The sequence below is a fragment of the Brienomyrus brachyistius genome, chromosome 8 (assembly GCF_023856365.1).
Source record: "Brienomyrus brachyistius isolate T26 chromosome 8, BBRACH_0.4, whole genome shotgun sequence".
In the NCBI taxonomy this organism is placed as follows: Eukaryota; Metazoa; Chordata; class Actinopteri; order Osteoglossiformes; family Mormyridae; genus Brienomyrus; species Brienomyrus brachyistius.
The window spans coordinates 14879456-15023634 of record NC_064540.1 but is presented as its reverse complement, the minus strand read 5'-3'; the positions used below and the strand labels follow the sequence as shown (position 1 = coordinate 15023634).

The 144179-nt window shown below is 49.3% G+C and overlaps 1 protein-coding gene across 11 annotated transcripts; it reads left to right on the top strand.

The window, feature by feature from the left end:
- Window positions 1-26203: 26203 nt before the first annotated feature.
- magi1b (membrane associated guanylate kinase, WW and PDZ domain containing 1b) lies at window positions 26204-140689 on the top strand. 11 transcript variants are annotated; one of them, XM_049023019.1, is made up of 24 exons: window positions 26204-27019; window positions 80651-80767; window positions 107333-107452; window positions 109447-109656; window positions 110516-110732; window positions 111927-112009; window positions 113080-113115; window positions 114677-114734; window positions 115014-115096; window positions 115704-115823; window positions 116363-116548; window positions 116639-117262; window positions 121773-121804; window positions 123437-123677; window positions 126019-126110; window positions 126818-127010; window positions 128087-128389; window positions 130305-130508; window positions 132574-132667; window positions 132764-132848; window positions 133343-133486; window positions 134610-134748; window positions 135975-136063; window positions 137264-137465. In XM_049023019.1, exons 1-24 carry the CDS (start codon window positions 26722-26724, stop codon window positions 137318-137320), a joined length of 3825 nt encoding a protein of 1274 aa, XP_048878976.1. In that variant the 5' UTR covers window positions 26204-26721; the 3' UTR covers window positions 137321-137465. The 11 variants fall into 11 exon arrangements, with proteins under 11 accessions (XP_048878976.1, XP_048878970.1, XP_048878978.1 ...); XM_049023013.1 differs by lacking the exon at window positions 135975-136063 and having other exon boundaries at window positions 137264-140689; XM_049023021.1 differs by lacking the exon at window positions 113080-113115.
- Window positions 140690-144179: the final 3490 nt, after the last annotated feature.

Below are 144179 nucleotides of genomic sequence, written 5' to 3'. Positions count from 1 at the left end.
AAGGCATTGGAAATAGAGTTCTTTATGTGGGGGCTATCTATCATGCAGTGTGAAAAAAATATTGACTTGTTATTAAGTGGGATGGATGTAATTTTGAAACAAATCATGTGTTCCAGTCCCACGGAGCCCTATACACTGATCAAACACAGATAGTTTTGATCATCGCAACACTGAGGTGTGTGGAATGGATGAAGTAAGCATCCGAAATTGACTGGTAGATATAGTGCACTCTTAAAACGATGGAAAATCCAACATAGCTGGCCTATAGATACATCCAACAGGTAAGACTACACTGAGCATTACTGCATACACAAGTCTGTCCTGCTTATCAGGACTTCACCACAATGTGCTCCTTTGCATGGCCATGCTGCAGCAATTATTCAAATGCCAGACTTGGTGTAGAGTGTGAATTTCTCGGCTTTATTGTCTGTTTGCTTTCTCGAGATAAGACACAATACCCCCAAGGTCACTCTGACGTGTCAACATCTTCAACTGTTAGAAATTGTTTTAAAAATCAGTATTTATCTGTAAAGCCAACATTCATACAAAAAAATGAACTGGTACATAAATAGAAATATTTGGGAGTAGTGACCCTGGCTGGTCAGCTTAAGCCCCATGGGAATGAGGTGGGGGGGGGGGGGGGGAGGCCAGTAGAGCAATACTGTGACCTGGATCTTACACCTTGTAAGAATGATCCCACCCACTGTGCCATCATCCATTAAACCTGAGAGCACATCAATCAATCAATCATTCAGGTCTTATTTATATAACACTGTTTTAACCGTAAGGTTTATAAAGTGCTATACAGTAATTTTAAAAGAAAGAAATGAAGCATAGTAGCACACGGAGACCCTCCTTGAGAAGTTGATGTCAGAGTCTCAAAGCACTTATGTAAGTCGCTCTGGCTAAGGGCGTCTGCCAAACACTGTAAATGTAAATGTCTAAGCATGGGCTTCTCTCGTCCAGTTCCTCAACCGGACATGTGGGGCGAACATGGATTTATTCTGGTATAAGATATTAAAATGATGATGCTGTACTGTAATGGCGGTATATATATATATATATATATATATATATATATATATATATATATATATATATAATATATAGTTATATAAAATCCATTTATATAGTCAGAGACATACGGTTAGTATTCACCCTAGCAGTTCAAGGTAAAGCTGCTTTCTTGCTCATTAATTCTCGAATTCATTTTTTCACATATATCCATCTACATATTTACGCGATATAAATACCGTTTACTTAATTCTACTTTTAGCTTATAAGAACGATGTCTTTTCAAAGTTTCGAACCAACACTGACTTTATTTCTTGAGCTGCAATTTCAAGATTTAATTAAATGTATTTTTAGGCCACCGTAAGTCTGATAATGACGCTCACCTTTTTTTTTTTTTTAAAAAAAAGTTACTTATTAATGGCTACACCATCGTCCTATACGGGGCTCTACTGCCATCTAGTGCTGCATAGTGCACTGCGAGCTAAAACGGTAACAAAGGGTTTGGATAAGGTTACAGTTTACTGTGTTTACAGTGTAGCAGTTAAAATGTTTTGTGTGGTTTAGGAAACGTAATACATTAAATAAATAAAATGTCTTAAAAACTAAATCAAACAGTGCTGAGAAATAGGTATAATAATAATGATAATAATAATAACAATAATAATAATAATTGATACTTTATTGATCCCTGCAGGGAAATTGTCTTTACTCCTCCCTTAACTTGCTCTTTTTTTGCAGACTGAATACACGTGCACATTACCAGGTAATACAGCACTGATACAGCGCGTAAGGAGCATGCACTGATACAGAGCATAAGGAGCATGCACTGGTTACAGCGCGTAAGGAGCATGCACTGATTACAGCGCGTAAGGAGCATGCACTGGTTACAGCGCGTAAGGAGCATGCACTGATTACAGCGCGTAAGGAGCATGCACTGATTACAGCGCGTAAGGAGCATGCACTGATACAGCGCGTAAGGAGCATGCACTGATTACAGTGCGTAAGGAGCATGCACTGATACAGAGCATAAGGAGCATGCACTGGTTACAGCGCGTAAGGAGCATGCACTGATTACAGCGCGTAAGGAGCATGCACTGATACAGCGCGTAAGGAGCATGCACTGATTACAGTGCGTAAGGAGCATGCACTGATACAGCGAGTAAGGAGCATGCACTGATACAGTGCGTAAGGAGCATGCACTGATTACAGCGCGTAAGGAGCATGCACTGATTACAGCGCGTAAGGAGCATGCACTGGTTACAGCGCGTAAGGAGCATGCACTGATACGGCGCGTAAGGAGCATGCACTGATACGGCGCGTAAGGAGCATGCACTGATACGGCGCGTAAGGAGCATGCACTGATACGGCGCGTAAGGAGCATGCACTGATACGGAGCGTAAGGAGCATGCACTGATACAGCGCGTAAGGAGCATGCACTGATACGGCGCGTAAGGAGCATGCACTGATTACAGCGTGTAAGGAGCATGCACTGATACGGAGCGTAAGGAGCATGCACTGATACGGAGCGTAAGGAGCATGCACTGATACGGCGCGTAAGGAGCATGCACTGATTATGGCGCGTAAGGAGCATGCACTGATACGGAGCGTAAGGAGCATGCACTGATACGGAGCGTAAGGAGCATGCACTGATACGGAGCGTAAGGAGCATGCACTGATACAGCGCGTAAGGAGCATGCACTGATACGGCGCGTAAGGAGCATGCACTGATTACAGCGTGTAAGGAGCATGCACTGATACGGAGCGTAAGGAGCATGCACTGATACGGAGCGTAAGGAGCATGCACTGATACGGCGCGTAAGGAGCATGCACTGATTACGGCGCGTAAGGAGCATGCACTGGTTACGGCGTGTAAGGAGTATGCACTGATTACAGCGTGTAAGGAGCATGCACTGATTACAGCGTGTAAGGAGCATGCACACAGCGTGTTGCTGTAGCTATCACATAACAAACCACCTCAGGGGTGAGAACCTGAGTGCAGCCATGTGGTGGGTGATACCTCAGCACCACAGTAGTCCGAACGGAGCAGTGTGAAGAGTTCCCCCAACCCCATGGCTGAAGTGCCAATCCTGCCACCAACCCCCCAAGGCCAAGGCAGTTAAGAACAGCTTGTTTCACTTGGTATCTTTCCCTGTGAAGGATAGCCAGACCCACGGAGGTGTGACAGGCGACAGCCTCATCTTCCCTGTGCAGCTTACAAGCAGATCCGGCCTATCATGCCCTCAGCCTTTGATAACAATGTTACTTGCGTTCACATTGGCAATAAACTCTGTTTTAATGATGTGTGCACAGATGATGTTAAGATCCCAGAGGTTTTCATCCTAGCCAACTCTGACCGTCCACCTGGACAGGTATGCTGACCAAGTTAAATGTGATTGTAAGAAATTCCTTTTTCTCTTGCACTGGTTTTCGGGTGTGTGTGTTGGGAGGAATGAAGACATTAAATGCACTGCCACTGGACATCAAATGAATTACCAGCAAGAACATCAGCCATGACCCACACTGGAACTGGAAAACCTATTTATATATCTGATATAAATATTTATATCAGAGTTTAATTAACAGGTTTTCACCGTATCTGAGTACAGAATTACATACACAGGTGCTTGTTTTCCATATTTTAGGGTGTCCTGGACATTTGAATCAGCTCTTATAGGGATATAACCAATCAATATGATCAATGTGGCCCTGACTGACAAGACATGCTTGTCCTTGGACCTTGTACTGCTTTGGCACTTGGTGTGTGTGTGATGGTGTGTGTGTGATGGTGTGTGTGATGGTGTGTGTGTGATGGTGTGTGTGTGATGGTGTGTGTGATGGTGTGTGTGTGATGCTTGTGCACGCTGTCCCTCAGCACAGAGCCATTTTCGGCAGCTCCTCAGCTCTCTGGCTCTGACACGCAGCAGCACGGCTGGCCAGAGTGGATGATGTACTTGTTTATAAAGGGATGGTTGCCATGGGCAACCTCCTCATGTGCTTTACCTGGACAGAATATCAATTTCATGTTCATTAACTCTGCCAAGCACTGCATGCTAACTGCAAGTCTGAAATGATTATTTAGGCTTCCGACATACTTTTTTTTAAATCTCACATGACTGTGAGATTAAAGTGAAACAAATATGCTCTAGTTTCCTACTGCAGTTCAAAGATGTGATTGGTGTCTCGAAATTACCTGTAGTGTATGATGGTACTGCGATGGGCTGGCCCCCCATCCTGGGTTGTTCCCTGCCTCGTGCCCATTGATTCCGGGATAGGCTCCGGACCCCCCGCGACCCAATAGGATAAGCGGTTTGGAAAATGGATGGATGGATGGATGTATGATGGTATGTGTGTGTTTGTGTGTGCGTGAATTATGTTAATTTTACATTGTGGGGACCAAATAATAAAAGCCTGCTTTAACATTGTGGGGACCATTTTTCGAGTCCCCAGAAAGATTTGTGAAATGCAATAAAAAAACTAAAAATAATTTTTTTGGTTACTTATGGTTAAGGTTAGGGCTGGGTAGAGGTTAAGGTCGTCATGTTGGGATTAGAGTTTTCCCCCAGAGAAATGAATACAGAGTCCCCAAAAAGATATAATTACAAACCTGTGTGTGTGTGTGTGTGTGTGTGTGTGTGTGAGCGAGTATACCTATCCTTATGGGGACACAATGTCCCCATAACGTGATAAATATCCATTCTATACACTCTATTTTATAAAATTTGGTGACTGCTATGAAAAAGTTAAAAATGCAAAAACTCTTGTATTTTGCTTGGCTACTTATGGTTATGGTTAGGGCAGGGTGGGGGTTAAGGTTGTCATAGTTAGCATTAGCATTTTTCCTATAGAAGTGAATGAGCGAGCCCCATAAGGATAGGTATACCCTACATGCGTGAGCGGGTGTGTGTGTGTGTGTGTACACTAATTGTAGAGAGCAAGGAGGCACCTCAGACAAGGGTATAGGCAAATAGGGGTAAAACTTAGGTGAAATGGGGGGAAACATACACAGGGGGTCAGCTGGGAGGTGGCAGCCCTGGTAGAGCAGTGAGCCTGGGGTTCAGACGCAGCACGTTCTCCCGCCATGCCCTTCCCTTCTCTCCTGACCTCCTTTCCAGCATTGGGTCATCAGCGGCTGCCGCTGTCCTATTGACACTCCTTGCCAGTGGTAAAGAAGCTATGGTTACCGTTGGCCTGCATGGTGCCAGTCACCCCCTGCTGGTGGAACTACATCACAACACACGTAACATAATAAACTGCTATTCTTAGGGCTTTTAGGAAGCGCTTCTCTTCTATAAGACTGACATCTAGTGGCATGACCACACACTTAAAATGTGCACCTTACCTTCATCTCCCGCTCGTCATTCAGAGATCGTCGTGCCAGTGCCCCAGTATCTGTCAAGTTTAGGACCACTTGCAGGGCCAGGTACAGTTTAATACCCAGGGCAAAACTGAAAAAAGGATATCTAATTTATAATAATCCATCCATCCGTCCATCCATCCATCTATCCATCCATCCATTCTTATCCTGAACAAATCCATTCATTTCTATGAGGAAAACCCTAATCCCACCAATGACAACGTCATCCCCTATCCAGCCCTAACCTTAATCATAAGTTACCAGACAAAATGCAAGACATTTGGCATTTTTAGATTTTTAATTACTGTTACAAATTACAGTTACAAATAATTACAAATTTTTATAAAACTGAGTTTCCCCCTGTGGGGACAGAAAAAAAGGTCCCCACAATGTCAAAATAACAAGAATATCTATTTTGAGGAAGAGTATCTATTTTGGTGACACGTTAAAATGCACAACACATCTGAATTAGCATGAAGCACAAAGAGGCATGACCATCAGCATGAAGCACAGGGAGGCGTGGCCATCAGCATGAAGCACAGAGAGGCGTGGCCATCAGCATGAAGCACAGAGAGGCGTGGCCATCAGTGGAAGAACGTAGAGGCCTGGCTTTCAGTATGAAGCACAGAGAGGTGTGGCCATCAACCTGAAGCACAGAGAGGCGTGGCCATCAGCATGAAGCACAGAGAGGCGTGGCCATCAGCATGAAGCACAGAGAGGCGTGGCCATCAGTGGAAGAACGGAAAGGCCTGGCTTTCAGTATGAAGCACAGAGAGGCGTGGCCATCAGTGGAAGAACGGAGAGGCCTGGCTTTCAGTATGAAGCACAGAGAGGCGTGGCCATCAGCCTGAAGCACAGAGAGGCGTGGCCATCAGCATGAAGCACAGAGAGGCGTGGCCATCAGTGGAAGAACGTAGAGGCCTGGCTTTCAGTATGAAGCACAGAGAGGCGTGGCCATCAGTGGAAGAACGGAGAGGCCTGGCTTTCAGTATGAAGCACAGAGAGGTGTGGCCATCAACCTGAAGCACAGAGAGGCGTGGCCATCAGCATGAAGCACAGAGAGGCGTGGCCATCAGTGGAAGAACGGAAAGGCCTGGCTTTCAGTATGAAGCACAGAGAGGCGTGGCCATCAGTGGAAGAACGGAGAGGCCTGGCTTTCAGTATGAAGCACAGAGAGGCGTGGCCATCAGTGGAAGAACGGAAAGGCCTGGCTTTCAGTATGAAGCACAGAGAGGCGTGGCCATCAGTGGAAGAACGTAGAGGCTTGGCTTTCAGTATGAAGCACAGAGAGGTGTGGCCATCAACCTGAAGCACAGAGAGGCGTGGCCATCAGTGGAAGAACGTAGAGGCCTGGCTTTCAATATGAAGCACAGAGAGGTGTGGCCATCAACCTGAAGCAGAGGGAGGCGTGGCCATCAGTGGAAGAACGGAGAGGCCTGGCTTTCAGTATGAAGCACAGATAGGCGTGATCATCAGTGTGAAGCACAGAGAGGTATGGCCTTCAGAGTGAACCATGGAGAGGTGTGGCCACCTTGTCTGCAGGGTTGGCCTGTTCACAAACATGTCAGGCTTGTCGTTTCTTACACAGAAACACTGAGAAACACTTGATCTCCTTCCCCTGGAGGCCAAAAATGTCCGTTCTTGTACAAGACGTTTCCCCTGGAGACTGCTGTGATTTAGGGGGCCTTTCTCAAACTCCACATAGCCATGTGACCGAGTGTTGTCACAGAGGCCCAGTGTCACCAACTCGCCGTGAAGCAGCTTTCAGACAGTGTCCTGCGGATGCTCTAACCCTCACTGTAGCTGCTGTGGTAAAAGAGGGAGTAAATATTGCCTCACAAAACTGAAGACGTGGTTGTGTCCTGTGAGGAACAGCAGATGTCTCTGTTGGACTATTTTACAACACAGATCACTCATGGTCACTTTCAACTTTTCCTGACCGAATAGCAGACTACAGTTTCTGCATTGGCTTGTGTGCTTAGCCAGTGTTTTTCAGTGTTAATCCAGTGAGGTAAAATCCAAGCATCAGCGACTGGTGAACAAACTAGAGTACACATGGCAAACAGCTTTATTTATAATGAAAATGAATCTGACCAAAATGTGACAGTCACACTTAGTAAAATGAGGGTTAGAAAACCCGTTGGGCTCGTAAGATCTTTCCTTTCTGTGCACACTGTAAGTCAAATGGCCTCTCGAAGGTCATGTTTTCCTTTTATCAGAAGCCAGACTGCACCAGCTATCACTGCAGTAGATCGGGCAGACTACTTGCCCTTATGTACAAGGGTCCTTACTTTGGGGAGAGGTTCTTTCACTCAGAGAGCCCAAGGTCTGCATGTCGTGGGAACCACAAGGACGTCTCAGATCGATCGCAAACTCTTAGAGTCCTCCTCCTGATTAAATCACGGACCCACTGGGTGATGAGGGCCACCTTTTTCGGACCGGGTGCCCAGTGGAGGGGGCTGCGAGCCAGCCAGAGGTCCATTTCAGGGCCATATCAGGTTCCATCCTGCCTGCAAACCCGGCTTCTCATCTCAGCAACATGTGTGCAAGAAAATCCCCTTAATCAGTCCCATCTGGTTAATCTCTGTAGAGCAAGGCCGGTGCCATTTCCGATAGCTGCTGTAATACACGCTTAGCTCCAAACGTCACTGAAGATTACGGTGTTTAGAAGAAAACTGCCACCAGCCTGCAGTACTGGATTTTCCTCCAGAACCTTCAACGTTTCTGGAACGGCATCCATTTCTCTGGCATTGAGTGTGCTGTTAAAAAAACCTTCCCTGCTAAGAGTAAACATCCCAGCAATCATTTTGGCCATTGTGACATTTCCCAGAGATGTAGGCATGAAAAGAGACTTCAGTCAGAGGAGGTGCCCTCAGCAGAAGATGTCTGGGCTTTTTCCACATACCTCGTAAGTCTTCACATCCCCACACTTTGGACACAAACGTAATTATATATACACATGTATATATAAAATCGAGAGACCACTCTATATTTTTAAACCAATCTGCATTTTTAAATCTTGGTTTAGTCACAGTTCTGCTGGCATAAGGCTACACTGAGCAGCAGGTTGCTAAGCAGGAGACACTGGGAATGATCAGAAACCAGCCAGGTAAAGGGGCGAAAGCGGCTTTCTAATGCCATAGACGACCGTTAATGGGAAACATTAAGAGCAGGTGTGAAGTGCACTGCTAGGACAGTTCATATCAGGCTCCTAGAAGCAGGACTGAGGTCTCATAAAGCCAGGAAGAAGCTATTCGTTGATGAGAAACAGAGAAGAACCAGACTGCAGTATGCAACAGAAAAAAATAAAAAAAGTATTATTCACAGACACACACCCATAAATCGAGAAATGAGTCAAACAAACAATTATGCTGTGGTCTATAATTTTTTTCGTGGCTAGCATATTTTAAATCTGGCTGACTCTGTTCATGTAGAATCTTACAGAAAACCTGAAAGGTTTAACTGCCAGGTAAAGAAGAAAGAATGCTGGCCACTGGAGGCACAAACGATTGCACAAGCTGTTTAGTGCAAGTTTGTGGGTGGACTGGAATCTCCTCATGGCAGCAGAGGCCGTACGTCGGCGATGGGATGCCAGCCTGTCACAGGGCACACACAGCGATGTAGGAGTTTGATATTGACGGGACACAATCTAATCATTTAAATACGAAGATTCATGTCTGGGGGTATGACTTATGAGCATTTATGAGTATTTATGAGATGACAGCACTTTGTGTTACCCAATAATTAATCTGACTGCTGCTAATTACATTACATTAGCGACTGGTGTACTGTTGTTAGGGTGTAATACCTCTCCCTACCGCTAGGGTAAGCACAAGCCATTTCAGTAAGCTACACGGATAACACAGACTCGCAAAACACATTCACATGTCTGGATTACACTGTTTCCATCAACTGATTTTGCAGAGAAATGCAGAGGCTGACCCCGATGCTGATAGGGTCACTGAGCATTTTAATAGCAGATATTCATAATGAAAATGAGGTAAGTAGAACTAAACAATGAATAACATTTTTCCATGATCACAGGCTTGACTAATATGGTTTTAAGGGAATGTAAAAATCTACAGTAAAGAAAGTCATACATCATACATGTGTGACAGTGAGTCCCTGGGGATCCGTGGTGTTCACTATAAAGACTACAAAGTGGGATGACGTGACTTGGCTCGCCTGTTCACCTCCATCTTCAGGTATTGATGTGAGGAAGAAAGGAAAATGCACCATAAAACCCAACAAAAAACAAGACCCACATAAAAACCACTAAAGCAACCACTAAATATATCTGTTGTCACCATCAAGGGATATTTTTGGATTTGCTGGAGTTATTTTGGTTCTTTGTATTTCTGGAAGTGTGTGGCTGCCACATGAGAACGGTTATAGGAAGAGGTTACTGCAGGTAACTCAGTAGGTAACACTCTAGGTAAATCAGTAGGTAACACTATCGGTAACACTAGGTAAATCAGTAGGTAACACTCTAGGTAAATCAATAAGTAACACTCTAGGTAAATCAGTAGGTAACACTCTAGTTAAATCAGTAGGTAACACTCTAGGTAAATCAGTAGGTAACACTATCAGTAACACTAGGTAAATCAGTAGGTAACACTCTAGGTAAATCAGTAGGTAACACTCTAGGTAAATCAGTAGGTAACACTATCGGTAACACTAGGTAAATCAGTAGGTAACACTCTAGGTAAATCAATAAGTAACACTCTAGGTAAATCAGTAGGTAACACTCTAGTTAAATCAGTAGGTAACACTCTAGGTAAATCAGTAGGTAACACTATCAGTAACATTAGGTAAATCAGTAGGTAACACTCTAGGTAAATCAGTAGGTAACACTCTAGGTAAATCAGTAGGTAACTCTGTAGGTAACTCTGCAGGGATCTCTGTAGGTAACTCTGCAGGGATCTCTGTAGGTAACTCTCTAGGTAACTGCAAATCACATTCTAGGAAGCTCTGCAGGTACCTCTGTAGATAACTCTGCAGGTAACTCTGTAATACAACACCTCTGTAAGTACCTACTGTAGGCAACTCTGTACCTCTGTCCCCAGGGGTCCTGGCTGCATGATGGCTGGCTCTACACCTGCTATGTTACTGCAAGACTTTGATCATGTGTGACTCGCGGTTACTCAAGTGCACACACAGAAATACACCCTCCAGAGCTTTGTGGGTAGCGTATAGCTACACGCCGATAAGCTCTGCCAACAAAAACCTTCTCAGGTTGATACATTGCTGGGTACAAACCATTTAAATAGGAGCCTATGCATGGGTTTGTGCCTGTGCATTAACAGTCCAAAACCTGACCTCCAAGCACATTGATCCCAGGCTCCTTGGCTTCCTAGTTGATGTAGCTCAGGCCGATTGGCTGCAGAAACACCGGCTTACAGATCACGAGGCCTGTGCAGGTCAGCTAGACACAGAACGGAAGCTGAATTCTTCAGCTCGACGGAGGCCGACAGCACGAAACCTGAGACGCCATCACAGAGAACATGGGCTTCCAGGAAGAATTCATTCAGTTTATATGAAGTTAGACTGGAGCACATGGTTAGTAAAACAGTCTTAATGAATTTCAAGATGGGATCTGGAAGAGTTGCTAAAGGTGGCATTTAAAAGCCTGAGGCTACATTAAAACACGTGTCTGAGAGAACCAGTTTTTCCATGCTATTGCTATAAAACAAACCGCTAAAATGTTGTTTTTGTAAAGGAGCTGACAGTGCAATATGGGGCTTGTGTAACTAAAGATTATGTTTCACTGTTCATAGAAATATGACGCTCCTATAGATATACTGCCTCTTAATGTCTCATTTACATATTTAAAAAAGACGATATAAACACATCAGACGTAATCATTGTCTACTGCTCTGCAAGGTTAATTTCACACATAAAACCCCAGAGATCTGTGAATTTAATCAGAATCTCCTTTCTACTGACTTCCCCATTACAGAAAACAAGTTTTCATTGAACTGAAGATATAATGCAGCCTGGTCCCTAAAAAACTGTCCCTAATGTTGCAAGGCATGAACACTACTGTCATGCTTACAGTATAAGCAGGGATGGACATAACTGGTACGCAAGTATTTATTCACCTTTAAAAACAATACATGCAACAATTGATTGTTTGCAAAAGTGTACTTATTTCATGTGCATTTGCACTGCTATGACAAGAAAATACCTTGCATTTTAACCTGTATACAGGAAATGAGTTAGCATATAAAGATTAAAATGCATTATATTTTGTTTTCATATCAGTGTAAATGCGCGTAAAATAAGTATGTATTTACACTGTCACCACAATCGATTGTTGCACGTATCGTTGTTAAAGGTGAATGCATACTTGCGTACCAGTTATACAGTATCCATCCCTGCTTATAAGAATTGCTATGTCACATAATATGTTTGTCAGGCTTGTATTCATTTAGCAAGCGCATTAAGACGTTCAGTAAGGGTCTCTGAGCAGAGCCGTTGAATGGGAGTTTATTTTTACGCTAAACAATGGACTGGCAGCCGGATGCTTCATTTGCACCCTGAGTGGAAGTCGCACACCTTCCTGCTGGGGGCTTTGAGCTCTGAGCTCTTGCATAAAGGTCCCACACTCATTCTGGTAGCTTTCCCAGCAAGGAGGACCTTTCATACTTCCATGAAGAACAATAAAACAATGTCCTCAAAAAATGTGCTTTGTTTTTGACTGTAACTCCGACTTCCTCCTCCTTCCTTCTCTGGGTGTACACCCACCACATTCACATAATATGTTTATGTTTATGTTTATTGAGCCATTATTCTCGATGCTGGTTTCGATATGTAGTGAGTATGGACACTGAATACAGCTTCCTGTCACCAGGGTACCTGTTTTGTTGACTCCTGGAGGATTCGGGCAGGTCTCTGAGGAGAGATACCAGCCAACTCTCCTTCCAGGACAAACACTTGCTGCCCATTATCTATGACCCTCTGCTCTCCGCAGTTTCATCTGTGATTCCTCACTGTTTGTAACCCTCTGTCTCCTGTCAGGAATAGCGACTCGGCTTCACTCTCAGCTTGGAAAGGGTCAGACGAACAGTATGTCCCCCTAGAATCCATATTCCAGAACATCAGCAGTTGTGACTCAGTTCCACCCTTCTCAGCTATGTTACACATTCCTGGCTCTATGGGCAGCCTCAGAAGGCCTGCTAATCCAGGAGAATCCGAGAATGTGGTTCTACGTCTCCTTGCATGTACGCCCTGCCCCTGACGTCCATGTCCAAAGGCTCTTTGGTGCTTTATCTGAACCTCCCATCACAATTCACATCCTTTATTCCTCTACTGTTCATCTAGCAGAACCAGGGCTTGTCCAGCCACCTTGGAGCTCATTGAATGGGTAGAGAAAGCATCCTGACTATAAGGTAGAGGTAGATGCAGCTTGTCAGGCTTGAGGATTGATTAGACCAGCTAATGCTCTGGGCACCTCTGAGACATGGCTGAGGGTTTCTATAACAGCATCGCGGTGAGGAAAAGGACGTCTGCAAGCAGGGAGTCACTTGGTGCCTTTTTGCTCTGATAGAGGAAGTGATTAAACAGGAGCTGAGGAAATGGTGCCGTCTCTCCATGGCAACCATACACTGTGTACATGCAAGTGTCACCAGGCTGCCTTGGAGACCCCCCCCCCCCCCAGGCACTGTTAGCTTTCCTGTTTGCCCGCAGACAGTCCTGTAATTCCCACATGACGCCTGGATCTCGCTCAGTTGCTGGGTGCCCATGAAACCCCTCATGTGACCTTTTGAAATGAGGAGAAACCGGCATGTGTGCCTTTCAGATGATGTCTCCCGCTGTCCTGTTCTGTCGAGGCCCATTTGCTCCCGCTTTCTTGACGACTAGGGGCGGGGCTCCAGGAGACACCAAAGGACCACTAAACTGCTTTCAACCTGTGCTGGGAATGCGTGGAGAAAGCCAAGAGGCCTGCAGATACCCGAGGGTCATGGGAAACAGTCGGCACGTGACTCAGGAGTCACATTCAGAGCCAGACGCAGACCCGGGGAAAACCGCACATGGTTCAAATGTAGAAATTCCCTCAAAAAGAGATCACTTTATTTCCCTCCCCAAAAATCACCCTATGAAATTCAGCCAGTCAGGCTGCTGGATAGATTACCCCCCCACCCCCCCCCCCACCCCATCCAGCTCATCACTTGTGGACACGCCAGGATCCGGGGCCAAAAAGAAAGGGCACCATCAACTGCTTTTAAATTAAATGTAATGTTTTGGTTCAAAAATCAGTCTTTTTGTGTCATCGGCTATTTCTGCTGAAAATCACATGATGATGATAATGATGATAAAATCCAGCTAAGTTGAGGTTTACATCAGCATATGCTTTTGTGTGGGGGGATGCTCATTTGAGGGGGTTTCTCTCAGTATTGGAATATGCCTATATACATCATATATACATTTATAGGCATCCATCTTTACAGTGGGAGGGGGGCCTGGAGCTCATCCCAGACAGCATAGGGCAGCAGGCCAGGATACACCCTGCATGGGATAGCAGTCCATCACAGGGCAGCAGGCCAGGGTACACCCTGCATGGGATAGCAGTCCATCACAGGGCAGCAGGCCAGGGTACACCCTGCATGGGATAGCAGTCCATCACAGGGCAGCAGGCCAGGGTGCACCCTGCATGGGATAGCAGTCCGTCACAGGGCAGCAGGCCAGGGTGCACCCTGCATGGGATAGCAGTCCGTCACAGGGCAGCAGGCCAGGGTGCACCCTGCATGGGATAGCAGTCCATCACAGGGCAGCAGGCCAGGTTACACCCTGCATGGGATAGCAGTCCATCACAGGGCAGCAGGCCAGGGTGCACCCTGCATGGGATAGCAGTCTGTCACAGGGCAGCAGGCCAGTTTACACACTGCATGGGATAGCAGTCCGTCACAGGGCAGCAGGCCAGGGTGCACCCTACATGGGATAGCAGTCCGTCACAGGGCAGCAGGCCAGGGTGCACCCTGCTTGGGATAGCAGTCCGTCACTGGGCAGCAGGCCAGGGTGCACCCTGCATGGGATAGCAGTCCGTCACAGGGCAGCAGGCCAGGGTGCACCCTGCTTGGGATAGCAGTCCGTCACTGGGCAGCAGGCCAGGGTGCACCCTGCATGGGATAGCAGTCCGTCACAGGGCAGCAGGCCAGGGTGCACCCTACATGGGATATCAGTCCGTCACAGGGCAGCAGGCCAGGGTGCACACTGCATGGGATAGCAGTCCGTCACAGGGCAGCAGGCCAGGGTGCACCCTACATGGGATATCAGTCCGTCACAGGGCAGCAGGCCAGGGTGCACACTGCATGGGATAGCAGTCCATCACAGGGCAAACACTGTAGCTAGTTTAGAGACACCAGTTAGCCAAGATGCTATGACATGGGGAGAACATGCAAATTCCACAAACATAGCATGTAATTTTCCAACCCGTTTATCCTTCTGGGTTGCGGGGGCTATAGTGAACCCCTAAAAGGTATAACTGCACTGCGTTGCTCTATCCACTGCCTGTGTGAACTGCCATGTAAAAATAGCCACTCTGTTAAGCTACTCAAAAGATCCCGTAATTAGGTTTTCTGAAGGGCTCCGTGCAGTGATATACTATCACGGGTTTGAGTGCAAAATTACAGTTTACACTAATTACTGATGCAAACTCTCCCAACACACAAGCCGCCTGAAGCATTTATGTGTGTAGGTTTCAGTTCCCTGTGTCTTGTGCCCAAACGTGCATTTATAATATGTGTTTGGCATCAACCAAACAGTAGCTGCCTCTGTTGAGCAGGTAAATCTTCAGTTTTTGAGATTTATGTGGCCTTTTTCACTGGTTTTGGTCCTGAGGTTTAACTGCAAGCCAGCTTGAGCAGTTCTTGTGAGTTTTGAACATACTTACACAGCAGGAAATGATTAAAGGACTGAGCCTTTGTCACCGAATTTTGGGCACAGAGTTGGTCCCTTTTCATCTCTCTGGGGGCCAGTGAGATGATGGGCCAGCCTCCTGAGAGCCGCTGATCAGCGTTGGTGCGTTAGCTAGCTCACATCTCCCTGCAGTGATTCGGCACAACATGGCCCATGCTGTTCAGCACCCAGCGATACTCTCACGGTGAGTTTCAGGCTTTGTTTAGACTTGCTCGAGTGCCAAGTCTAGTGCAAGCGGTTTCAGACAGAATGTAATCTGCATAAACCACAAGAAAACACATTATCCACGCCCGAACTGCAGATTTCCCCAAAGGCAGACAATTTTCGAGACGATGCAGGCAGATTCCTGATGTAAAGAGCACTTCCTGGGGCGTGGGGGGGTGGGAGCAGGCATCTGCAGACAGGATGTGCTACGCCCGTGGTCAGCAGCCATTTGCCGTGGCAGGACATTCACCTCGGTGACGTATGCAGAGACAGAGGAGATCGAGGCTTTTGTTTGCTCGGATTTACCTTTTTGTCGTGCGTGGGGGTGGGGGTCAAGGGGAGGGCACTTCTAACTAATCTATTATCCTTCATCCTTTACATTTATAACTGGCAGCAGGAGAAGAAATAAACATTTCTGCTCTGCCTTTTAAAGACACGGCATATTTATATGTTTATATATTTTGTCACACTGTCCCAGCAGCGTGGCTGTATAACTGTCCCCACACTCATTCCCTAATTAGACTCTGTGAATTTAAGGAAAAGATCCCCGTGTGCAGAGAGAACAGCAGAGGTGTGCTGGCATGTCCTACAAAAGTGACCATTAGCGGTGTGGGGGGGGGTTCCCTTCTTTAGGTGTCACCTGGTCGATCCTACACGGTGGTCCCAATGAAACAAGGGCCCAAAGCAAAGCAGGCGTTCAAGAAGGACAGGCTGCGGTGTCCTCATGGTGGTATTAAACAGACATAAACACACAGCAAGTCCCCACACTTTGGTGGGCTGGGGTGGGGGGGGTGTGTGTGGAATCCAGTGGTGTACTATTTCACTTTGCAGGGTGAACAAGCCGTGGACCTGAAGAGCTGAACGCTGAAACATCGCTCACTGAGCACGCCCAACTGGACAAGGCTCTGGGCAGGTTTTTCAAATGGATTTTTTATACACATCATTCTTCCCGGTCTGACCTCCATGACACATCTGCCGAGTGCCACCACAGCTGCTATCCACAGAGGCTTCCTAAGCCTTTGCTCAAAATGAAACATCTTACAAGTTTCTCTGGTAATAATGCTGCACAAGCTGGTTTTCATTTCGAAAAAGACAATTATCTATGTTTTAAACCTGAAAAAAAGAACCACACTGGCTGTAATTATCCTGTTTACCATTAGTGGGGATTTGCGTTCGTTTATTAAGCTACCAGTAAAACACAGTTGACGGACACGGGTGCAAGTGTGATGGTTTATGTGATGCAGTAACGGTGGCTAAACGAGCGCTCATCATCTACAGTTGTCTCCCTCTGAACATTTGGAAATGCTTACATGGGACTTTGTTACCCTGACACGCTGAAACTGGATGAGGATGAGGAAATGAGGCAGGAGATGTGAAGGAAAATGAAAGAAAAGGCTGTCTCCCACTTGCATTTCTGGCGGGCAATCATATTCTCTGTTACATTAGCATCCAAAGCCCCGGGGGCCATAAGGGAGTGTGTGAGGAATGCAAACAAAGTGCTGATTGGCTGATGGCCGCATGTATGGCCATGAGGGCTCTCGTCCGAGTGCCAGTGGAGACTGTGAATACGGCACCAATGTCACAGCAGAGGCCAGGCTCCAACTTGAAAAACAGCTCCTGTCCCTCGACTGTCCCCTGTGGGCTATAAGCAATCTGCCGAGACACAGTTTAGTGGAGAGGGGCTGAATTCTGCACAAGTTGCCCCCTTCTCCTGCCCAAACTCACTGATCAGTGATGTTCAGTTGGGTCATACAGAATTCGCTACTCTCTGCTTGTAAAAAGGTACGACAAGAGCAGCAGCAAAAGCAAGGGATGGCTTTGGGCAGAGGGCGGCTTTGGGCAGAGGGCGGCTTTGGGCAGAGGGCGGCTTTGGGCAGAGGGCGGCTTTGGGCAGAGAGGGCGGCTTTGGGCAGAGGGCGGCTTTGGGCAGAGAGGGCGGCTTTGGGCAGAGAGGGCGGCTTTGGGCAGAGAGGGCGGCTTTGGGCAGAGAGGGCGGCTTTGGGCAGAGAGGGCGGCTTTGGGCAGAGAGGACGGCTTTGGGCAGAGAGGACGGCTTTGGGCAGAGAGGGCGGCTTTGGGCAGAGAGGGCGGCTTTGGGCAGAGAGGGCGGCTTTGGGCAGAGAGGGCGGCTTTGGGCAGAGAGGGCGGCTTTGGGCAGAGAAGGCGGCTTTGGGCAGAGAGGGCGGCTTTGGGCAGAGAAGGCGGCTTTGGGCAGAGAGGACGGCTTTGGGCAGAGAGGGCGGCTTTGGGCAGAGAGGACGGCTTTGGGCAGAGAAGGCGGCTTTGGGCAGAGAGGGCGGCTTTGGGCAGAGGGTGGCTTTGGGCAGAGAGGGCGGCTTTGGGCAGAGAGGGCGGCTTTGGGCAGAGAGGACGGCTTTGGGCAGAGAGGGCGGCTTTGGGCAGAGAGGACGGCTTTGGGCAGAGAAGGCGGCTTTGGGCAGAGAGGGCGGCTTTGGGCAGAGGGTGGCTTTGGGCAGAGAGGGCGGCTTTGGGCAGAGAGGGCGGCTTTGGGCAGAGAGGGCGGCTTTGGGCAGAAAGCGTTCAAACTGCGTTGTTACGCATTCAAACTTTCTGGCTGTGTGTGAATCTCTCACAACATGAACATGACATCAATTTCTCTTTCATAAAGCAGCTGCTTTGGCATATGGAACAATATTGAAAAAGACTGTGGATTGCAATATCATCCATCCATCCATCCATCCATACATCCATCCATCCATCCATCCATCCCATAGACAGCAACATAGGTAAATGTTTAATAAATCACACTGACAACAGAGGAATGACTGTGTCAAATTCAAAAGGCCATATTTATCACTAGAAACTTTCCAGCTGTGTACACTAAATCTTTTTATGAATAAGATTGAAAGCATTAAAATATCAGGCTTTAAAAACTTCAGTCTGATTTCATGCTTGTGATTAATGTGTTTGGATTCTGTATATAAGAAACGCTCTCTGTGCACTCATTGCTATTAACCAAAAAATGCACTGTGACCTCTTTGTAAAGTTGGTACATCGAATATGACCTTATGAGTTGTTGCAAATTTCATTTCTCATATTAAAATACTGCATAATACTGAAGTAGGGGGGTCACGGTGGCTGTAGTGTACCTGTTGTAACAGCAAGCGTTTCACAGGATGGGCGATCGCTACATGCGAGGCAGATTTTGGGGGCTCTGTGCGCGCCCCCTGGATTTAGAAGAGGCCACGTCTCTGTACTCATGCTGCTGCCGTGAAGCACTCACAAACACATGTCCGCCTCACCATTTGAAGCTCATGGCTGGGACTGTTATAGATTACAGTGCATTTTTTAGCGCATATTATTACAGAGTAGGGCATTTGGGGGTAAAACCACCAAAAGTTTGAAACAGAGCAGCTCGTAGATATAGAGGAGAACCATGATGAGATGAAGGATTTTCTTTAGCTGTATGTGATGCCATCTGTTATATGTTAATCCCCCTCTTTGTGTTTTTGCGGATATGAGCTGAGACCCCAAACAGCATCAATCGCCATGAGAAATGTCTCACACAGAGGCACAGGAGAGCTGAAGGAGCTGTCTAGATGGGCAGGAAAATTTGGTTTTATTACATTATAAGAACGTATGATTAGATTTGTGTTTCTTTCTAGGGAAAAGGGATAATCTGGAAAAAAGACTCAATGACAATAATAATAATAATAATAATAATAATAATAACAATAATAATAATAATAATAATAATAATAATAATAATAATAATAATAATAATAATAATAATAATAATAATAATAATAATAATAATAGGGGACGGCATGGTGGTGCAGTGGTTAGCACTGTTGCCTCACACCTCTGGGACCCGGGTTCAAGTCTCCGCCTGGGTCACATGTGTGTGGAGTTTGCATGTTCTCCCCATGTCGTCGTGGGGTTTCCTCCGGGTACTCCGGTTTCACCCCACAGTCCAAAAACATGTTGAGGCTGATTGGAGTTGCTAAATTACCCATAGGTGTGCATGTGTGAGTGAATGGTGTGTGAGTGTGCCCTGCGATGGGCTGGCCCCCCATCCTGGGTTGTTCCCTGCCTCGTGCCCATTGCTTCCGGGATAGGCTCCGGACCCCCCGCGACCCAGTAGGATAAGCAGTTTGGAAAATGGATGGATGGATATATAGTGAGTTAAAAGAAGGGGCTATGCACTGTTTCTGAATTTCGAGTTGACATTGCTGCAATGTAGAGGCGGTGTATTTGAAAATGCTGTCTGGGATTTGAAGGTGCTTTATTTAAAAGCATGAAATAACAATCCTTTAAAAATGACACACGTAGTCTTTGGATGTTTTCTTGTCTCTCATTTCTTGCGCTCGCTGTAGAAATATGAAGCGTTTATGTGGGGTGTGGTGAGTCAATCATCCGCGTGAGAGTTCACAGGAAGGTGATCCCGCTTCCAGGCTCTAGTAGGCTGGACCGTAACTCGGCCGCATGTGTCGTCCGTGGGGAGGGACGGAAATCAGCAGCCACCTGCCTTTCTCTGCCTGGGGTCACGGGCTCCCCGAAGGCAGGTCTTCATAAACAGGCGGGCTGTCCGTTAGCCAGAATAATGATAAAGTCTTGGTTTTCCCCCACTGAGCAAACGTGTTCCTCAAATACAAGTGATTACAGAACTCGCTCACATGCCAGATTAGGGGGCGGGGGGCGGGGGGCAGTGGGCGGGGGAGGGGCAATTGGGATGGAATGCCTTTGAATCACGTGGCATTAATGTTAGAGATAAATCAGCACCAGGTTGGGAAACAAAGAGCCTCTGCGAGAAGATAGGGGGAGAGAGACCCACCTCTCGGGCTTTTTGGGGGAGGGGGGGGGCGGGGAGAGAGACCCACCTCTCGGGGTTTTTGGGGCGGTCCACGAATATTGGATCCTGCTAACCTCCTCACTGAGCCCTAGAGCAGCACTCTCCACCTACGGCTGATCAGAGTAGTTCTGCAGTATCACATTAGCATCATTAGCATCCTTAGCGTCATTACCATTGTTTGATGGTGAAAAATGCAAGGGGTTTCTCTTTTTTCTGTACCTCATTCACACCGACACCTTGTCAGACAGTCTGGCAAGCATTGGGCCTGAAGTAACAACCTCCTGGCTGCCTGGTGTTTAGCATCAGGTTCAAGGCTGACCTCAGCATAAGGCTTTAGCTACATGTGTGGTCTGTCTACATGAAAGTCTCTCCATTTGCATTTAGCAGGAGTCTCCCTGTCAGTTCCATTCCATTCCACACAGTCCAGCAATACCTTAATGTGAGCACACTACATTTTCTCACTGTACTTTCTGAAGCCTCTATACAGTAATATTTTTAATGGCTCACAGGGCTGTGATTCGTCCCACATGGAAAAAAAAACTGCCTTGCATGTGGCCTGGCGAGGCGTCTTTAAATAATCAAATCTGAAATCTGAGCAACAGCCCAAACACTCTCACCGAGCGGGTGACGGTGTCCACTTTGACAGAATCGACCCACCCTGGAGGAGAGACAAAAACAGCCCTGTTACCAGACACACAGCCTTTTGCCGCTTAACTACATGATGGAGTTATTTGCTTAAAGGAGTAATATACCATTGTTGTGGCTGGGTTTGGGAGTTTGAGAAATATACAGATGTTTGAGTCTCCAGCCGTAGAAGTTTGGAAGGGCTGATATCCTGCAAAGTGTGAAGAACCCTGTCTGCCCTCAGTCTGCTGGGTTCTTCTAAATTATTCAGCTTTGCTTTATGGATGTAGAGGAGAGGAAAGGAGCCAAGGTAAACCCCAGGCCTCCCTCTTTCTCCTCCCCTCCCTCCCTCTCTCTCTCTCTCTCTCTATCTATCTATCTATCTATCTATCTCTATACACCAGAAAGGGACCTTACGTAACAGAAGGCGCTGTCTGACAGCTAGCGTCAGCGTGACTGTGTATCCCAGCTGACATGTACTGCATGTCACGTGTGCCCCACCCCAGCTAATGTGTACAGTGTACAGTGTACCCCCTCAGCTATCATACACCGGGTGCCCCCCCCCCAGCTAACGTGCACCGCATGCCATTCCCCCCTTACTCTCCATCCTCAAGTCTTTGGTGCTTTTTAAGAACCACCATGAAAAGCCGTCCTGGACAATGGCTCTTCTCAGACAGTAGGTTATAGTCCAGTGTAAGTTTGCCCCCCTGAAATGTTTTCCAACCCCCCCCAGCCAGATTAATGTACACTGATTTGTTCATATTATGTGGTCCATTTCCATCAGACTCCCTAATGTAGGCTTAACCCCCCCTTTTGTACATACCTCAGCAATCAGGTCTGCATGTAGGGAACTATTCTAGCTGTGAATCATCATGTGTGCCCTAGTGGGGGTGTTCCTCCTGACATCAGTGTGGCTGCTGACGACACATGGCATCCTCGTCTTTGACAACGCCCTGTCCTGGCAGCTTCCCACTGTCATGTAGAAAGACCGGCTTTTCAGCATCGAGGAGCAGACAGATGCCATCTGTAATCCGCGTGTCGGTCCCCCTGTATTAAGAAATTAGTCCTGTTTAAAATCCCATGAGCTGATGATCTTCCAGCCTTTGGAGGGACACTGAATAAACGGACTATCTTTGTGTTTTTGTACTGCATGAGGAACCCAGAGTAGCCTGGAGACACTCAAACGTAACAACGAGGAGCAAATGCTGCACACGCATCGCAGACAGCAGGATTTAAACCCATAACCCATGGAAGTGTGAGGCAACAGTGCTATAAACTGATCCACAGCGTCATGTGATTCGGTACACCTACAGGGATAGTCTGGTAATGTGATAAGATGAACTTTTGATTCCAAGGAGAAATTCTTGTGCATACCTTAGCAAAGAAGACATTCCTGCTCCATGCCATGGTCGTCATAGAGCATATGTAAAAAGCTACATAAAAAACAGAGTAAGCAAAGGTAGACAGTGGAGACACTGCAGCAGCCAGCCACTTGCTGGGAGCCAGAGGCTTGGGGTCAGAGCTGTGAGTCAGAGGCCGGGAGTCAGAGCCGGGATTCAGAGGCCAGGAGTCAGAGGCAGGAGTTAAAAGCTGGAAGTCAAAGCCAGGAGTCAGAGGCCGGGGGTCAGAGCCGGGTGTTAGAGGCTGGAAGTCAGAGCCGGGAGTCAGAGGCCGGGAGTCAGAGCTGGGAGTTACAGGCTAGAAGACAGAGCCGGGAGTCAGAGCTGCGAGTCAGAAGCCGGGAGTCAGAGGCCGGGAGTCAGAACTAAAAGTTACTGGCTAGAAGTCAGAGCCGGGAGTCAGAGGCTGGGAGTCGGAGCCAGGAGTCAGAGGCTGGGAGTCAGAGTCAGGAGTCAGAGGCCGGGACTCAGAACTGGGATTTACAGGCTAGAAGTCAGAGCCGGGAGACAGAGCTGGGAGTTACAGGCTAGAAGACAGAGTCAGAGCTGGGAGTCAGAGCCGGGAGTCAGAGGCGGGAGTCAGAACTAAGAGTTACTGGCTAGAAGTCAGAGCCGAGAGTCAGAGGCCGGGAGTCAGAGGTCGGGAGTCAGAGCCGGGAGTCAGAGACACAGCAACTGGGTCAAAGATGAAAGGTTGGTTTTTGAACACAATATATACAGACATTCTGTCCTATATCTGTACCACTGATTAATCTCGATTTAACAGAAGTTGCTATTCGGATTATTTAATTCCACAAGGCTGACAATATACATTGAATCCATTATTGATATAATTACAATACACATATTACAATAGTAGCTTACGGTAGCAAGGACAGATGACGTGCTACTAGAGTTTCAAAGCAAACAAGGCATACACTATCAGTTTAATTAAACTGAAGATTTAGTCTCCCTCTGGATGCTGCGACAGAGATTAAAATTCCAATTTACTGAGTCATAGTGAACAGAGGTAAATATAGACATACACAATAAACACCCCTCACCCCACCACCAGTTTTTAATGCTTCCTTTAACTGTTTTTTCAATACAAGCTTCTGCAGGGGCCCTTTGATTTGTGAGGGGCTTGGCAGAAGCCAGGGCTGTTTATTATTTAAGGGGCGAGGCGATCTCAGAGTCACAGAGTCCTGGGAAGAAGGGAAGCTTGTGCCTCCAATCATTTCTCCTCTACATCTTTCTAACTCCTGAGGCAGCAACATGGATTTCAGGCACTTCAGTGTCCAGGGGCTTGGTGACCATTCAGCCTCATATTTACAGAAAATAACAAAGTGCGATTATCAGGATGCAGAAGGCAGTAAGTGACGGAAGGTCGAGAGGGTGCTAAAGTGCCCAGGATGTTCTTCGATACCGTCCATGTTCCACTTCAACACCGAAACAGGATAATACTACAGGGCATGAAGAAGAGCGAGGACTTCACTGCTGACATGCTACTCAAGCCAATAAGCGTGCAACCAGTATTCATGGGCATCGTGGGTAATTTGAGCAGGTGATAGTAATAGCGGGGCTGAAAGGTCACCGCGGCGAGGACAAGGTGTCACAGAAGTATGCAGCACCTACAGGAGAACACAATGAGGGCACGCTAGGCACAGCCACATGGAGATGAACTGACACCCACATTCGACCCCCCACATGGCAGAGCCCAGCTCCAGAAGGCAGTGGAACTGTTCATTCGTGACCTCTAGCCTCCAATTTAATCCAGTTTTTTCTGCATTCTGGACAGTACTGAAAAGGAACAGGATGCAGAGTGAAACAGATACCTACTTTTATGGAAAACGTACTTAAATTATGGATGGTTCCGTGTAATGGAATAAACTAAGGTCCAGGAAATTAAGAGTTTTTGATTACATGCATTTGCATGATGACTAAAGTTTATCCTAAAAGCCACTTAATTGCGATTTTCACCAATTGACTGCAGCCAGTGATGGACAGGGCTGCTGTTGGCTCCAATATGAACTGGAGGGTTTAGCGCTGATTATGGGATCTTGCTACAGCAAACCCCTAATATTACATTTTTGGATGGAGCTCAGCATGCTAAATTAAAAGGGGTATGAGATTCACTAATGGACTCGCCGGACATTTATAATGTGGATGTCGTACTTTATTCCCAGAATAAGTGTAGAGCACCAGCTAGCACATTCAGTCTTTGTCATTAAAATTAATAATTTGTCTCTATAACATAAAGTATAATTAATATATCAGTGTTTTCATCTGGGTGGACCCTCTGACTGATGTGCTGATCTGGTTCCATAAATAGAAAACTTTCAGGAAAGTCTTGACATTCATTCATATTTCAAAGACAATTATCAAGCTAGAAGCCATGTTGGCATCTTAAACAGCAGAGACAGGGAACTGTACTCCACCTGGGGAGGTTCACCTACTCACAGTGTAAGTCAGGTTGTACTTATGAATACAAGAGTAAATTTCTGATAGTTATGAGCATGATACACAGATATTGTTTTGTGGGCAGTACAGTGCCTCAATGGGAACTGGGGGGAGGGGGGGTCTGTGTCCCTCCTCTGGCCCTGTTCTTGCAGGGGGGGGCTCCTCTCCTTCCGTGAATTTCCTCCCATACAAATAAGTAGGTAACTTGCTGCTGCTATGCTGAGTCTGCTTCCCCCCCCACCCTGTGTGGGCTGTCCCCCCTCCCTGTGCCCTAAGCTGCCTGGGTTGGCTCCTTCTCACCCGAGACCCCCCCAGCCCAGTATATGTCTTTGTAATCTGACCATAGATCTGAGCAAATGACTGACTTCCTTTACCTTCGTACCATTAAGAATGCATTATTTGGATGAAGAGGCAGTGGTCGAAGCAGATACCAGAATTCAGCAAGAATCTTGATAAGAGCGCCGGTTAACCACTAATGCTGGTGGGTGATGGTGTGTGAGGTTACAACAAAACATTTAAAAGATTTTAATAGGAGGCTTCAGGTAGTTTAACAACCTGGCCAGGGTGACTTATGGAGCACAAAGAGACAAAATTATTGCAGAGTATCGAACTGCTTAGAGAACCATGAGGGCACTTGATGTGCCTGCTGATTAAGTAAGTAAATAGGAAAGATAACGGCATGATATGAACTGAACTGGTCAGCTTGTCAATGTGCCAAGTGAGCATCCCAAAGCTTCCCTGCGTAGATATTTAACACTGGAGCTGTGCAGCCCCAATTGTGTACAGATTATTATTATCATTATTATTATTATCATTATCTGATGCCAGTGACAGATGAGCTCAGTGAGTCTGGCTGGCACCCTTAAAGGTCTTCCTAAGCTCTGTATCCGTCCCTTAACGGTCCCGAACTGTCCTCTGGTACACGGTACTTTTGGGGGTTAGCTTAGGAGTGGAAAACTTCTGATCTCATAAAACCTTCCCCTCCTGTCATGGATATTATCAGTTTTTATGCACAATGTCACAATACTTTGTACTAAGTGTAAGAAAATAGTTGAGAAATAATTAATTATCTACTAACAGCTGGGAAAACTGGATCTATAGGATCAAATAAGGGTGGCAGTAACTAGTGGTCTGAAGTTAATATCGCAAACAAACGCCCACTGGGCTGACAAACCACGTCCGTGCGTCTATGTACCAACCACGTATCCTGCTCAGAACCATATATATAGTAAGTACACGTTAAGAACTCGAATTTCAAAGTATGTTTTAATTTTCTGTTCAATTGTCTTATCCCTTTTAGTTAAATTACAATTGTAAATCATACGCTGTATATAGGGAAGAGCGGCGCATTAGGACCCTGTAATAAGGGCAGCCAGGATTTCCCTTCAGGGCTCCAGAGGGAGGCAGCGCGCATGCGCCGGCTTTACTATCAGACGGTCCCGATCGCTGGGACAAACAGTAGAATGAAATATAAGCAAACGATCGGCGACGCAGTACCTGCTTAAAGGAACCGTGATCGCTGGAAACCACGAACGCAGATAGTGAGTGGATTTGGTGAATGCTTTTATTCTCTCTGTGCGGGCTTGAAGAAGGAATCGTGAAAAGTGTTGGTCAAGAAAAAAAGTAGGAAAAAGCTGCGTAGAGAACAAGTGTGGATGTTAATGAAAGTAAACCTGGCGGTACAAGAAGGATCAAGATGTAGAAGATGAGACACCGGGGACATAAAAGCTGGCGAAAAAACTACGTGAAGGTGGATATTAGATGAGAATGGCTTGATTGTGCTGATGACAGTTTATGTTACGATTGGGATCGTTGTATTGCCAGAAGGAAATAAAGTTTTCAGCCTTCTTCTGTAGATTAGCATCTTATTTTCTTCCGTCCCCGTAAGCAGCCGTGGGACCACCTGTTTTTTTTTTTTTTTTTTTTTTTTTTTTTTTTATCGGACTTGAATCACCATGTCCCGTGTGGTACAGAAGAAGAACCACTGGAGCAGCAAACTTACGGAGAGTTGGCTGTGCAGAGACGCGCGGGGGGATCTGCATGCGGAGTTGTGCGGCGGCGCCGAGAAGGGCGAATTCTCCTATGTGGGTGACATCAACCAGGATTTAGTGACATATGAGTACGGTGGACTGACCGAGGGGGAATTAATATTGGAGGTAGAAGGCCTTTCGGTGTCTGGATTGCCCCTGTATGATGTGCTGGAAGTGGTGAAGAATTGCAAAGGTCCAGTTCGATTCAGGACTGTCAGACAAGGTAGGTGATGCGAGCCTTGGGCACCGTACAACTATCCCTGTCCATCTCATGCTCTCACACCCTGTACCCCAAAGTGGGATTCTCGGTCCATTTTGGGAACGTTTTCTTGGGCAGTGATGAGACCACGGATCTGAACATCTGAACATAGTTACATCTGCGCCTCCATCTAGTTGACAGATGTTTGTATACGGATGATGATTATCTGCGAAATCAACATGTGCCGTCAGGAAAAGAGTATAGGCTGATTTTAATACGTTTTCCCTTACTCTGCTTGAAACACTGTAGAGGTGTGTTACGGGTCCATATAAGCTTTAAAATCCAGCACCACCCGCATACTGAACAAAACTGTCAGAAATAAAGCTGGTTAATTAAGTTCCGGAGTGGACAGTAAGAGGGAGCAGCAAATTAAACAGGCACTGCGTGAATAAATGCATTTTCTCAGCTGCCAAAAAATCCCACTTCGTTAATTGAAAAATAAATACTTACTGGAGTCGGGGAGTAATAATTAGGGTGGGGGCTGATAATTAAGGCGCTCCGTGGCACATCAGCGCCGGTTTAGTCGCGTTTGACATGAATCCGCCCTGACAGCCTTTTGAGACGTGTGTCCTGGCGCGGAGGGGGCCGCCGCGGCACCGGCGACACAACTGCCGTTTCCTGGACCTGGAACTTTAAGCGATCTGCCTAAATTCCCATTAAATCGCGCTTTCGTGAATGTTGCTTCACTGGGCGATGCCTGCTGAAGGTGATGTGTCCTGCGGGGAGAATTCAGCCAGCCTGGGTGGATGTCATAACTTTGGCTTCCCTGCCTGTGGCTGGCCGTGTGTGTGAGGTCTTCCTGTGCGATCCTGTTTTCTGGCCACAAAGCCAGACTGCTTTGAATCTTCATATATTTCTGTTTGTTTTGATGAGGTCCTTGGTGACATAGAGTTAGCAGATCAGAGGAGTGAAGATTTGCCTACAAACCACATATGCTGGAACATCTGACAGGATTTAGATGAAATAAAACTGTATTCAGCTTGCTTAATGATTGTTAAGTAGTATTAGGCATTGGGGTAAACAATGGAATTTTTACAAGTACCATTTACAATCAGGGTTCCCCAACCCCAACTAATCCAATTATATTCCGAATTGTTTTACGCTCCTGTCACTCAGGGGCGCTTGTTATTGTCCTGTACACTAGACCCTTCCGCATCGCAGAGGTTAGGGGTAGAACCCCCCATTTTTGGTCCTTTTAACTGTCGAAGCGTATCGTACATTAGTACAGTTTGGCTTGCTAAAACGGCGAAATAGAAATACCGCGTGTCGTCCGCTGCGTTCGTAAAACTCTCAGAACCTCACCAAAAATCCCATTTATTTACTAATGCGATATATCGAAACCTCGATGGGGAAAGTTGCGATGGGGAAAGTTGCGATGCGGAAGGGTCGCCTGTGTTTTGATGTGGGCTTATACTTAATCAGTAGGGGGACAGAGACCAGGTATGACCCCACATAATGTCATATAAATGCACAACAGTCTCCCATAATAGTTTGCTAGTTCTACTGTAATTGTGGAACATTAAATGATTTGTTTTGTACACGTGCTTTATTCTGGCAGGCTGCCATTTCTGTTTGCAGTAATTTTTGTGAAGCCCAAAAGCTGACTGTCTTGCAGTCAGCCCCTCTGCGGTGGGGGTTCCTGCTTTCGTCTGTCCCTGGGCCGCGTACTTGCTGCCTTGTTATACTAGTGGACTCCACAACAATGACAGGGTACAGGCTGGATGAGTCCCGTAGCGTGAAGGCCGGGCTGCCATGCCCACATGATGGCATCCGCTAGTATGGGACTGGACCCCCAGTCTGCTTCCTTCAGGTAGATGTGGTCTGTGCTGGAGACCATTGCTAAGAGATGGGATGTCCTGTGTTATAACCTGTTGAGTCTTATTTTAAAATGACAGGACTGCAAAGTTAAGCGACATGCAACTGAGAAAGTAACAAGTACCTAGTCCCTTTGGGGTGAAGAGTCTTGCTCAGGGGGCCAATGGGGAAATCATTCTGCTGACCACAGGATTGCTCTAGGGAATTGAAATATAATTTAATTGATCTGGGTTGGAGGTCCAATATGATATGCTTTCAGGAGGGCCCAAATCTCTAGCATTACCTCTGCTTGCTGATCCAAGCCATGCGAATCGTTTCATATTGCAGAAGCGAGCAGATGACTGACCTGAGTTTGTCCGCGATGTGCTAGACTTTTAATTAGAAATGTTCAGGTTGGACCAGTGACTCCACATTTGTGTAATGCAGTGTATGTGGGGTTCGGGTGAAGATATTCAGTGACGTGTCGTTTGAAGCATGGAGAACATGTTAGTCACCCTGTGGGCTGTTTGATGTTTGATGGCGGAGCAAAGTGCCAAGTATCCAAAAAAATGATTTTCAGACACGTGTGTGTGTGTGTGTGTGTGTGTGTTCTGGTTCAGCATTAAAGGGTAAGTTGGGAAGGTTTGCAGTTTTATTTAAGGACAATTCGGCTGTTGGGAGGAGTTTTCAGTGATCTTGGAAGGCATGGGAAGCCTTTGCTTGGAACATTCCGGCGAGACGCCTGTGTAAAGGCAGACGTGTGGCAGGAAGCTGGTGATGTGCAATGGTATCGCACACAGGAAGTCCTTACATTGCATGGACCTACTTGTCCCTGTAAGATTTTATTGGGAAATTCATTTAAAGGGGTCCCTGGAATTTCAGTTCTGTTCTCAGTGTGGGGTCCCAGGGAAACACCTTCTCTTTGTTTGTTTGTTTGTTTGTTTGTTTGTCAAAACTAGGGGATAATAGAATTAATTTGCCTGGTAAATTTATAAATGTTACAATTTATGTTGTTATTGTGGATACAGCATAAAATGAACATCAAAAGTTTTGCTGTGATGTGGAATTTAAGTTCGCATTTATTTAAAATTCTCCTTGGGGGTCTTTGCTTTCACAAAGGTTTGCTCTGTGTCCAGTCGAAACAGGAAGTTAGGGTGCAAACCTAAGGCCATCCTGTAGGTCACAATGTCCTACGCACAGCTGGTGGAGGGGCATCAAGCAGAGTGCACCGTGCTTTCAAAACTGCAAAATAAGTAAAAATGAATAATGTGTCTCATATATACATCTATATACACGCACACGCACGCGCGCACGTTAGTTAGCGTTAGCATTTTTCCCAAAGAAATGAATGAGCAGTCCCTCTTAAGATATGTTTACCCGACATGTTTGTGTGTGTGTGTGTATGTGTGTGTGTACCAGCAGGAACTAGTAATATTAGTCAATATGTTTTTATTTCTGGTAACTGCTATATACTGCGATGCCGAGCTTCACGTCTGATAAGTAAGACAAATGTAATTTGATTTTTTAAATATGCTATTAATAAATAGGCTTGAATTAGACTTTGGCATGTGTGAATACTGTTTCATCCTCTGGTAGTTAACTTTGTACTTTGATATGTACATAGATTTTTATCATTGATTTCAGACCATAATATAGCAATGTTGTTTGTTCTTGTGCAAAATGAATCTCCAACATTGAACTCTATGTTCTTCAAGAAAAGAACTGCCATCACAGGCTAGCATGATGTCTGAATGCCCATTTGCTAACGGCGCCTAAGGGTTGGTGTGGGAGCAGCTTCTGTCTCTGTAGTGTCATTTAGGGTTTCCCACTGGCTCGGACGTCCCAGCTGGCCCATTGGGGTCATCTCGGCCAAGTGGGTACAGACCAGTGTCTCTTCACTGACAGAAAAATTACAGGGCTGGCGTAGAATGTGAGGGTGTTGCTGTTTGTACTAGAGGCTGGGCAGACAGCTGCACATGGGCAGGCATGAGGGCGAAGGTCACTGGCGAAGCTCCCGTATGCTACGGCGTGTCCCACAAGAGCGCCCTGTCGTCACCATGACGACACCATGAGGTCCGTAAGCGGGTAGCTGAAGAGGGAACTCCTTTCAAAAAGGCTGAAACATTCTGAATTTTGCCCCCTTCCTCCATTTTTTGCTCCGTTCCCATTTCATATGTGCAGGGCTGGAATTTTTAAAAAATGTACAGTTACTCTGACAGTTTGGACTGTGTGTTTCTGGTCTCCTTTAGTTGATGTTCCCTGGTAGGCCATCCCCGGCGGGCCGTCCCTGTCCCCAGCAGGCCGTCCCTATACCAGGCGGGCCGTCCCTGTTCCCCGGCGGTGCGTCCCTGTCCCGGGTGGGCCGTCCCAATACCCGGCGGGCCGTCCCTTACCCTAGACCTAGCGCCCCCTGGTATGCATCTGCCCTAAGACCTCCAGCTTGTCCTCTGCATTCCTGTGCCTGGGCAGGCGGGCAGATTGCCATCCGTCCTGGAGATTCAGCCTGATTGCCATGTCCTCTTTGGGGGGACCTGAGTCCCACGACCTGGCTGAGCTGCCATCTGGGGCTGTTGCTAAGCTTGTGACAAAGAGGTCACCGATTGCCCCCTACATCCACGGGCTGAGATGTGGATCAGGACAGACTGTAGGATGTGAGCGAGGGGAACAGAAAGGCACATTTGAGGGCTCTCACCCCGTACCTGCTGGAGTCAATCACAGCCGGCGTCACGTTCACCTGCAGCGGGGGCCCTTCGCGGCTGGCCTCCCATTTGCCTGCTGCGGGGGTGGTTCACACCGCATCTGGGACAGCTGATTAAGCGAAGGACACCGTGAATGGTGACAGACTGTATGGGCGTCAGCTGGCCTCACCATGTGGCTACATTTTGGGGGGGGGGGGGGGGGGGCTGCAGATGTGCCTGTAAAGGCTCAGCAGATCACAGGGGGGCACAGGGTCACCTGAGGTCAGATACATCAGCTGCACCAGCGCTTGAGAGCCACATGCTAAAATGAGCTGAAATGAGTCTGACTTTATTCACAAAAACAGAATTTGTTATTTATGCAGGTGACGAGTCAGAAACAACTGTGGTCATTATTAGATGAGGCGGGGCGTGCTCCATCGCTGGGGAGGCCTCAGACCTGGAAAATCGGTTTGCTTTACAATCTTTTTTTCATCATCAGTTAATCCCCAGATCGGACCTTGTTTGTAAGGGTCTCCAGTGGCGTCTTACTGGGTGTCCAGTGGCGTCTTACTGGGTGTCCAGTGGCGTCTTACTGGGTGTCCAGTGGCGTGCTCACAGTCAGCCGATATTCACCTTTGCCCGCGGCAGCGACAAGCTGCGATGTCCTTGCCTGAGTTTCTCTTCATCGCAGTGGCCTGCAGGGGCGTCGTCCCGTGAAAACGAGGCGCGAGCCCACGACCCCCGCAGACCCACGGGACGCCTGAAGGAGACACTGGTTCCAGTGAGGGGCCCAGCTAGCTCTGCTTATTGGCTGGCTAAATGAATTGTAATTGCTGGGATATGAATCGATTTGTCAGGCTTGCTTACACTTTTTAAGGGTGTCCCACTCGTACTTTCATTGGACTCTGCAGCCTGCTGAGCTTCCAGTCCTCTGGAGGATGTGATCCCCCCCCCCCAGCCCCCTGTGTTCTAATCATTACCTTTAATTAGGGTCTGGCCCCCCCGGCCACCTCACACAAATCGCATTAAACGATTTGGGTTTCTGTTTTCCCACCCCCCAAGCCAGATGTGGGGGGGAGGGGAGAAGCAGCAGCTATGATTAGGGGAATGGAAACTGGTGCAGTGCAGGGCCTGCGTCTCAGGGGGTGTGCAGTGGTGTGGCCCTGCTCTGATCAGATCTATGGACCCTCACATCACCAGGGCCTCTTTTTAAGAATTGTATTTCCTCTCCTTTTGGTTACACATGCAGTGATGGTGATTTGGGAGTGTGCGGTGTCAAACCCGCCGGCCAGGGTACGCCCCCCCCCCCCCCCCCAGTCAGGGAGGCCTGGCCCTGTGACGCTTTGGATAACACGGTGAGAGGGGCTGTGTCGGTTTCCCCTAACATTCCCTTCACCTTTGTTGCCCATTGCAGGCGTTCCCTGTCAGACTTTTCCTCTTTTGCGCTTTCCTATCACCGGGTTGTTATCGGTCATCCCTGGTTTATTGTGATGCTGAATGTCCCTGCGATGATGGGGCAGTCTTTGGGCAAACTGTCATCCACACAGAGGTAGTGCAGCGCACAGAACATAGAACTGATTGTAGTTTTGGGCAATTAGCTTCTGTCAGGCTGTTTGCAAAACTATTTCCATGCCGAGCCCCATTTGTGTGCTCCTGAATGTTTTGGGTAATGGTTTATCCCTCTGGCACGACAGGCTCCTTCCTCCTAATTAAAACCTTTGCCGGTCTTCCCTCCCAGTCCTTCCTTCCATGTCTCGCCCCTGTTTACATCACTCTGTTTGACTCTGCCCACAATTCCTCACACGCTGCTCCCCTCTCTTTCTTGGTTCTGTTTGTGACTTCGTTTACTCTGCCATGGGCTGGCCGTCCGCGAGCCGCGAGTGTGCCGGCAGCCCCCGTCCCGGTGCGGGGGCCCTGCGGTCGTGACCTCCGCATTCCCCGTTCTGACAGGTCGCTCACCTTTGACCTCCATGCAGGTAGGGGGCAGCAGCTCAGTCGCAGCTTGCCAGAGGCCTGTAGCTAGCCCTCACTTGTCTTCGCGCCTTTTTTTTCCTGGTTGTCTGGAAGCAGAGTCTGAATGTCTTCCTCATGTGCTAGATGGAGATTGACAGCTTTCCTAATGGCTGCTGTCTGATTGGTTTTTCTGGTTTAATTGTGTGTCGCTTAAAATTGTCTTTGGGATGCAGATTTGTCTAATTCCATGACTGGTTTAAAGCTGCCAGAGAGACTGTGGCCTGGCACTGATTGGGCGCCTTTATCTGCCCACTGCATAAAGGTGTTCCTTCCCTTTGATGGTCTGCAGCATCAACTGCCCCCCAGCACATGAGTCCTCCGCTCTCGCTCACACTGCATCCCCACTTTCTTTCCCTCCCTTTTGAAGGCTGTAGCTATCCAACAAACATTTTAAATCCTGTCAGACATTTAGGGGAAAACTTAACCTTACATCCCTGTCAAAACTCACCAACTTCTGTAATCTTAGCAGTTCTGGATCCAGATTGAGGGTGAACGGACTCCGCTTAGTTTACCGCTGAAAGTTTTTACAGATCAAAGGATTTTGAGGTTCATCTGTATGCCAGGGTTGATTGTAATATGTTTGAATGGGCTATACATTCTTACCAGATTTGTCTGAACTTAAAATGACCAAATTCAGATGAACAATAAACCTGCTGGTTATTCAGTATCTAACTGAGGAAGTGTGTTAATGTTCCTCTTGGGTTTCACCCTTTAAGTACACGCTGATCTGTGCGATATTACCGTAGTCTCAGCAGTGTGATGGGATGCTCTTCAGCATGTCTTACACAGACCACGTGGTATTCACACCCTTGCAGAGGACAGAGCCTGCAGCATCGCCACTAAACCGTACATTCAGACGATATTTGAGTACTGAGAAATTTTTATATGTCCTTGCGTTGTCCCCATACCTGCGTAGATACCACATATCCCTCTCGCCATATCTGCATGCTTACATGCTCTCCTGTGTGTGGCAGCATGGCCAGCGATGCAGTTAGCACGAGACAGATTACTTATTTGTTTTATTTCCGCGTTCATTTGTACCATTGCTCTGCATCATTCTCTGTAGTGTTTACTTCAAACACAACACTAATCTAGAGTTAAGTTGTGCTTCAAGGTGTAAGCTCTGTGTGGAGGAAGGGCTCTTCTCTTATTGGGCTCTGGGTGTTAGTCGTGGTTCGGTCAGGGGGCTTGCCGATCCTTCACTGACCAGACGACAGTCAGCTCTGTCTGCTATTAGCTGACAGGGAGATCCATTTGGCACTACTGTGGTCTACCGGCGTCATACGGAGCCGAGTCAGAGTGTTTCAAATAAAGATTATTTCTGCAGCGGCTGGTGGTCAGCATGGCCAGCTCTGCCCTCTGTGAGACCAAATGAGGTTTAAAGTGGTTATTCAGTGGAAAACCTAAATCTCTCATGACTTCCGAAAGCCGATTGGCGCTGCCTGCTGCTAGATTGTATTTTAATAATGCCAGAGAGCCTCAGAATCGGACTCCGCTGGGTGTAAGGTCTGACTCAAGAAATCCGCCTGCAACCAGGATATGAAGTAAATTGTATTATTGGTTTTTAAAATCTTTTAAAATCCTAGTATTACACTTGTGTGCATTTTGATTTTTTTTCTCCCCTCATAAGGGAAGTAATTCTGGCCTGTGAAAACCGATTTGAATCTCCGACACCGTGGCGTAAGACAAAATTGGCTAAAAATCACATCAACTTTGTTTTTCTCCAGTTTAAATGTAGAATTTGTGTGTTAAAAGCTCTTGGTCAGAGTCGGAAAACATCTAAAGAATTTGTGTGAGGTGTTAAGTAAAAATGTCACCCGTTCCAAAAAGTTGACCCCCCCCCCCCAAAAAAAAAAAAAAACAAAAAACAAATAAGCCTGCAGCGAGTGGCAGGCCTCTGCTGCCTATGGAGCCCGCAGGTTTACATGCATTGAAGAATGCGACCCTTCCAGTCTTAGCCGTTCCTCATCTCTGTCGGGGTGTGTGCACATATTTTTCTGCCTGCTTTGTGTACTTTGTAAGATACCCGTCACTGGGGAGGCTGGGGGGGGGGGGGGGGGGGGGAGTCCGAATGAAGAATCAGTTTTTTCAGAGGCCCTGCAGCCTGTTTTCGGGATGCCAGGCGGGGGGGGGGAACGGCAGCGATGGTGCTCCGTCAGGGTGGGGGGAGGGAGGTATCATTGCCTGACACTGTCTGCATGCTTTTCATGCCCGGCATTGCTGTGACCTAAAGCCACCGGGACGCGCTCGTCCGGCTTGGGCTTCTCACCAAACAGGTTAGGGTGAAACTGAGGTCTGCCACGCAGGTTGGTGGGCGGGGCAGGACAAAGGGAAGCGACCTTCCGGGGTCAGCCTCGCTGAGGAAGATTACATTCCTGATTTGTATCGAGTTCCTCGTGGTGTGTCAGGCCGGTCGAGGCTGGGCTTTGACGCGGTGGCACTCCCCCTCTCAAATACGGTACACAGCCGCTCCGGGTGATTGATGTCAAGGGCTCCGGTTGCCATAGTGACAAAAACAAACACTTCAGGAGTGCAGGTTTCACCACTGGACTCATGCCAAGCATGAAAGACGAGTGATTCTTGGGAGAAAATGGTTAGCGCTTCAGCTGTAGTTTTAAGGGTCACGGGGATGAGGTTCAGTCATGGAAAAGTCACTGTTGAGTAATACGTTTGTGTTAATGGTGTATACCAGTGTCTCGCGACCCAGTAGGCAGGGACCCCCCAGGTTTATGTTGTTGCTCCCTCCCAGCTCTCATCACACCTCGACCAATAATCTAGAACACTGAGTACCTGCTACAGGTGAGTTGGGAGCTGAGAGGGAGCATAAATGTGGATTTCTTGGGGGTCCCTGAGGACTGTGGGTGTCATTAATCAGAATCTTAATCTTATTCACACAGACTAAGGCTATTGGGAGTGTTTGTTGGCTCTTCTTGCTGCTGTTGGAGACTCCGTGATAACAGACTAAATATTAACTAAATGTTAGGGGGTTAGGCGAGAGGAGACCAAATACAGACGGAAATGCAAAGCATGTAATAAATACTTTGGTTTGTGCAAATTTGATTCAATATGGCCGACGTTCCACACACAGCCCTGTGGGTAACAGGAGCCTGGCCCAGGAACAGGGTGCCTTGTCAGTTGTGTTCACACCAGGAAACTTAAATGCACCTCCGTTTGCTTCCAGGATGTGATGGTATGAAGATCTCAGCTCGCTTTCGGCTCTTATGCTGTCACCTGCTCTCCCAGCTCAGAGTCCTTTACGTGTGTGAAATGAACACTGTCTTCCTTTGAGACTGGATTACCCAGGGAGGTTTGCATGCGAGCAGGAGGTTTATTTGCCCTCTCCCCACCTCTGCATCACGTGTCTGCAGTGCAGGAAGGAAGCTCAGATGTGAGAACGGCCAAGAGCCGCGGGTCCTGCTACTGCTGTGGAGAAACTGCTCCATCAGAGAGTCTCCTCTTGGTGGTCATTAGTCAGTCGGGTAGTTAGATGAAGTGCCTCTAAATGCCCTTTCTGATGCCAGCCGGCTCCACCTCCAAGGCCTGGTACTAGCCTGCGGATATCTGTCTAGCTTTTAAACTTTATTACAGCAGCACACGGCTTTCTGCCGCAGATGATATGCTGAGATGGTTTAATTTTATACTTTCGTTGCATAGATGCTATTTCAGCAAAAATGACAAGATCACTGTACTTACTCTTAGGTGATAAATTGTTAAATTAATTTGCATCGTCCTTCCATAGCCTCTGTGACTCTGTGATTCTGCCCCCGATATCGTCTTTATTAGTCATGTGGTTTCTCTTGACTTTTGTTATCTCTGTTATATGTGGTTGTTATGATGGTTTATGAAGGACCTGAAAGTTTTGTGCCTACTGTATTAATATGTTTGCTGAAGCCGGGTAATTTGAGTGTCCCGTTACGGGTCTGATAGCTTGGTTCTGCCCAGTAAACCCGTCCTGGTTCTGCATCCTGTGTGCAGTTTCTGTGTTTGCCTTCAATGCCGGTGCGCTTCCTAACAGGATGCTAAGCGCTTACTGTCGCTGGGGTGATCTCATGCCCGCTGGCTAGATGCGAGTGTGAGATTAGGGATTACAGATTCATGGCTTTCATTAGGCAAGCTCATTCTGTTTGCTGTGGAAACAGACCCCCCCAGCCACCCCTGCACAACCTGCGTCTCAATGTCTAAACCCATCACAGCACAGACTGGAAGGATGGATCTTTTAACCAGCTGAGCCTGAACCCAGGAAGATCATTCTGAGGAAAGCAGCAGGCTGCATGACGTCCAGAGATGGAGCTCAGAACAAAACCCATGAACAAAATCCAGTTCTGGAAAAATGATCACAATTGGCCTTCAGACGGCGACTCTGCCTGTATCTCGCAGATTCTCACTTGATCTCAGCCCACCTTAATACTTATTATTGCAGTGCAGAGACCGGTATTGTTCTCAGATCAGAGGATCATGGTGCTGCTGCTGGATTGGAATTGCAAACATCTGCGGTCATGTGGAGCTGACCAGATAATTCCCAGGGGCTGTGAGCTGGTGACTGTAGTCCCGCAGATGCACAGGATTTCATGTCGCCTTGGTGTGCCTTAGCAGAAAGGTCCCAGGTGCCTGATTCCTTTTGAAAGTACAGCTCTTATGTCTCTTTGCTGACCTGGTCCTGGAAAGAGCCACCAAGCCGTTGGCTCTATGACAGACCGTGTGGAGCCCAGGCTTCCAGAAGGGTCTGTTTTCAGTGTGTTTGAGGCAGCTAATGGATAGGTTGAGTATGTGCTGTCTGGCAGCCCTCTGAGCCATGAAGGGGACAGTTTCTGTCAGGCCCTGCACTTCGCTCTGCATGGGATACGTTCTGATGGTGCACTTTCTTGATTTCGTGTCTCCTGTCTGCCCCTGTCGCCAACCTTGCTGTCTGCTGTTGGACCTCAGGGCCAGAACACTCACGCACACTACAGACAAAGTGACACCTACTTTTTCATTTTGCTTTTTATTTCTGCCACTCTTGTCAGCTGTGGGAATAAGCGGCAGTTTTCAGACGCGCTGACGCTCGCTGGTTTCGCGTTCAGCTGGCAGTGTTAAGGGCAGGACTCAGTGTCGAGTGGCATGATGGGTCAGTCGTAGCACTGCTGCCTCTCACCCTCTTGGGTAAGGGGTCAAATTCTGCTCACTTTTGGTCAAGTGTTTAGAAGATAAATGGATAGCTACATCGGGAACGGTCTGCTGCATTGCTGTGATTCACTGCATCGAGGAGAAACCCTTTTCAAGAAATTCAAAGAGGCTGCTTTCAGTCTCTTACCTGGGGGGCTAGCTTAGCTTGGCCTCCCCCCCAGGCAGTAGTGACCCCACAGATACCCCATTTAGCTTTGGTGTGGGTGTCCTCGCCACACCCCTACCAGCCGGGGGGTGGGGGTCACAGGTGGCCCCCGAATGAACCAACATTCTTTCTGCACATGTGATTACTTTGAGATCTGCGTCGTTTGGTAGTATTGGGAATACTCACTGCACTGAAGAGGTGTGGGGAGCCTGTTAAGCGGAACGCCTCCAGCAGAAGGCTGCGGATATTGCAGCCATATTTCTTAGTGGTGATGGACTTGGCCGCGGGGGCGACGACTGAACCCCTGCTGTTTGAAGATGGATGATGGGCAGCGCTGGGCTGGACCCGTGTCTCGCAGGCCGGCGTAACCCCTCACGGCGTTTCTGACTGGGCTGTCAACAGGACGTAGCTAAATAAGCTCTGTGCATCAGCACGAGTGAGTGAGTGTGAGTGTGTGTGAGTGTGTGTGCTGTTACATTGTATATTACCATTTTCAGGTCCTCACAAAGATCTGTGAATGCAATCAGACAACTAATAATGGCAATAGTCTCATATTTTATTTGGTTACCTATGGTTAAGGTTAGCGCTGGGTAAGGGTTAAGATTGTCATTAGGAGGATTAGAGTTTTCCCCCATTGAAATGAATGGAGGGTCCCCACAAAGATATAATTACAAAGCTGTGTCTGTGTGTCTGTGTGTGTGTGTGTGTGCACGTGTGTTTTATTAACTGGCTGCTCACATGCGTGACATGACTGATTGTTCCACGCCCCCCCCCACCTCAGCCAACCTCGTTTGCATAAATTTGCCCACCTGCTTCCCCGAAACCCCCCCAAGCTTACAGGAGCAGCATGTGAATGACGGGAGACCCCTGCGGTCTCGCTTCAAACACTTTCTAAAATGATTTATTCCGTTACTTTTTTCTGAGGGCGGAATAAAAGCTCTCTGCCTTTGCGAACCATTTACAACCCAGGTGGTCTCTAAGTAATTGATAATACTTTAATTACATTACATTTAATTCCATCCATCCATTTTTCACAACAGGTCATCTAATACTAGGTCACAGCGAGTTTAGAATTTAAGCTCATTCGGAGATTTTTATAGTTAATCATTCAACAACTGAAAATAATTTTAAACAGCATTGTAATATGTGGCTTTTAGCAGGATAAACACTGGTTTAGTCTTTAGGTAAACACATCCCAGGAGGTGTGCAGTGGTGCTTCGTTTGTGCCTGAACTTTATAGTGCAATTAGAAGATTCCATAAGAAGATAAGCAGGACGTCTGTGCTGAGTGTCAGTGGCGAATCATTCTTCTGGGGTTCTGCCTGCTCGCTGCAGATGCAGTTTCCTTTGTTGGCACGCATGCCAGCTTGCACGGTGGTGTCGCATGCGGCTGTTCAGCCGTGTGACGTGCGGCTGCACTCATGCTCGTCGCACCCATATGGACAGACGGCGCCCTCTGGCCTTCTGCTGATTGGCTGCCCGACTTCTCTGCTGATTTATACCGACACACAGCCTCGAATGCCCTCATGTCGGTCGCCGGCAGTGGACGTCCACATGCAGACGTGCCCGTTTCCAACGAGCAAAGGAACGTTCCCCGTCTGTCTGCTGGGAGCTGCAGTCATTGGCCTCTCAGATGGGCTCGCTTCGGGGCGTGGCCCCAAACCTCAGCCATGCGGCCTGTTTACATTTCGGTGGCGTGCGCCGGCCGCCCAAGCTGCCTGCTGATCCTCAACTCCTCCTGTTTCCATGAAAGTGCTTTGTTTGTTTTCACCTGCCTTTGTTGCTTATTTCCAGCTGGCAAAATTTCCAGTGTCTGTTTGGCCCTGGGAGGTGGCTGCCAGTCTGCCTATTACCTTTCTCAGGGTGCTCAGATGTTACATTGCTTTGGTTTGTTTGCTTGTTTGAGCTCACGTCAGCAGCCGTGGAAGCGTGATGGCAGAAATGGCCACAGAAATACGGAGGAGCTAGGCTGGGATGTCCCTGCTCTGCTTCGGACCCCCTGACAGTAATCAGTGCTGGTTGGTGACCTCCACTAGTATGCATGATTTCCGCAATCAGATGTCGATTGGCAGCTGTCCGAAACCTCAGAGACCGACTATTCTTTGGTGTGTTTGTGCTTGTGTTTGTTTTTGCTCCCAATTATGTTTAGACATAACTGCGAAAATAAACATTTTTCCATTACTTTCCTCTCTTCTGGCTTCAGTGATTCATACGATATAGAAGTATTTTCCTCTGGACATGAATTCGGTTATTTTTCTTTTTGTGATTACCTTCAGTTTCGGTTTTGGGGCTATACGTCATCAGTGTTGCTGTGTCAAAATAATTAGCCTCATTGTAAACAGATTGAATTTTTTGTGTGTGGTACAACACAGTATTACTGTGGCTGTGTGGAAATCTGACCCTCTTTTGTTATGAAAAGGCCCTCATTTTAACACCATATTTTGTATAAATGTTACACATTCGCAAAATCAGTTTTCTGCCACCGTTGTGAAAATCCTCACTTGCACACCTTGCGAAAGCAGAGATGCTTCTGCAGTTTCCCATTCCTGTTATGTGGGCATATTTTTTTTATTGTTTTGGCCAGTTCATGTCAACATAATCGTCAATATTGATCCGAATATTCATTCGGGATGGTAGGAGAAGATTTAACTCAGAAACTCCCCCCTAGAGAAAACATGCTGAACTCTTAACGTAAGTTCTGCTACACCTGTGCTAAGGAGACCCTCTGTCTTACCCCATCTTGGTGTGTGGGGGTGTGTGACCACCCCCGGCGGTGCACCGTAAGGGGGCTGCCTGTGTTCCAGGGCTACAACGACTAAACGGTTACTTTCAGGGTTTCAGTCGTGGGGGTGTGATGAGAATAAAAAAAAATTCTGTATTGCTGGTGCGTTGATCATACATGGGGGTGGGGGGGGAACTGAGACGCTTTTTGTTTGGTGCGTTTGGTAGCTGAGGCCTGGAGCCCAGCTGTAGCAGGTCATATGTTAGTGCAGGTACCACAGAAAGGATCGCAGAGTGGAACTCGGCTGTGGTTCTGCCTCGGGACTGAGCTCGGAGCCCACCACGTCATGTAAGAGATGCTCACCAGTGACGTGTAACCACACATGGCCTACGTCCGGCTCCAGCTGGCAGCCTTCAGATCTGCTGGATGTGCCTCATCTTTCTGACTTTTTTTTTGGTGAAGGTTTCTTAAAAATGCACCTTCCCTGTGCTTATCATGGGATGTTGCAACAAAGAGGTGATGCAGAGGCCGGTTGGGGAGGCAGGTACTAGGAGGTCATGGTGGTGGGTGGGTGGAGCTTAGGGACCTTGAGTACACGCCCCCCACATGCTCCTTGAGATGAGGTGCTGCCTGCGAAGATGTTGGGCCAGTATTTCAGTTTTAGGCTATTAGATCAGTGTTCCGCAGATCCGGTCCTGGAGGGCCAGTCTACAGATCTACACCACAGTTACATGTGGCAAAACAAAAACTAAACTAAATATACAGGAACCATACAGGAATCTGCACCACAGTTTGCAGATCACCAGATAGCTAGCTGGTGATCTGAATAAGGTGTGTCTTAGCAGGGTAATCTGCAAACTGTGTGTGCAGAATGGCCCTCCAGGACCGGATCTGCGGAACCCTGTTTTATAGTCATGCTCCCAGCTCATGCTGCTCAGTCTCTTCAGAAACAGTTTGAAATGCAAGCTCATTTCTTAAATTACAATGGAAGTTGCATTCAAGAAAAGTAAGAAAAAAAATACCAGGGTCTTCGCTGTGACAGGAAGCACGCCCTGGGTGACCCAGTGGCTGCCGGTTGCTTTAGCCGTATGGGTGTGGGCTGGTCATAGCTCGATCTGAGAGCCCTCGCAGTGTGATAAACATGAAAATGCAGACACCGATATGACCGGTGGCCCCTGGTCGACTGAATTCCGGGCACTTCTCTGTTTAAATGCTGCTGGTGAGGTTGGCACGTATGTGCTGCCTCTGTTTACTGCTTTCCTCTCTGTCCTCGGCCCTCCCCCGCCCCTGGGCCTATCCCAAACGCGGCAGCGACGCGGCAGGCTCCGTCACGCGCAGCCGGCAGTGAGACTGCCAGATCACACGACACACCTCAGAGATGGCAGCTCACGTCCACCAGGCTTTCTGAACCTCGGAAGGTACTTCGAAAGCGAATCGGTAAGGAAGTTTCCACAAGTTGGCTGAAGAGCTTCGGAACGGGTTAACAGGTGTCAGTTTTTGTGAGAGGCTACATGGATTAAGTTACCAGAAAGCAGCGGCGTGCAGGGGCTGACAGGCGATGATTCACCCTCATGTTTATGTATGGGTCCGTGTGCGGGGTTAAGTGAAAGGCTCATAGTTTTCACTGAAGGTGTGGGTCAGTGAGGTCATGCCAGAACGTGCGGATATGCCCGGGAGATGAATCCCAAAGACGAGAACAAGCGGGAGTCATTTTATGTCTGAGGATGAGCAGGCGTCTCTCGCCGTCCTCCACGCGGTTGATTGCTGGCCAGTCTATGGCGCTGGCAACGGGCTGCTCCCCTGGTAACGGGCTGCTCCCCTGGCAACGGGCTGATCCCGGGACAGGAAGGAGGACGACCCGGATACTTACCAGCTACTGGGACATGTGACTGGGGCTCTGAACTGTGGAAAAGTCATCTCATAAGGTGTCAGTGTGCAGACAGGTGTGTGTTAGTCATATGCTAATACCTGTGTGTGTGTGTGTGTGTGTGTGTGTGTGTGTGTGTGTGTGTATGTACTGTATGAACACATGACTGTGCACATTTGCTAGATTTTAAATAAGATAAGTATGTTGTTTCATCTGACCTCCTGGCTAATTCTCACCGGGAAGTGCATCCCATGCAGAACTGGGCAGAAGGCTGGGGGACACACTGGGTGAGGGCCCAGGGTTACTCAGGGCAGGCACACACACAGACACACACACACACACACAGACACACACACACACAGACACACACACACACAGACACACACACACGAAAGCCTGTATTCCCTTCTATAGACAAAGGCATTACTTAAGCGTTAATGCAGATATTCAGGCAGGAAGTGGGTCCTGTGAATACCTGCAATGCATCTTTTGGAGTGAATTCAGCCAAGAGGAATGAGTGCAGAGAGAGCGAGAGGCTTTCACTGAATCAACCCCTGGGACTGATTCCAGGTCTGATTCTGTGTGTGTGTGTGTGTGTGTGTGTAACAGTCAGCGGACCCTGGTGCTGCCCCCAGGAAATAGGATGTGGTCAGTGTATCATCGTTATTCCAAGCAGAAATATGAAGGACTGTAACGAGAATGTAAATGGTCAGACTCGCTGTGTTACTCTGCTTCATGCCACTATCCGCATCTTTACGCTGGCTTACAGGGCAGGCGGTGGCCACATCCCCTAAGAATGCACCCGTCTGAGACTGGTTTTGATTTCCTGTCAAGCCGAGTGATACTCTGGGGGGGTTGGCTACCTCCCTGCAGACGGGTCTGTTGCGCAGGCTGGAATGCGCAGCTAGTATCGGTTCTGGCAGCCCCGCCGCTGTTGTCTGTCGGGCGTGTGTTTGCTGTGCGAGACTGCCGTGCGTCTGGGATGCTGATAAGTCTGTCTGAGCATCAGCACTCAGGCCCCCGGCTGGGTCAGTGCTAACGGCGCGTTTGGCCCCCGGAAGTCGGCCACTTCCCGCTTTTTCAGAAGTTTGGTTTGCGGACCTTCTGCTTTGCCGCATTTCTGTGTTTCGCTTTCAGTTCTGTGCCAATGGAAAGGTGTGAGTCACGGGGCTGTTAGCGAGACTTACCGCTACCGATTACATCAGGTTTCCTTACCGGATGTAGATTTACTTTAATCCGCCAGTCTTTTGATGCCCGTGCATGTCATAAATGCCATATCTGTTGATAGGATCAATGTAGGACTTGTTGGTGCAAGTCGTTATTATGGATATTTAATTGCTAATTAGGTTGAAGACCCTTGAGAATGGTGGTTCTTAAATTAGGTTAGCTGTTAATGTATTAAACATTTACACGGTATTTTAAAATTATCTCTGAGTTAATAATGATAATAAGGTTTATTTATATAGCGCCTTTCATACACTCATACAGTTCATACAGTTGTTTGGGTTTAGTTGTCTTGTCCATTTTTAATAAAAATAATAATAATAATAATAATAATAATAATTGATACTTTATTGATTGAAATTCTCTTTTTACGCCTCCCTCAACTTGCTCTTTGTAGAGTAAGCTATCAGCAAAGGGCAGCCACCTGTAGCGGCAATTGATCCATGCCATGGGTTTACACAAGCTGCCACAGACAGATGGACGTCCATCCATGAAGGTCTGGGACATGTGGCACGCCTGTGTCACCACGGGCGGTTCCAGGCAGGGGAGCATGTCACCCTCCCCACCTGTCTCTCCCCCCCCCCCCCCCCCCCCCTTGCCCTCAGAACACAATGAACTGCGGCATTAAAATAAATAAATAAGATACCGACTTCCTTACCCGGACAGACCTCTCTCTCTGAAGGCAGGTCCTCATTACCATAAAATACCATTGCGGTTACACTTTTCCGCTTTCGTAGGTACTGCACACTGTAATGCAAAGGTAACCCGAACCCGCCTCATTATTTATGTGTTCCTGTTTGGACAGAAATATCATCCTGCATTAAGGGCGTTTTGTAATGATGCATAATTATTTGATTCTTAGACCTCATCCGCCTGACTTACTAATCACATTTGAAAATGGTGACTCTTTCACGGCCTAGGCACGCCCTAACTGCCTTTGCAGTTTGTGGCTACAGATCAGGTCGGATGCCAGGTGAATTCACCCACCTCGCTTTGTTGAATGTCCCTGCTGTCCTGAAATCGTTTTGACCCCCACAATCATAGTGTCTGTGTTATAGAAAGATCCCTGGCCCCCCCTGGCAATACCCCATCAGTATGTTGTATCACGGTTTAGCTCTGAAACTCTCCTATGTCAGCCAAACGACATCACCCTGTGTGAGTTCCCTTTTTTTGTTACTAATTAAGCACCGGATTTAACTATGCATTCTGGATTCGGGGCTTTGTTCTCAGGACTGTGTTTTTGCTCTGATGCATAACGACTGCAAGTCACCCAGCAGAAAGGCCTCCTGTGATATTCGATCCCAGCAGGTGGCTTCGTGGCGGCTGCTAGCCGTCCCGCGCTTTTACCGAGGCTATCCGTCCTGGCAGCTCAGCAGTGGCCGTCACAATATTCTTTTAGGGAATATTCCGGAATGTGGGAGCCGGGCGCTTTCCAGCACCTGGGGTCTGATCTGTGTCTCCGCACTTCTCCCGCTGATGGTTCTTTTACGGCGATATCTGTCAGGGCCTTTGGTTATGATCCACATTTCCAGAGAGACTCAGGGCTGTGGGGGTGTGTTCTGGGTCTGGTGGTGGTTTTCCTTACAACTCTGTGGCTGCTGGGAATGTTTACGGCAGGCCCCCGGCACTTACAGGGTGGAGATGTCCGGGAGCGTTAAGCAAAGCTGATTACTGTCTCATCTGTGCTCTGCCTTGATTGGGATATCAGCGTACTACTGGGAAATGCTGTAAAATATGTCTGACCTCGTTTTGCCACGGTCCTCATTTTTCCTGTTGCTTTGGTTCCTGTATCTTTATTTCAGTTTTTGTTTAGGGACGTGTAACAAACACTGCTGTGTGTGTCTCTGTGGGTCTCAGGTTTGTCCGTCTGAGGCAGGTCCGAGAGCAGGGACAGCCAGTGCTGCTGTTGCATATCAGAGAGCGGGGACAGCCAGTGCCTCTGAGGCAGGTCAGAAAGCGGGGACAGCCAGTGCTGCTGTTACATATCAGAGAGCGGGGACAGCCAGTGCCTCTGAGGCATGTCAGAAAGCAGGGACAGCCAGTGTCTCTGAGGCAGGTCAGAAAGCAGGGACAGCCAGTGCCTCTGAGGCAGGTCAGAAAGCGGGGACAGTCAGTGCCTCTGAGGCAGGTCAGAAAGCAGGGACAGCCAGTGCCTCTGAGGCAGGTCAGAAAGCGGGGACAGTCAGTGCCTCTGAGGCAGGTCAGAAAGCAGGGACAGCCAGTGCCTCTGAGGCAGGTCAGAAAGCAGGGACAGCCAGTGCCTCTGAAGCAGGTCAGAGAGCAGAAACAGCAAGTTCCTCTGAGGCAGTTCCAGTTATGTGGTTACAGGCCACGGGATTCAAACCCACAAACCCACCAACCATCCAGACATCTCTAGCTCTTTTTTTCATGTGCCGCCTGGTTCCCTCATATGACTCTGGCAGGCTGTTGCCTGCTGGGCAACCTTCAACCTTACCACAGCAGTGTGCTGGCTAACCATTACAGCAGCCGGGGGGATGGATCATGGTGAAAACTAGTGCGAAGAGCAGGTCAAGGATCTTCTGCACTGTGGTCAGTCTTCTGTCCACTGGGGGGTCCCTGAAGCAGCCACAGCAGTGGGATATCTTGGAATAGCTAAGAGGTGACTAGCAGGATACATTCAAAGATTTTCTGGGCCTATTCTCACAATGGCAGACTGTAATGGTGATGAACATGGCGTTGTGAAGGTTCTTAGTACTGTTCCACCTATGGTCTGCAACGATTTGTGGCATATTTCAGAAAAGCAGTGGGCTCCGACTGGTTTAGGCCGGTACAGCTGTCAATTTAGAGGAGTGAGGAGAGGGGCAAACTTTCCTACAGCCAATCATCTGAAATCTCAGTTAAAGGCTGAAGGCCTACCGCCTTTGGACAACAATCTGGTTGGCTAAAGGCTTCTTTCTCCAACCAATCGTGTAGCACTCCAGATAAAGGCTGAATGCCTACCTCCTCTGGATAGAGAGCCTGAATGGCTGTCGGCTCCTGAAGGCACTAAGTTTGACCCTTCATAGTAAAGTAATGCTGCCTGAGTTCCCTGGCCCTTGGGACTGTGACATTGGTGTTGCCCGGCTACAGCCTGGCTCTGCTCAGGTGTCCTGCATATGTCTCCCCACTTCACCCAGGCCCCAGACCATGGTGGTTAATCTTCCTCGGTACACTGCTCTGCCCATGGCCACCGTCTGTGAGATCCACTCCCCCCCCCCCCCCCCCCCCCGCCCCGCCATGCAAAGAAGGTGGGTAACTTTAGACAGTCACGCATATGCTCACCTCCCTCCAGATGGATTTGGACATTAGAGGACATCTGATACGTAGCCAAGCCTGGACCTGCAGTATTCCTTTTCCCAGAATCCCTCACAGGGCTATCCGTTGGCTCATTTGTTATTGGCAGCCTTTGACCCTGTTAACACCCATGGCATGGATCAATAGGTAAAATGCCCCTCGTGTTAAATGAGGTCGGCAGACCCTGGTATCCGTCATTCGGCTGAAGGGGGACTGGTGTCCCGCTTGCAGCATGGTGACCCTCCAGGGGGCGCTTGCTCACCACCGAGACAATGGATTTGTTCTGGTACCTTCTGAATATCAAAGCCATGTCTAACCTCCACACCTCACTGTTTGTGTAAAGGTCTGTAATCTGAAGAGAATTAATGAAATTTTCTTGAAGGAATAAATTCAGTATATACACAGAATCGTGCAAGTAATATGGATATTCATAGATGAAAATTCGTCTCTAAGGTCTTGTACAATGCATTTTTTTAGGCTTTAGTGCATTGGCTCTCCTTTTGAAAGCTGGCAGAGCTGTCATCCTTGGGAGAGACTGCTTTTTGAGCCAGAGTTACCATAAGGACATTTCCGGGATTTTGTCAGACATCGTAGCACCCCTGGAGGGGCGTGCGGGCTGTGGCTGCTGTCTGCTCTAATTGAAGAATGATAAACTGACAGCATGCTCTGTGTGATACTGAGAAAATGCAGAATGATAATTCAATATGCTTTGGTGATGCTAAACGGGCAGATTCAGATGCTGAGGAGGCATGTGGAATACCAAGTGCAGGAGTGCACGGGCAGCCCAGCCGCTGTGAGAAGAGACTGATGCAGAAATAAACAGACAAATATGGCTGTCGGTGGTTCATCTGGCTGGGACATTGATTTTGTGTCAGCTCTGCCTGAAAATGCTGTCCCGTTACAGTCTGCAGGCATTAGTCTGGACCTGATAGGTGAAGGCGTTATGAGCTCCTATGGCCTCCGGAATGAAGGAGGCACTATGGGCTCCTATGACCATCGGGATGAAGGAGTCGTTATGGGCTCCTATGACCCCTGGGATGAAAGAGGCACTATGGGCTCCTATGACCCCTGGGATGAAGGAGGCACTATGGGCTCCTATGGCCTCCAGGATGAAGGAGGCACTATGGGCTCTCATGGCCGCTGGGATGAAGGAGGCACTATGGGCTCCTATGGCATCCAGGATGAAAGAGGCACTATGGGCTCCTATGGCATCCAGGATGAAGGAGGCACTATGGGCTCCTATGGCCTCCAGGATGAAGGAGGCACTATGGGCTCTCATGGCCGCTGGGATGAAGGAGACACTATGGGCTCTCATGGCCGCTGGGATGAAGGAGACACTATGGGCTCCTATTGCCATCGGGATGAAGGAGGCACTATGGGCTCTCATGGCCTCCTACGGCCGCCGGGGCCCAAACCAACTTCTGCTAGACCTTGTTCCTCAGTGGGGGAGGCAGGACGATGTGCAGCACTAAAGAAGTTAGAGAACATGATTCTGAGCGCACTGCCCACTCTCTGACATTTACCCCAGAATCTGCCTGATAGACAAGTTCCTGAATGCTTGGAGGAGGGGTTATGTTTGACTAGTTGCAGAAGTTGTACTGGTATTTCCAGTTCAACAGTTTCCATTTGGTTGCGATGCATTTATGTGACATGGGATCTGTTATGTTATGACGCTGGAATGCAGCTGCCGGGGTCCGTGGTGCAGGTCGATCATCACTGCTCCAGACCTCAGAGCCATCACAGACGTCAGTGCCTGCCCGTCAGCTCCACCATGATGGCAGAAGCACCTTGCTATAGCCAAGACCTCGGTCAGTGGGCCGGATTCTGCACAGCTGTCTCACTCTCGCCTCCGTGTCTTAGAATGCTGACTCCATCCTTAGGGTGCGGCCAACCCCTGTCAGCATCTTGTCTGCTCTGTCCTCTCTTTCAGTTGGGGTCCCTTTCTGAGCCTAGGTTGCTGAAAATGCCAGTTGGATTGTTGCTCGTACACAGAGTGTCCTCTAGAGGGAGCACTTGAGAGATTAAGTCAGTTAATCACTGGGAAGCATTTGTACCGTGTGACTTTCTGGCTCAGTTTGCCTTGGCAGAGCAGAGTTCCTTTCAGTGGTGGTTATTATCAGTCATCTCATGCTTACAACATAAATATGAATAATAGCTTCTACACTACTGTTAAAATTTATTTCAAATCGAAAAGCTGATATTTTTGGTTTTGTGTTGAAAACTATAACGTGCAGAAGGGTCCATGGAGCCTAATTTGTGCCACTTTTGATCCATTCAGATCCTCTGTGTGCCGGCCAGAAGCGTTAGGCCAGTGCTGGCCACACTGCCCCGGACTCTTGGTTGTTTTCTGCAGTTAGTCGGTCTTATTGGTGGACTGGGAGGGCTCAGCTCTTTGTCTCGCTGGTACCGTTATTGCACCATTTGAAGCCAGAGAGACACACCCAGATATTTCTGGGAATGCAGTGTTTCAAAAAAAAAATCATATGGGGAAGGGCGCATGGAAAGTTCCGGGCAGCGCCAGCTGTAAAGTTCTGCTGGGGCTTCTTATTCAGCTCGTGATTAAACCTCCATGAGCAGCGCGAGGAACGGCTCTGGATGTAAAGGGCCACGTTGTAATTACGGCCCAGTCCCCGACTCTGTCCACAGAGTGATTATGCAGTGGCTCTTTCACAAGCATGTGACTCAGCTTCCAGTCATATTCTGAGGGGAGTTTCTTAGCCTTTGGATGAACCATAATTGTGCACGACTCTCGCTCACACTTTACTGCAGCAGACCCGATATTGAATTATTGCCATCTGTTTGGTAATAATATTTGTTCAGCATAAGATTTCACTGCCAGCCACACCAGACCCTCTTGTCGGTGCCCCCACCCCCATGTAGCTGTCAGTGCTCCCAGGCTGTGCAGTGTGTCTCACATCCTCAGTATATGCCTTGATCCTGTTCCTTCTGTCCTAACCCCCCTGTCTGCTCTCCCAGGTTATGCAGTGTGTCTCACACCCTCACTATATGCCCTGATCCTGTTCCTTCTGTCCTAACCCCCTGTCTGCTCTCCCAGGTTGTGCAGTGTGTCTCACACCCTCACTATATGCCCTGATCCTGTTCCTTCTATCCTAACCCCCCTGTCTGTGTTCCCAGGTGTTGCAGTGTGTCTCACATTCTCACTATATGCCCTGATACTGTTACAGGGTCCTTTATACATAGCACCAAGCTAACCAGAAAACATCTTTGTATGTCCAAGGCTGTTTTTGATCCCTTTATGGTGCTGGGGAGCTGTGAGAGGTCCTACAGTGTTGGGGTGAGCTGCACCCAGAGGGCTTTTTGGAACGTATTGAGAACTGCTAGGCAGGCAAGGCATGTGCTTTGTGACAAAGGGCCAGTTTAACTCCCAGGCAGCACTGAGTAACTGGCCGAACGACCCCTGTCACATTCTTTGTGAATTTCACTTCGGGCCACCAGGGATGTCAGATTCCCAGGAGAAATAAATTGCACAGTATTTCACTTACGGCCTTAGTGATATTAGTTTTTTTCTCGGAACAGTCTTACTCATACAATCTTCCTAGAAAACATATGTATTCTTCATTTTTAGTGTGTCTAAGTCTCATAAATTCTTCATCTGAATTTAAATATTTGATTACAATTTCATGATCTAACTGGCAAATGTGATTTTCAGCACTTAGTACCCTCGTTACAGAAATCAACGTGAACTCTGTAACCCATATGGTTGGCATCACGCCAATCAAACGTTTGTTGCAGTGACCGATTAGGCTCCGCCTCTGAAGAGATCTCTCAGTCCTGTTTCCTTCTGGATTCCTTCTGCCATCGCTGTTTATCTTGCATGATTCCATTAAGGCATAAACTTGACCAGCAACCGTGAGGGAGCACAACCATTTTGGATGTGGGCCAGGGTCTCCTTTGACATCCTGTCTGTTTGCACATAGCTCTGGGAGGTTGTTTTAAAGGATGTCCACATCTATGCAGAGTCACCTCAGTATTATATTTTTGTCATTTGCTGTCTGTCTGTCTTAGAGCTGACTGCTGCATCCAAACACATGTTTGATGATCGTTTTATGTCCCTCATCAGACTTGCCAGCCTTTCCGCAGGTCAGAGGAACACAAGTCACTTTGTTCTGGAGATTTTGACTAGGATGTAAAAAATAAGTGTTTTATCTGGAAACAGTCTGCGAAGGGTTGGCGTCCTGCCTTGGGTTATTGCCTGCCTTACACCCATAGCCTCCAGAATTAGATCCAGATACCAGCAGCCCTGCACATGATGATACGGTACAGGTGATGGATAGATGGATGGATCTGGAGAAAGTGACCAGTCCAGAGCTACATTAAGATATCACAAACGTTGTGGTGCGTTATCATTTTTATTTTTTATTTAAATAGGTAATGGAAATTTTCATTAAAGGTGAAAGTGCAGCTTAATCGTTCAAACCATCCATGTGAACATATGTATGTGAAGCTGTTTATAGCTGTAGTGCATCATTTTTTATGAGTCTGCTCTCATAACTAATAAGATTCTGACCCATAAATCTAACTCGCTGTGAGGTGGTTTGCAGCCTTCCTCTGAGTATTTACGGAAGACGCAAAGTGCTGTACAGTATGAAAACTGCAGCTTGGTGTTCAGCATCCTCTGCTCTGCGCGGGAAACTGATTCCAGATCAGAGCTCAGGGGCATTTTTGTTCTCCAAAGTGGTAACGATTACAAATCCCTGAGCTTTGAAATGCTGTTCTCTCATCTCACTTTTAATCCTTCCATCCATCTCTGGCTTACCCATGTCAGGGTAGCCTGCAGTGTATTCCAGGTAATACAGGGCAGAAGGCTGGGGGACACCCTGGACGGGATGCCGGTCCGTCACGGGGCACAGGGCTGGGGGACACCCTGGACGGGATGCCGGTCCGTCACGGGGCACAGGGCTGGGGTACACCCTGGACGGGATGCTGGTCCATCACGGGGCACAGGGCTGCGTTCCTGGTTTTCCTGGTTGTATTGCATTATGTATTGAACTGCCTGTCTGGTGGAGTTGCTACTATATTAATGTTGGAGGTGACACTGGTCCTCCAGAATAATCTGATAAAATCCTGCTGAGGTGTAGTACAAAGGAACTTTCTTACTCATTGCGGATAATCACAGAGCTTGACCTCCCCCGCATTGCTGAGCTTTTTCATAGATTGCCTCTTGGCTCAGTTTGGACAAGGCTGGTTTTGTGTGGCCTGCCAGTGACATCACGTGCCAGCCTCCCATGACTCTGGAATTCTGACCATCCGTTAAGGACTCAAACCAGAGCATCCTCGTGACGGCTTGTTTACAAGCTGCAGTTTACACCCTTCCCACAATCCCTTTCTCGCTAACTGTTTTAAAATTGTAAATAGAGGTTAAAGGCCTTTGTCAGCAGTACCTTCCTTATTTACGATGTTGTTAAACCTCCTGGACTGACTATGCATGCATCTAGCGGGCCTGATGTGGCCTCACTGTGGCTTCTCCCATCATGCCTTGCAGCTCAGTAGAGATACTTGTGCCCCCCCTCCCCGTGTGATTGGGCATGTCTGTGTTTCTCCAGGAGGTGGAGGAGATGCTCCACAGCTGAGCTTATTGTAAAACAAAGGCATAAATCACACACCTTGATTAATGGCTAACGTAATGGGAAGTGCAGGAGAGATGCTTACTCTGTACTGTCCTAGGGTCCGATAAACCATTTCTGTGTTTTTTTATGTTGTTCGGAAATACCCTCCATGGGTAGGAGGATGGTGCTGAGTGGACGATAACCATGCTCCTTATGTGCTCCTTTTGTGTTCCTTATGTGCCCCTTTTGTGCTCTTTTTGTGTTCCTTATGTTCTCATTTTGTGCTCCTTATGTGCTCTTTTTGTGTTCCTTATGGGCTCCTTTTGTGCTCTTTTTGTGCTCCTTATGTGCCCCTTTTGTGCTCTTTTTGTGTTCCTTATGTTCTCCTTTTGTGCTCTTTTTGTGCTTCTTTTGTGCTCCTTATGTGCTCTTTTTGTGTTCCTTATGTGCTCCTTTTGTGCTCCTTATGTGCTCCTTTTGTGTTCTTTTTGTGTTCCTTATTTGCTCCTTTTGTGCTCCTTATGTGTTCTATTTAGGCAACTTAGGTGCTCCTTTTGTGCTCCTTATGTACTCCTTTTGTGCTCCATATGTACTCCTTATGTGTACTTACGCCTAGTGACATTGTGAAGCTGGGATCACAGTGTTGACTTATGACACGACACATCTGTGGTAAACTGTGTTTTTGTTGAAAGGGGTGGAACCCAGAAGACTGACGACGGGGCTTATTTCCTCATTAAGAAAAGTCAGTTTGTTGACCTGTTGCTTGGCATAAACAGCAGCAGTTATCTGGGGATGTGTAAAAGTAACAGAGCCCTAGTGCCTAGTGCTTTTCAGGAGAGGGTTAAACCTCTATCAATGTTGAGCTGTTCATTCCCTGTGAGTCATTTGGACCCCAGTATGACGGCTGCAGTCATTTTGACCCCAGTATGATGGCTGCAGCTGGCTCAGGTGTGGCTGGTGCTCTTTAAGGTAGAGTTTGAGTTCTCAGATGATCAAGGGGGCTCAGCCTTCTGAGGTGTGTCAGCTGCGTCTTCTGCGCTCTGCAGGGCTCATCGTGGGCCTGCATTGGTTAGTTCCTCCTCTGAGACATTTGTGCCTTAAAAGGGCTGAAGTCTGTAAGAGAGGGATTAAATGGAGATTTTTGCTGCTCAGGCCATGGCAAGACAATGTGTTCTGGCCCATTTCACATTGATAAAATAGCTTTACTTTGCTTCACTGGACTTTCCAATGGTAAATATGCTCCTGAAGTGCAAAGAGACCTCTCTGCTAGCTCCTTAATACGGCCCCTCTTTGCATTTAAATGTTTTTGTCCCGACTCTGAGCAGCTCTCTTCAGTCTCACGGCCCATAATTATCCGTAAAGGTGTGAATTGAATTTTAAGTCAAGCTGAGGTCCTCGCTGCAGTGACGAGATTCTTGCACACTGTGGATTTAATCGGTGATGGTCCAGTTATGATCAGTCCATCGCCGTGCCCGTCACTGCACTTTAGCGGGGGCTTGTGCTCCACGTCTCTGCTGACACATTGCTTGGAAAAACTGCTCACCGGTTTAAATGACGAAACCCGGTGTCCAGCCTCGCTAGCTTGAATGAGGTCTGTATCCTTGAAAAATGCCGCAAGATCCTTGGAATTCATGTTTCAACGGACACAGATCTTACCTGAAAAATGGTTTGCTGGCGCCACACTAATCCTATGAACATCTCATAATTCCTATTCAGTATTCCGTCTGTGTTCCTTCCTGGCTCCATATTGCATATTGAGCTGATTGTAAAATATTTCATTTTGCTTTTAAATCCTGAATTTGGATTTACGGGGCTAGCGGCACTGTGGCCAAGTATGTGAGAGACTGAAACGAGCCGTCTCACAGAAATAACTGCCGCTTTGTCCGTATTTAGGGGAATAAGCAGATGCCGTGCGTATGTGAGCGGGGGCCGAAAGGCTCGGCAGAATGTGCGGACTCAGTGAAGCATGGAGTGACCGTGGCAGGCCGAGAAGGGCTGAGGTGTGCCAGAAGCTGCCGGAAGCAGGGGTTCCCCTGCGAGAGATTTGCATGTGGATCCTTGGTATAGATAGAGGACGTCTGACCCATATGTCTGTTTGCAAATCGATTTCCTGCCTCTCTGAATGTGATAGGTGTTGATGGATGTTCAGTTCCTGTATGTGATGATGTTGGCAGGGTGTTAGTCCAGTATGATTGAGAAGTCAGTCACCTTGATGACTTCAGTCTCGCCATGATTCACTGAGTCACATGCTGGACCCTATAGTGCCCCCCACTGCTCCTCTCCATGTGCTGCTCCTTTCCTTGTGCTGCTCTTCTCTTTGTGCTGCTCCTCTCCCTGTGCTGCTCCTCTCCTTGTGCTGCTCCTCTCTCTGTGCTACTCCTCTCCTTGTGCTGCTCCTTTCCTTGTGCTCCTCTTCTCTTTGTGCTGCTCCTCTCCCTGCACTGCTCCTCTCCCTGTGCTGCTCCTCTCCTTGTGCTGCTCCTCTCCCTGTGCTGCTCCTCTCCTTGTGCTGCTCTTCTCTTTGTGCTGCTCCTCTCCCTGTGCTGCTCCTCTCCCTGTGCTGCTCCTCTCTCTGTGCTACTCCTCTCCTTGTGCTACTCCTCTCCCTGTGCTGCTCCTCTCCCTGTGCTGCTCCTCTCCCTGTGCTGCTCCTCTCCTGCGGGGTTGTTGGGTGTCAGCTGCTGATGCATCGGCACCAATTTAGGTGGCAGATTAATTTCTACGGACTCTCTCCGGTCTGCGGTTCATGCTTCAGTTGTCAGATGTTCCTTCATCTCTCATGATGCATTTCTGTGAAATGAAACGAGGGCTGGGCTGCATGTCTCCAGAGATTCCGCTTTATCGCATGCCGCGTCCGTCTAAATGCCACCCGAATGTGGCTCACTTTCTTTTCCCCGCCATTTCATGCCCTCTCTGCAGATTCAAGGCACTGGTGATTCACGGTGAAATTCGTCAAATACTGTCACAGAGGTCGATAATGTATTTTCATTTTTAATCCTGCCCCGGGGACAGACCTGGGATAACTTATCGTGGACATAAGGGTCTGCGTGACCTGTCTCCGAGGCTAAAGTTCATAGATGAGTTGGGATGTGGAGAATTGTCATCGGAAGTCCATTGCAACTCCTAAAAACTAAACTTGTGGAAAATACACTTGTACCTTAAAAATGGTATATGATTTCTCCAACACTGATAATTAATTCTGCAAATGGCAGAGCGTTTTTCAGTGCTTATTTATTCATCTCTGCGCCTGGTACGGTTCCTCCACCACGCCGGGCTGTTTCGACGTCTCCTGCCAGAGCTCAGCGTTTCCACTCAGCCGGCTGCTGCTCGGGACAAAGCCGTAAATTTCGCCGTGGATATGACTCCCCACGAGAAATGGTGCTGTCAGCTCTGGCCCGGCTGCCACTCCTGATTTACCTGCTCTCTGTAATGCCCGCTCTAACAGGCAGAGGGCAGCTGATGGATAACTTTATTGGGCATGTCTGCAGGTCTGTTCCTCGCCTCGCCTCTGTCTGTGCTTGGGCTGGCCCTCTCTCCTTGGAGGCTTCACTTAATCTGTTGATCTCCTGCTGACACTGTACTCCAACAGCAAAGAACTGTGGGTTAGACCAGAGAAACGGGACATAAATGGCCTTAAATTGAGTCACGGAATACAAAACAATCGTTCAAAGGGAGTTTTTAATGACTGTCACACTAAATTGTCACATAGATGTCAAGGCAAAACAGATTACTAAATACAACAAAGTACTTAAAATGTGTATTTTAATTAGCCTAACACGGTTGCTGTAATGATTTTAGTACAGCAAGCGCCTGACTCTGAATTATCCCTTTGATATACAATTACTCAGCGTATGGGAAGGTTGAGCGTTGTGCTCCCCTGATGGATTCTTTTGACTGGAGCATCATAATTTGCATAATGAAGAACCAGTAATTATGTTTATCATATCATACACTAACTCTCTCTTTCTTTCTCTCTCTTTTTAAAATGGCTGTCGCTTGGGCCCATGTTGATGACATCACATTTACTGCAACCTGCCATACAGGTAAGATTCTTCTTCGCTCACTAGTCGAGAGATGGTGTCCCTTTGGCTGAAGCAGTCTAGAATTAATGACACGTGGATGATTATGATTTGTGAACAATATGGTGGTAGTTGCCATGGTTACACACATCCCAGGGACTACTATAGCGATCTTACCCTGTTCCATGACAGAGAGCACATATGCCGACTGTGAGCCGTTGAATGTTGACATTCTTGAGATGCAGGCAAAGTGTTCCGCTAGCCCCTCCCAGTGCTCCAAATGGCAGGCTGCGCTTCGGCCACAGTGTCCTGGAAGCCAGCCGTAGGCCAGGTGGAGCCAAACTGGGGCAGCCACTTCTCAGCTGTTGGCTCCCTGTGACAAATGGACACCAAGGTGGACCCAGCTGGATTGATCGTCTCCGTTTATGCCCCCCCCACCCCCCCCCCCATTAATTTAGCGTCTGTGTAGACCGGGGTACTTCAGTCTTCCTCTGTCAGAATTATAAGGTCAGTGAAGGCCTGGGAACACACCTTAAATCATTACGTTAAATCTAGTACTTCGCTGCCAGACAGGATACTGTATTCACTGCTTCAGCTCCTGCATTCAGACAGCAAATGCAACCCTTGAGATTTTGTCTTACCTGAATTCCTGTTAGAAATTGCGGTGGAGGTGTAGCTTACAGTGAATATTTTGTAGCCATTCTCTGCTAGTCAGATGCTAGGAGCTGGTTTGCCCATTTGGAAGATGTGGAAGTCAGATGAGCACAGAAGGGGTGTTCTCCTACCAACAGGCCCACTTTGAAACACACTGCCCCGGAGGCTGGTGGTTGCTGGTACCATGTCTGCCTCATCCCTGAAAGGCACTCTCATACTGGCATGTGCTTTGATCGATAATAAGAAGTGTAGAGCCATAAAACGGCCCGACAGAAACATTTGGCTACAGCGAGAGAATGTGTTTGAACCATTCTAATTTTTTATTTTTTTTTGTGTGTTAATTGCCCGGGCCAAATTCTGAAAGCAAAAGGCATTAAGATGCTTTTAGTTGTGCTGTGTCCCAGCCTGCTGTCTTTTAGCCCCTCCTGCTCAGCGCTGATGCCTCTCACTGCTAACGGGAAGCTGTGGGCAAGGCTCTGAGTCGTGGCCCACGTCTGCGAGCGCGGCACGCCATACAGGAGCCCGTCAGAGCCCGGCTTTGGACATTCCAAGCCAGAGGCCTTCTTTGCCTAGATGTGACCTTTGAACCCCTCTGCATGACATGGCTCTGCATTGACAGGCACTTCCCGAGTGAAGGAAAGGCTCGAGATGGGATGTGGAGCTTGCACACTTGGCCGCCGTGTGGCTTCTGCTGAATAACCTTCACTCTGGGGACATCGCCAGGGCCTGGCTGGCTCGGCCGCTGGACTGGGGAGTCAGGCTGCTCTTCCCCGGCTCCCCTCTCTAACCTCCAGGCCGTAGACATAAGTCCTGGCCGGTATTCGCCCCGGTCTTACACATGGGAGAATGTTCCTGGTGATTAGCTAGAGGCACAGTCTGGATTCCTCCAGACAGGCTCTCTTTATGATGCCGTGTGGCATCTTGGGTAGTTCTGCGAGTTTGGCTGTGTACAGAAGGTTGTCGGTTCGAATCCTGTGGCCGTCAGAGTGATGTCACTGTTGGGCCCCTGAGTCAGACCCTTACCCCCCCGCCCATTGCTCCAGGTACTGGCCGACACTCACTGTACTTCACGCTGGATAAGAGCATCAGATAAATATTAAAATTTGAAGTTCATGAAATATAAATGTCTGGTTCTCAAGTAGCTAAAATGTTTTACAGAAGACTCTGAATGAGAGTCCCTGTCTACATAGAGATTCCATAATAATTGCAATCCAGGATGGTGGGTGATGGTTGTGCTCTGAATATCGCGGCCATGTGTCTGCTCTCATCACTAGTGCCATGTTGAATCATCAAAGCGGACAAGCCAATGAAATCGTATCGTCTGATCTTGGCGGAGGACTACCAAAAAATTCTGCCCCCCTTGACAAAATGTCACCTTGGCTCCCCTGCCCAATTTTCCATATAATGTTACGTATTCAGGGTCCCTGAATCTGTCAGGATCTCTTTGGTCATGTGGTCCTGGAGAGCTTGGCCGTGGGGACCTGCCCACGAGGTCCATCTCGCGTGTGGTACAGGGCTGAGGTAGACTTGCCTGCTCCCTCCCCCCCCCCCCCCCCCCCCCCCCGCCCTCCATGGTGCGGTCTGGCTCGGCTTGGCTGCAGGTGCCTGTGGACGGCCTGCCCTTCAGGCTAAAATTAGCCGGATGCGATCCTCTGGAACACCAAACTGGGCATCGCTGCGGGTAACGCAGCCTTTCAGCCCCACGGAACATCCTGCTTTGACTCACGGGCACAGACTGAGGGAAATGAGTCAGGCCTTTTCAGGCCCGGACCGGAAACGCGATGGGAGTCGCGATGGGCTTGAGCAGCTCCGGGATCCGGCCGGGAAACGCTGCACGGGGCTAGAGAGCATGGGGAAGGTGCTGGCTGGATGTTAGAACGTAGCCCTCAATGCCTCTCCCAGGGCAGCCCTGCAGACTGAGGCTGCGGTTTTATTGAGGACCAATAACAGTCCTCTCTGGACAGTTCAGTTGGTTCATTAATTAGGAAGGACGCAGAAATAATTGGGGGTTAATTATTCCGGTGGCTCCATGCGGGTTTCGAGAGTGGGCAGCCTGAGTTGGCTGTTCTTCTTGTGTTAATTTTCAGTAATATTACTAAAAATAGTGCAGCATTTGCTAAATGGGATATGGGGAAATTATACATTTGTTACCAAAGCTGACTGGCTTACTAGCAGGAAAATTGTTCATGTACTAAGATTCTGCTTTGCTGCTGTGTTCATGGATGACAGCTTTTGTTCCGCGTAGCTAAACCTTTAGCTGATGGGGTTTGGTAGCTAATGAGTTTGTTGATGGTGGAGCTGGGTTGTACCTTTGACCAAGCTGCAGAGATATGTGTAGATAAGGAAGGCTGGCAGGAAGCTGAGCGCAGCCGCCAGCACTTTCTCCACACCCGAGCCTGACAGACGCGAGCCCTCGTTCTTCATGACAAACTCATTAACATTATGACGGGTTCTTTCTCGCCAGCTTGTCCTTCATTCTGCTGCCGTCTCCCTCCCCCTGTGTCCTCCATGTGGTGTGAGAAGGCTATCATCCTCAGTGGAAACTTCTAGACAATTCAGGCACCAAGGGAGGGCAGTAAGGAATGGGGGGGGGGGTGGGACCATGTGGTAGGTCTGAATAATTAGGCAGCCGCAATAAACAGCGGAAACAAGGGGCGGAGTGCCACCCCCCGGGCTGCTGGTGTGGAGATACCCCACGAAAGGGCAGTTTGTTTTCGTTTCGGCCTGCACTCTGCCGCATGTGTTTCCTGTCAGCTCGCGTGTTCCTCCGTACCGCTAGAGCTGCTTACGCAGGAACTGTGGAAATTAACATAACCCACCGTCACAGCTGAAAATAAATGAGGTGCAAATACCCAGATTTTTCATTTCACCTTTTGTTTAATTGATGTCGTTCAGTTACAAATGCAGTTAGACATCTTGAGCTGCATAAGTCATTTGAGAATGTATTCATCCAAAAAAATACAAAGTACTGTTTCCCTTAAAATTGTTCTTGGAGAAAAAATAAAGAGTAAAAATGTGATTCTAAGCTCTTCTTGATATTACATTATGAGTGTCTTAATTCTAAAACCTTGAAACCTGAATTATTAAAGTCTTTTCATTAATTGAGAATATGCGCCCCCTAGTGGTATTATCTTGGTCTCTCTTCAATTTTCCAGTGTAGCTTCGAAGGGCTTAATTTAAAGCGGACGGCCCCCTTTTCACAGGTGACACCATATCGATTTGGTCAAAGAGGACAAAGCAGCCCCTGATTGGTTCATTCCGCCAACTTCTCTAACTTGTTTCTGTTTGTGAGCAGTTGGCACTGAAGTATTCACGCACGGAGCTGTTTTCCGGAGCTGTTACAACTCGCCACGCCTGTCCGACGAGGCCGTGGCATTGAGTTGCGTTTCCGGCGGGGTGTCATTACCGCTACGGTGTCTGTGTGGTTTTGTCGAAGGGCCGGTTAATGTAACTGCGTGGAGAGGAATATGAGGGGGAGGATCACACTTGGAAGCTGGCCGTCTATCCCTGTTGGGCATCCTCTGTTATTGGCGTCGGTGTCTCTGCGTGCTGGTTGGCTCCTTTCAGCAGTGCTGTGATTGCCGGCGCACTAAAAAATGCACATGACCTGCACACTCTTCCTGCTAGGTTTTCCTAAGATCTGGGATTGCAGGCTGGGTTAAGTGACTGTTATTTGATCTCCCCCCACCCTTAATTTTTTAAGTGACTGTTTCACCCTGATGGCCTGGAAACCTTTGAGGTTGCACAACCACCTGCATCTGCTGCCTGCCTTGACCAGCTTGTCTCCGTTGCTCCGGTGACTGGTACCACAGCAGTTGCTGAACCTCTCCAGTTACCTGCAGTGCTGAGGCGGTGATGTGGAGAGCGTCAGGACAGCGTCTCCCCGGGAGAGCGACATCTCACTCAGAAAGAATAGCCAGCCTCCATGGGTGCTTCGTCTAGTTGCGCGATGCGCTACTGAGCCAGCGATTTGGAGCGTACTAGTGAGACGTGCCCCCCTGGGTGTGTACGGCGGGGGGCGCGCGGCGGTGACGTGCCCTGGGTGGCGCGGCGGGGGGCGCGCGGCGGTGACGTGCCCTGGGTGTGTGCGGCGGGGGGCGCACGGCGGTGACGTGTCCTGGGTGTGCGCGGGGGGGGGGCGCGCGGCGGTGACGTGCCCTGGGTGTGCACGGCGGGGGACGTGCCCTGGGTGTGCGCGGCGGTAACGTGCCCTGGGTGTGCGCGGCGGTGACGTGCCCTGGGTGTGCGCGGCGGTGACGTGCCCTGGGTGTGTGCGGCGGTGACGTGCCCTGGGTGTGCGCGGCGGTGACGTGCCCTGGGTGTGCGCGGCGGTGACGTGCCCTGGGTGTGCACGGCGGGGACGTGCCCTGGGTGTGCGCGGTGGGGGCGCGCGGTGGTGACGTACCCTGGGTGTGCGCGGCGGTGACGTGCCCTGGGTGTGCGCGGCGGTGACGTGCCCTGGGTGTGCGCGGCGGGGACGCGCGGCGGTGACGTGCCCTGGGTGTGCGCGGCGGTGATGTGCCCTGGGTGTGCGCGGCGGTGACGTGCCCTGGGTGTGTGCGGCGGGGACGCGCGGCGGTGACGTGCCCTGGGTGTGCGCGGCGGTGATGTGCCCTGGGTGTGCGCGGCGGGGGCATGCGGCGGGGGCACGCGGCGGTGACGTGCCCTGGGTGTGCGCGGCGGGGGCACGCGGCGGGGGCACGCGGCGGTGACGTGCCCTGGGTGTGTGCGGCGGTGACGTGCCCTGGGTGTGCACGGCGGTGACGTGCCCTGGGTGTGCGCGGCGGTGATGTGCCCTGGGTGTGCGCGGCAGGGGCGCGTGGCGTGTCCTGGGTGTGCGCGGCGGTGACGTGCCCTGGGTGTGCTCGGCGGTGACGTGCCCTGGGTGTGCGCGGCGGGGACATGCCCTGGGTGTGTGTGGCGGGGACGTGCCCTGGGTATGCGCGGCGGTGATGTGCCCTGGGTGTGCGCGGCGGGGGCACGCGGCGGTGACGTGCCCTGGGTGTGCGCGGCGGTGACGTGCCCTGGGTGTGCGCGGCGGTGATGTGCCCTGGGTGTGCGCGGCGGGGGCGCGCGGCGGTGACGTGCCCTGGGTGTGCGCGGCAGGGGCGCGTGGTGTGTCCTGGGTGTGCGCGGCGGGGGCGCGTGGTGTGTCCTGGGTGTGCGCGGCGGGGGCGCGCGGCGGTGATGTGCCCTGGGTGTGCGCGGCGGGGGCGCGCGGCGGTGACGTGCCCTGGGTGTGCGCGGCGGTGACATGCCCTGGGTGTGCGCGGCGGTGATGTGCCCTGGGTGTGCGCGGCAGGGGCGCGTGGCGGTGACGTGCCCTGGGTGTGCGCGGCGGGGGGCGCGCGGCGGTGACGTGCCCTGGGTGTGCGCGGTGGGGGCGCGCGGCGGTGACGGGCCCTGGGTGTGCGCGGTGGGGGCGTGCGGCGGTGACGTGCCCTGGGTGTGCGCGCCGGTGATGTGCCCTGGGTGTGCGCGGCAGGGACGTGCGGCAGTGACGTGCCCTGGGTGTGCGCGGCAGTGACGTGCCCTGGGTGTGCGCGGCAGTGACGTGCCCTGGGTGTGCGCGGCGGGGGCGCGCGGCGGTGACGTGTCCTGGGTGTGCGCGCCGGGGGCGCGCGGCGGTGATGTGCCCTGGGTGTGCGCGGCGGGGGCGCGTGGCGGTGACGGGCCCTGGGTGTGCGCGGCGGGGGCGCGCGGCGGTGACGTGCCCTGGGTGTGCGCGGCGGTGATGTGCCCTGGGTGTGCGCGGCAGGGACGTGCGGCGGTGACGTGCCCTGGGTGTGTGCGCCGGTGATGTGCCCTGGGTGTGCGCGGCTGGGACGCGTGGCAGTGACGTGCCCTGGGTGTGCGCGGCGGGGGCGTGCGCCGGTGACATGCCCTGGGTGTTCGTGGCTGGGACGTGCCCTGGGTGTGCGCGGCTGGGACGTGCCCTGGGTGTGCGCGGCAGGGGCGCGTGGCGTTGACGTGCCCTGGGTGTGCGCGGCTGGGACGTGCCCTGGGTGTGCGCGGCGGGGGCGCGCGGCGGTGACGTACCCTGGGTGTGCGCGGCTGGGACGCGCGGCGGTGACGTGCCCTGGGTGTGCGCGGTGGGGGCGCGCGGCGGTGACGTGCCCTGGGTGTGCGCGGCTGGGACGTGCCCTGGGTGTGCGCGGCGGGGGCGCGCGGCGGTGACGTACCCTGGGTGTGCGCGGCTGGGACGCGCGGCGGTGACGTGCCCTGGGTGTGCGCGGTGGGGGCGCGCGGCGGTGACGTGCCCTGGGTGTGCGCGGTGGGGGCGCGCGGCGGTGACGGGCCCTGGGTGTGCGCGGTGGGGGCGCGCGGCGGTGACGTGCCCTGGGTGTGCGCGGCGGGGGACGTGCGGCAGTGACGTGCCCTGGGTGTGCGCGGCGGTGATGTGCCCTGGGTGTGCGCGGCAGGGACGTGCGGCAGTGACGTGCCCTGGGTGTGCGCGGCAGTGACGTGCCCTGGGTGTGCGCGGCAGTGATGTGCCCTGGGTGTGCGCGGCTGGGACGTGCGGCGGTGACGTGCCCTGGGTGTGCGCGGCGGTGACGTGCCCTGGGTGTGTGCGGTTGGGACGCACGGCGGTGAAGTGCCCTGGGTGTGCGCGGCGGGGGCGCGCGGCGGTGACGTGTCCTGGGTGTGCGCGCCGGGGGCGCGCGGCGGTGATGTGCCCTGGGTGTGCGCGGTGGTGACGTGCCCTGGGTGTGCGCGGCGGGGGCGCGTGGCGGTGACGGGCCCTGGGTGTGCGCGGCGGTGACGTGCCCTGGGTGTGCGCGGCGGTGACGTGCCCTGGGTGTGCGCGGCGGTGATGTGCCCTGGGTGTGCGCGGCGGGGGCGCGTGGCGGTGACGGGCCCTGGGTGTGCGCGGCGGTGACGTGCCCTGGGTGTGCGCGGCGGTGACGTGCCCTGGGTGTGCGCGGCGGGGGCACGTGGCGGTGACGGGCCCTGGGTGTGCGCGGCGGTGACGTGCCCTGGGTGTGCGCGGCGGTGATGTGCCCTGGGTGTGCGCGGCAGGGACGTGCGGCGGTGACGTGCCCTGGGTGTGCGCGGCGGTGACGTGCCCTGCGTGTGTGCGGCTGGGACGCACGGCGGTGACGTGCCCTGGGTGTGCGCGGCGGGGGCGTGCGGCGGTGACGTGCCCTGGGTGTGCGCAGCAGGGGCGCGCGGCGGTGACGTGCCCTGGGTGTGCGCTGCGGTGATGTGCCCTGGGTGTGCGTGGCGGGGACGTGCGGCGGTGACGTGCCCTGGGTGTGCGCGGCAGTGATGTGCCCTGGGTGTGCGCGGCTGGGACGTGCGGCGGTGACGTGCCCTGGGTGTGCGCGGCGGTGACGTGCCCTGGGTGTGTGCGGTTGGGACGCACGGCGGTGAAGTGCCCTGGGTGTGCGCGGCGGGGGCGCGCGGCGGTGACGTGTCCTGGGTGTGCGCGCCGGGGGCGCGCGGCGGTGATGTGCCCTGGGTGTGCGCGGCAGTGACGTGCCCTGGGTGTGCGCGGCGGGGGCGCGTGGCGGTGACGGGCCCTGGGTGTGCGCGGCGGTGACGTGCCCTGGGTGTGCGCGGCGGTGACGTGCCCTGGGTGTGCGCGGCGGTGATGTGCCCTGGGTGTGCGCGGCGGGGGCGCGTGGCGGTGACGGGCCCTGGGTGTGCGCGGCGGTGACGTGCCCTGGGTGTGCGCGGCGGGGGCACGTGGCGGTGACGGGCCCTGGGTGTGCGCGGCGGTGACGTGCCCTGGGTGTGCGCGGCGGTGATGTGCCCTGGGTGTGCGCGGCAGGGACGTGCGGCGGTGACGTGCCCTGGGTGTGCGCGGCGGTGACGTGCCCTGCGTGTGTGCGGCTGGGACGCACGGCGGTGACGTGCCCTGGGTGTGCGCGGCGGGGGCGTGCGGCGGTGACGTGCCCTGGGTGTGCGCAGCAGGGGCGCGCGGCGGTGACGTGCCCTGGGTGTGCGCTGCGGTGATGTGCCCTGGGTGTGCGTGGCGGGGACGTGCGGCGGTGACGTGCCCTGGGTGTGCGCGGCGGTGATGTGCCCTGGGTGTGCGCGGCGGTGATGTACCCTGGGTGTGCGCGGCTGGGACGTGCGGCGGTGACGTGCCCTGGGTGTGCGCGGCTGGGACGTGCGGCGGTGATGTGCCCTGGGTGTGCGCGGCTGGGACGTGCGGCGGTGACGTGCCCTGGGTGTGCGCGGCGGTGACGTGCCCTGGGTGTGTGCGGCTGGGACGCGCGGCGGTGACGTGCCCCGGGTGTGTGTGGCGGTGATGTGCCCTGGGTGTGCGTGGCGGGGACGTGCGGCGGTGACGTGCCCTGGGTGTGCGCGGCGGTGATGTGCCCTGGGTGTGCGCGGCGGTGATGTACCCTGGGTGTGCGCGGCTGGGACGTGCGGCGGTGACGTGCCCTGGGTGTGCGCGGCTGGGACGTGCGGCGGTGATGTGCCCTGGGTGTGCGCGGCTGGGACGTGCGGCGGTGACGTGCCCTGGGTGTGCGCGGCGGTGACGTGCCCTGGGTGTGTGCGGCTGGGACGCGCGGCGGTGACGTGCCCTGGGTGTGTGTGGCTGGGACGCGCGGCGGTGACGTGCCCTGGGTGTGTGCGGCTGGGACGCGCCGCGGTGACGTGCCCTGGGTGTGCGCGGCTGGGACGTGCCCTGGGTGTGTGCGGTGGTGACGTGCCCCGGGTGTGTGCGGCTGGGACGCGCGCTGTTGACGGAGACTGATTATACACCGTCAGTGAGGGCAGTACTCACTCTGGATTTCCATAACTCCTGAGAAGTATACAGGCTGAAGGTGCACTTAGTACTTACCCTGAAACCTTGTGTTTGGGGGCCAGTGCCTGGCTCAGTACGTTAGGTCTCAGGTCATAATCAGAAGGTGTCTGGTTCAAGTCTCACAGCCTTCCGACTGATGCTGACATTGGGCCCTTGAGTGAGGCCCTTAACTCCTCAAAAATGCATTGCTCCCAGCTGTATATATATAAAATATATATATTATATAATATATATTAAAAATATATATTATATAAAATAAGCATGCCAGCGTACCTGCGCAGATGGCGAATAAAACAGTGTTTCACTTCATTTCCATACCAAAAATATTTCCCAGTATAGTAATGAAAGCCAAATTGCAAATGTCTCCTTCACATGCTCTGATACTGGTGCTCGTCTCTACATAATGGATATACAGATATTGTGAAAATTTAATGGTATTGATTTTACTAGAAAAATATACATTTCCATTTAAATTTTAATCTGGTGAATTGCTATTATGAGGAGGCGAAATATTTTGTGAAATGTATGAACAAAGCCTTCCTGTAGTATGCTGTCGATCATGTGTAGTGCTCGTTTGGTGATTTGTTTACCTGAATCAGAAAAGAAGAAGAGGAAGAAGTGAAGAAGTGACCAAAGCCTGCAAGTGCGTCGTCTGTGCTGTCAGGCTGTGGTTACCGTAGCAACGGAGCTTGTCCCCTAGTCAGCACTAACGAGCAGGAGCACAGGGGGCGGTGTTGAGCTGAAGACGGGCTCGGAATCTCAATCAGACGAGAGCTTCTCTCGCGGTATCGCGCACCTGGTGGGGAGCAGGCCCTTGAACGCCAGCAGACGGCGGAGCAGCCATTTTTTTCCGGTGGCGGGTTGGGAAGACGTTGCTTTAGGGCTGCTTGCGTTTCCCGTACCTGTGCTGCTGCTTCTTATCTTCCTCTCACAGAAACACACAGAGGCGGTGGGACCCGGCCACTTGTCATCCTCTGTACCCTCACACAAATGGTCACGATCATGCGGCGAGACGTCGGCCTGGAAGTGCCTCTGTGTCAGAAGTACTCTCAGCAACGGCACAAGAGTGACTGGAGAATTTTGTGCCGCCCCCAGAATGATGGCCTGAACCTCCCCCAGCCACATTTATTCAACTACAGAACAGTCGAGTTTTTCTTCTGTGCAGGTCAAAGATGGAATGTTGCTGATTCTGTTGTCAGTACATTATAATTATGGCCACAGTAATTAACAGGCAAGAAATATGTTCTTATACTGTCAGTATTTGTCTCAATAAACATTCTCAGGGGCAGGAAGGAGCCTGCAGGTGGTCAGGGTTCATTACGGAGAGCTGTAAGCGTTTGGGAGCATAAATTTTGCTGTGCTGTGAGGAGGCAGTCAGGAGGAAATGAACCTCAGTGGTTTGTGAACCTCAGTGGTCTCTGAACCTCAGTGGTCTCTGAACCTCAGTGGTCTGTGAACCTCAGTGATCTATGAACCTCAGTGGTCTGTGGACCTCATTGGTCTCTGAATCTCAGTGGTCTGTGGACCTCAGTGGTCTATGAACCTCAGTGGTCTGTCAACCTCAGTGGTCTCTGAACCTCAGTGGTCTGTGGACCTCATTGGCCCATAGCCGCTGTTTTCGGATGTGCATGTCAGCCCCTTTAAAATAAAAATTAGCGTTAGACCTTAAGAAGTTGGCAGATATTTCTCAGCATCCAAAGACATCAGGTGATTTTTCATGTTTTTGACAGCATTTCAAATGACAAACCCTTTCATTTTATTTCAGCAAATGGATTGTAATCCCTTTGAAGAAACTCAATTGGGTTTGATTTTAGCATTTTCTATTTTTATCCCTTGGAGAGCATGAGGTGACATTTTGGATTATATGTTTCTTAACTCTGCCAGACTAATGGGGGTGTTTCTGAAACGGTGGCCATAAAGCCTGTATGGCCCGGAACCTTCTGCATGTCCCATAGAGTCGTCCCCTTTGATTTTGGCTTTTCTGCCTTCCGCTGCCCGCCAACAGCCCCCTGTCTCCGCCTTCCATGGCCTGTGAATGGTCAGCTGTTTCCTACATAGGAAGTGATGTCGCCTCAGTAGAAGCAGGCTGGAAACAGGCAGTTTGTACGTGCTCAATGAAGCTGCAGGAAGTACACCTTTTTCAGAGGGTGGCCTTCACAGTCTACGTGTGGAGGTAGTTTAATCGAAAATCACTTTTCTTGCTAATGAACCTTTTTGTTGTGCCCTAGCAGATTAGCCATTATTTTGCCATGCTGGAGATTTAAAACAGATTTCCTGGCATTCGCTTCTGTGTGTCCACATTCATGTGATGGGGTCAGGATGGGAATGTCCTGATTGCTTTGTCTAGCTCATTGCTAGCAGAGCGCTGATGTGTAGGACAGGAGAAACAGCCCATTTGATCGTTTAAAAATGGCATTTAGGGGCTGCGGACCAAGTGGTCTTCATACCTCTGAAATGTGTCATCCATAGGGGGCGCTCTGTCTATTCTCTGGACCGTAGCTACTGTATATCTGATGGGAGGCAGATCTGTCTGCCCCCTCCTGGCCATGCAGGTCAGGCACAGATGTGACAGATAAATAAGGGATTGCAGATGCCACATGGACAGCTGCAGTCCTGGCTGCAAGCAAGTTAAAGCTACATAGTGGAGCTTCAACAGAAAATGAAACCTTGTAGCCAAAGTACCTTCTGTGTTCCTGGGTTCTTCTGAATGCGAGATTTGCTTCGGTTTTCTAACAGTTCTAGAAATGGAAGTCGGAGGGCGTGGGATACCGACTGGGCTCTGATTGGCTGATGCTAATGAGCTCAGAAAAGATGGGGTCAGACCTTATAATGCCTTCTGAATCTGAAAAAGCACTTTGAAGTTCTGTCTCCTGTCTAGCGGATCCCGTGGAGGGGTCTCTCTGGGCTGGGGATTTGTCTAGATAGAGATGGATGCAGCTCATATTCAGTGACAGTAAGTTATCACAATAATGACAGTTACTGACAGACATCTGCATCTTTTTTTTTTTGTTTTGTTTTGAGCAACAAATATATTTCTGTAGTTGCGATATTTTTAATTCTTAGGAAACACGTTTGTAATAGAGAACAAGCTGCAGGTTTATAAAATCTTTAGACTTGGAGGTGCAGCACATCTTGTCGGAATGCAGACGATGGAGCGCCCCCAGGTGGAAGGTGTGCGTCACTGTAGTCTCGGCCAAATGCATCAGTGGTATTTTGTCTCTGGCGCCCAGGTTTGGTTTATCACAGCAGATCGCACACCTACAGGGTTGCGTACCTGCTGACCCAGGATCTCCAAAGCACAGTGGTACTTATTTTGGGTCACTCTGCCTTTAGTGTTGTCTGCCAGAAGCTTCTGGGATGCTGGCTTGTGCTGGTCTTGCTAGCCGGAAGGTGGGACGTAACAGTCTAATTAATTCTGTTTATTCATACGTACATATTTTAGGAAATGGCTGTTTAAAAAGGCACAGCAATTAAAGAAACTTTAAACTATAAATAGCAGTGACTAGTATTTTAGTAACTGCCTGTCCTAATGAGCAGCTGTGGAGTATAAAGAGCTCTTGCCATTTATCTCGCAGAAGGTTACGAGTAACGGAGCCTTCTGTTTGCAGAGTAAGGTTTGCTTCTCCTTGCGTGGTGTGACTTTCCTTTTTCCTTGACGGGCTGTTTTTGTTACGTATCACCTGATTTTGTTATTACATATCAACTGCATCTGCCTCTTAATAAATCACGGTAGACAGACATTCGATGTAGCTGTTTCTATGAGGTTGACGTAGAGCGATTTTAATTTAGAACACCCTAGTGCCCAGAAGGAGCACACATCAGGTGAGAAATGCCCCGGTAAGGGCTGTGTAGTAACACTGAAAGACGTGCACGCCCCTTTACCTCGCCTCCCAGCACCTAAGCCTAAAGCTAGATTTTCAGTGACGTAATCGATTCTGGGGCTCCGGCTCCAGTTTAATCCGCTTTTTTTGGCTTAAAGCCACCCGTAGCTGAGGCTTAATGCCCCGTGTGGCGCACGCTGTCACCGCCTGATGAATTCTGTCCTCATCAGTCACGCTCTGCGCTCTCATTCCACATGAAGGCCTTGCAGTGCGGCTCTCTCCCTGGTGGGCTGCAGGGCCCTGGCGGCCATCTTGCCCCCGGGAACTGGGTGGAGTGTGGCTGTCAGAGCTAATCGGTGATAAAGCAGCCGCGGTGACGGATGAGACCGCCCCGGTGGCTGAGCCATCTGCCGGCTTGAGAGACGTCCCCCTAGCCACCTGTTGCCGGGGGTGAATCGAAACAGGAGCTCCTCGCGAAACGAGACGCGTGAACTGGCGTGTTACGGAGAAGGGGCGTGAATGAGGCCAGGCCTTCCGGGACACGAGCTGAAGCGAAACGCTGCCTTTCACATCGTTTGCAGACTGCATGCCAACATCTCGCCTGCTTCGCCGTGGGTCAGTCTTACTAAGTAGCACTGTGAGCGGCTCTGCATTGCTACGCTCCCCGGGGTCAGACTTACGTTCAGCACCATGCCTGAAACCTTTCAAGCGTTAAAAATTAAATGACTCAAAACTTAGAACCAGTAATCTCTGGATTAAGAGTCCATGTACATAGACTGTATGCCTTCTGCTGTCTTAAGTTGTAAATATTAAATAGATATTTAGTGAGTCATGTTACATCATGCTTCTATTTATACGTTCTAATGGAATACATTTTGACTGTTGTATCTCCTGGGTGTTGGACATGTTTAATGTTGGATGCACTGCATGATTAGATGCAGATTTTTATAGTTTGACATTTAGTGTTAAAAGTATTACTCATAAATGCTCTCCGAGTTGTAACCCACCCCCTCCCCCCAATAATCAAAACTAGCCAATACAACTCCCTAGACCCCCTTAAAAGGGCGGAGACCTAACCCCCCCTCGATCCTCAAGTTTCTCCGAGGGATGCTTACCAACTTTCTACAAGCGTAGTAAAGTCAAATAATCCTGGCTCACGCTTTTTAAATTCTCCGTGTGAAATATTAAAACTGGAGAAGCAGTTGAGTGACTCAGAGCAGGGGGATCATATTGTTCCTGCTCACAGCTCTGACTTTGATGCCTGGTTTTATAATGCCAGTCTTCCTTAAGTGTGAAATTATGATAGGAAGACATATATTAAAGTACCAGTTCTCCTGAAATGAGCAGATGCTGCTTTTATGTCTACAGAGACAGACGCTGGGTAAAAAAACAACAGAATAAAATATGTTCTTACGGAAGTATCAGAACAAAGTGAAACTACGCATCACCCTCATATTTCTGACAGCAAAGATAGGTAAATAAATACCCTGTTTCAGCTCTACAGTGCTGTATCTCTCTTTTCGACAGTTACTACTGCTCAGACAGTATGCAGGAGAACAGTAAACGGACACATAAAAAGACATAAATCAAATTTAACCCTAATGCATTAAATATTTAGGTGATATTGTTGCATTTTTGTCGCTTCCTGAAAAGTATGTAACATGGTAAATACTCAAACACTAGTCCCTGCTTAACAAATAGAAAATGGTCAAATAAAATGCAGTTAAAATAAACAGTCTTGACTGTGAGCTTTGCTAGCCTATGTACCTTCAGCTGAGCCTTGACTGTGAGTTTCGCTAGCCTATGTACCTTCAGCTGAGCCTTGACTGTGAGCTTCGCTAGCCTATGTACCTTCAGCTGAGCCTTGACTGTGAGCTTCGCTAGCCTATGTACCTTCAGCTGAGCCTTGACTGTGAGCTTCGCTAGCCTATGTACCTTCAGCTGAGCCTTGACTGTGAGCTTCGCTAGCCTATGTACCTTCAGCTGAGCCTTGACTGTGAGCTTCGCTAGCCTATGTACCTTCAGCTGAGCCTTGACTGTGAGCTTCGCTAGCCTATGTACCTTCAGCTGAGCCTTGACTGTGAGCTTCGCTAGCCTATGTACCTTCAGCTGAGCCTTGACTGTGAGCTTCGCTAGCCTATGTATCTTCAGCTGCGCCTTGACTGCAAGCCTTGCTGGCTTACGTACCTTACGTACCTTCGTTAGCCTACGTACCTTCAGCAGAGCCTTGACTATGAACCTCATTAGAGTACATACCTTACGCAGAGCCCTTGGCCATTTATAATGGCGCTAATGCTAGCATGCTAGCACACAGAGGCTACTCTAACCTCTGTACGGGATTCTCCACTGCATTGTTTCTAATAGTGGGGGTCCACGTTCACCCTCTCTTCTGAGTTCCTTAAGTTCTCCTTAGAGGTTTATAAACTGTGTATTAAAGGGACAGCACACCCTGGTTCTGGTTCCATTAAAAATGACCGTCATCTTCTTCTGCTGTCGGGGGAGCTTTTTAAACTGGGGAGTGGTCAGATCTTTGTAGGTGGATATACCTACAGTACCTTTGGTCTGGTCAATTCAGCTTAGTAGTAGCTGTTGCTGTAGCGGATCGGCTCCTTCCGATGGAAGCTTATCATGAGACTCAGGCTAAGGCACTTGTCTTGTCTGTGTATGCTCCGACCGCAGTGAATAATGTCTCGTTGAGGGAGACATTTTACTCGCAACTTCAATCAGTGGTTGAAGGGTGCCCATGAGGCGACACTCCTCTGGTCATGGGTGACTTCAACGCGACCACTGGCACTGACAGGGCTGGCTATGAGGATTGTGTTGGTCCCCATGAGTCTGGAGACCTATGAGGTGAAAATGGCTCCATGTTCCTTTGCGAAAGGTCAGGGGCTGCGGTTCACTAGATCCTGCTTACAACGCCCTGAGCCGCATCATTGGACTTGGTACACCAATATTGCTGCTGCAAAGGAGATCGATTACATCCTTGTGGGCAGACACTGGAGGCTCCTGCAGAACTCCACAGACTTGTTGTTGCTACTCCGAAGATTCAGCTTAGTAGGCTACCACCTACCAGGAGAATGAGGCTGGACTTAGCCAGACTCCAAGATCAAGCTGTTTCTGATGAGTTTGCACACAGTTTTTGTGAGGAACTTACAGAGTTGGGTGTGACTGCTGAGTCTAATGTCATGTGGGAGGCCTCCCATAATAAGACGGTTACCCTGAATGTTGCCGAGGGTTGTGTTGGAGTTCCCACTGGTCCCAGAAGGAGGTGTTTCATCTCGCAGGGCACCTTGGATATTATCGAGGAGTCGCAGTGCACAGCTTGGTGGCAACTCCAGTGTGTACTGGGAACTGAGAAGGACGGCTGTAAGGACTCTGAGGGCAGATAAAGAGGCGTTTGTTAGACGATCTGTGAGCAGGTGACACAACATCTGTGGTCTAGTGATTTACAGAGGAATCGAAGCATTACACACATCTGAATCTCTTCTTCAGAGACTTTCTGTCAGGGTGGGTGATAGGACAGTCCTTACGGATGACACTGCCGTTGAATTAGAATTTAGTGATCAGTATTGACATGCCACAGAACACAGTGCACAACAATGAAATGTGTCTACTGCATTTAACGGATATGTGACATAGCAGTGGGCAGCTAATTCAGCACCCAAGGGAGCAGTCCTTGGTTATGGTACCTTGCTCAGGGTACCTCAGGGTACCTTGCTGGTCGTGGATTCGAACCTGCAATCTTTTAATTACAAGTGCAATTCCTTGACCATTAAGCCACCACTGTCCCTGGGCCAGATACTTTGACCAGTTGTTTGAAGCTGACCCTCCAGCTTGGATGTTGGACATCTCTGGGTCTACGGTTCTCAAAGCTGATCCTCCAGTCAGCTGTGAACCACCCAATATCACTGAGATTGCATGGGTGGTGAATCAGCTGGGGGTAGGGAAGGCCGCGGGGATCTGTGGTATCCGAGGTGAACATCTCCAGAGTGGTGGTAAGGCTGTCCTCCAGGAATTGCAAGCAAACTTTTACTTCCATTTGGGAGTCAGGCATCATCTCAGCTGACTGGAAAACAGAACTTGTAGTGCCTATCTGGAAAGGGAAGGGTGATCGCCAGGATTGCAGCAAGTACAGGGGGATATTACTGTTCTCAGTCTTGGATAAGATCCTTGCCAGGGTCATCCGTGATTATTACTCACCTACCAGCGACCAAAGCAGTCTGGTTTTACACCTACTGTATGAACTCTACCATCGACCAAATCCTTGCACTGAGGGTTCTCATCAAGCACAAGCGCGAATATCGGCAGAGGTTCTTTGCAGCCATTGTCGATTTTCGTAAAGCGTTCGACTCAGTTGATCGAGTTGCCCTGTGGGACATTCTGAGTCTTCGCAGGATCCCCCCTAAAGTTACTGGAGATTATGGCTGGTACCTTGAGTGCTGTGTAGAGTGGAGGGAGAACCTTCCCAGTTGATACTGAGGTTCGCCAGGGGTGTGTTCTTACTCCTACTCTGTTCAATGCTTGTATGGACTGAGTGTTGGGCAGGGTCGTGTAGTCCAGCAGCTGTAGGGCATCCATTGGTGAAGAAAGATTTACCGATCTTGATTTTGCCGACGATGCTGTGTCTGGGATTGCAGGTGTCCTGGATAAAGACGAAGATCCAGGCATTTAATGACTTCTTAGGCACAGCCATCAGCAGTGTGTCTGTCTGCGGGGGGAATGTCGACCTTGTTGAGAGATTTACCTACGTTGGAAGTGGCATTCATGTCTCTGGTGCCAACGGGTCCCTGGTCTCAGTAGACGGATTGGAAGAGCATGGGGGGTCATGAGGTCACTGGAAAGGGGTGTGTGGCTCCCGATATCTTTGCGAGAGGACGAAGGTCCCGGTCTTTAAAATCCTGGTGCTCCCTGCCTTGCTGTATGACTGTGAGACATGGATGCTATCCGGTGAGCTGAGATGAAGACTGGACTTCTTCAGTACTGTGTTTCTGCGGAGAATCCTTGGGTACCGCTGGTCTGACTTTGTGTCGAATGAGCAGTCGCTAGACGAGTCCCGAATGAGGCACATTACCTGCACTGTGAGGGAGCATCAGTTGCAGCAGGAGGGTGAGACTGGACCGTGTATCAGCCTGGGGGTTCGCCGGCTGAGATCCCGAAGACTTTTGCTGTGTGGTGGGTGGGGCATTGCACTGCATCCGTGCATGCTCCCCAACTTTACCTGACCTGACCCCATCTAAGATTACATAGTTCCTGTACACACTTAACCACATCCTGTTCAGCTAAGGCAATGCTTATGTGACTTTAATAAGCATATTTCTCAGGAAGAATTGTTTCTTGATAGGCTAGTTTCAGCCATTTTGCTTCGCTCAAACATCAGGAGAGGGCTAGGAGCTGGCAGTCCATATGGGCCTCAGACTGTTATCCCTGTTTAAAACCTGCCCTGAAAAACGTCCCCCACCATCTGTGTGACTGCTAACTACTCACTAAGTCTGTATTGTTTTTGAGGTACTCAGTACCCATATGCCAATGGATTAGTCACTTGGTTCGGTGCTTTGTAAGGTTGTTCAGACACATGCACCAGCGTCCAAATTGAATCAAGCTAAGTGAATCTGTGACCATTCTTGCTTGATGGCATTTGGGAGAAGTGGATCATGGTGTATGAATTCCTTTTTCCTAGAACATTTGTGACCTAGAAACACTGCAATGGTCTGGAGTTAATTGTTCATTGAAAGACAAATCTCAGAGCATCAAAGCAATTTCCATCCTCAGACTGACACTGGCGGCACGAAAAATGGAGAATAACGCTCGCCAGTAACTTCTGGGCCTCTGGCTAACTTGTGATGGCAGAGCCCATGGTGCTGGTGAGATACAGTGTTCTGTCTTCGTCTCAGTGTGGATGTGAACTGGCTGTAGATCCACTGCTAGCAATGACAGCAAAGCAAGAATACTGGACTGTTGGGAACATCCGGTGGAAAGCGGCTTCATTTCATTTGAATAATTCATCAGATATGTAATATTTTTTATGGATAACCTAACGTTGATTGGGTAGTTTTATTCCACACTGTGAAATCAAATATGGCAGTTATTGCTACATGTTAAGTTATTTAAAAAGCACTCATTGCATCACTTTGCCTTTCCTAACAATCAGTTTGTCACTTCAAATGTTTAGTGTTCCATTACCCACAGAGTGATTCCCCAATCTGTTTTCTAGCTACTGGTCAGGGTCATCTGGACCCTGTCCCAAGAAACACAGGGTGCAAGGCTGGGGTTGCGATCCCATTTAGACGGCATGCCTCTCGCTCACAGGGCACAAGCTGAGGTTCCGATCCCTCTGGGATGGGATGCCAGTCCCTCACAGGGCACAGGCTGGGGTCACGATCCCATTGAGACGGGATGCCAGTTTCTCTTAGGACATTGGCTATGGTTGTGATCCAATGGGGATGCCTCTCACTCACAGGGCACAAGCTGAGGTCGCGATCCCATTGGGACCAGATGCCAGTCCCTCACAGGGCACAGGCTGGGGTCATGATCCCGTTGGGATCGGATGCCAGTCCCTCACAGGGCACAGGTTGAGGTCCCACTGGGATGGGACTCTTCTTCCTCTTGGCGCACTGGCTGGGGTCGTAATCCCATTGGGACTGGATGCCAGTCCTTCACAGGGCACAGGCTGAGGTCGTAATCCCGTTGGGACCGGATGCCAGTCCCTCACAGGGCACAGGCTGAGGTCGTAATCCCGTTGGGACTGGATGCCAGTCCCTCACAGGGCACAGGCTGGGGTCATGATCCTGTTGGGACCGGATGCCAGTCTTTCACAGGGCACAGGCTGAGGTCCCACTGGGATGGGACTCTTGTTCCTCTTGGCGCACTGGCTGGGGTCCTGACCCTGTGAGGGTGGAATACCTCCCTCTCATGGGGCACAGGCCCAAGTTGTTGGCAGCTTTAGAGAAGCTGGTTGGTCGAACTGTGGGAGGAGACCTGCACAACATCGTGAGTACGTGCAAATTCCACAAACACAGAGCAGATGTGGGATTGGAACCACCAGCCCTACAGGTGTGAGGTAACTCTGCTACCCACTGTACTACCTGTGCCAGGACTCTCTTCAGATTTAATTAGCTGTTTGAATAAAGCATGTCTCCTGTGTTGCTTAGAATGTTTTAGTCGTTATATATGTGGGATTGATCATTCTGGAAAAAGATATTTGCAAATTGATACATGCTCTAGTGTGATGATGAGGTCTGACCTCCAAACCCATCTCCATGTCCATGGCATCAATCCATTGAAGGCTTCCTTCCTTTTTGACCCATATTCCCATGTGACCTCTTTGTAAGTCAGATACAGTATTACAGACTGCCTATGTAATGGGCCCCCTCTTTTCAATAAATAGAATGTTACAGAAAGTCCTGCTGTGGACCCTACACACACAGGCACACGATGACAAATACGCACATACATCCATGCACACGCACATGCATGAATGCATTCACAAGCACACACACGCATGCAAGCACACACACGCACACGCATGCAAGCACACACGCATACTCATGAATGCATGTACATTGTTTCCACAGCAACCACTTCTGGTAATTGGAATTCATTGCTCAGTGTTCTGTAAGCATTCAAAGACACCCTTCCATACCTCCATATGGAAGCCACTTTATTCAACTTTATTTCCTTGCTGTGCTGAAATTCTATTAATGCACAAGTACAGCGATCTCAGGTTTTGTAGATTATATTTTTAGTCATTAATACAGGTATTTATAATTTTCAAAAATAATTTGCATAATGTTTTGCCCCATCTGTGGATTCCCAAAGTCTAACGCAAGTCATTAATCAAGAGCTCTGTACAGAAAACCCCAAAACACTCACTCTGAAGTGCTGCCCAAACTCATCTCGTATGTTTATGGTTATATGTTTTAATTGCAGTATAGGGTTGGTTTTAATTGCATTGAAGGCCAAATGGACTTTCTTTTAGTCTGACAGTAAAAAGTGTCCTTTATTCTGTGTGCCCATCAGTGTCTGACGGATCCAATCCTTCAGTTAAATCGATAGTGACAGCAGCTTCTGTCGGTTCTGTGTTATCCCTCTGCATTGGTCAGCTTGAGCTCCATGCCAGGGTCCTTAAAGGTACAGCGTGTGGCAGCACAGTGATGTCACTACCCTGTCCCACAGATACACGTTCTGCAGTATGTGGGACGCGTGCATCAGCCAACAATGAGACCTAAGAGGAGCAGAGAGGCAGCTTTCTGATAGCCTGTTATCAGCAGTCCTGAAGCAAGACCGACTGCAGTGTCTCTCTTGCCGAATAACCTACACACAGGCCCCTTCTGCTGGTTATTGGTATGACAGGGACTGCCTTACCTTCAGCGGACACATGGCTCGTTTAAAAAGAGTGGACAATGTGCTGAAAGTCATAGTCGCATGAAGAATAATGTTCAAACCGCTGGAACACATCCTGTTTTGATTTTGGGAGGTCATGTCTGCTCGATATAATAGTATTTGAAGTATTTTTTTGTATTGGTAATCTCAGACTAACTGTCGGCATTCACTCTTTACTGGAATAATTGTCCGATTTACATGGGCCTGGGTCCCTCCGCAGTTATTTCAGCGCCGAGACTCCAGGAGGGAATTCCTAGAGTTTATTTTGGGAGGATGAGTAACAGTTCTGCGTCTAGGTAGGATTTGATAGAAAGAACCTGGTGTTGCATGACTGAATTTTCTCACGCTTCCAGGCTAATTCTATCCGGGCTCGAAGGAATAATATGGCAGTGGTGTTGTGTGTATATTTATGCACGTGTGTGTGTGTGTGTATGTGTGTGTGTCTGTGTGTTTGTGCATGTGCATGTTTGTGCGTGTCCGCGCGCAGGGAGACCGGTGTTTGCATGTCAGTGACGCCTGATTGTGGTGCGGACTGTGCGGAGCAGACTGCACGGTGCAGACTGCTCAGGACAGCGGGAATGATGTGCTACAGCAGCACCACACTCTGATGTCCAAACGAAAAAGCTTTTGGCATCTTCACCATTTTGCACTTTGTCAGCAGTGTACAGTATCTGTGAAGCAGATGGCACAGCTGCGGGTGGCAAATTATTCACATTGTCTGTCGAATTATCGTCTATATCCTGTGGATGGGGGTGCGGGTGCTGACTAGGTTATAAACCAAAGCCTCCCGGTGAAGATATTGTTTGACCAAGAAGAGATCTGGCCAATAATGTAGATATTTCCTATTATGAATTTATGCGGTGTGTACTTTAGGGACATTGTGCCTATGAACAGAAGGTCATCAGTTCAAATCCCAAAGTCGGCAGAGTGATTTTTCTATTGGGTCCTTAAGCAAGGCCCTTAACCCCCAATTGCCACAGGGATTGATGGATAGCTGTCTCTTTGGATAAAATTGTCCACGGTAGGTAGGTGTGTCAAAACTTTTGACTGGCACAGCATGTATATATATATATATGTGTGTGTGTGTATGTATGTGTGTGTGTCTATGGAATGTTAGTATAACTGCATTTATTCAGAAATAAAAGAAGCACACACACATATTACATAACATATTGCGTGTGTGTGTGTATGTTTCATTCTAAATGCTGTTATACAAACATTCCACTCTGATTAAAGTAACATGTTAAACTGAAAGTACAAGGTTTTTCCAGCAAAGGAAAATCCGGCACGTTTCAGCAGTAATGTGGGTAATAAAACCGTGCCTTTCTGTGTACAGTTGCAGCTTTAGGTGCTCTGATCTCAGCCAATAGGATTCTTTAAAATCACTGCAATGGCATCTGTGGTGCAAGACAGGAGTGCGGGACGGGCCGCAGTGTCATGCTTGCTGTATGGCGCCACTGACACTCTGCCTCCTCTTTCCTTTGACTTTTTTCAGGAAGCAAGCTGAATAAGGACTTGAAGCACTATCTCAGTCAGAGGTTTCCGAAGACGTCCCCGGACTACGAGCTGCAGCAGACCATCAGAGACAACCTGTACCGCCACGCTGTGCCCTGTGAGTACCTCCTCCCTTCCCGCTGGCCCCTCCCCCATGCCTTGTGAGTACCTCCTCCTTTCTTGCTGGCCCCTCCCCCATGCCCTGTGAGTACCTCCTCCCTTCCCGCTGGCCCCTCCCCCATGCCCTGTGAGTACCTCCTCCCTTCCCGCTGGCCCCTCCCCCATGCCCTGTGAGTACCTCCTCCCTTCCCGCTGGCCCCTCCCCCATGCCCTGTGAGTACCTCCTCCTTTCTTGCTGGCCCCTCCCCCATACCCTGTGAGTACCTCCTCCCTTCCCGCTGGCCCCTCCCCCATGCCCTGTGAGTACCTCCTCCCTTCCCGCTGGCCCCTCCCCCATGCCCTGTGAGTTCCTCCTCCCTTCTCACTGACCCCTCCCCCATGCCCTGTGAGTATCTCCTCCCTTCCCGCTGGCCCCTCCCTCCATGTCCTGTGAGTACCTCCTCCCTTCCTGTTGGCCGCCTTGCCCACCGTGCCCTGTCAGTACCTCCTCCCTTCTCGTTGGACGCTTCCCCCGCCGTGCCCTGTGAGTACCTCCTCCCTTTCCGCTGACCCCTCCCCCATCATGCCCTGTGAGTACCTCCTCCCTTCTCATTGGCCGCCTCCCCCGCCGTGCCCTCTGAGTATCTCCTCCCTTCCCGCTGACTCCTCCCCCTCCGTGCCCGGGCCACCACAGAAACCATGGTGTTAACAAGATTTACAGTGCCATACGCTGTTGGATAGCTGATTGTGACCCAGCAGGAGGAGCGATAACGTTCCTGAGCTTAACGGACAATAAACGCTACGTGCGATTCACATTCCAATAGTGGTGTGTTCATCCCCACGCAATCCGATTACTTCGTGGTTGGCCGCAGTCGATCGGCATCTCCGGTGGTCGAAGGCTGCTTTCTGCTGTTTCCGCGGGGACGTTACCCGCTATTTCCGCTGAGTGCATCCTGGTACTCGTCTGCAGGCTTTCTCGATGCTTCCTCAGGAAACCAACTTTACACCTGGACGTCCAAGAGAATAGGTTCTGTCCTAATAATAACTTCAGCAAAGCAATTACGCGTACAGGGAAAGCTCAGACCAGTGCGCCCCGTGGCGGTGAGCAGGCCTGGGTTTCCTTCCACCGCCTTCCATGATTTGGGTTTATTTTATTTTATCTTTTTTTACAAAACCCGATAACCTGGTCCACCTTCACTCAGGCATATGAAATGGAATAGACCCTTCCCAATCCCCCTGGTGCAGGAGGAGCTGTGTGCGTGTGTGACTGTGTGCGTGTGTGACTGTGTGCATGTGTGACTGTTCGTGTGTGACTGTGTGTCTCTGATCTATGAGGTCTTTTCTCATCCACTCGATTGTGGGAATCTGATACTTTGTACCCAGCCTCCAATGCACTCCACACGTTCTGGGCATTGGAAGTGAAACTTGTGGAGGATGCATGAAACATCGATTGTTGCTCGTGGACAAAGATGAACGTCTTACATGGTGATGCAGCAACGGCACATGTGTGTGTGTGTAACATGCATTATTCATTATAACCTCTGCATCTCATTTCTGCTGTTGAGTTTGTTGCAGACATGTTCGATCGTTCTCTTTCTTCCTCGACGTGCTTTTCAGACAGCGCCGTTGCCTTCATCAGAGGAAGTGGCAGGTGTGAGGATGCGATGGTCGGATAGTGGGGGGTCAGGTGAACAGTCAGCTGGTGGTGTAGTGAGATGTACTCGCTTTGGATCGATTTTCAGATGCCTTCCTGCTGATACTTTTCTTAATTTTATTCACGATTCAGTAGTTGGGTCCTAGGCTGTGGTGCCGCATGTTGAACACAACGCCTCAGATGAGTGGAGAAGTGTCATTCATTACAACCCTCTGGGGGCCTTTAAGGTGGTGTACTTTACTAAATGGTAGGTGATGGGTAGGGATGTGACCCTGTGCTGTAAATCAAGGATAATTAGGCGTACATTTCTGTCTAAACAAGATTTGAAACATATGATCGGATGATATAGCACCTTTTGTCAGAGTTAGTTGTGAAGAGCAGAGCAGGTATTGTGCAGAAATGCTGAACTATCCCTTTAAATGAAATTGGACAGATGTTCCCACAAAATTATGGAGCGAGGCAAGATGCTTCCTACGAGTATGAGATGTGGTCATGTGGGGCGATTGGCAGCCAGTGTGTGTGTGTGTGCGTGCGTGTGTGTGTACGTGCGCTCTCTGTCTCTCTCTGTCTCTCTCTGTCTCTCTCTGTCTCTCCCTCTCACTACCTGCCTCCCTCTCTCTCTTTCCCTCATCTCTTTTTACAGCCTCTTCCTCTCTCTTTTTCCCCGTCACTTTTTCTACCCATTCCTCTCTCTCTCTCTCTCTCTCTCTCTCTCTCTCTCTGTCCCGTCTCTTTTTCTACCCCCTTCCTTGTTCTCTCTCTTTCTCTCTCCATCTCTCTCCTTCTCTCTCCCCATCTCTTTTTCTACCCCCTTCCTCTCTCTCTCTCTCTCTCCCTCTCTCTCCCCATATCTTTTTCTACCCCTTGCTCTCTCTTTTTCTCTCTCCCGCTCTCTCCCTCTCTCTCCCCCATCTCTTATCTATCCCCTTCCCCTCTCTCTCTCTCTCTCTCTCTCTCTCTCTCTCCCTCTCAGCTGTCCTAAAACCACAGGGTCCTCCCACAGTTCTCCTCAAGCCTGGCTCAAACAGGTGCCTACCCATAATCCCAGGGGTCCTCTGAGCCTGACAGAACTGGCCAGTGTGCCCCCCCAGCCTTTCCACAGATGGCCATTGTTGTCATGCGTTGAAAATGTCACCAGCAACATAAAAGCCCCTTTTTTTCACCCCCTCCCCAATTTCACCCTGTCAGCTCCTACTAGTATGCCCCCCCGCCTCTCAGAGCCCACCTCCTGCTTTCTCTCTCTCTTTTCTCGCTCCTCCAAGCATCCCCCCCTCCGCCCTGCTCACGGTTCTGCTGCACTGGCCCAGGATCAGCGTTCTGGACACTTTACCGCTTTGCTCACTGACGGAGAATCGGATTTACCGCTCGAAGCCGGGCGCTTACTGTCTGCACGTCCAGCCAGGTGGGGGTCGGATTTACCGCTCGAAGCCGGGCGCTCACTGTCTGCAAACCAGCCAGGTGGGGGTGCGTCCGTGTGTGTGTGTTTGTGTTTGCATGTGTGTGTCATACATACCGACACGTGTGTACAGACACAAATTCATACCTCTCTGTCCCTTTGCTTTTAATCTGCCCAGACGTGATGTCATTCTGAGATGCGCCTAGCACTGCGACGGGGGTGTGGGGGGGGGGGGGGGGGGGGGGCTGAGCCAGGGGATTCAGTGTGGACCCCGGCAAGGGCTGGGGATGGGGTGCAGGGGGTGGGGCCACATGTAGCTCTCTGGAGGACAGGCGGTTACAACCTGGCATTGCTGTTTTATTTATGTTTTTGAATCTCATCCTCGGGGTCGTCAGCCGTCCTCAGAGGTCCATGGGATGCATTCCACAAGGGGGGGGGGTTGCGGTGAGTGTACGTGTGTATGTGCGAGGGGGCATCTGTGCCGGAGGTGGGCTGCACGTGGACGCCGGTGGGGGAACAAAGCAGCCCTTTCTGCCGTGCCAGCTCGGCACTGGTGATCTGCATTGCAGAGCGCAGACGCCGGGCGCGTTCCTCCACATCGCCGCGGCCCACAGCCCCACTAACGCTCCTCCTAATCATCTATCCCTCGCTCCCCACCCCCAGCACATTTCTGTTGGGTGGGGGAGCACGGCGGGCTTGCCGTGAATGGGCAGCGGAAACGCGCGGGAAGTGTGGATCCGGGAAGAACAATGGGCTCTGTGGAGCGTGACGGCGCTGGGGGAGCAGGTGCTGGGGGGGGAGGGGGCATGTGCGGACAGGGGGGGTGACAGTCTGATAGAGTGCCTCTGTGAGACTCATGCAGACGGATGCCTGTTGGCCACCATTAAACTCCAGCCTCCACCAACACACGGCATGCTGCAAGCTGGAAACATGGGGGGGGGGGGGGGTCCATGTCAGTCCCTCCCTACTTGTCTTTTAATAACTCATACAACCAAAGTCCATATGCAATGGAATTTAGTCACGCACCTCCACAGAAGGCTGGATCTTTTCCGGATCTTTCCGCGGATGGCAGTGGCGCATGCTGCCGGCGATTCTGGAAACGGGTATCTGGGCCTGATCGCGCGATGTAGGTCATGCTCTAAAATAACACGGATCAGAGAGGATTGCTTCCATTTCCGTGTCGTTTTCTACTTATGGAAACTGTCGTTCCAGTTTGTGCCACGTTTGGCTCACTGGCACTCAGGACTGGTGCTTCTACTGCTCCTCTCCGGTCACCCGTACTGCCACAACCGTCCGATGTGCTGGAGGAGCATCTATCTCATAATATGATAAAGAATATTGGAGTATCTTGTCGTCTTTTGAGGGCAGTAAGTAGGGGCTAGCGACGGGGGCACCCCCAGGTGGGACCCTGTTGTTTGTTTTTTGTGAAATACGATCTGCTTGTTTCCTTGCTGGCTGTCTGTGCCGTGGGGCGATATGGGGTCCTGTCTCAGACCCAATATCCCTCAGCTTGCCAGCCAGTGTCTTTGCGAAGATACCACCTCCTTTTAGGGCTTTTGCCGTCTCCCTTTATCTGTCCTAAACGTTTCTCCCAGAAGTTACTCTAACATGTATCAGTCTGCCCAGTGCAGTGTGACCCACGCAGCTGAGCTCTCGCCCTTTTCATGGTAATCTGATAAGGTCATCATTTGGGCTGCGCCTGCAGTGAACCTGCGGCTGTTTCTCTGGCTGCTGACTCTGACGTTCCTCAGGTGTCTTCTCTCTATTTTGGTCCATTCTGTTAGACCAGCACCCCCCCCCCCACACCAGCCTGTACAGCGCCACCCTGTGTCCTCACAGCAGGATGCTCTCTCTGACGTTCTCCGAAGTACTATCAGATATTTGCAAGAGAACAGGACTTTTCTGCCCACTAGATGTTCAACACCTCCAAGTGGCATTGGCAGTGTGGTGCCTTGCTGCTAGAAGACGTGGAACAGCTGTACCATAATATGCAGAATAATAGTACATTTTTGACTCCACAACATTACATATAATTACATTTGTCACAGTTCTGGGGGAAATAATGAATCCAATAAATGATCTAGCCGCTAACTTCAAAAACACATTTTTAGCATTAAACTGATTTTGCCAGGAACAAAGCCTGCATGAAGGTTTGGTTAAGCCCATCAAAAGGAGAAAGCATCACAAAGATGATGGCCTGAAAGGCCGGCCTTGTATGACCCGCAAACACGCTTTTGGGTAATCAGCCACAGTGTGTAACGGGTGATTAAGGTAATGATTCCCAGGCGCTGGCTCAGACTAAAACAATGATCCGTCTTACAGGCAGTATTTGGAGGAATGTCCAACTAACAATAGGTTGGTTTTCATCTCACCAGAATTACCAGCGGGCCGGTGGATAGGAACCCAGTGAAGGTGCAGTCAAACAGTCTGCCTTAAGCGTCATAAGTGCACGGGTCGCGACTCATAAAACCTCAACTCTCTGTTACGACCAAGCAAACCGCAAATTCGGTGACAGTAGCAGTTGTGTTCTGTTGCGATTTGGAGTCTGGAAGATGCCACCCCTATGAAACGAACACTCAGGTGTAATACGTGGTTCTTGACGTGTGTTTCAGCTGGAGGTCATTGGTCAGTAACTGTGGAATGATCTCAGTACCATTTTACATATGGTATGACTGCTTGCTAAAGTTTTCAGACAACTTTGACAACCACATCTTCACTGGATTGGTTATACAAAATGTTACATGTTATAAGGATTTTGAAATATAATAATTACCTTCATCAGACAGCATTCCTATGTTCACTAAAGTAACCTCATCTTGCTGATAATTTTGTTTTGTCGATGATGATTAAGTAAAGGCCTCAGTGCTACAAAGCTGGTCAAGAACAATCTGGTCTGAAATGTCCAGCTGGGAGCCACTCGATGGTCCCTTGTAGTTAAAGAGAAACAAGAGGCTTTGCATTGAGAAGTCATTGTGCTGCTGGGCTGCTGGAATGGGGTGAGAGGGGACGCTGCCGTATTTCATGCTAATTTCTTTTGTTGCTTGGATTTCATCATCAGCAATCAGCTCCTTTCACAGAGTAGCTCCTGTGTGCCGCCAGAGGGGCTGGTTGTGAATGGCGCTGCATTCCTGCACTACACACTCTGCCGTCCTGCAGAATCTCCCTCCTCCTGTATTCTTACTAGTTGCCGGTTGTGTGTGTTTGTGTGGTACTGCTGTCCCAGAGCACTAGGTGGCTTCTTTGCAGGTCTCATCCCACGTTATTCAGCATTTTCATTTTATTCTCCGTAGAAGTGCAGAACCTTCCTACTCCCGTACCGTGTGAGGCTTATAGCCTTGAAGATGGCCGACCACTTTTGTTGCTCGCTGTAGCATTTTAAGGACTTTATTACGGAAGCTGCATTCATCGCTCTCGGAAACTCACTCCTGTTGATGGATTTTTTTCGCGATTATGGTGTTTACCTGCAGCTTCCTGGCTTGTGGGGTGGTGCAGGGAGAATGGGGGTGTATTCAGCTAGGGCTGCATATGAATGAGTGGGAGGCACAGCTACTGGAAGTTTGGAAGCAGAGTGTGACCGAACAAAATGGCACAAACAGGGAAGCAGCCATGGAACATAGGGAAGAATTCTTTATCTGTATGTGTAAAATATACTAGGAAAACAATCATCAGCCAAGCTCATTGGACTGATTTGCATTGATGATGTTTTCGTTGTGACCCAGGAAGCGGGGCAGGAATGACGCTCGGCAGGCCAGGCTGGATGGGCTGCCCATGCAAGGATCACGAAAACAATGGGGACCGCCCGCCCCGCCCCCAAATCCCGTCCAACCCCCTAATCCTGCCCCGCCACATTGATTGCTAGGGTCATGTGACCCACAGTAGGGTGATGCCACTGCCTTGTTTTGTCAGAAGAGCGTGTGTGTGGATATCTGTAGGGGGGATGTGAGGAGAAGAGTGAGCGAGGCAGAGAGCGAGAGAGCGAGCAAGCAAGCGAGAGAGGGAAGGAGAGGGGGAGAGAGTGGAAGGGGGCGGGCACATGCAGGGAGACTGTGGGCCTGGAGACATTAGCCTGAGAGCTGCCTGGCTGTGCATAGCTAACGTCGGCTCGCCGTGCCGCCTGGGACAGGGTACTCGCTCTTGCTCCGCGCGCACGCCGGCTTTCTCGGGAGTGCCTCCTCGGATGTGTGTACGTCGCAAAGGACAGCTCTGCTCGGCCATCTCTGCTCGGCCCTCTCCCGCGTCTCCCAGGCAACCCAAGGTGGACGATTTGGCGGTGAGGTATTTATCCGGCGCGTGGCGTGTTGTGGTCCCAAACGGCGCTTCAGCTTCCGGGGTACCAGGCGGGACAAGGGGTGCGGTTTGTGTCCGGCAGCCATCCGGAATGCCCCTGCGCGGGTCGGCATGGGTCCGGGGAGAACCAGGTAGCTGAGCGCTCGGCGGAGGACGTGCAGAGCAGTGACAGCAGCGGTGAATTAAGTTGTGATCCTCTGACAGGCACAGTCAGCACCGGGGGGGTGTCCGCCGGTCCGGCTTGCCCCCGCCTCACTCCGTCTGTGTCCTGCCATTCTGCCACCGCGTGCGTCTGCGTTACTCGCCCATTTAAATAGGGTTATTCATGCTTTTTCTTTCCCGCTGGCCCTTTCACCGCAGAAGAGAGGTACAAACCGTGGCATTTCCTGGCTATCCCAGTCCGCTTACTGGCTAATTAAGCTTCTGGTTTTCTCTGTAGCCTGTGAGCTCTGCCGGCCCCCCTCCTCTCTACACCGAGCAGAATCCCCTCCCCATTTCCGAACTGCTCATGATGAAAGCGGCAGCTTGACTGTATGAAATGGAGGTGAGGGGACATGACCAGGCTGGTGTGAGTCTCATTGTGTGCTTGGCCTCTGCTCCCCAACCCCGATCAGCCTATCTCTCTGCCCTCCCCCGGGGCTGGAAGAGGCATACATCCCTGAAAATCCATCCAAGGGTTTCTGGATAACAATTTGCGGAACAATGATCCCCCCCCCCCCACAACAGGACTGCCAGCAGCACATGACAGAGCAGGTGGGGGGGCGCACTGAGTATGCCTTTGGATGAACCCAAACAGAGATTATGCAGAGAGGAACACGTCTCAGATCCTCGTCTTCTTGCTGAATTAGCCCTTTTCCGAGGCAGATCGGCTTTTCCTGTCGCTACTAGACGGGCTCGCCATATTGCTCATACCCCCCCCCTCATTGCCTTAGCACCCCCCTGCCAAAACATCATGCTGCCCATGTAGCGATGATTGCCCCCAGGGGGGATCTCCAGCACCCCAGGTTTCCTCTTGCCCATAGTTTGGTACAACATCACTGGACCCAGAATTTTTAAGCAAGACCCCAGATCAATATTTAATCATATTTTCTGTGCATTCTGAGCATAATTGCATTCTGAAGTGACATTTGCCAGTTTGTTATTCCGGCGACGTAAACAGCCTTTGTGATTCACGGGAATGGCCGTGTGGCTGATGTCGTCAAAAGCTGCGATTTCACAGCGAGCTCTTTCTCCTTTGATCCTTTGTTTGTGTAAGGCTAGATGTTTCTTTCCGAATTACATGGGTCTCTCTCTCTCTCTCTCTCTCTCTTTTGCTCTGGGAAAGGAAAGCCAGAGAGCCCCACCCCCCAACACCCTTGAAAAATCCTCAGCACAGCAGGGGTTAAAGCGACAGATGTTAAGGCGAGCCAGGTTTTGGAAACGACCAGAGCCTACAGGAGGCGGCTAATTTTTCAGTATATTGCTGGTCCCTGCTTTTTTTTGTATTTACATGTTAACGAGCGATGGATTAGATTCACTCTGTGAATGAACTTAAAGCAGACATTTAAAATTCTTGAAGAAAACTTATCATGGAAATTGGCAGAATATTGTTTATTAAATGTTTTCCTTAAACTGAGAAAAGTCTACTTCTGAGGTCACATGCCAGCTTGGATGTGAGCACCACAGAGCTGCGTGAGGAGCTGTGTGCACTGTCCTGTGGTCTGTGGTCTCCAGCCAGAGGAAGCATGAAGGTGGTGCAGCTCGATCCCCATAATGGCTGAGCCAGGACCTGGCAGTCAGTGGGACTCACTGGGTCTGTGATTTGGAAGCAGGAACGCTGGTGAATATTGCAAGTGTAGATCACCTGGATAGAAGGTATCTCATTCCCAAACCAAAGTGATGTTCGTTCAGCACTTCAGAAGCAAAGCTAGGCAGGGCTACACTTAGGAAGGTACGAGTAAACAAGCCGATGGCAAGAAACACTTTGTCAGGTGGTACGAAAATGATACTTCATGTCACTTCACTCTTTGATGTGAAAGACATGTATTCATTGTTGTTTTTTAAGGACTTTGAATGGTTGGTTAAGATTGATTTACTTGCCATTGTTGCTTTTTAGGATTTTGATTGGTTGATTAAGACCGATTTACCTGCTGTTGCTGGTTTTCAGGATTTTGATTGGTTGGTTAAGAGCCAATTATGTGCCAGTGTTGCTGTTCAGGACTTTGACTGGTTGATTAGGACCGATTTACGTGTCATTGTTTCTTTTCAGGATTTTGATTGGTTGGTTAAGCCCCATTTTCACTCAACAACTGCCATCTTTCAAAACAAAGTCTGTGCTGTCTGTGCTGCATAAGGCCTGTTTTGGGGGAACATGACTCCACTGCCCAGGGCTCCCTTCTGTCCAGAATTAACCAAAGCTCCTTCTCCACTAGCCGGGATTTTTTAGGGAGCAAAAAGCTATTTGTTCGAATAGCTAGATCCTTGTGCAGCTTTGCAGGCCAGCAGGTTGTTATCTGAGAGGTAAGGAAACAGCAAATCAAGTAAGTGGATCTTATGGGGACAGCTGTGCAGCCTTAAATGTTTGCTGTTGGCTCTTCACTGACACGATGACAGCCTTAAAAATACCGAGAGGCAGCTTGTTTCCCTGGTCCCTGTGACGGGAGGGAAGCGCACTGGGCGCTGTGTTGAGCTCACTGGGCCACACGCTCATGAAACATTTAATCGCACCTCACAGATGATGTCTTTCTGCAAACTGCAAACTCGCGGCTGTCTGCTCCGGGAAGAGCTGGCTTGTCCCGTTTACATCTAAGGAAGTGTTCAGTTCAGTTACATCATGGGCCATATGTATGTATACATTGTGTTTTGGAGGGAGTGACCTTCGGAAAACATGCACATTGATTAGAGACACTCTCTCTGGCCTCTCAGATATGCATGTGTTTTGCCAAAGGACTAACTTAATTATCCCCTTTCGCAATCACTGCTGTCCTCAAAGACCAGGATGCCTACTCGCTTAGTCGAACCATAATAGCATCCCTATTCTTAGAACAATGATCATAATGAATCATTCCTAAATGCTATGTTGTCCTACTTTTCATTTTACCACAAAGTTAATAGTTAACGCGGAGATACACGAAATGCTTTTGCATGGCTAAGGTTTTTCTGCGTCGGACAGTTGTCCTTCTTGGCCACTTCCACTTGTTCGTGGAAGCATCACTTTATGCTTAGGCCTCTTCTCGTGTTCTCCTAACTTGTCAATAATATCGTCTGATGTTCTCCATGTCATGTTTCCTATTCGTCTGCATTGCTCCAGGACATGGGAGAGAGGCCATGCCTCCACCAAGCCCTGCCTTCTTTTCCATATTTGTTGAAGTATTTGTTCAGTATCTCCTGAAGCACAGTCTGCCGTACAGTTTGGATTTTATCATTAAGAGCTGAGGAGAAGGGGGCCTGGCTGGTTTAAAACTTTACCCCTTGGAAGAATGATGTGTTGTACTGGAAAAGCATATTGAAATCATTTGGAGGACTTTACTGTTGTACATTTCCATGGAGGTAATCTGCTTGCCTTACAATCCCAATAATATTACCACCAGTCAGACTTAGTTACTTAAATAGTAAAGTGTCTTTATTGTGTTGCTTAGAAATGTGCTGTATATATGATGTAATATATAATTCCTTCACCTTTATGTACAAATGTGGTCTGAGGCTTTTTATGTTGCACAGATGTGTACAGTCTGATGTGGGTTGTGAAGTGCAGGTGATCTGCATATTAACAAGGAACTGAACTTTCAGCTTTTAAAGTTACATTTGCCTTTGCTGTGCTCATGCTCTATCTTGTTACCATGGTTATACTGTACATTGTTACCATGGTTATACTGTATGTCATTAAGATGCTCATACTGTATGTCAATACTGTGGTTATACTCTGACGTTACCATGGTTATACTTACATTGTTACCGTGGTACTGTATGACGTTACTGTAGTTATGTTTGTCATTACCATGGTTACGCTGTATGTCATAACTAGGTTCATATTATAAGGTCTTTAAGTATATATGGTAAAATTAAGTGAATAACTTAAATAGGCCGTTTTCCCTCAATGTTTCATGGCAATTATCAAAACCAAGTCGGCATGGAGAGTCATTTATTATGAGTCTCAGTTTGAACAGGCAGATTTGTTACAGCTCTATTAAAATCAGTGTTTGCGTTTTGAAAAAAATCTATATTTTTTGCTGGTATGCTTACACTTACGATGTTAAACTCTACTTTTCCAGATAAAATTGCTGATGTTGAGTGATATGCATGTATATGTTAGTATGTTTAGCTGGACAGGGCTGGGGTACACACTGGATGGGATGCCAGGCAATCACAAGACATAGGGCTGGGGTACACCCTGGACGGAATACCAGTCCATCACAGGGCGCAGGGCTGGGGTACACGCTGGACATGATGCCAGTCAATCACAGGGCACAGGGCTGGGGTACACGCTGGACATGATGCCAGTCAATCACAGGGCACAGGGCTGGGGTACACCCTGGACGGGATGCCAGTCAATCACAGGGCACAGGGCAGGGGTATATCCTGGACGGGATGCCAGTCCATCACAGGGCACAGGGCTGGGGTACACCCTGGATGGGATGCCAGTCCATCACAGGGCACGGGGCTGGGGTACCCACTGGACATGATGCCAGTCCATCACAGGGCACAGGGCTGGGGTACACCCTGGACGGGATGCCAGTCCATCACAGGGCACAGGGCAGGGGTATATCCTGGACGGGATGCCAGTCCATCACAGGGCACAGGGCTGGGGTACACCCTGGATGGGATGCCAGTTCATCACAGGGCACGGGGCTGGGGTACCCACTGGACATGATGCCAGTCCATCACAGGGCACAGGGCTGGGGTACACGCTGGACGGAATACCAGTCCATCACAGGGCGCAGGGCTGGGGTACACGCTGGACATGATGCCAGTCAATCACAGGGCACAGGGCTGGGGTACACGCTGGACATGATGCCAGTCAATCACAGGGCACAGGGCTGGGGTACACCCTGGACGGGATGCCAGTCAATCACAGGGCACAGGGCAGGGGTATATCCTGGACGGGATGCCAGTCCATCACAGGGCACAGGGCTGGGGTACACCCTGGATGGGATGCCAGTTCATCACAGGGCACGGGGCTGGGGTACCCACTGGACATGATGCCAGTCCATCACAGGGCACAGGGCTGGGGTACACACTGGACATGATGCCAGTCAATCACAGGGCATAGGGCAGGGGTACACCCTGGACGGGATGCCAGGCAATCACAGGGTACAGGGCTGTGGTACACCCTGGATGGGATGCCAGTCCATCACAGGGGACAGGGCTGGGGTACCCACTGGACATGATGCCAGTCCATCACAGGGCACAGGGCTGGGGTACACCATGGACGTGATGTCAGTCCATCACAGGACGCAGGGCTGGGGTACACGCTGGACATGATGCCAGTCAATCACACGGCACAGGGCAGGGGTATATCCTGGATGGGATGCCAGTCCATCACAGGGCACAGGGCTGGGGTACACCCTGGACGGGATGCCAGTCCATCACAGGGCACAGGGCTGGGGTACACCCTAGACGGGTTGCCAGTCAATCACAGGGCGCAGGGCAGGGGTACACCCTGGACGTAATGCCAGTCAATCACAGGGCACAGGGGATGCCTGTTTATCATAGTAGGCTTCCTCCAAACATGCACTGTTATTGTCGGTGACTGATTCCTGGGCAGAATTTAACGCATTTGTGCTGTTTACTTTGTTAGTTGTGCTGTTAACGTAATGATTTAGCGCCACTGAACGAATTCCCCATTCAACCAGTGGTTACACTTATAGTTCTAAAAATTATTATAGCTGATTGTTCCCACAATTTTTTTTTCCCTCTTCAGATTTTTAAAATGCATAATTTTTGACATTTCAGGAGTAATTGTTGTTTTAGAGGCGGCATGGTGGTGCAGTGGTTCGCACTGTTGCCTCACACCTCTGGGACCCGGGTTCAAGTCTCTGCCTGGGTCACGTGTGTGCGGAGTTTGCATGTTCTCCCCATGTCGTCGTGGGGTTTCCTCCGGGTACTCTGGTTTCCCCCCACAGTCCAAAAACATGCTGAGGCTAATTGGAGTTACTAAATTGCCTGTAGGTATGCATGCGTGAGTGAATGGTGTGTGAGTGTGCCCTGCGATGGGCTGGCCCCCCATCCTGGGTTGTTCCCTGCCTCATGCCCATTGCTTCCAGGATAGGCTCCGGACCCCCCGCGACCCAGTAGGATAAGCGGTTTGGAAAATGGATGGATGGATTTTGTTTTATGAAAGCGATGCTGTATATTGAGAAAATTATGATCCAGATACAGTTATAAACCTGAGAAGAATGAGCCAAAGGAACAAAGGAACAAATCCCAAATGCCTGTCTCTGCCCGTCAAGCAAAACAAGACCCGTGTCTCCCATGCTGTGGTCTCTTTTTTACTCTGATCCCAGGAGTCAGCTAATCCTGTGCTGATTGGTATCGCGCTCGGCTCGGGCGTCCCGGAAGTAATCACAGGACGTCGCCTGGAATCCCCTATCAGATGCTGTTGCGTTAAGTGATCTTGCTTGATGTTTTGTCCAGTGGGAGTGCCAGCGTGTATGCTTGTAGGAGCAGTGCATCCAGCCACTTGAGAACTTAATCTAAGTATTAAAAAATATTCATATCTGGAGCTTTGCACCTAAAGGTTCTGCAAACCCACGACTCCTAATTCTTAAATCATTCACGGGCCAGATGGCTTTCAAATCTGCTTTTCTTCAGCAGAGCCAAAACAGACCCCCCCCCCCCTCCTCAGTGCTGGGACAGCTTTGTGTGCTACATACTTACTGAATATGCTCCAAAATACGCATTCAGTGAAAGGGGACAGTTATAACACTTGACTCATGTGGTAAGGACAAAAAATATTGAAATTATCTGCAACAGTAGTTTCACTAAATCTGCCAGCAGATCCCCATAGTCTCTGAGGGAAAGTCGAATGTTTCATCAAGAGTCACCAGTTTCTAACTGGACGACTGAGGCAGTTATGCTGGAAGGCTGTGAGTGATTGTCTGAATTGCTCTAAAAGAAGAATTATTTGAGAAGAATTTGCAGAATATCTGGTGGGTGTCTTTACATAGATGCTCGGCCATTACGCAACAACAGAACATTTTGTGTTTTACCTGCTATGTTTTACAATAATACAGGGATATTATTATGACAGGTGATTCAAACTGTGCTGGTTTATCACATATAAGAGCTGGGAAGATCTAGACGTGGTCCAGGTGCTTTGAACCAATTTCTGATGCCTTCTGCTTGGTTATTCATTGAAAAACCAACATGGACCAGATGGCTGTTTTGAAGAAGAGAGGGAAGACTATTATCAGAGAAATCAGCAGCCCAGAATGTTCTTAAGCGATAAGGAGTCGAGAATAGGCAGAGGACTGGTCATCCAAAATACAGAAGATGACAGAAAAAAATATATATCTAAGCATGAATAAAACGCAAAAAATGACTCTTACACAAATCAGAAATAATCTTGAGTGTGCGGGTGTAAGGGTGTAAATAAGTTCCATAGTCCATGGGAAGCTTCCCCACCAAAAACGGAGGGCGTGCCGGAAGCGTGAGCTCATGGACTGGACTGGAGCTGGAGGGTGGAGGCAACCGGGAACAGGTGTGAGCTGGAGGGTGGAGGCAAATGGGAACAGGTGTGAACTATAGGTTGGAGGCAAACGGGAACAGGTGTGAATTGGAGGCTGGAGGCAACCGGGAACGGGCGTGAGCTGGAGGTTGGAGGCAAACGGGAACAGGTATGAGCTGGAGGGTGGAGGCAAACGGGAACAGGTGTGAGCTGGAGGGTGGAGGCAAACGGGAACAGGTGTGAGCTGGAAGGTGGAGGCAAACGGGAACAGTTGTGAGCTGGAGGTTGGAGGCAAACGGGAACAGGTATGAGCTGGAAGGTGGAGGCAACCGGGAACAGGTGTGAGCTGGTGGGTGGAGGCAAACGGGAACAGGTGTGAGCTGGAGGGTGGAGACAAATGGGAACAGGTGTGAATTGGAGGCTGGAGGCAACCGGGAACAGGCGTGAGCTGGAGGTTGGAGGCAAACGGGAACAGGTATGAGCTGGAGGGTGGAGGCAAACGGGAACAGGTGTGAGCTGGAGGGTGGAGGCAAACGGGAACAGGTGTGAACTGGAGGTTGGAGGCAACCGGAAACATGTGTGAGCTGGAGGGTGGAGGCAACCGGGAACAGGTGTGAGCTGGAGGGTGGAGGCAAACGGGAACAGGTGTGAGCTGGAAGGTGTAGGCAAACGGGAACAGTTGTGAGTTGGAGGTTGGAGGCAAACGGGAACAGGTATGAGCTGGAAGGTGGAGGCAACCGGGAACAGGTGTGAGCTGGTGGGTGGAGGCAAACGGGAACAGGTGTGAGCTGGAGGGTGGAGACAAACGGGAACAGGTGGGGACCGGACAGCCCCATCAGGATGGAGAGCAGATGCAGGTGATGGCGTGGGGCGGGTATGGCTGCTTCTGATGGGCCAGTGGTCTCTGCCAGCGATCGAGCTGCAACTGACAGGGTAAGAGGGACGCTGTCTGCAAACATAAGGGATAAATGTGTCAATGTACGGTTTAATGCCACAGGACGATGACATGGAAAGTTCTCACAACATAGCCGTGCTGATGTTACAGACGTGGTGGAGAATGTTACACTACAAGTTTACAATCATAACAACCAGAGGCTGAGCTACCTGTAGCTCTCCTGTCTAAGGTTACGGGTTCGAAGGCTTCCCCCCTGCCTGTGTGCATGGGGAGTTGCATGTTTCCCTGTGTGTTAATTGTAGGCCACTTTCTTCCTGCAGATGTGCTATGCTGGACTGTTTTTGCGCCTTCGAGGAACTGATATCATAGTGAGAATGAAAGGTGAATGGGTGAAAGACTTCTAAGACTTCTGGTCATCTAAATCAGGCACTTAAATACAAGATAACATGTGACCCTGATCAGGAATGCTGCATGATACAATATCCATCTAATGTTTTTGGGAGTGAATTGAGAAGTTTATGGGATGTGTGATTTACTGGCCCTGGTTCACAAGTGTGCTTGACATGATTAGAGTACTAAGGTAACCCTGTGTATCTCAATGGATAATCTGATGTGACACTGAAAATGAGGAATAAGTGACTATGACAAGTATGTTGGATAACAGTCACCTCAGGGCCAGCAGGTGGCGTCGTGTTTAAGGTACTGAAGTCTAAAGTATCACCGTGGCGAGGATTTGAATGTAGGTCACAGCTGACTGGGGACCCCAGAGCTGTGATAGCTGTTCTGGAAACGTTAAGACTTTAAAATTCTCCTGCCGCATGCGCAGATGCCAACACAGCGCTGCCTGTTGGCCTTTTGCAGTGAGAATTTCAAAGGTAAATGCTCCCTGTGCTTTTCTGCTCATAGATCATCCCTTACAGACCATCCCTCACAGACCATCCCTCACAGACCATCCCTCGCAGATTCTAAAAAAGACTTGTGAAGATGAAAACCACAATAACATACGAAGTTTAATTTTGAGTACATGACGTAAAGTACATATATACCATATTGCCAAAAGTATAGGGACACCTCCCTTTACACACACATGAACTTTAATGACATCCCATTCTTAATACATAGACTTTAATAAGGAGTTGACCCACCCTTTGTAGCTATAACAACAGCTCTTCTGGGAAGGCTGTCCACAAGGTTTAGGAGTGTGTTTATGGGAATTTTCGGTGTTCTTTTGCGTTGAGGTCAGAGCTCTATGCAAACCAGTCAAGTTCCTCCACACCAGACTCGCTCATCCATGTCCATATGGACCTTGCTTTATGCACTGGTGTGTAGTCATATTGGAACAGGAAGGGGCCGTCCCTAAACTGTTCCCACAAAGTTGGGAGCATAAAATTACCCAAAATGCCTTTGAATGGTGCAGCATTATCAGTTCCTTTCACTGGAACTAAGGGACCAAGCCCAACCCCTGAAAAACAACCCCACACCATAATCTCCCCTCCACCAAACTTTACCCTTGGCACAATGCAGTCAGACAATTACCATTCTCCTGGCAACCGGCAAACCCAGACTCGTCCATCGGATTGCCAGACAGAAAAGAGAGATTTGTCACTCCAGAGAACACATGTCCACTGCTCTAGAGTCCAGTGGCGTGCTTTACAGCACTGCCCCTCACGCTTTTCATTGCACTTGGTGATGTAAGGCTTGGATGCAACTGCTCGGCCATAGAAACCCATTCCATGAAGTTCTCTACGCACTGTTCTTGAGCTAATCTGAAGGCCACACGAAGTTAGGAGGTCTGTAGCTATTGACTCTGCAGACAGCTGGCGACTTCTGCACACTGTGTGCCCCAGCATGCTTTGTCCCTGCTCCTCGATTTTACACGGCCTACCACTTCGTGGCTAAGTGGCTGTTGTTGAAACACATGAATTAAATGATTTGGAGGAGTATCCCAATACTCTTGGCAATATAGTGTATGTAGGAAATTAAATCTCTTTACATTTTCTAAAGTTCTCTAAATGACATGTTTCTTTAGTCTGACATGCATAATAATGAGATGAAATAAATACGACATATGGTTTGCTTTTCTGTAATTCGTGTTCGTATATAACTTTAGAGACTGATTGCAGTGGAAATACTGCAGTCTTTGTTACACAGGCACAGATTAGCCAAAGGCCCGGCCTCACAAGCGCGTGTATTATGATTGGTGCTGAATGGTGTTTGTCTATTTGATGGTGTTTTGTTTATATATCATTTTGTGTATATATGGTATTTATAGTTAAATATACATGCACTGAAAAGAGCCTGCAGTGATGATGGGGGAGCTGCCTTTGTGTTATGGATTCTGAGATGCAGACGCTGAGACAGCAATAAGAAGGAAGGTAACTGATCGGGGTGTGAATTGGGGGATGTGGTTCAGTATGCAGGGACATGCTGCAGCTGCTGGCCCCAGCGAGTGGACAGAGAAGGAGGTATTGCATGATTAGGTGTGTGATGGAGGTGCTGAATGAAGAGAGCAGAGGATCGATTATGGGGCCGAAGGGCCGTGAGGGGCCACGGGGGCCACGGAAGCTGCGGGGGCCGGGCGTAGGCGGATCTGGGAAGCCGCAGCTCCAGTGACGTCATGGGGCTCAGTGGGACTTGGCGAGCCGGAGGTGACGGACCTCGGTGCTGTGGAGGAGATGTTGCTCAGGGTAACGGAGCCGTATCCAAGCGCTGCGAAGGCAGATGACGGTTGTCAGGGTGATGGAGCTCGATGGGGGGGGGGGTCCTGCACGCAGCGGCTGGATTGAGAGAGCGGTGTGAGTGGCGTCCTCCGCGCTCGGATGCTGATTCCCCCTGACGCCAGGCTGCTCTTTGTAGGGGTGTGCAGCTCCCTCACCATGACCGGGGGAGGACAGAGGGCTGGCTCTGTTACAGCACGGGGGTCATTCGAGACTCCACCGCGTCTCTGTTTTGATAACACTATGTGTGTGTACATGTCTGTGCGTCTCTGTGTTAATTGTCTATGTGTGTGTTTGCCTCTGTCCCTGTGTTACTGAGATACTGTCTTTCTGTGTCTCTGTCTCTCCTGTTAGTGTGACTGTCTCTGTGTGTGTCTGTCTCTGTGCATGTCTGTTTCTCTGTGTCTCTGTCCCTATGTTAATAAGGTACTGTGTCTCTCCTGTTAGTGTGACTGTCTCCGTGCATCTTTGCGTCTGTCTGTGCCTGTGTTGAGACCATTCCCTTGCTGCCGTCCGTGCGCCCACATGCCAGCAGGGGGCAGACTGTGGGCCCTGGCTGCCCATCAGCTGATTGATTTCCCTTGTCTGCTCAGGGCAGCTGCCATTTGCAGTGGCTCCTTCCCACCATTGCCGGTGAACCCAGCCACCCACCGCCTGAAGGTGAGGAGCGAGGCAGCAGCCAATTGGCCGATTAGTATCTCCTCAGCTAGCCTATCCCATCCCAGCATCATGGGGGGCTGAGGGGGAGGGGGTGCTGGTTACCTGCGCATTCACACTCTCTGATGTTCCTGGGGCTGTTTGAGCTTGGTAACCAAGCCTGTGGGCGGTTCCTTCCCCTTTTGTGGCTGCAGTGATTGGGTGTTCGTGTGTATATTTTTGTTTTCCTTACTCCTATTGGATCTCCTCAGGACGGCAAGGGCAGCCCAGACTGGAAATCACTGATGTCTTTATCAGGAAATGGCTAAGCGGTCGGTATCTCCAACCACAGTCCGCGGCGTAGCCTGGTGACGTCACAGTCACAATGACTGCAGTGGACGTATGTTATCGGACATGAGAAGCAGCCGCGTTACTGCCGTCGCTCCCCAGCGGCCAATAGGATTCCAGTGCCGCCCTCACCCTGTAAACAGGAAAGCGGCTGTATGCAGTGCCGGGGGCGATGACACGTGGTCCCGTCGCCGCTACGGTCCGATCCGGCCCACAGCACTGTCCCGCTTCTGTCCCTTGGCGTCAGAGGAAGCCTGTGTCCCGCGCTCGGACTCCCCCGTCTCTCGTGTCCCTCGCCCAGCCCCATTTCCGCCTCATCTTTCCCGTTGGAAGGAAGGAAGGAGAAGATTTACGGGCTCAGTGGAAATGAGCTTTTTTTTACGTCATGTGCTACCCTTCCAGGTTGTCCTTAGCAACAGAGCAGCGTATGGCTGCACTCGCCAGGCAGCCTGCTTTTCTATGTGAATGTACTGGCTTCTAGTGAGTGCGCTTAGTTCTGCGTTTTGAAGCAGATGTTTACCCAGATGCGCGCTGACAGGAACAAGCACGCGGACCTGAGGTGGTGGAGAGCAAAGACCAGGGTGTTAGGCAGCTTTCAGACAGGGGTGTGTGGGGACCTGGGCGTCAGTGACTGATTCAGAATGATAGGATTGGCCTCTCTGTATGAATTATGGCCCCTCCTCTGCCCCCCACATTACAAAAGGCCCTAGAATCAGACACAGACTTGAGGTGACGGGTTAGCCTGCATGACTTGTCGCCTTCCCACCTTTGATTCATGGGCAGAAACACACCTTAGACACAGTAATAGCCATAAAAGATGTAGCCTTCGACTCATTCCGAATACAGAAGGCGAGGCCTAACCTAAAAACAGCTGGCCTAGTACCGGAAATACTTTAATATGAAGAGATTTCGTTTTCGTTTGAGCTCACAAATAAGTCACTGGGTTAAAAATGAGGACGAAAAGCCTAAAATGATACAGTTTGGAATTTTTTATTTTTTTGCGAACCCCGTGATCTAGGAAAGCAGTGTGACCTCCCTGTGAGATTGTTTCTGTAGATAAAAACAGTCAGAGGCAGCTTCTGTCAGAGATGACTTCATTCAGCAGTCCTGAAATAGGCCATAATATGGCTGTCACTCCGCGATCATACATGCTGCTGTGAACACTGCAGTATTTATACGAGTGTGCAGAAAAAAGAAACATTTCTTCAAGGATTCAATCCATTTTTAGGTCTCTCTTGAGAGGAAAATAAGCTGAAACTGCACTTATATTCCTATTTTATGTTAATTTGTTATGGTAGTTTTCCTTTAAGAAGAATGGAAATTTCTGTTATTTTCGCCGAGTGTTTTGCTGACTTCGTGCAATGCCTGCAATGCGTGTACGTTCATTAAACGTCGTGTCAGCGTCACTCTCATCTGCAGTGTGAGTATCGCGGCTGACGTCCTCCCCTCCTGAAGTGAGACCTGCTTCCTGGCATCATAACATACCCCCGCCACCGAGCCGATTCATTACTGATGAATGATGAAACCGTAAACAAGTGGGAGAGTGAACGGTCGTCTCAGCCGTCTTCGAAAAACACACACATCATACAAACGCTGGTATGCTGTCACCAAAAAAACCTTCACATGACCCTGAGCACACCAGGATATGTCGCCAACCAACTTTTCTGACCTCTTTGAAAAGAGTCATTTTAAAAATACTGACCCAGAACATTTCTGTTGTGACCTTTGGACAGAAAACAGTTGGTTAGGTTGCGTCCAGGTCAGACACAAGCTGGTCGCATTTCATCCACAATAGTTTCATCCTCCTCTGCTAAGGATTAGAGAGGTGCCTTTCTATTTTCATTTCAATGCCAAAGGAGGGGGCCGGTCCTCTCTCTGACGCCCCCCCCCCCCCTGGTGTTTTGATTTTGTCACTGTTAGTGTCACCCTCATAAATGGGAAGCTGTGTTCTACCTGTACCAAACATGGGGAACATTTACTGCAGGACTCTCTCAGTCCCACTGCTTTTCCCACTGGTACAATACACACGTCACACTCATCTTAAATCATAAATAAAGTTTTGACAGCGACACTCATTTTTACTTCCCCTAAGCAAGTTTGTGTTCACCACTGTCCTGATGTTAGCAGAAGCACAGAATCCCGGAGTTTGTTATAATTTGGTTTGTTATAACTCAAAGGGTCCGCTTAGCATTTCCAAGGCCCTTGAACATGCTGTGGACATTTTCGAATGTGTCTCTTCACCATAATGGACTTCAGTGAGCCTTGGAGGTGACCTAAAATTAATTATCCCATTGGATGGCCAGTCTCTCAGTCTGGCAAAGGCTCAAGGATTTCTCTTGATGCGGAAACATCGGTCAAACTCTGGCATCCTGTTTAGCCCTGGCTGAGCCATTGTTTGTGAAAGAACCCGTATCTTTCCTTACGGGATCGAGCTTACAGAGTATGTTGCCCCTGACAACAAAGCAGTTTTTGTGTGCAACAAAGGCAATATTTTCTTGGCAAATTGTATTTTTGTTTTTTCATTTTTCTAGACTCGGGTCAGTCTTCCACTGTTGGAGATCCAAACACAGTAGTTGGATGAGCTGTTGTTTACAAATAACTTTTACTTGTACGCATGAAATCAGTTATTTTATTTTTCTTTTTTTATGTGTACAAGATTATCTTTTGAACCTGGGATCTGAAGTAATTACTGTTTCTGCGCTAGTATTAAAAGAAGGTTTAAAGAGAGTTATTTGAGGATCGTTTCGGGTTTGCATGAAAAATTATTTGGATGGTTTTGTGGTGGATGTTTCTGGGATGTAAAGGAGAATGGGCAGTTTCCATGGTGCTGGTTCACCATGGCAGCATGTTTTTATGGGTGTCTGGTGCCAGTCGCTGAGCACATTGAGAAGCTTCCTGAGTTCTGCATGCAGCTGCTGCTGGTCGATCCTGAGGGAGGCAGAATAACAGGGTGGTGTGCTTCCGCTATGAGGACCGCTGTTTAGGATCTGCAGGCAACTTCACACAATCAAAGTCATAGTCGTCAGTATCATTTTTAGGTGCCATCTAGTGGATGGTTACCCCTGGAGACTACGGTGACTGTATGTAATGGCAGTTTACACTGTGTTTCTCCAGAATGTTCCTTCTTCTGGATCTTCAGGATTTTGGTCTTCCAGGACTATTGTTTTAGATGCGCAGTATCTTTTGTAATAATACCATTGTTTCAGAAGGACAGAGAAATGAGCAGCAGGACCATCTGTGATGGATCATTCTGCAGTAGAGGGATTATTCAGCCTAGAAGGTCTGTTCTATGGGCCTGCGTACGCTGTGTACCAGGCTGGCTACTCCATCGCTGTGTCCCAGCACTCATAATCATCTATTGAGGTGTAGTACTGCCAGACGCTGATTTGATGCTACCGGGAGAGCTTTTCTCCTCTAATGAGATCCCCCGCCTATCGCGGAAGTTACCTTCCAGACCCATCAGCGATGGGTGAAAATCCATGGTATAGAAAGACCATATAAATAAACATTTTTTTTATAGTTTAAGTCTTCCCACACGCTTTAAACACGTGTTAACTTATTAAAACACACTTTGTAAACACATATGATATGTGGATGTTGTAAGGATATGAGTAACATAATAATAATATGGAGTGTATATGTATATATATATATACGCATCTCTCTCTCTCATACACTCTCTTTCTGTATATGTAATGGAATATGTAAAAATAAAAACATTTTAAGCTCAGTATGGGTTCACAACAAGTTTTTCCACAACAATCAGACCACAAGAACGGTACGCGATACGCAGAGAACTGTGATGCGTCGGGGAAAAATCCACGATATAGCAGGGGCACGATATATGGCTGAAGCACGATATAGCGGGGACGTGATTGCTGAAGCACGATATAGCGGGGACGTGATTGCTGAAGCACGATATAGCGGGGGCGTGATTGCTGAAGCACGATATAGCGGGGGCGTGATTGCTGAAGCACGATATAGCGGGGACGTGATTGCTGAAGCACGATATAGCGGGGGCGTGATTGCTGAAGCACGATATAGCGGGGACGTGATTGCTGAAGCACGATATAGCGGGGACGTGATTGCTGAAGCACGATATAGCGGGGACGTGATTGCTGAAGCACGATATAGCGGGGACGTGATTGCTGAAGCACGATATAGCGGGGACGTGATTGCTGAAGCACGATATAGCGGGGACGTGATTGCTGAAGCACGATATAGCGGGGACGTGATTGCTGAAGCATGATATAACTGTATAACAGTTATCTGTTAGCTTACATTTGCAAACTTCTTAGTGCTAAAACTTTGTATGAAAGTTTTTTTTCATTTGACTTGGGTTCTGCAGAGTGATGTATACATATTTTGATATCACACGCTTTCCTGTGTGAAGCTTTACATGAAAACCATAATAATGTGCTTTGGCAATATGACATACGGAGGAGATCTTATCCAGTAGAGTGTCTGAAATTTTGTTTCATCAGTGATTGATTGTCTGTGTCAGTGGAGCATGATATGAAGAACATTGCATCTTGTATCAGCTATTTCTAGCTTCGTCTTTTTTATTGTATATCTGATATGATTTACAGTGGGAGTCTGCGAAGCTTGCATTGAATGGTTTTTAATGTTAATTTTTAAGACTTGTGCAGATTTATGCCATAGCATTATGTAAAAGTGTGAAAATAAGTGCGCTTCCCCAGAGAGAACGGCTAAAACTTTACAAAACTTGGTGAAACTGGCTGCAAATAAAAATAATTTGTCACAATGGGCGAGGAGATGAATGACCTTTGTACTGGCCTGGACGTCACATGACTGCGAGATTGCCCTGGTTATTCTGTCTTTGCTGTTGGGGTTCTGTGTTGGGGTGGTGGGCTCCTGTCTCTTTGTCCTTCTATCTCAGTCCTAAGCAGAGTGAGGAGCCCTGGGACCTCACACCTCCGCACTGGAGGGTTTGTGTCCTAACCACAGCGGGTGGCCCTGGGACCTCACACCTCCGCACTGGAGGGTTTGTGTCCTAACCACAGCGGGTGGCCCTGGGACCTCACACCTCCGCACTTGAGGGTTTGTGTCCTAACCAAAGCGAGGAGACCTGGGACCTCACACCGCCGCACTTGAGGGTTTGTGTCCTAACCACAGCGGGTGGCCCTGGGACCTCACACCTCCGCACTGGAGGGTTTGTGTCCTAACCACAGCGGGTGGCCCTGGGACCTCACACCTCCGCACTTGAGGGTTTGTGTCCTAACCAAAGCGAGGAGACCTGGGACCTCACACCTCCGCACTGGAGGGTTTGTGTCCTAACCACAGCGGGTGGCCCTGGGACCTCACACCTCCGCACTGGAGGGTTTGTGTCCTAAACACAGCGAGGATACCTGGGACCTCACACCTCCGCACTGGAGGGTTTGTGTCCTAACCACAGCGGGTGGCCCTGGGACCTCACACCTCCGCACTGGAGGGTTTGTGTCCTAACCACAGCGAGGAGACCTGGCACCTCACACCTCTGCACTGGTGGGTTTGTGTCCTAACCACAGCGAGGATACCTGGGACCTCACACCTCCGCACTGGAGGGTTTGTGTCCTAACCACAGCGGGTGGCCCTGGCACCTCACACCTCCGCACTGGAGGGTTTGTGTCCTAACCACAGCGGGTTACATGTGGATTTTTCATGTTCCTTCCATGTTGTGTGGGTTTCTTCCCTCAGTAATGTGTCTCTAAAGTATCTCTTTGTGTGCATGAGTATGTATCCTGTGATGGATCAGCATCCCATGCAGCGTGTCTCCTGCTCTGTAGACAACTGGCATCCTGCCCTGCGTGTGCCCTGCCCTGCGTGTCCACTGTCCTGCGTGTCCCCTGCCTTGTGGTCTGTGCTGCCTGGAATGGGTTCCAGCCCCCCTTTGAGACCCTTTACTGGAGTCAGTTGGTAGATGGATTAGGGCTGATCTGGGCTCTGTACCTGATAAATGTCCTCTCCCATAAGCAAGGGCAGACTTGGGGCAGACTGAGGGAAGACTGGCCATGGGCTGGCAGGATGCTGGGAGTCGCTGCTGGTTCTTACATGTCGGCAGCTGGAGTCAGTATCAGAAAAGTCAGTTTAATTGTTTTTGTTGCTCTGGTTATTGACTTCCAGCTAGTGCAGTTATCACATGTCACATGGCGTATTAGCCCTGCTCTAAAAGAGCAAAATGTGGACTGTCTATGGGTTCCTGAGGACCGGACTGGGAAACACTGTGCTACAGGGGTGATTTTCGTCCTGCTACGTCCTATAGATGACTGAATACCGTCCACCTTAGCATGTCCAGGCCTGAAAGCAGCTCAGCTGCACTTCAGCCACAGCTGCTGTCTCCAGCGATGCTTATTCACATTCAGCGGCCTTCCGGAAAATTCATGTGAAGTTTTCTCTTCCGGTGTGTTTTACGGCACAGTTCTACTTCCTTTTCGCCACCCTCCGTCTCTGGAGTATGTCGTTCCTCAGTGGAGCCCTGAGTGATTCAGCAAACTCGAGAGCCGTTGCCACTAAATTATGAAGCACATTTGGTGGGAAGCCGGTAGCTTCAGACAGAGACTTATCGCCCAGGTTCATAACCTCACGACTTTACTGGCTCATGGTTGAAAAAGTTACAGCCGTAACTTTTCAGGATTACGTTTGGCTGATGTTGTACCTGTCATGAAGGTTCCTATACTGTCTAGGTTAAATTAATGAATTAATATCTACACATCCATTTTCTAAGACATCTCATCCACCACTTGTAATGAACCTGCAGCCTTTCCCAGGAATGTCTGAGTATGATGACACCTTGGTTTACAGACACCAATCCATCTAATAATGCCTTTGGATTTCAGTTACTACTGTTTACGGCTTTTGTCAGTCTGGAAACAAAAATGTTTCTTTTTCAAAATTAGGGTTAAGAAATATGGCTGTCCAGTTAAAATGCAGATGCAAGTCGGATGCGTCCGCTTTTATTTTCCTTGCCACAGTGGACTGATTTGTTCCCTTCCGATTTCCCCTTTAGGTACAACCCGCGCCCCGCGGAACGGAGAGGTCCCTGGTGTGGATTACAACTTCTTGTCTGTGCAGGACTTCCTGAAACTTGAAAAGAGTGGAACTCTGCTTGAGATTGGGACATATGAAGGTAATCTGGGAAAGAAACTGTGCTTCGTGGACATTAAACAAACGGGGGATTCTGAGCTTTTGATTCATCTCCACTGAGCCCCATTTCCTTCATTCTCTTCGGGCGAGAGCTGATCCATCGTTACTCCCTACCGACTTCCAGCAGACGGACACTTTGACCTTCAGTCGGAGAGCTTTTCATTACATTTACATTAAATTACTTTACATATTTAGCAGATACTTTTGTCCAAAGTGACCTACAAATGGGGCAAGTAACACATTACAGACATAATGGCTGTCAAGGAGTCAGCTAGGCTGAACTCCCAGTAAACGGCCGGGTGCAGATGTAAGCAGCATCAGAGCAGGAGCTACACACCTCTTCTAACTTCTTTATTGGTTTTGAAAATGTTTATTTTTTATATTGATTAATTCAGCCCAGTGCCCAGTTTACGTACCTGTACCTGTAGATTTGTACCTGTAAATGCAAGCATCAGTGTTTTGAGCAGGAGCTGGGTTTGGTATATATTGATGGATTGCAGCACCCAAGAGTACCTGTCTTCAGATACTGCATCGCTGAGAAATTGAGCCCTGGGCTCTGCACCACACAAATACACACATTTTTTCATCTACCTCAGTGCAAACAATTTCCAGTTCTGAACACCAAATGTAATGGTCTCTGTGCATATGGGTTCTATGTGCACGCAGGTTCCGTGTGCACGCAAGGTCCATGGGCACGCAGGTTCCATGTGCACGCAGGTTCCGTGTGCACGCAAGGTCCATGGGCACGCAGGTTCCATGTGCACGCGAGATCTGTGTGCACGCAAGGTTTATATGCAGATGGGTTCTGTGTGCATATGAGGTCTGTGTGCATATGAGGTCTGTGTGCACGCAGGTTCTGTGTGCATATGAGGTCTGTGTGCACGCGGGTTCTATGTGTATGCGAAGGCTGTGTGCATGTCTCTGCATGGGAATTCTGCTCTATTTGTGGGGACAGATATTGAGAAAATTAACTCCCAGATCAACCACAAGACATATAAAAACTTCACATGCTTTCAGAAAAGCTGCCGTAATTTTTTCTTTTGGTTTGTTGTTGTCTGGTCGTGCTGGAATGGGTTTAGGGAGCATTTTGCCTTAAGATGAGATTCAGCAGGTATTCTTGTGAATATAAAAGTGTAAACAGGTGTGTGTGAAGCGTCACGGTCACTCTGCTGAATGGGGAGTGTTTTCTTTGAACAAAGCCCTACATTCTTCCTGTTTCCCTTTCACTGATGCTGGGCCTAGGTAAATACACGCTGTTTGGAGCTCTGTGCTGAGCCTCAGATGTCATTAGAGCCAGCCCCTGCAGACTGGCACCCCCTTTTGTCCACTCTGTCGTCGCGTCGTTTGCAGGGTTCCCCGCATCTCATTTCAGCCGATAACGGGACGTTAGCAGTCACTCATGTATCAAAGTACTTGCTTGTGCTGAGGATTTCAGACTTAAATGGAAATGCATACCCACTATCAGCGGAGAGGCGCTGTTAATGCACTCATGCAGGAAATTCCCCTTTCAAAGAGCCATTTGAATGTATGCAAGCAGACGGTAGGATGACCGATCCCTTGTAACGTCTAGGAGTTGTAGGCTGGTGCCGATTGCTCGTTTGCAGCAGGTCCCTTATCCTCCTGAAGATCTGAGTCCTGCATATTTTCGGTTTTACATGCTAATGGAGAGAAAAACGTCATTAGCAGGGCAAAGCTAATCTATTCTGCTTTGAGCTGCTCTGTTTGGCTGCTCCCTCCTCCATCTCCTGCCCCTATACAATGGATCCTTTCTTTTCTTGTCCTCACAGAAAACACATTCCTTTAGCAAAGCTGATTACGATGATTAACTAATATGCTAAAAAGTATTCCTTAATACTGCCCCCCCCCCCCCCCCACCGCCTTTTCATCTCTCTCCTGAGCACAAAGATGCGGTGATTATGAAACATCGCTTTCCAGTACCTCTCGTTTCGACTAAGCCCATCTCCCCTTGTTGCCTAGGTAACTATTATGGAACTCCCAAGCCGCCAAGCCAGCCCCCCAGTGGCAGAGTGATTACCAGTGATGCTTTGCAAGACAGCAGTCCCAGCTCCCCACTCTCCACCTCCCGGCGCTCTAAGTCCTATAATGACATGCAAAATGCTGGAATAGTGTCTCCAGAAAATGAAGAGGATGCTGACGAGCTGCCTGAAATGAGCAGTAGCTTCACAGGTAAGGCCGTCACGGTCGTCACGGCCACAGTCGCCCCGGCCACAGCCGCGGTCACGCCGGGCGGTAGAGAGAAAGAGAGAAAGTGGGGAAAAAATGAAAACATCCCCATCTGGTGGCCAATGTGAGATGTGACACTGTCCGCTGTTCACAGCCAGAGCCGGTACTGTGGCCTCCTACCAGATTCATCCATCGGGGGGACTTCTGTGTATGTCACACTGAGTCAGAATGAGGGGGGGTTGTTTTTATGCAATGTCAAGTATACATCTGGAATTTAAGGACATATTAAATTTAGGGCATTAAATGTAGCATTTCTTTCATGTGGGAATTCTAACTGCTGTGGAATGATGTACTCATATTTCACAACTAATGATTGTGTTCTTCCTGTGTGGTGTAAATATCAGCATGAATGGCAGCTGATTTTTATTGTCTTTTCATAAACTTGTATTGTCCTCTGAATGAATATCACTCAGTCTGCTTATTTTGAATGTGAACTGTCGCACGTCTAGATTTCTTTTAATTGTTTATTAAATTTTGTTTGATTTTACAATATCTAAGCAGCCAGAGTGGGAGGGGTCTCAGATTACTGATCGCTTAGACGGTCCTTGTTTGATGTGGAAGTTGTGAATTGGTTTTCCCCTACAACCCTCAACTCTGTCTCTATGTGAGACGACCAGGTGTGAGTCAAAGGTGTCGAATGTATGTTAAAGGCTCGGGGAGGGGGGTGGGGGGGACAGGAAGGTTGGAATGCCCCGAGGGCGGGACACTTTAGTGACCATTCCTGAGGAAGGGGAAGGGGACGTGGCCTGGAGACCCAAATGAGCCGGGGGTCACTCTCCATTTCGTCCCTTGTTGCTCCCAGGAGACTCGAGTGAACCGGACGAGCAGCCCAGCGTGCGCCTGCCCCCGTCCCGCGAGAGTGCCCCCTCCTACGGTGTCAACAACGCTCCGCTGCTAGCCACGGACAGCTCCCGGCAGACACACAGCCAACTGCGGCTCCCCGAAGAGGACCTGTTAGGGCCCCTGCCAGACAACTGGGAGATGGCCTACACCGAGAACGGAGAGGTCTACTTCATAGAGTATGTACACGCTGCCCCCCACCCCGCCATGTCCTCCGGCACCTCCCCTCAGCTCGCTCTGGGAGATGAACCTATTAATTTGAATTGTATATGCTCATTCTATAACCCTTTCCTGAAAAATGTGGGTCAGAACAAGTTGTTGTCAGTGTCAGATAATTGAATGTAAATGTGAGTATGCAGTGGAAGCAAGTTCAGAACGTTCTGGGTCCTCAGTGGTTCAGACCCGCTGTCAGGGAATGTTCCGGTTGGCATGGTCGTTTTATCCTCACAGCACACAGTGCACTCTCGATGTGATTGACATGCCAGTGCAGACACAGCACACAGTGCGCTCTGGATGTGATTGACATGCCAGTGCAGACACAGCACACGGTGCGCTCTGGGTGTGATTGACATGCCAGTGCAGACACAGCACACAGTGCGCTCTGGATGTGATTGACATGCCAGTGCAGACACAGCACACAGTGCGCTCTGGATGTGATTGACATGCCAGTGCAGACACAGCACACAGTGCGCTCTGGATGTGATTGACATGCCAGTGCAGACACAGCACACAGTGCGCTCTGGATGTGATTGACATGCCAGTGCAGACACAGCACACAGTGCGCTCTGGATGTGATTGACATGCCAGTGCAGACACAGCACACAGTGCGCTCTGGATGTGATTGACATGCCAGTGCAGACACAGCACACAGTGCGCTCTGGATGTGATTGACATGCCAGTGCAGACACAGCACACAGTGCGCTCTGGATGTGATTGACATGCCAGTGCAGACACAGCACACAGTGCGCTCTGGGTGTGATTGACATGCCAGTGCAGACACAGCACACAGGCTGTAATGCTGTCTGGGGCCCTCCTTCTCTGTCTCGTAAGTTAAATATAAAAATGATCATTAATAATTACAAATGCATGGCTCTGAAAATGGTGTTACCGTTTATACAGAGTGGATGCAAATTCCTGTGAAGTCCTTTTGCTGTTTCGCCCCTCCGGTGTCCCTGAAAGACGTGTTTGATCTTTGTCTCTCTTACTTTTCCACCTGTCCAGTTTGTCAGCATACTTTCCGATACGCCTTCATGTTATTCCTTTACCTTGTGCTTCCTCTGGGCTCGCGGTAATCTCCCAGAGGATTTTTCCAGCCTGTGCTTCATAGTGCGCAAGAACAATGAGTGTCTGAGTTGCCTCTCTGCTGTTTTTAGCCACAACACAAAGACAACATCCTGGATAGACCCCCGATGTCTGGAGAAACCACAGAAGCCTCTGGAAGAATGCGAAGACGATGGTAGGACATGTCGCGCCGGGCCGTGTGTCTTTCCACTTTTATTGCACCCTGGATTCTCGCTGCCATCTATTCAGCCAGAGGTGGCAAGATTGAGCTGTTGGGATTAGATTTCGTAACTCGTCTGTAAGCAGGAAGTCTTGACACCATGAAGGACTTGACCGGATTATGCACATTACCATAAAATAACCTCTTCATCCACACATAAGAATCCCCACTCCCTGGAAACACCGTTGATTAGAACCCCCCCCCGCCCCCCGTCCCCCCTCCCCCTCTTCCCTGTCTCACACACACGTATTCCAGGCTTACTCACACTTGTGCTCCAGACCACCCTGTCCCTCCTCCCTCGTAAACAGGGGAACAGATCTTGTTTGTGGGGCTGTCTGCCGCCCCGACTCGGTTACGGTTTGAAGCAGTGCAGGACCACACATCTCGAGGTAGAGGCTGCTGTCACTAATGTATCACTATGTTAAGGACTGAGAATGCTGACTCTTTACTAGTTCTTTAGCATCAATTTAGAAACAGCAGAAAAATAACAAATCTTGAATTTGAAACCTCATACACTACTTGTATAGTCTAAATTTGTGGTTATAAATATGAATTGTACTACATAGTAATAAATCACAGTGCTTTGCATTAAGTATGGTTATTGGAAGTGGATGAACGGATATTTTCATATTATTAACAATGGCTTCAAAATACATATTTCCACATGTAGTTAGAGCTTGACTCTACTCCACCATTTCGCTACATGGCCAAAGCTGTGAGTGAGACTGAGTGTACAGCAATCCTCTTATTAACATAATTTTATTGTCCTTGTTCCATCCAAGTGGTTTGGATTAGTGCCACCTTCTGACCAAATGGGGTATTGCTTCCTGAATGTGGTTGTAGCCATTAGATCTTCGTCTTTTTGTTGACACATGCTTTTAAATACATTGATCTCTTGTATTTTGATGCTAAAAGCCCTTCTGGGCTCCTTACTCTTCCGTTCCCCCTGTACCTCTCTCCATCTCTCTCATTCTTTCTCTCCCTGTCACCTTCCCTGCTCAATCGCCTTCTTTTACTTGGAGAAGAAGGCGTACATACTGAAGAGCTGGACAATGAGCTAGGTAGGCACCTTCCCCTGCCTAGCTGTAGAACACATGAGTATTCCTCTTCACTGACCTTGTTCTGCCCCCCCTCCCCCCGGAGTTTGCTCCTGGTCCACCTTGTCCATGTGGTTTGTGTTCGTCCTAATAATAACTGATGGAACCAGTTACTTTCATCTGTCTCACTCTCCCAACCCCATTAATGTCATATTTATTGTGGAACTGGGCACTGCTACCCACCCAACAGTGGTTACCTGGTCAAACTGGAGTCTGTTTAATATGCCCGGGTTGGTTAGCTGGTCCCGGCGGGTGATCGCAGGGCTTACGGCTGCTAGTCTGATCCGGAAGGAGTTCCAGGTGCTTTTGCTCCGGTACCACACTGCAGTTTTCCAGTGCTAATCGTCAGTTTTGAAATATGCTATTGGTACCGTCCAAGTAGTACTTCGTTTTGCTCTGCTGTGGGTACCTGGAAGCCCACCCAGGTGTCAGTAAACATTGTCAGGGAATTTTGCATGAAATGTTTGTCTCCAGCCAAGCTAATTAGCAGCTTGTGGCGGATTTCCCCCTCTGGGTTAGTTTGAATGGGAAAGCTTACCTCTGGAGGGCCACAGAAGTGGTGCTGGTACAGTGCTGTTGTTGGCATTTCTGCAGGGATAACATGGTGGAAAACCACTCCCTGCCAGGCACACACTCATTGAGTAGCTCTTCAGGGTTGTTCCAAGCTAAGGGTTAGCTGAACTAACTGCTAACAGTTTAGCTGCTTCTGTGATGTACATGCAGCCTGAGGCCCCGGTATGAGAGCTCGCAAGGGGCCTAACGGTGGTTGACCTTGTCCTTTCTTGAGTGAGCCATGATTTTCCCATCTGAACTACTTACCTCTGCCATTCTGATTGGCTAAGATATTAGTGTGGCTACATACACCCCATTACGCATGTGAACAAGGGCAGAGATGGATGACCCTGCAGGGTCGAAGCACAGCTTCACCACATGATGCCCTGCTTCAGGTGCATGAGGCGCTACCCCCCACCCCGTATGCATATTTAGCAGAGGTGTTGTGATGTCAAGCGTATCACACTCCTATTGTACAGGTGTTATTTTGCAGGTTGGGTATGTTGGTGTGCAGGGACTTGACCCGACTGACCTGTGACAACATGGAAATAGAGAGAGAGAATATGAAATTCAGTTGTGTGATCGGAATTTGAGAAGATCCCATGAATGGATGTGGTCCTGTGTTGTGTCTGTCGTTGGGGTTCCCATGACCACTCTGCCCATGTGTCATGTTAGTGGAGCTCAGAGAGCGGCTGGCCATTTGGCTCACATACAGTAGTATAGCGTTATTGTCTTGTATGACAGGGAGACTCTGCAAAGTGTGGCTGACAAACAGCTGTAGCTGTAGTTTGTGTCGTTACTCTATACCTTCCTCAGGGAGGCCTTAGGGTGCGACGACGGCTGTGGGAACCTACAGCAGCTGCACGGCTGATCTGACATGCATCTCTGGAGCCTCAGAGGTGCAAGGAGCATCAGGCCCACTACTTTCTTAGGGTGCTCGTCATGATTGTCTCACATCTTCTCTATGTTTCAGAGCTTCCATCTGGTTGGGAGAAGATAGACGACCCTGTATATGGAGTGTATTACGTCGAGTAAGCCAACCTTAATTCTGATGTTCGTTTTGAAGGACTCGACCATCACCATGGCTTCAATGTTCTCCTTTTATCCTTTGCATGTTTTCCAAATGACCAATGAAGCCCATGGTGTTTCTGATGCAGTTAAATTAAAAGATACTGGATGTTTGCGCAGCTCTTGTCTGTCTAACCCGAACGCAGTGCTCATTGGACTGAAGTGGCAGTGTGCAGACTTCTCATGATCCCGCTCAATGTCCCTCTGCCCCCCCCCCCCCCCCCGCCCACCCCACCCCCTAGCCACATAAACAGGAAGACGCAGTATGAGAACCCCATCCTGGAAGCCAAGAGGAAAAAGCAGCTCGGTCAGCAGCCAGCAGAAGGTGAGAAGCTCATCCGAGGTCCGTGCGCCGGGCAGATGAGGCCTCCCTTCTCGCTTTTCGTGGTGCTGGTTACCTTTCTCTGTCCTTTTGTCCAAAATGCAGGCTAATTTTTTTCATCAAAGTGTTTCTGTATTTGTCATGGTGTTGTCTAGGTTCAGAGGACCTTAATTAACACCACAAAAGTCTTTACAGGGTTACAAAAGTGGGATTTATTCCGGTGTGTGATTTGGCTACATTCTGAAATATGTTTCGGTGCAATGTTTTTAAACAATTCCAGTATGCTGCATAAATACTTACGACTGTATTCAATTTTCCACTTCAGTTCTAGATTTCTCCCTTTGTTAACCCAATTCTTCATGTCAGAAAATGCTGTGAATGCTTTGAGACCAGGTTGTGCTGCAATTGGATGTTGAATTGGTTCATTTGTTAATAAAATTAGCTGGTATGACTGGGTAGGGTATAACCTGTCAGTGTCATTTCCCATTTAAAAATTAGAATTTGGGGCTAATTGATTCACCTCTGTTGGGGAGGATGGGCTATGGGCATCTAGAATGGCTTGCTAATTCCTAAGCTGATAACAATCCACCATGCTCCTCTGTTCCTGCAGAGTGGATAGAGGAGCGTTCTTCAGCTGGGCCACCTCTGGCCAACTTCCCCAACAACCACCAGGAGACATACCGGGATCCACAGGCGGCACCCCCTCTTCCACCTCCGCTGGGGGCCAAACGTAAGTGTCCCTACCATCTGAACACTACCGCCATCATTTTTGCTGTCTGGCCTGCACTGTGAGAAGCATCCAGCCAGTCTAAAGCATAAAGCTGACATCTTGAAACCAAGGTTGAGATCAAGACCAGGGAGCCAGGCTTCATACTGGAACTAGTCACAAGCACCTGCCACCTGCCAGCCTTGACTTTGCCAGTGATGCCAGCCAGGTCATTAAGGAGAGGACAGTGAGGACAGTGAGGACAGTGCCACAGGAACAAGTGACCCAATTTGGACCACAGCCAGTTTGCCTAATTTTGATGCATGTATTGTCCTGTTCTGTTGTGTTGGTGGATCCCACTCTTGTCACTGCTGATGCCCCTTTTGCATCTCCGTTGTGTGACGTCTTTGTGCCGATATCCACAGCCTGTCTGAATCACACCGGCACAGGCAACCGCGACATTAGCTTCACTGTTACTCTGGCGGTATTCAGACAGTCTAGGTCTGTCTTCCCTGATGTCATCAAAGGGTGACACAATATCTGGCTGTTGGTCTCTTCTCCAGGCGGGAAACCCTTCTTCACAAGGAACCCAGCCGAGCTGAAGGGGACCTTCATCCACACCAAGCTGAAGAAGAGTCGCCGGGGATTTGGCTTCACGGTGGTAGGCGGCGACGAGCCAGATGAGTTCCTGCAGATCAAGAGTTTGGTGCTAGATGGACCTGCTGCTCTGGATGGAAAGATGGAGACTGGTTGGTTGTGTTGGATCTAAAACTAGATTTGCATGGCTTATCTGCAGTTGTGATTTGTCAGATATGGACACCGCGTTGGTTTTCCCACAGGTGACGTGATCGTCAGTGTGAACGAGACCTGCGTCCTGGGCTACACGCACTCACAGGTGGTGAAGATCTTCCAGTCCATCCCCATCGGCTCCATGGTTGATCTTGAACTTTGCCGGGGCTACCCCTTACCGTTTGACCCTGACGATCCCAATACTAGCCTGGTCACATCAGTAGCCATACTGGACAAGGAGCCCATCATTGTGAATGGGCAGGAAAGCTACGACTCTCCCACCAGCCGCGGAAGCCAGCCGGGTGGCGGCATGAACGGTGCCAAGGAGCCCCGACCCTACAGTCCGTCTGCCGAGGTTGCGGCTGATGGCACGGCCGCTTACCCCAGCGACGTCGTGACTCTTGCGTCCTCCATTGCCACGCAGCCCGAGCTCATCACCGTACACATGGAAAAGGGCGAAAAGGGCTTTGGATTTACCATCGCCGACAGCCCCACTGGGGGCGGCCAGAGGGTCAAACAGATCGTCGATTATCCCCGCTGCCGTGGCCTGAAGGAGGGGGACATTCTGGTGGAGGTGAACAAGAGGAACGTTCAGAGCATGACTCACAACCAGGTGGTGGACCTGCTGAGCAAGTGTCCCAAAGGAAGTGAGGTCACCATGCTGGTGCAGAGAGGTAGGCGTCCTGCGCATGGCAAGGCGCTGCAGGTGTTTGTGGGATGTTACTCTTTCTTCTTTTTTTTTAACTTTATTGGTCTTCAAATCTTGCCATTAAAACTATAGGACTTCACTCCGTATATGAAGAAGGTCAGATCTTAGTTTGAATTTATTGTGAATTAGTTCTTACCTCCATCTGCCCACGCTGTTCGTGAGCATGTGAATGCGGCTAAGTGAGTACGGGTCGGGTTGGGGGCTTTCAGAGGGGTCACTGTGCCCTGATTGGATGAGGACCCTCAGAAAGGACCTCGCGCAGGGAACAGTCCCAGTCGGGGAGTTAAATGAATCGAGATTTTGTTCTGGTGGATCTCAAGGCCTTGGGCACAGTTACAAGGAAAACTCTGTTTATGCGGCAGAAGCCTGGCTTTCAGCTGCAGTCAGTTTTGTTGCCTTTGTCGTCTTTCACAGAGAATAAATTGTAGGCTAGTAAAGGTCGCATATGGCTGGGTTGTGTTGAGCAAAAGATCAAAATACAGTCGTGCATTTTACTTCACGCTATTTTACTAGGAGGTAAAGCTAAAACCCTGTTGAAGAATAGCAGCTAAAGGCATTGTTGTTAGCCCAGAGTGGAGGATAATTTTGAGTTAAAATGTCAGTGGGTGGTTCCGTCCCCACAAAGCGAGTGGCGCAGGATCTCTGTCCAGCACAGGTCAGGAACACGTGTGTCGGATAAGCAAAGCGATGTAAGGCACATGTGAAATGCCGGCTGTAGCCTGCCATCGTGGCTCCTTTGGTAGGTAGTTAACTACACTATCGTGTCTGCAGTCACTTATTACGACCATTAAAAGCTTGTCTATTATTAAGTGTATTAAGTATGAAGTACTTGCCTTGTATTAAGCGAAGGGCTGCCCTGGCTAGCTAGCCTCCCCAGCTGGTTTAGGCTGTGGCCCAGCAGCCCCCGGGCACGCTTGCCCCTCCCTGGACAGAACTGGTGACCGGCTACCTTTACGGGTTCATTCCTCGGATGTTCACGGCATGAAAGTTTTTGATTTCGGCGTCCTGGAGTGGATCTGCCGCCGGAGAGAGCGATGGTGCTCTTTAATTAGGCCTCACCATCTCAGCATGGCATTAATTGGCGTTCTTGAGCTTCGCGTTGTTCCTCGCTACGCTAAATCCGTCACAAGTCATTTCACAGGCAGCCAATTAGAGCCCCGGACGCACTTTTGCCTGGAAGCCCGAGGAAAGCTGTAATCGACAGTGTGGTTTTTATTTATTTATTTCCCCAAATGCGTTTCTTTGTGCAGGGGTCTGCTGGGAAGGCATGAACCTCCTTAAAGCTGGCGCGATATGCGACACGTCTCCCGCCAAACTGTCGGCAGGCACTGGAAAGGGCTGTTAGACGGCCGACACACCGGCAACATCAGAATGGACCTCGTGGTGAAGTCATTGCCATAAAAATATGGCAGCAAGTTTTGAATCTCGTCCTGGGTGTCCTCCCTTCGCCCCCTGGGCCTCCGGGGATAGGCTGTGGGCTCTAAGCTCTTTGTGACCCTGTGTTCGATGAGCAGTTATAGTACTTGGATGGATATATTACTTTTAATATAAAATGACCTCACCCTATGTCTTCATGCCCTGCAACCCCTAAATTCAATTCAGCCTTTTGGATATGGTATTACAGATCCTCATTTAGATACTTAATGCATATTCATATGCTCGCAGGTAGCAATACATCTAGATACATTCACTTCCTCTCCATGTTGTCTTTACAGTAATGATATTCTGGCATAATCAGTTTAGCCTGCGCAAGGGTTTATCTAACGGTTAATGGCTTAAATGTCATCATCGCTCAGAATGAGGTAGGGATCCGTTACACTACTGGGCCGTTGGGGGGGCTCTTGGGGAGTCGTCTTGGGGCGTGGTAGACACTGGTGTGTCGGAAATGGCCGTCAGTGGTAGAAGGCCATTCTGTTGGAGGTCAGCTGTCTCCAAGGTGTGAGGAAGGATGGCTGGTTTGGTTATGAAGCCGAGCAGACTGACAGGTGCTTATCGCGGTACGATTCAACAAGAGGAAGAGTGACCGAGAGCCGCTTAGGTTAGCTTGGCTATCCATAAGGAGTGTCGCGGGACTGTATGTCTGAGTACGTCACACTCTCAGTTTTCATGGGTTGGGAATTCTTTGTCTTTCTCGTTTTGTTTTTTTTTTTTTATGAAAAAGCGATTAAAATTTGTAGTCTTTTGCTCGAGGCAGATTTTAATCTGCATGCATTATTTTTGATGCTTGGCAGTCATCTAGATGGGCGTTTCTTGTGGATTTGTACATATTTTCATGCCTAAGGTAAAATAAAACCTGGGGCCATGAAAATGGAATGGATCTGTGCAGCGGGGAGAAGGTCTCCCGTCATCCCGTCAGTGCAGAGCATGGGCTTCGGCGTGCCCCGAATGAAGAATCGCCGACGGCCCTTTGAGTCGGAGATGTCCGGCAGTATTGAACAGAGACATAGGATACTGAGCAGAACATAGTCATCTTATAAATGCATAAGTTAGCCTCCCATCATTCAGTTTCATTAACGCCATTGAATTGCATCACTTGTAACCTTTCAGGGGTAAAAAGGGACAAGGTGACCCCCCCACCCCTACCAGCGCTAGGCCCCCTACTCCAGCTGTAAATCCTGATGTTGTCTTCCTTTGTCTCTGCTGTGGGATTCCCCTCTGTGGCCTCACCTCACCCGGCGTGAGCAAGCGATGGACCCGAAACACAGTGTTCCCTGTCTCAGCGGGGAGGCTGTGGGCTGCTCTGGCTGCCTGTGCGGTGTGGCCAGCGGTGGCCTTGTTACTTTGGTTATATTGGTAATTCACCCCCCCCCCCCAAAGGAATGTCCCCAACGGCACTGTCATCTTTCTGATACGACTGCCTGTCGATCCCTGTGGTTGCCAGGCGACAGTCTGTCACTCCCAGCGTGTCTTTCAGCCTCGTCTTGGTGGCAGATGGTTGGGCAGTCGGAGGCTATCCTTCCAAGGCCAGGCGTGTGTGTGTGTGTGTGTGTGTGTGTGTGTGTGGGGGGGGGGTGCTGGGTGTCAGGAAGCTGGGTCCCCCCCCCACTGCAGGCGATAATCCGAGCAGTAATAGCTTCCGTTTAGATTCTGCTGGGTCTGACATGCCACGGGTGATGTGAGGAAGGCCCTCCCTATGGCGATGGGCATGGTGTCATCACTGCATTGCCGCTGCAGTTGGCTGTGCCCCAGGCCTCCAGCTGGCAGTTGTGTTCAGGTCCAGCCTCCTTGGCCAGGAAAGCAGGCCTGCCCAGGTTGTGCTGGCAAGGCCGGGTCTCACCAAGGTCCGGTCACAGTACCATATGGAGACGGAGAGTCGTCTCTGCATGTCGGGCCACAGGGCAGCCCCCCCGCAGTTTGATTTCTGACAAGCTGCGACTCGCATCCCGTTGGGGATGTACTGTGTATGGTTGTTGGGGAGGGGGGGGGGGGGTTTGTGTTGGCTATGTAGAGTGGGGGGGGGGTTTGTGTTGGCTATGTAGAGCGGGTGGGGGGGGGTAGGGAGGCAGTGTTGGCTGTGTAGCATGGACACCAGTTCCTATCCCTGTTCCCCTCTTACTGTGTCCCCCCACCCTACATAAGCACTCATACCTGGGCTTGGGATCAATCCTTTTCTGCCAGTTGAGATCTGGGAGGATTAATCATCAATCTTTTGTGGGGGGAGACCGAATGCAGCATTTTAACATTTAATACTGGTGAGGCAGCGATTAATAATGTAAGGACATCAGCTGCAGAGTGTGTGCCAACTGCCTAAACCCTGCCAGCGCAAATGGGGACGAGCGATTATGAGATGCAAGAGGCGGCATCAGGCTTGGTCTCTGGTTGCGGGCGGCTTGGGCCCCACACAGATGCAGCTCACGTTAAATAGCTGACTTCTCACTCTGTTCCGGACATTCTGTCAGATTTTTTTTTTCAATATCGTAACAAAAGCATACACCCCCCCCTCACGCTGGCAATTCCCCTGTAAGTGTGTGAGCGCCTCTGGAGAGTGTACAAGTCTAGCCCATCCTCTTCCCATGTGAACAGAGAGCGAGGCAGCTGTTTGTGTGTGGTGTGAAGCACCGTCAGCGAGGGGCAGGACCAGACTAGGAGGGAGGGAGGGGGGAGAGAAAGAGAGAGAGGGAGAGAGAGGGAGGGAGGGATAGAGAGAGGGCGAGAAGAAAGAGAGCAAACGGGTGAAGAACAGGGGAGAGCTGGCAATGCAAAGGGAGGAGGAGGAGGGAGAGGGCGGGGAAAACAAGGGGAGCGAGGGAGCGAAAGAGAAGGAAACAAGCTGCCTCCCGATGCTTGCAGCTCCAGCGGACGAGGCAGTGGGGGAGCGGGTGCTTGAGGATGGTGAGGAGGGGGTCTGCCGGCTGTGTTCTGATCTGCACAGCCTCTCGGTGCTCCGCTCTCTGGGGATGCCCCCAATGGGCATGACCCTGCCGTGTCAGGGATTGTGTCCCCGGTTTAATGTGCTGTGTACTCCTGTCTTACAGGGGCGGCGCCAGCGAAGAGGAGCCCCAAGCTGGTGAGTAGGGTGACTGCCGTGTGCGGCTCTGTCCGTCCGTATGTGTGTGTGCGGAGGCGGGGTTCTTAGGTGCCCTGAATGGGCTGAGTTATGGTGTTTTGCTGGGGCTGGTGGTCTGAGCCCCATGGGGGAATTTCGCCTCTCAGTCAGAGGCTCACTCCGGGTTCCTTAACTGTCCTTCCAGCGGGTCACCAGCCTCGGATTCCTCTTTGAAAAGCTGCACCTCTCAGCCTCACTTTGCCTGTCGGCTCTCTGTGCACTTTCGTTAAGTAGAACGGCTTCTTTATCTTTGTGACTGAGAAGGTTGGTTTGCGGTCATCAGCCGGACAGCGGCGGCGGCGGGAGCATTTTCAAGACCCGTGACTGTCGGACGGTTGGCCGCGCTCGGTCTGCACGTGCTGTCGGCCACATGTTCATGCGTGGGGAAATCGCCAGAGCATCGCGCGCCCTCTGTGTGTGGTCTCTGGCTCCGTCCTGCAGGTTGTGATGCGGAATCTGGTATTGAAGCAAATGGAATGTTGTTTTCACCACCCAAATCTTAGCAAGGCTGTTACCTCGAGAAGTCTGCCGTGACCTCCGCACTCCCAGTCAGTGGTGTAGCTCACCCCGTCGACAAGGAGGACGGCCGGGAGTGGCTGACTCTGCACCCGTGTCACCATGAACAGCTGCTTTGTGCCCAGCCCAGCATCACACAAATATTATGAAAGATGTAGCCCCACTAACATCTTTATCAGGTGTGGGGTCACATCACCCTGGCGCCCACATCACATGCTGCAGGGGATTGGTCCTGTGACAGCATTTAGCTTGTCCATAGAGTGTTCACAACCCCTCGGGATTTATTGTTGGCGAGTTACTCTGTGAAGGCTTTGTTGATTTTTGACTTATTTAGTGTCATATTTTAGGTTGTGGGGCGGCATGGTGGTGCAGTGGTTAGCACTGTCGCCTCACACCTCTGGGACCCGGGTTCGAGTCTCCGCCTGGGTCATATGTGTGCGGAGTTTGCATGTTCTCCCCGTGTTGTCGTGGGGTTTCCTCCGGGTACTCCGGTTTACCCCCACAGTCCAAAAACATGCTGAGGCTAATTGGAGTTGCTGAATTGCCCGTAGGTGTGCATGTGTGAGTGAATGGTGTGTGAGTGTGCCCTGCGATGGGCTGGCCCCCCATCCTGGGTTGTTCCCTGCCTCGTGCCCATTGATTCCGGGATAGGCTCCGGACCCCCCGCGACCCAATAGGATAAGCGGTTTGGAAAATGGATGGATGGATGGATTTTAGGTTGTTTAAATGACTGTCATCCAAAAATGGAAGCCGTGCTCGAATGGGGCCCAAGTTTAAAGCTTTCAAAAGATTAAGAGATAATTTGCAGATGCTGAGAAATCTTCGCAGTCTACTGATGCCCGGCGCCTTTCAGTGGTAATTACCGTGATGACTGGGAAGGGATAGACGGAGGTTTTGAGTGCCATGTCGTGGCCCCCTCTTACCCATCTGACCGGGTGTGTGCAGCATAGATGGTGTGCTGATGGGCACTGTGAAGGTCTGGCCCCCTCGCTCCTCCTTTTGGGCTCTTTGTCTCTATCGCTGGCTCTTACTCCCCACCTAATGCCATCTCTCTACCGCCCCCTCCTGGCCATACAGCCACAGCATCAGCAGTTGGAGAGGAGGGACAGCCAGGGCAGCTCGCAGCACAGCCTCTCCAGCCATCGCAGCACCCACACTGACTCGCCAGTGCACACTATCCCAGCCCCAGCCAGCGAGAGTGCCCCGCCCCCTCTGCCTCCCGGCCCGCTCCCTCAGGACCCGGTCGACGCCATGGCACAGAAGAAGCCCGACCCGTTTAAAATCTGGGCCCAGTCCAGGAGCATGTACGAAAGTCGATGTGAGTATGCAGGCCCCGCAGAGAGGTTTTGCGGGTAATGCCCCCGCATTAGCTGTCTGTGCTCGTTTGCCGATGAGATCGTTAGCTCTAATTCAGGTTCCTATTTTTGGTGAGAACCTCCTGTTACATCGTATTCCTGCATCCAATTTCGGGCAGCCCCTGTCATCCGCCATCTTGGTTCGCAGGCCACACCTTTCCCAACGCGGTGTTTAGTTTCCCGCTCAACCTTGAAGATGCCCCCTGGAGATCTTGCCACCTGCAGCCCCCCAACCCCCTGCCCCCAAAGCTGATTGTTACAAACATATTCATCATGTGTGGCTTTTGAAATATGTTTTCTGTTTGCTGGTGTATGTGGCTATATTTTGCTGGGCTGTGTGGTCATGTCGAATTCACCGCCTGTCCTTCGAGGAATCTCTGCTAAGATGCCACTCAGCGAAAAGGAAACCAGTCGATGTCAGGTGTAGGGATTAGCGGAGCTCTCCCCCGTCACACCAGTGCTTAATCAAAGATAATAATGGAGGAGTGAAAGGGCGGAACAAGCAAGATGATTTGCTCTCTGTGGCGTTTGGGGTTCAGATCAGAAATACAGCTAGAGGGCAGCGTTGAAGCTGGAGCGTTCCCGCCTGCCCCGTTTTCTGCGTGCCTATCGCGCAGCCCCTGTCTCCTGCCATCTTGCTCAGTGCGGCGGTGAATGGACTCATTACCCGTACGCGGTGACCTTGGTGCAAAGTGGTGCTCGGCAACAAGGGCGGCAGCGAATGATTGAACGAGCCGCAACGGGCTGAGAGCATCTGCAGAAATATTAATTGAGAGGCTTGGAATGAAAGGAGGCAGGACAAGAGAGAGAATTCAGGAGAACCCCCCCCCCCCCCCCCCCCGACTCTAATAGCTGAGATACTCGCAGCACTAACCCTTTGCCAGTGCAGCCAAGTCACGGGTCGCCTTTGTAATCATCACCAAGTGATGGATAATATTTTGATTGCATGTGTCGCTGTAGTTAAATTTCATAGTCACCGTAAAGACAGTTTGGTGATTAATGGCATGTCAAACGTGTGGTTCTTGGTGACAACTCAGACAGGAAGACCATTGTCTTCAGTGACAGTCCTGCTGCACTGGGAATATGTCGGAAGCTGTATCGAATGGCTGATTCGGGAGACTGTAATCTACTCCTGGGGATTTGGTGATCGAGTGGCTCTCAGCTCTGGTCTGGCCACTCACATCTTATTGTTCACCAACATATGACTCTACTAGTCAACTAATCAATCTCCTAGTTACCTGGTTAAGATGAGCAGGAATGGAGAAAACATGCCCATGAGGGGGGCATCAGCGGCTGGCCTGTGGGGTGCTTGACCCTCTTCATTTTGAGAGTTAAATTGCAGGTACTAGGGGCAATTTGGACTAGCTATCCCAATCACAAAAAGGTTAGCAATTTTACGCACACTAAAATGTTCAGTGATAAATATACAGCGGTTGTTTGATGAGCGAGGTGCGTATATTTTGGCCCTCACAGATATGTTTTCCCAAGCAGCCACAACTCACAGATCTTCGCCCTGGGTCTGTGTTCCTCAGAGTCTTAGGCTCTGACAACAAACCACTGAAGTTTGTTCTCCAGGTGCCCCCAGCCCCCGTTTCACAGTGCTCCAGTTAACGGCCTGTTTGGGTTTTACTTGAGTCATCTGCTCTGCTCTCATTTCAGCGATTGGCAAGCTTGAGTTGTCTGTGCAACACCCCTAGCGGTCCCCTGCTTAATCAGGCTTCGTCTTTGCGGACTCGCCTGACTGAGTGTATCTCACACCAAATGTTCGGCTTATGGGGAGACATTCTCACCTTCTGAAATGTATGGAAGATGCTGACACTGTTTCTCGATTCATGACACTATCTAGTGTGAGGATTGGTGATGTGTCGCATGGTTGAGGCTCTCCTTCCTGTTTTTGCTCCTATCAGGCTTATTAAGTAATTATGTTATGGGCTGATAGCTCTTCCTGTTTGTGCATTCCCACTTTCCATATCCTTAACAGATCAATGTCTCTCCCCCCTTCTTATTCTCACCTATATTTATTGAAGCCAAATATTGGGGTTAGGGTTGGGGTTAGGTGTAGGGTTAGGTTTAGGGTTGGGCTTGGAGTAAGGTTTAAGTTTAGGGTTAGCTCTGAAGACGTGCAGCATGGGATGGGGCCTCAGAGTTACCCATCCAGTGGGTTGACATCATCACTCTCTGCCTTGCTTCAGCCCCGTCCAGCTGCCACATCACATCGAGGGATTCGGGGGTGGGGGATTATTTGGGTGGCGCGCAATGCCTGAGGAGGCTATCGATTCATGTGCAGCGGCTTCTGCTTTTCAGTGCCAGATTTCCAAGAGCAGGACATCTTCTTGTGGAGGAAGGACACAGGGTTTGGATTCCGCATCCTGGGGGGCAACGAGCCCGGCGAGCCGGTGAGTTTCCAGACAACAGAAAAAACCCGTGAAAGCCAGGCACTGCTGAGGGGGGGATACTGTCTGGGGGGGTTATGTCTGTGACTGCAGTATTTGGGTTTATCAAAGCTCTCATCAGAGGATATACTGGTTTTTCATGCACTTCATGTAGGGATAATTCACCACAGCTCCATTCAGCCTGTCATTATTATGCTGTAATCACACGGCCAGGCCTTACATCTCCTCCCACTCAGTTTAAAGGGTTCGAGTTTGAGACACTGTTGGCTAAAAGTTTGCGCTCCCGTCACCACAAATGCAGCTCCTGTAGTGCAGCACTGCCTCTGTGTCAGCCTTCACAGCACCCCTCAGATCCGGGGGGGTTATGTAACAGAGAAGCTAGCTTTCACGGTGCCTTCAGTCCCGTGGCTTTAATCAGGGGGAGGGAGGGGAAGAAAAAAGCCTTCTTACGGACTGCTGGTTCGCACGCAGCAGAGCCCACGCGGTCTGTTCTCACGATAAACAGAAGTGCGTGATACATCTCTTGAAGAACGAAAATAATTACACCCAGGAGTTTTCCTTAGCTGTGCTAGTTACTCAAGATGAAGAGAGAGTGATATTTCAGAGAAACCGCAGCCAGCCAGTCATTGCTGGGTTGGCATGCTGATAAAACTACGGAAAAAAACTTTGATCCCAGCTAAGTGACATTTCCTGTTTTGGCTCCCGGGCAGATTTACATCGGACACATCGTGAAGTACGGGGCGGCAGACGAAGACGGCCGTCTGCGCTCGGGAGACGAGCTGATCTGCGTGGACGGCACGGCCGTGGTGGGCAAGTCCCACCAACTGGTAGTACAACTGATGCAGCAGGCGGCTAAGCAGGGCCACGTCAACCTGACTGTCAGGCGGAAGACGGGATTTGGAGGTGGGGCACGCAGCTGGTGGTGACTGCCTTTGGTGGGGAGGGGGGGGATTTCAGCTGTTGTGTGTGAGATTGTTGTTAAGTGATGCGTAGTTCTACACTGAAGTACTGGGCTGTGAGTTAGAGTGTCCCAATCCTAGGACATTAATAAGATGTAGCTTGCTGTCAAATGGTCCATTGTGAAGAGAAGGTCCATCATTAGAAAGACACCTTGTTGCAAAAGAGTCAGGCGCAGTGTTTGGTGAGCCCGCCTGCTGTGCTCTGGGGCTTGTATGAGTCCGGAACCAGGCGCGTGAAAGACATTTCTGCATGACTGGAGCCAGGTCTGCTCCTGATAGATGAAGACCACTTCCATGGATGTAGGGTCAAGGGACCCCGTTCTGCAAGGGTCTAGTTTGGTGAGCGGACAGAGGAAGAGATGAGCAATGGGGACAGTGTGTAGCTCACTGGGTTTGGATGCCATGCCCATGATCAGAAAGTCACTGGTTCAAATTCCAGCACGGGCTATGTCATGTCACCGCTGCGCCCATGAGTAAGACCCTTAACCGGCAATTGCTCCAGGGACCCTGTTCTCTCAAAAATATTTGTACATTGCAAATATAAATGAATGTGGTCACAGGAATCAGGAGAGTGGGAGTCAAAGCCCCAATATATTGCATGTGTCTCATTCTGTTTACCATAATAAGCACCCTACACAGATAGGGGATTCACTGTGTGGGAAAATTAATCACCAAAACTCCTTTTGTTACATTCATTTAATTAAAGACTCAAATCCCAAAGGTTGCATAAAATATAGTATCTTTGATACTGATCTTGTGTTCAAAGCAATCCACAGCACCCCCTCTTTCTCATTTGTAACGGGCGATGTGACTCTTCTAATTTTGCTTTTCTGTACATATGATGATGAGAACGGCTTTAAAATGCAGAAGGGAAGAGATCAAAGAATCCCAACCAAGCATACGGAATCAGTCTGATCGTGTTGCAAGTTCCCGGGAATATCTATTGCTTCTGTCCGAATGCTCATCGAGCAAGTGGTGATGTGGGCAGTCTCTGAGCCAGCCTCCCCCCACCCTCCACAGTGTCGAAGCTGGATGGCGAGGTGCCCCCATCGCCGGCCTCATCGCACCACAGCAGCACCCAGGCCCCCTCGCTGACGGAGGAGAAGCGCACGCCACAGGGCAGCCAGAACTCGCTGAACACTGTGAGTTCGGGCAGCGGCAGCACCAGCGGTATCGGTAGCGGCGGGGGTGGCGGCAGCGCGGGTGGCGTGGTGCCCATCGCCGTGCAACCCTACGATGTGGAGATCCGGCGTGGCGAGAACGAGGGCTTCGGCTTCGTCATCGTGTCCTCGGTGTCCCGGCCCGACGCGGGCACCACCTTCGGTAAGCCTGCCGTTGCCACAAATTCCGAAGGATACATAACAAATCAGACACATGAAATGGACACGGTAGACCAGGGCCGGCCAATCCTAAACGTGACATAGGCGGACGCCTAGGATGTTTGCTTCTGTGGTGGCCCTGATCTGCCAACCACCTTTGCTTTGCCTTTTGATGGGGGGGGGTGCCGATGCTAACGTTCGCCTATGGTGTGGCATTGGCAAAGACCGGTACTGCAGCCGGCAGTGAGGCCTGAGCTGTTCCGCTTGGCTTGTCATCACTGCCAAGACCAGCAGCCCCCGCATTAGTGGCCAGGGCAATGGGGGACTTCCGGAGCCCTTTAGTGGGTAATTTGCAGCTCCGGCAAGTAACCTGTGTGAATTGTAGCTTGGATTTCATTTACATGACAAAGGTGCGACGAGGCTGCTGACAGCCCACACAGTTAGGTGTGAGCAGCCCTGCTTCCAATGGACTGGTGTCATCATTATCTTAGGTTATGCTAAGAATGACAAGAATATTTTCTGTGAAGCACTTTATTTTATGATAATTGTAAGAACATTAGTATGTAAAACTGCACCTTCCCAAGGGCTTTCAGATTTAAAAATGAATGTTATGTTGGTTTAGTTGAGTATGTGCATTTTTAACTGTTTTTTAAAGGATTTTGTAAGAGGGGGGCTTGGTCCCCCTTTTTAAAGGGGTGTTCCCTGCCCGCCCGCATCTCCCCTATGCATGCCCTCCGTTTGCTCTCTCCGCTGCTTCTCCTGCTTGCTTTGCAGAGCTGCAGTTTTCCCACTGAACCACTGGGGGGGGGGGGGGGACTTCACTATGGTGTGTGTATCTGGGTAGTGTCTCTTGCTGCTTGCCTTCATCTCAGTGGGGACTGTGGGGGGCCTTCTGCTTGTGGGGAAACATGGAAAATATGGATGCTTTGTACTGATCAGCTGCATTGAAAATCACAAAGGATAGTGGCAGTGGGATGAGGGACAGTCCAAAAGACAGGTCTCCCACTGCGAGGGGGGGCACTCTGTGGTGGCAGTCCTCTTCTCTTTAAAGCAGTTCTCAGCCCAGTCCCCAGGGCCCCCTACACAGTCTGCATTTTTGCCCCCTCAGCTCCCAACACACCTGAACCAGGTGTTCAGTGCTCTTGATTGCTCAGAGGTGGAGGCTGGTAGGAAGCAAAATGTGGTCTCTCTGGGGTCCGGGAGGAGGGGGTTGAGAAACACTGCTTTAATGTGTTAAATGCACCAGCTATCGGTCTCTCATACAAATCCATTATGGGGCTTAGCTGCATTTCACTAGTCATCTACGACGAAACCTTTCATTTTTGGCGAGATGGCGAGTGGAACAAAATACGGCGCATAGCACTCAGCCATGGTTAAGCTGCCACACCGGGACCAGCGTCACTGTTATAAATATCCTTTTGGCAGTAAGGAGCCCAAGGGGCTGTTCACACAACCGTTATGATTATGAGGCCTGTGCAAACTGTCATGCATTAAGCTACACTGCAGACACCCAGATACTCATAGCAGGGACGATGCAAGGCTCTCATTAAGAAGCGGCAGCTCTCCGGTTTATGGAATCCACCTCTTTGGTCTTTGTTGTTTCTTTGACACGCTTCATTAAGGCGCCGTTGGTGCCGTTTTAGAAATTTGCCTCCATGCCAGCCGTTAGACACCTCAGTGATTTTAATGCTGGAGTCTGCAGGACGCTCACTCCCTCATCCCACTGCACGCCGCATATTCTTGACCAGCGTTTTTCATTTTTTGCTCGGTGGCTTTGTTTGGTAACCCTTACCCTTTTCTTCCTTTTCTTTTCTCTCTTCCTTTCCCCATCTCTCATCTTCTGGTTTTTCTCGGCAAATATGTACCAAACTGTAAAATCTGCTGATTTGCTCAAATGCAAACGGTAATTTCCGGAAAAGCTGGAAATACGTGTGTGGCCATGCCCCACAAAATAGGCCGCATCATCGAAGGAAGCCCGGCCGACCGCTGCGGGAAGCTGAAGGTTGGCGACCGCATCTTGGCCGTCAACGGCTGCTCCATCACCAACAAGTCCCACTCTGACATCGTAAACCTCATCAAGGAGGCCGGGAAAACTGTCACACTGAGGATCATTCCTGGGGATGGTGAGTTGTCTCCCCCATCTGTTCAGAATCCACCAGCACCCACTGCATATTTGTAGATCTTCTTAAGTCCGTGTCTGTCAAGCTTCATCGTTCTTTATCCTGTGAGACTTATTTTCATCCGTACCAGAGTCTCCCAACTGTGAAATGGCAGACTTCCCACAGACTCAAGCTCAGTGAGAACTTTATCTGGCATGCTGTAATTGCTCAGATTTTATGCGGCACTTCTGCAAGACAGTGTCATTTAATGGTAGGCAGGTATTGAACACCAAAAGCAATGAAGGAGGTATTCACGGACTGCTCTCTGGTCAAATAAAGAAAGAGGGACTTTGCTGATCTTAGTAGATTTCACTAAAAAGGTGAAACGATAACAAATGATTGCCAAGTTGGCTTTCATTGTGGTGTGGGAACACAGTAAAGGGTGGAGACGAACTATGGTTCGAGTTTGAGAAACATTTCTGAGGTTCTAAGGTCTGAGCCCAAGAGAAAACTCATTTATAACTTTAATAAGGGGCAACAGGTGAACGAGGTGCTTTGCATCTGATTCTCTCTCACCCATGTCCACTCCCTCTCTCCATCTTATAATATTTCTTCTGGGGGAGTTTGTTCATACACAAAATAGTTACCAAGGTTCATGTCGAGATATGACCTGATCGTTTGGGAGCAGTTGCTCAACTTGGAAGGAGATGCAGTGGTATGTTGAGGAATACGTCTGGTTTAGAGGTGAGGATGAGATGGGACAGCTTAACCACACTTCCTATTTACGCGTCATCTCCGTGGTTTAGCAATGCTGCTTACGTCTGCCATAATTACGGTTGAGCCAATTGTCCTTATGGACAGTGACCTACATATCCAAGGATTTGCGCCGCGGCTCCCCATGCTAACGCTGGAAAGACTGGAGGAGCGCTGAGATGTTCGCAGGGGAACGTGTGACTCGGCTGTCAGACTCTTCTTCTTGGCTCTGGAATATTTAGAATGTGGCTTGATGTCTCACAGTATCTTCATGAGGCCAGCCCATCAGGTTAAATTAAGATGGGATAGAGCCAACATGGCTGCCAGTTATGATGCATATAAAATTTACAAATATGCAAATAAACTGGCACATAGCCTCAAAAATTGGGTACATTTTTGTTACCTCTCCGTTGCCTTTGGATGTCTTGCACGTTGTTAGAATAACATTTACCCCAGTTTGAGCTGCATCCTGTACACTATCTGAGAGGCCCAAGCCAATGAGGAATTAGTGAGTCGGACCAACTCACATGCGTACCGGGGCACAATCAGATTCTCGCTGAGGACGATGCCACCTGGATGTGCCACAATGGAAGGCTAGGGCATTGTCGCAGAGTAATGAAAATTTCACATCGTTCTTGGAGAGGGCAGCTAACACAAGCGAGCTACCGAGCGGGACGCTGGAGTCTGTCCATGTGACCGGCGCTAGTCTTTTTTCACACAGTGGCTGACGTATGCATGGCCGTGAGGTTCATTCTCTGTGAATTGTATATTCGCCCCCCCCTTACGCGGGTAAACGCGCCCATTTTGTGGCTGACATTGGTGGAGGTGAGTGTAAAGGCAGCTATTTCAAGGCTATCTGATTCCCTGGCTGCATTGTTCAGCCCCAGGTCCAAGCAGCAGTGCCTAGCCAGTGGGTCAGAGCTGAACGGACTGAAAGGACAAGCCCTGTCTCGTATGTTGCAGAAGCTCCATTATTATCCACATAACTAGCTCAGCAGACACACCATTGCAGAAATGCTCAGATCTACTCAAACCAGGTGCTTTTTTATTTTAATATTGATGCTTTTATTTGTTCTGTTCCACGTAGTCCGTAAGCATGTCGCTAACGGCGTAAGCCGAAACACTCGCGTCTCAATTTTTTTTGTTATTATGGGAGCGTCGTAAACTCGAGCGGTCGTATGTCGAGACGTCGTAACCCGAGGACCCCCTGCACTTACATTTTGATCATCTGGTCTTTTCTTGGGAAAAGGTTTGTTGTGATAAGGGTCAAGAAATCTATCAGCAAGTACTTTTAAAGAGACCGTGCACCAACCCGATCTTGTCACATGCTCGGCAGAGTCCTCCAATGCGTCGCTGCTGACCAATGCGGAGAAGATCGCCACCATCACCACCACGCACACCGCACAGCAGCAGGCCCTGCCGGACTTAAGGTGAGAGCATCGCCAGGCCACCACTCAGCCGGTGCTCAGGCCTTCCTCACGGGGCCCTCATGAACACCCATATGACGTCATCCATCCTCTCCACAGAAACAACACGAAACCGAAACAGGAGTCGTTCGAATTTAAGCCACAAGCTTCTCAACTGTCGGCTCAGGCGCAAGTGCCGACCCAGGTTAGTGTCTGCGTCTCACGCGCCACCTGGCCGTCTCTCTGCCTGCCTTCCGCACATAATCTGGGGTATAAATGTTCAATTTATTAATAAGGCACATGTTACTTTAGGAGAAAAGGAGAAGCAGCCATGTGAAGTTAAGTTTAATATGTTTTACATGCCAATTTATCTGTGTTGCTTTGATTACGTCGCATTTCAAGCTTGCAATGAAAAACCTTCATAGGTGTTAATGTTGGTGTTTTGCGTATGAAGGTTTGGGTGCGACATAGTATGAGAGTGTAAAATTAACATCAGTGCTGTCGCAGTGTCTTTGTGACGTGCCCACCTCCCCCACTCAATGCCGGCAGCGTCATACAGGGTCCGAGGTATCGATGATTAATCGGACGCTGATGATTGCGGCTCTATCAATCATCGCTCTTTCCCGAGCGTGGCGTCTGTCCTTGGAAAGCAGTACCACAGGCAGGTTGTTGGTGACGCTTGCATTTCCCCCCTGCTAGGAAGCAGAGTACTACTCTGTGGATCTGGAGCGTGACACTAAAGGATTTGGCTTCAGCCTCCGGGGAGGTCGCGAGTACAACATGGACCTTTACGTTCTGCGGCTGGCCGAGGACGGAGCGGCAGTCCGCAACGGCAAAATGAGGGTAGGCCTGTCCCGGCCCTGTGTGGCGAATGCTGAACCTTCAGAGACCCCGAATGTGCATTTTCCCAAGTTACACATGAAGGCTTTTCTGCCCAGCTGTACATATGGTTTAGGAATTTCCCCCGGAGCTTTAACATTTATGTTCAGGGAAGAATCCTACACTTCTTTGTCTTGAGCTACAGTACTGTGCAAAAGTCTTAGGCAGGCAAAGAAAATTATGTTTAGATTATCCTCGTGTTGGTGTAAAACTATGATATTATGCCTGTCAAAGTGTGTCAGCTTCGCCATTTCAGAACCGCTGCTAAAATCATCCTAGTATTTGTAGCGACCGTCCAGTGCAGCCATGTATTTTTTTGACTTGGCCACTAGCACACCTCATACAGCTAGTCAATCTGTCACTGACTTTTTAAACCAATATATTTAATATATTTACTGCTGGTGAAATTTAACAAAATCGTGGAACGGCTGAGGTGCCCCTGAGGAGAAGTTTGGGAACTGAAGCGGTGTTCACCTAGCCATCCAACTAGATATCAGTAACTTTTTAGAAAACAGAAGAAATTATTACTATTTTTTATTGTGTTACTCTTAATTTGCACACGTTCTAATGTTAAATTGTGTTTTTTTGGACTGCCTAAGACTTTTGCACAGTACTGTATGTATGAAAATGACTGCAAATAACTTCAATAGCATTTATATGGAATAAAACTGACCTTTTGATTGGTAACAAATCGAACAAACAAATGAATACTAACCTTATTGGTCGGGTGTTAGGGTTATTTAGGGGGCAGTTATTTGCAAAATCTGTTGTATGTGGATAAGGAGTGACATCAATTTGATGGTATGAAACTGCTGTAGTATGAGCCGCACAGTCACTGTCCTGAATGTACCTTTTTACTGTAACTGACCTTCTTTGTAGCTCTTGTTTGAAGATATTAATAGCAGTTCTGTGATCAGGGAACTGAGAGCAGGCATGTCTGTGGATAATATTCCCCAGGGAGAGGAGAGACTGAGGCAGGCATCTTTTTGGCGTGTGCTTGCGTTATCACTAGCTGACAGGACATTATCCCTCAGGCATATTTATGTGCTTTTTTTTTTTTGTCCTTGCGACTCTTCTGGTCATGCAGGTGGGCGATGAGATCCTGGAGATCAACGGGGAAAGCACAAAGAACATGAAGCATGCCCGGGCCATCGAGCTGATCAAGAACGGCGGCCGGAGGGCGCGCCTCGTCCTCAAGAGGGGGGATGGCTCTGTGCCTGAATATGGTGGGTCCATCTACGAAAGTGTCGCTTTCTCTCACGCCTTCTCCCCCTGACGCGCTATGGGGACCCCCCTCCCCCCCACTGGGCGCCCCGGCCTCCTTCCGCTCTGGGTCACCTGCTGTCTCGAGTGTACCGCTTGCTTCTGTGAGCTGGGTTTAGGGATGAACGCCACCGCGAGGGCTAGAAGGCCCCTGAAGGACACAGGGAAAGTGAAATGAAAGCCAGTGATCCAAGCGTCTGGAATCAGACGTTCACGACCCCTAGGATCTTTGCTGAACTTGCAGGTCATGAAATATATTGCATTTCTAAAGAACCATCCAGCTCTGAAATGCTCTGTTTAATAAATTGTGGTTGCAAAGTAAAGTATTTATGATATTTATTGAAGGTGAATGTAAGCTACTGAGTAAAGTGAGTCTTTTAGGAGACGTCATGAGAGGTTTATCCTCACACTTTATGCCATTGTGGCGGGAAATCACAAACCTGTCTGTCTCGTAGACTCCTTTCTCTGTGACCATCCTCATGTACTGTAAACCTCATGGAAAAGTGTTATACTTCAAAGAAAAAAAAAGTCTTACAGAACCACGAATTTAACTACTTGAGATAAAGACAATGTTTCTGCATGCCAAGGTGGTCATGTTTGTGGACAAAGATGCTTCTCCTGTTGTTCATCCATAACATTTATGGCAATGCCATTTGATGCGTCGCTCTTCCTGGTTATGTGCGCCTGGCCCTCCTGATGTATTCTCTTTTCAGAATCGGAAGTTTCCCTCCATGTACTGCATCATATTAAGAATGTGAATTGTCCTACGTTAATATGACATCACAGTCAGGCTGTGTATTTTTATACCATTTTGTATCTTCACCTTAATCTGACAGCTACCCATGTTCTGTTCTGTTGTGTTTACGATGTAAATTGTGAATATGTCACTATTGTGCCCCCCCCCCCCCCCCCCAATCTACTGTCCATTAATGCTGCTGGGTAATGGGCTCCTGTGTCACTGATTTTTCACAAGGGTGGGGGCGCTGTCTCCTTGGGGTCTTCCCCCTCCTTCACAATGAATAAACTCCTTTCCAATAAAAGCACAAAGCTAGATGATAAGTCTTTGTTTTCCGCCTGGGTTGCAGATCTGAACCTTCCGGTCTTTCGTTTTTTTTCCCTGATGTGTTTTTTTTTTCTCTGTTTTTCTCTCCATCCTTCTCTCTTGCTGGGCTCTTCCGCATTCCTTCAGCGATGATGGCCCCACATCTCGCTGCATGTATGAGAAATGACAAGCTGGGTGATCCCTGCTTCTACCTTATGGGCCAGAATCAAACTACGGTTTGTAGCTGGAGTTCGTTCCCTCGGTATCTGTGTGCTGTGACCTGACTCACCTGTCGCCTTCGCTGTGCTCCATGCATTCGAATCCATTACCCAGAATGCACCATTTTGCCACCCTTCCCCTATGACCGCCGCTCTCACGTTTATCCACCAGAGATGGATCCATGCATCTGCTTCTTGCATTTGACCTCTGGGTGTGTTTTGTGTCCACTGTGAAACCTGCTGCCAGCCCTCCTTTCTTGGCACTGATTTACTGGCTCACTGAGGCATCACTCACATGTTCTTAACCAATCAGCTGTTGACTGTGCCCCGTGTCACCAAAGCTCCTGTAGCCTAGTAAACAAAAGTAGCTTGAGATGAAATTTTCAATTCTTGTCTGACTTAGTGTCGAGTCTTTGAGTTTAGTTTGGTTAGCCGTAGGTAGACCATGTATTGTGAAACTCTTAGAATGAAACAGTGAATTAGCCCTTCGCATTTGAGACATTGATTGCGAAATATTCAGTTGCTTAACCTGTGAGGCCTATTTGTTCAAAAAAGACTATCTACAAAGAGATATTTGGCTGTTTTTGTAGCAGTTGAGAAATTCTAAAATTCCAAGCGTAGCCAGTAGCTGAGAGCCGTGAATGTAACATGTGCTCTTGTTCCATATGTTCTGCAGCGTACATCGACTGTGGTTTCCTATAAGGCGAACTTAAACTTTATTTAATCATTTTAAATACCCTAAGGTGGCCTAAATGTAGGGTTAATTCTGAGGTGTAAGCATTTGTTTAATTTACTGGCTTTTTAAATATGGAAATTCAGTCATGCATGAAAGTCAATTTTAGACACTATTCCACCAAAATACTTAATCAGTATCAAAAACAAAATTGCGCGTTTCACAAACATTAACTCAGGCATTCAAAAATCAAGAGGAAAACACTAGGTGTGTCCTTTTAACCAACTGTTTTCTGCAGATCTGTAGACAGCTTTGACTGTTTCTCGACCCCTCCTGCATTATTGCTTTTGGCTCACAAACACTAATATTTTGTATATAATATGGTGCTGTGTCATTAGATTTAGAATAATAAAATAACTAAGTATTATTAACTGACATTGGCTTGAGAGCTAATAGCTTTAACCGCCTTGTTGCTGATAGAGAATGAAGCAGAGAACTCAGACGTCCTCGTTGTATTTATCCACAACCCCTTATATATGTTACAGACGCCAGCAATGACGGCAACAATCCCACCACCAGTACACAAAATGTTTCGGAAGTGAAAACATTACCACCAAACACTCGATTACACGCGTCATCGGAGTCCAGTTCTGCAGCAAACCTTCACAAATCATCACGGGAGGAGGACAAGAGGACGAGAGAGGAACTGGAGAGCAAGGAACATGGCCGGCACTCCCACCAGCACCACCATGGCACAGGCAGACAGGGCAACCATTCCGGCCACCACTACCACTCCCCCGACAAGAAGGGCACCCACCACCGGCGGGGGAGGAGGTCGGAGGAGAGCTCTGACACCAGGAGGCGTAGTGGCGGCCATGACAGGAGACACGACCACCACCACCGGAGGCATCACTCTCCTGAAAGCAGGAAGCACAAGACTTATAGTGCAGAGAGGCCTTCGAACCAATATGAGAGGAGACACGGACACCATCGCTCCCACCACCATGGCCACCACCCGAGTCACCACCACACCTCACATTACCAGCAGCATCGTCGGCATCATTCACCCCAACGCAAGGGCTCCCTGGATAGACACTCAAATGGCAATCCATCAACCGAGTACACAAGGGAGCCAAATACATATAGGCAACGAGCTCGCTCCGTCGACCAGCTCCTGGACCCATCTGCAGAGAGAACGAGAAACAGGCTTTCTGACGAGCTTCCCAAGCTTGAGCAATCCATGCAGAACGACCCCCATGCTGTCGACCGTTACAGGGAGAACACCTCATTCATGGAACCACCTGCTGTTGATCGTTACAGGCAGGACACTTCATTCATGGAACCACCTGCTGTCGACCGATTTAGAGACAACGTCAAGAACCCACCAGCTATTGACCATTATAGAGAGAACGTCTTTGAGAGTAACACACCTGCCATTGACCGTTACAGAGAGAATAACCTTCAAAGAGACCATCCCCGCATGCCGTGGGAAGACGCATCAGCCAGGGCCAGCTCACCGTACAACACCTACAAGACAAACAGTCTACTGAGGGAACCATCGCCCGACCAGAGTGACAGGCTTGGGCAAATCCTGGACGACCGTTTGTCTGAGGTATCTTACAACTCGGAAAGCCTTCCTCGAGGGTCGTCCCTGGAAGGAGACTACCCGGTGGAGACGGCCGCTTCCAGGATGAAGGAGTTGCATGGCACACTGAGACCCAACGGCAGCCTAGGTTCCCAGAAGCTCCTCGAGCCCAAGAGGAAACCCTACAAAGAGAACCCCAGTGACCTCAGCATTTGATAGGACCCCCAAGCTGCTACCTGTGCTCGTCCAGACACGCCCTGCTGCCATGGAAAATGTGGACCCCGCAAACTGAAGTGACTGCTCCGACATTACACCCCCCCCCCCCCCCCATTTTGAATATGTACCGACCCTGAGGTACATCATTCCTTTACTTTTCGGTTATGAGTTGCCTCTTGCGGGCTATTAATTTGAATTTGTATGTGTTGTATATTTGTGTGAATTTTATAAAACAGCAAGAAAGTATGTGCCTAAAAGTGCTGTAGATGATACTTTTTCACAAAAGAAAGGCTTTTTAAGCAGCCATCTGGTTGCATCTCCCCCTCCCCACCACGAGAAGCCGCACGTGTTCACACACCAAATATCATCTGCTCTGCATGTCTTATTTTTGTGTCCATTTCCCTGGATCTGTTAGCGTTTGGTCGCTGTAGAGCACAAGTTATGGGTTTTTTGTCTTTTTTCCCCCAACATTTGCAGAATGTGTGCATTCAAATTAGTGATCAAATGATCAGATCTGTTTTTAAAACATTGATGGGAAAAAAAAACCAGAAGCTATGATATTGTTAAAAATAATATATTCTAATTCTGCTAAGTATTTGTCTGAATATTTATTGAAGGGTGAAGGAGCCCATAGAATGGCACTGTCTAACGCTTAGGTATTTAAACCACAGAACCAAATGCTTTGACTTATCAAGTTATTATCGATTTAATGTCTACTGATGTTTACTGCTGTACATAGTCTACCTGTTGTCTAACCATTCTCCCAGTAACAAATTCATGGCATGTCCTCATTGTATGGTAGTCCAGTTTATCAGATTCATAATGACCAGATTCACTGTTCCTTGTGTGGTAACCACCCCCCGCCCCCCCACATCTGCTCATAAACTTGATTTCTGTGATATTCCGCACACATCAAATTGCAGGACATTTCTAAATATAGCGATCGAAGAGGGCAAGCTGAGTAACTGAGGATTACTCCTTAGGATTCACCAAAGTTCCCATATTCTTTTACCTTGTATTTCCAAACAATACTGTAAACTTAGCGCGTTACTGTGACAGAGAAAGTTTGTAAATGAATAATTTTTGTAGAAAACCGTAACATAAAGGTCTTTGGGCTCTTCACGTACTACACTGTACCTTCTGCACATGCATGACCAGCGGGAATTCGCCCTAACTGATCCTAAGAGTGTTGACTACATTGTACGACCCCACCTCAAGTCTGCCCAGGAAACGGTTTGTCGATGCATTTTAGTTGGGTTCCACTTCCACCCAAGCAGCCTTTGGTGCATGTGTGTGTGAGAGTGGGGGGAGGATGTTTTATATCGTGATCCATCTGGTCACGTCAAACGCAACTCAGCTTTGGCACCCAACAAATTGACTGATCGGCTTCGCTTGACAGACACTGTTTTGGGCAGGGCAGGGAGCTGTGGGATCACTTTGGCGCCCCCTGCTGCACATCTCCAATATATATTATGTCACCTTCTGCATTACAAGGACAACTGCGCAAAAAGCATTGCGAGTTTTATCACTGTTGTTGCTATGGTACTGTAATTAAATTAAACACTCAGCCATCACCTGTACAAAATTTACTGTCTGATTAATAGGATCCTGGTGGCAAGAAAGCTGTTGCCTTTTTCTTGTATAAAAGAGACTTTCTAACAAAGCTTGTCTGTGAAGAATGTGGTATGTGTTTATATTTCCGAAATGAAACAAGTGATTTGTTGAAAATATTTTAATGTATTTTGAATCAGGTATGTAAAGCTGTTTTATGAAATCTGGCATATTTGGTTGGGTTTGAATTTCCTTTTAACAGGCCTGCTAACATATTATAAAGACATTGTATGCAGTATTTTTTTTTTGTTTTGTTTTGTTTTTTTTCTTGCAATTTGCTCTGAACATAATGCTCTCCAGTGTGTCAATTAAGAACCAGTATATGGGCCAATCTTTTTTATGAAACACTATGCATATAGAAATTACATAATCGATAGCTTTGTTTGAACAATAAAGCCACCTGTAACACAATGTACGTCAGACATTGCATTAGCTGTAGCGGTAGATCAACTGGGTAAAAGCTTCTTTCCTGAGACTGGACTGCAATGTATATGTAGCTGTCAGAGAGAAGTCTGTGAATGCTATTTTTATTATCAATAAAGTTTTCCATGGAAATTCACCAGTGTGTCAGATTCCAGGAAGCACAAAAGCTAAATCAAAAGCCGAATCCCCCCAGTGCGGAGGACAGGTGACAGGTGGTCCTTCTTTTTCACGTGGCAGGATCTCTTAACAGCATTAAGTTTATCTAGATCCTTCTAAACTTGGGGGTGCCACCATCAGGGTAGATCCCAGGTGTATCTGAGAAAGGGGGAGGGTCTCATTTCTTGCTGTGCAGCTTCTTTATAACTAAACATATTCTAACCAAAGTGAAATTCTTCAAAACACAAGAAGGACGAAGTAAAATGTAACATCCCATCAATGCTTTTCAACCAATCAAAACTCACAAATCAAACTCACTAAATATAGATGGTCCCCCTACCCAGTTCCTTACACTGGGACTCTTCTCCACCTGGAAATATAGGGCAACCTTTCATTAGTAACAATCCATTAAGGTCATATCTGCCTCCACCCCCACCCCTCCCATAAATCCATTTTCCATGCAGCTGTCCCATGGCATCATGACAATACAAACTCAACTGAAATTTGTTTTCATCTAGTTACTAAGATTCAACTCTGACTCAATGTCATTAACACTATTTTCTAGAGTGTTGCATTTAAATAAAGATAGGGTATATATTTTTTCAGACACATTGCAGAGAACTTGATATTTTGTATTTATAGTAAGTTTTACATGTGAAATTACAACAGTATGTGACATACCCACGGTTTAAATATAAACGGGGCCTGGTAGAGAGCAGCTCTGCTTCCTTATGTCCAAATCATACCTTGCCAGAGTGCAGCTCCTTGCAGTATGTCCAAACGGCACCATGCTGGAGCACAGTTCCACCTCCTTCAATGCTAACTTTTATTCTTAATGACCTACAATTTAGTAAAAGATTCAAAGACAGCTGTGTAATAAAAGATAAGTTTTGTACTGAAAGTCATGTTTTTCCGTCAGTTTTAATGCTACTTTTTAATTGGTCACTGACTTCTCGAGTGGATGACATATTCCAGCTGAGACCGTGATTTCTGTCCCATGTTTTTGTGTTATTCCTTATTTGGCTCATGCTACTGCTACTGAAACTTATTAGCTAGAGTCTGCTAGAGGTAAGAGCTTTGTAAGAAGCAATTTGTGAGTAACTTGATATTTTAATGCATTTTCATATGGACATTCCATTTGATAAAGCTAGAGTATCACTTACATTTGAATATGTTTCATTTGCATGTTATGTCTCAAGAAATTCAAGCACTATTTATCCCTGCAACATGCGCAGTAGCCATATCATATAAAATAACTTTTTGATCATCATTTTGTGTTGCCTTAAAGAGATAGCACAACATGCCAACATATGAATATACTGATCATAAATGGATATGATGTACAGAGAGGCTTCCACCAGCCGGCAGTGCTCCTGAGGACAGAGCTGCTCCTCCTGTCTGATCACGTCCCTGCGTGTGAGGTTTGCTGGTTTGGCCCCCAGCTGATCTGAGGAAAATGTTCCCCAAAACTACAGCCAAGAGTGGGCTGTACTTAATTTTTAAAAAAAGCTTTTAGTACAATAGTGAACATTTTGGTTGATTTGAGGTAAGCAGTAAGGCTTAGGATTACGTAGGATTTTTCATTTGGTGACTCAGCATGCAAGTCTAAGTGTGAATTCAGTGTCTATTTAAGTGAGGTCATTTCCCACTGAGAAGTAATCAAGGTCCAAAAGCCGTCACATGACTTAATGAATATAGTTATTTAACTGCAGAGATTTTACTCATTCCTTGATGATGATGAGTGGACTGACTACGGCAGACTGAGTCTGAAAGAGGCTGGGATAATCATGGTATTTCTAATGCCATATTCGAGGGGTGGGAGGCTGAGTGACCTTGATATGCGTTCTGCAGTTGCCATGGAAACACCCTGAAGGGTCTGTACCAATCCAATTGCATCCAATAAGGAGGACAAGACGGCAGTATTGAAAAAAAAGTCAAAAGGCTCACTAAAGCAAAGCAAGCTTGTTTTATATTTCCTGTCTTACTGTTTCACCCAGGGGTGCCATGGTGGTGCAGTGGTCAGCACTGTCGTCTTACACCTCTAGGGCTGGGGCCTGGCGCCATGGTGGTGCAGTGGTTAGCACTGTCGTCTTACACCTCTAGGGCTGGGGTCTGGCACCATGGTGGTGCAGTGGTTAGCACTGTCGTCTTACACCTCTAGGGTTGGGGTCTGGCACCATGGTGGTGCAGTGGTTAGCACTGTCGTCTTACACCTCTAGGGCTGGGGTCTGGCACCATGGTGGTGCAGTGGTTAGCACTGTCGTCTTACACCTCTAGGGCTGGGGCCTGGTGCCATGGTGGTGCAGTGGTTAGCACTGTCGTCTTACACCTCTAGGGCTGGGGCCTGGTGCCATGGTGGTGCAGTGGTTAGCACTGTCGTCTTACACCTCTAGGGCTGGGGCCTGGTGCCATGGTGGTGCAGTGGTTAGCACTGTCGTATTACACCTCTAGGGCTGGGGTTTCGCACCATGGTGGTGCAGTGGTTAGCACTGCCGGTTTACACCTCTAGAGCTGGGGTCTCGCGCCATGGTGGTGCAGTGGTCAGCACTGTCACCTTACGCCTCTAGGGCTGGGGCCTGGCGCCATGGTGGTGCAGTGGTTAGCACTGTCACCTTACGCCTCTAGGACTGGGGTCTCGCGCCATGGTGGTGCAGTGGTTATCACTGTCGTCTTACGCCTCTAAGACTGAGGTTTGAGTTTCTCCTCTGGCTCCATGTGTCATTGTTGGGTTTCCTTTGGATACTCTGGTTTCCCCCCACAGCACAAAAACATACTAAGATCAGTCGGAGTTGCCAAACTGTCCGTAGGTGTGTGTCACTGGTGTATGATTGGGCCCTGCGGTGGGCTGAAGCCCCATCCAGGTTTTTTCTCTGCCTTGTGTCCATAGATTCTGAGATAGGCCCTGGACCCCCACAGCCCTGCACAGGAGAAGCAGATATACAAACTAGTTGGGTGGATGTTTCACCCAACAAGTTAATAATTTATATATATGAAAAATATATCGTATCTATTGTATGTCTTGGACAGGGTTGTGAGGAGGATGTTTGTTCCAGGGAGCACAGAGCTCAAGGCAGGGGCTCCCTCCGCATGTGATGGCGGTGCGTCACGGGGCACATACATGTACACAATCTCACAATTAATAATGCATTTTATAGCATTATATAATACTCTGCAACATAGTCTCATTAGAGCTGGCAAATGCATTCCTGACAGCCACGCAGGAAGAGCTGTTAATTGGATGACCTCATCTGAATCCAGCCAACAAGCTAATATTTATTCTGCACATTGTTAGAAAATACAGTCCTACAGATTCATCCATCCATTTTCTGACATTTATCCACGGAGCGGATCTTCATTCTGGCTGCCTCACAATCAGCTAGGTAATGGGTTCGATTCCTGCTCAGAAAAGGGTGCTCACACTTTACAGCTTGATTCTAGCCCTCCACTGTGTGGTTTTGCGCTCCCCCTGT

What these genes read in the sequence shown, in the direction of transcription:
- magi1b (XM_049023013.1), top strand. Translation starts at nt 26,722, where the DNA reads ATGTCCCGTGTGGTACAGAAGAAGAACCACTGGAGCAGCAAACTTACG. An exon ending in GTACCGCCACGCTGTGCCCT is followed by an intron (nt 80,768 to 107,332) that starts GTGAGTACCTCC and finishes TTTCCCCTTTAG; the next exon opens with GTACAACCCGCGCCCCGCGG. An exon ending in TGAGATTGGGACATATGAAG is followed by an intron (nt 107,453 to 109,446) that starts GTAATCTGGGAA and finishes CTTGTTGCCTAG; the next exon opens with GTAACTATTATGGAACTCCC.